The sequence below is a fragment of the Ascaphus truei genome, chromosome 1, assembly GCF_040206685.1.
Source record: "Ascaphus truei isolate aAscTru1 chromosome 1, aAscTru1.hap1, whole genome shotgun sequence".
Lineage (NCBI taxonomy): Eukaryota > Metazoa > Chordata > Amphibia > Anura > Ascaphidae > Ascaphus > Ascaphus truei.
In genome coordinates, this window is record NC_134483.1 from 496,175,492 (window position 1) to 496,299,160 (window position 123,669).

Genomic DNA, 123,669 nt, shown 5'->3' on the forward strand with positions numbered 1-123,669 from the left:
TGGGTGTGAGTGTGTGTATTTGTGTGTCTGTGAGTGTGGGTGTCTGTGAGTGTGGGTGTGATTGTGTGTTTGTGTCTGTGAGTGGGTGTGTCTGTGTGTGTCTGTGAGTGTCTGTGAGTGTGTGTGTGTATGTGTCTGTCTGTGTGTGTATCTGTGTGTGTATCTGTGTGTGAGTGTATGTGTCTGTGAGTGTTTGTGTGTGTGTCTGTGTGTGTCTGTATGTGTCTGTGAGTGTATGTGTCTGTGAGTGTATGTGTCTGTGAGTGTTTGTGTGAGTGAGTGTTTGTGTGAGTGAGTGTTTGTGTAAGTGAGTGTTTGTGTGAGTGAGTGTTTGTGTGAGTGAGAGTTTGTGTGTCTGTGAGTGTTTCTGTGAGTGTTTGTGTGTGTTTGAGTCTGTGAGTGTGTCTGTGAGTGTTTGTGTGTGTTTGAGTCTGTGAGTGTGTCTGAGTGTCTGTGAGTATATGTGTCTGTGAGTGTATGTGTCTGTGAGTGTATGTGTCTGTGAGTGTCTGTGTCTGTGAGTGTATGTGTGTCTGTGAGTGTTTGAGTGAGTGTGTGTGTCTGTGAGTGTTTGTGTGTCTGTGAGTGTGTGTCACCCTCTCCCGGTGTCACCCTCTCCCAGTGTCACCCTCTCCCTGTGTCACCCTCTCCCTGTGTCACCCTCTCCCTGTGTCACCCTCACCCTTTCGCCCTCACCCTTTCCCTGTCGCCCTCTCCCTGTGTCACCCTCTCCCTGTCGCCATCACCCTTTCCCTGTCGCCCTCTCCCTGTGTCACCCTCTCCCTGTCGGCCTTTCCCTGTCGCCCTTTCCCTGTCGCCCTTTCCCTGCCGCCCTCTCTCTGCCGCACTCTCTCTGCCGCACTCTCTCTGTCTTTGTCTCTCATTCTCTCTGTGTGTGTTCTCTCTATCTCTCTGTGTCTCTCTCGTTCTCTCTCGTTATGTGTCTCTCTTTCTCTGTGTGTCTCTCTTTCTCTGTGTGTCTCTCTTTCTCTGTGTGTCTCTTTCTGTGTGTCTCTCTTTCTCTGTGTGTCTCATATCTCTCTCTCTCTCTCTCTCTGTGTGTGTGTGTGTGTCCCTCTCTACCCCTCCCTCTCTACCCCTCCCTCTCTCCCCCTCCCTCTATCTCCCCCTCCCTCTATCTCCCCCTCCCTCTCCCTCCTCTCTCCCTCCTCTCTCTCTGTCTCTCTGTCTCTTTCTCTGTGTCTCTCTCTCTGTGTCTGTCTCTCTCTGTGTGTCTCTCTCTCTGTCTCTCTCTCTGTCTCTCTCTCTCTGTGTCTCTCTCTGTGTCTCTGTCTGTGTCTCTCTCTCTCACACTCTGGATCTCTTATTTACCCTATATATCTTAACAGCCCTATAATACACCGCAATAACCTATACTGCTTTCTTCCAGATCTGACTCAAGCTTCACACGGAAGACATCGCAACCCCCCTAACCCAGAAGACAGGTAAGAAACACATCCCCTCCAATGTATTACATTGCGGGAATGAGGTACCTGGACATTGAGGGACTGCGGATCAGGTAAGATCCCAGGCGGGATTGCTGCTTTAGATATTGTGAAGCAGGGGCATCCAGACACTGGTTAAGGGGTTCAGGAAACTACTCATTCACACCTGGCTTTTATTTCTAGATCCGACATTTACACACACACACACACACACACACACACACACACACACACACACACACACACACACACACACACACACACACACACACACACACACACACACACACACACACGTAACAAGGACTAATTGTAGTATAATGTAATACAATAAATTCATTTATGTCAAAAACGAATGTTGTTCTGGCTAGGAATTTATTAAATGTATTTTATTTATATATTTTATTTTAAAGCGGGGTTTGGGGGCTGGGTTAGGGGCGGGGTTGGGGGCGGGGTTGGGGGCGGGGTTGGGGGCGGGACTAGGTGGCGAGTAGATTTTTTGGTCGGGCTAGTAGATTTTTGGGTGATTTGTCGAACACTGACAATCAGCATACATTTATGAAGGATAGGTCGTGCCAAACAAACCTTATTAGGCCTGGGACATAGTGGGATGAGCATTGCTGAGCCGTGCTGAGCCGCGCTGAGCAGATGCACTTACCCCCTGCATCTGTCATCAGCGCGGCTTTAGCAGCCGCTTCCGCACGCGTGCGGATGCGTGCGGATGCGTGCGGAGGCTCCGAAAATTTGCAGAGACAGGCAAGTTTAAAATTTGCCGCTCGGGGAAGCGGAGGAGCGGTCACGTGACCGCTCACATCCAATGGGAGCGAGGGACTAGCCCCGCCTCCCCCTCCGCCTCCTGACACGCCTCCGCTCTGCCTCCGCCCCGCCTCCGCCCCGCCTCCGCCCCGCCTCCGCCCTGCCCCCAGAGCGCACTCACTGCCTCGCCTGCCAGGACAGAAAAAAGCACCATTTTGAGCAGGCGAGGCAGAGCAGGAGCGCTGATCAGCGCGGCCCGTGGCACCATGCCAGAGGCCTTAGTTTCTTTGAGGAGGTAAATAGGATTTTAGACCATGGTAATGCAGTTGATATGGTCTACTTAAATTTTGCAAACGCTTTTGATGCGGTGCCACACAAGAGGTTAGCCACAAAATAAAACAAATTGGGCTCGGTAAAACTATTTGCACCTGGACTTAAAACTCGTTGAAGGATAAACAACAGAGAGTTGTCATAAATGGAACCTTTCAGGGCAGGAAGGGGGCGATGTCATCAGGAACACCCAGAAAAAAAGACATAAAACATCATGGTGCAGTGGGTTAACTAAAAGAGTGATCTGCAGTATGATAACTTGGCTCTTATAGATGACCTACTTACAACAAGTAAGATAAAAAACAGCAAGTGGTTTAGAGGTGGTTCTTGGAGACTCCAGCTTGCAGTGACAGGTGGATATGGCCGCAGCACACAGCAGTAAATACTGATATCAGGCTGGATGGTATGTTCATGAAGTTTTCAACTCCCAGTCAGATACACGCAATCATGCAGGAATAGAGGGAGACCATAGTGTTGACCAGAAAACACCAAACTTTATAATTAAAAAAGTATAGGACATGTACTCACAATGTGATATACGATCAAATTCACATAAGATTTTACTTGAGGCAGTTGGTTCGGTACTCGGGAAGTAGAAACTCCAGTCCCTTCAGTATCTCTCCTCGAGGGTGCCCCCTCATCCGGTCGCGGATGGAAAGCATCTGTCGTCACGTCCGGGCCTTGCGGTGACGACTTCCGGTTGGAGCGGATAGGAGAAGGGATGATGGAATCGCCGTGCCGACACTGTGCCTTCGGGGATGGAACAGCTACCCAGACTGTGGTTCAGCTGTGCTGCTACTCTGCTACTCGGCTCAACGCGTTTCGCTGTATGCAACAGCTTCCTCAGGAGCAATAATTACGTCCCCAGTGGGTTCTTATTAAATAGTATACACAATTAAGTAAATAATTAAAAAAATAATTAAAAACACTCAAATAATTAAATAATTAATTACACACAGGTTCTCCCCATAAAGGGGTACATAATCTCTGTGGTCCAAAAGTACGGCGCTTAAAATATAAATATATTACATAGATTAAATTTATTAACTCCAAAAAATGTATTCAAAATATAATATTATAAAGGCATTCATTTCGCATAACTCAGTTAATGAGGGGGAGAGGGGCGAAATGGTTGGGGAGGGAAGAGAGAGAGAGAGAAAGCATTAATTAGGAGTCTCCAAGAACCACCTCTAAACCACTTGCTGTTTTTTATCTTACTTGTTGTAAGTAGGTCATCTATAAGAGCCAAGTTATCATACTGCAGATCACTCTTTTAGTTAACCCACTGCACCATGATGTTTTATGCCTTTTTTTCTGGGTGTTCCTGATGACATCGCTCCCTTCCTGCCCTGGATCCTAACTACTTGTAAGGGAATCAGTGCATATTCCCTGTGAAGGTTGAGAATATTTCAGCAACACCTTATAATTTATCTTTATTTTCTATTCACATAATTGTTGTTATAGCGCCGTTCCAAGTCACTGGGTTTCATATTGTTTCTCTGTACTTGATTTGGTGGCTGCTTTACACTTTTATCACTTATATATTTTTTTCATTATGGAAGTTGTTTCACCTAATATATTCGCTAAAAGACAAAATAGACATTTATTATTTAATTTTAGTGACATTAACACATCACATACACCGGTTACTGATGACTTTTTAGATGAGGAATTCAACAAGCTAGAAAGACTATTAATTAAAGACACGAGAAGATGGCCAGATCTTAAATTGTTAAACAGATATATTGATTGTCAGCGAATTCCAAGAGGTCTGAGATTTTCAAAGAACCCCTCATCCAATTTGGATGATGAGGAATTTGTTAAAAATTGGCATGAGACCATAGATAAATGTTCCTTTAGTTTGATGACCTCCCTGATCAATCAGCATAAAAAACACATCAAGAAAATTGATGAGGAGGTCACAATAATAGAGGAAAAATTGGCCCATATGGAGGATACTATTGAATTTAAAGTTAAAGATCGTGAATTAAAAAAGAAAATTGACAAACTTGAAAAAGATCTCTTTACTAGTAAATCAAATAAATTTCTTAGAGATGAGGGAGATTACCTTAGAGGGGAACAAAGAGACTGGAAGAAAAAGAAAAGTTATCAACCGCCTACTAGACCTGAGGAAAGATTAGCCAAAGGGCCCCAGAACACCTCAGAGCATTATGCTACAAAATCTTATCACACTCACCCATATGACAATAAACGTCATTTTATACCCAGAACACCATGGAGAGATAATAATGACTCCAAACCCCTACCACATTTCCCTAATAAAGATTCTACGTCCAAACCATATTCTAATCAAGAAAGAGACCAAAAAGAGAGGGATCATCGTAGAGAGAGGGAATACCCCAGTGAGAGAGTACCCCAAAGAGAGAGAGAGCAGGCAATGGAGAGGGAGAGACGTAGGGAGAGAGATATGGATAGAGAGAGAGAACAACGAAGGGAGAGAGAACAAAAGGAAAGAGAGCAACATAGGGAGAGAGATTTACAGAGAGAAAGAGATATCCAAAGAGATAAGGAATATAGAAGGAACCGGGATATAAAGGAAAAAGAAAATAAAGAGAGAGAAAGAAAAGATAGAGAATATCAAAAAGAGAAAGAATTGAAAAGAGAGAGAGAATTAAGAAAAGACAGAGAGGATAGAAAAAGGGAGAGAGACAGATATGAATCTGCAAGACATGCTAAAACTAGCAGATCCCGCTCCCCCATTGGAGCTACTGGGACAAGCGATTTTTTAGAGATGGAGGACCCCACACACATTTGGGAAACAAAAAACCTGTTTACTCCCCTCTTAGAGAAGGAGGAGGGGAGCAATTACCCAAAAGGGGAAAGAAACAGAGAGGAAAACGGGGGGGAAGAAAGAAAAAAGAGAGAATAACTAATCCTCAGAAAAATAGAAGCATCTTTAATTTAAGTACTGTAGATTTGACTACCTCACAATTAAATGTAATCTCCAAGGGGTTGTCGTTTGCACCCACTTGTGGGCCAAATAATTTTGAACTATTTGTAGACGCAAACAAATACATTAGAAAACTTACTGTGAAAAGGTTTTTCCTGAGCAAGAACGTTGAGTCTAGGATGTCTAATCTTAATCCAATTGTGGAGAAGGAAAGTGAAACATTTAAGCATACGACGCTAAGGAATAAATCTACTTTTAATCCCACCTATTACAAGGGCAATCATATTGAGGTCTTCTATAACTTGATTGTTAAAGACTTTGAGGAACTTTCGAAGAATAATAAATCAAAAATTAGGAATAACATGACCAAAGAAGAGACGTCTGCCTTAGAAGAAATAACAAACAACACTAACATAGTTATTAAACAGGCTGATAAGGGAGGGGGGGCGGTCATCTTGAACAGATTGGATTACCTAAAAGAAGCCCACCGCCTCCTAGGAGACAAAAAGACGTATGAAGTTCTTAAAAATAACCCAACTAAAACCTTTACAAATGATTTAAAAGTATTCCTAGATAGAGGTAGGGAATTAGGTATATTAACTGATAATGAATATAAATTCCTATTTAATGAACATCCCCAACTGCCAATATTTTATATATTGCCAAAAATTCACAAGTGTCTGAGACAACCCCCCGGGAGACCTATCATCTCCGGAATCAATTCACTAACATCAAACCTGTCAGCCTACATTGACACTTTTCTACAAGGTCACGTAAAATCTCTAAAATCATATTTGAAAGATACCACAGACGTGCTTGAATTGTTGGATAGTTTCATTTGGAGAGATGATTATATTATGGCTACAATTGATGTCGCGTCTTTGTATACCTCCATAGAAAAGAACTTAGGTTGCGAAGCTGTCGATTTCTTTCTTAGACAAGACCCCGATATGAAAGAGCAACAAGCTCAATTTATCACTGATGGGATATCTTTCATACTTGATAAGAACTATTTTTGGTTTGAAAATGAATTTTATATTCAAAGATGTGGCACCGCCATGGGTACGAGGTTTGCCCCCCAGTTACGCCAACCTCTTTATGGGACTCTGGGAGGAACATCACATTTGGCCCGGTGGCGTTCTGGGGGCGGACTTTGTCCTATGGCGGCGCTACATCGATGATATTATTTTAATTTGGCAAGGTAGCCAGGAGAATTTAGATTCATTTTTATCAAGTATGAACATCAATACGTATAATCTGCAGTTTACCTCAATAACCAGCAAAACCTCTCTAAACTATTTAGATCTAAATATATATATAGAGAATGGCGCTTTAAAAACAAGTTCCTACTTTAAGGACGTTGACAGCAATAATTATATCCTACGCACTAGCTGTCACCATCATTTATGGATGGATAACGTGCCTTATAATCAGTTTAGAAGGATGCGCAGAAACTGTACTGATGAAGCAGTATTCAATGACCAATGTGATATACTAAAGGAACGCTCCAAAGAAAAACATTATAAAACAGACATTCTAGATACAGCACTTGTAAAAGCCAAGAGTCTAAATAGAAAAGGACCTAATAGTGTCTGTGAAAAAAGATAATAACACAAATACAAACCTTGACACAGCATTTTTAACCTCTTTTAATAAAGAATCAAATAAAATTAGTAAAATAATAAACAAACACTGGCATGTTCTGCTCAATGACCCAGTTTTAAAGGACGAAATCCCAAAACATCCTAAGGTGATTTTCAAAAAAGCAAAAAATCTGAAAGGTATGATAGCCCCCAGTGCAATAAAAAAATTGGAAACAAAAAAGAATGGATGGCTCCAGAAACTGGAAGGGTTCTACGGCTGCGCTTCTTGCAAAGCCTGTGAATATAGACAACAAGATAAAAAGGGATTTAAGTGCAATAACAGAAATGAGGACTATAAAATAAAACAATATATGAATTGCAACTCTGATTATATAATCTACCTCCTTGAATGCCCATGTGGGCTACAATATGTGGGAAAGACAACAAGAGCTATTAAGACACGCATCTTAGAACATCTAAGTAATATTAGACGCGGTGTCCAGACACATAATGTTTCAAAGCACTTTACCAACTTCCACAACTCCAGTACACAAGGGTTAAAATTTACTGCTATTGAGCATGTTGCACAGCACTGGAGAGGGCGGGATAGAGACTTAGACTTAAGCAAAAGAGAGATGTATTGGGTACACAGACTCAATACTCTAATGCCTAATGGTCTTAATGTAGATTTTGAAATCACACCTTTCCTTTAGTAACTGTTATTCCATCTTTTTTGTTCTAACATATACCTGATTTATACTAACTTTTATATATTTATATATTTATACTTTTTAAGTATTATATGCTGTTCCAAGTCTGTTATTAATTGACTCATACTATCTCTACTAATTAATGCTTTCTCTCTCTCTCTTCCCTCCCCAACCATTTCGCCCCTCTCCCCCTCATTAACTGAGTTATGCGAAATGAATGCCTTTATAATATTATATTTTTAATACATTTTTTGGAGTTAATAAATTTAATCTATGTATTATATTTATATTTTAAGCGCCGTACTTTTGGACCACAGAGATTATGTACCCCTTTATGGGGAGAACCTGTGTGTAATTAATTATTTAATTATTTGAGTGTTTTTAATTATTTTTTTAATTATTTACTTAATTGTGCATACTATTTAATAAGAAACCACTGGGGACGTAATTATTGCTCCTGAGGAAGCTGTTGCATACAGCGAAACGTGTTGAGCCGAGTAGCAGAGTAGCAGCACAGCTGAACCACAGTCTGGGTAGCTGTTCCATCCCCGAAGGCACAGTGTCGGCACGGCGATTCCATCATCCCTTCTCCTATCCGCTCCAACCGGAAGTCGTCACCGCAAGGCCCGGACGTGACGACAGACGCTTTCCATCCGCGACCGGACGAGGGGGCACCCTCGAGGAGGGATACTGAAGGGACTGGAGTTTCTACTTCCCAAGTACCGAACCAACTGTCTCAAGTAAAATCTTATGTGAATTTGATCGTATATCACATTGTGAGTACATGTCCTATACTTTTTTAATTATAAAGTTTGGTGTTTTCTGGTCAACACTATGGTTTCCCTCTATTCCTGCATGATTGCGTGTATCTGACTGGGAGTTGAAAACTTCATGAACATACCATCCAGCCTGATATCAGTATTTACTGCTGTGTGCTGCGGCCATATCCACCTGTCACTGCAAGCTGGAGTCTCCAAGAACCACCTCTAAACCACTTTCTGTTTTTTATCTTACTTGTTGTAAGTAGGTCATCTATAAGAGCCAAGTTATCATACTGCAGATCACTCTTTTAGTTAACCCACTGCACCATGATGTTTTACAGTATGTCTTTTTTCTGGGTGTTCCTGATGACATCGCTCCCTTCCTGCCCTGGATCCTAACTACTTGTAAGGGAATCAGTGCATATTCCCTGTGAAGTTTGAGAATATTTCAGCAACACCTTATAATTTATCTTTATTTTCTATTCACATAATTGTTGCTATAGCGCCGTTCCAAGTCACTGGGTTTCAGAAATGGAACCTTTTCAGGTTGGGTTAAAGTTCTGAGTGAGTACCTCAAGGATCAGTAGCAAACAGCAAACATGTGAAATCTTATGTTTTTTATTTTTTTTAAATGTTTTAATAAATCAATTCTGTTGTATTAGATAATAGTGATTTTTTTTGCTTTTTTGTTTTTATTCAACTGTTAATGCCATTTTTAATTAGTTTTAAAGCATCTTTTGATTTCTCTAGCAGGTTTTAGCCCACCTCCCAAGCAGTGCAAGATATTTGCAACACTTTCCTGTTTGACATAATTTGTTGCAAAGGTTCCCAACTGTTAGAGCTGTAAACTGTAACAAAAGATAATGTTACCTTAGTGATATACTGTAAAGATACATTGTAGCTGCCGAGTTACACTGCCTGATGCAGCCATTGTGTTAGTCACACAATCAGGATTGTGACAGATTTACAACAGGAGCACCAAACGATTGCCAGTTTAGGTAAGAACGTAGAATTATACATCATACATTATACAATTTAGAAAGGAAAGGTATACAGGGATATGCCAAATAAGTAAAAATGGGAAGGATTTGATCCAGGGAGTAATCCGATTGCCAATTCTTGGAGCCAGGAAGGAATTAATATTTTCCCTTATGAGATATCACTGGATGATATTTCACTGGAGTTTTTTGTTTGCCTTCCTCTGGATCAATAAACTGTAAGTACGGATATAGGATAAAGCATCCGTCGTCTACATTTAGCAAAGGTTGAACCTGATGGACGTACAGTATGTCTTTATTCAACCTCCTCTACTATGTAGCTATGATAACACAGAAAATGAGACAGCGCCTAATTGTATGACATGATACAAGCTCCACACTGATCTAATAAGATACCAATAATATAAATACACCTGTGAAGGATGAGCCCATAGGAAATAATATAATAACAATAGCCTATAAATCAATGGGTATAAAAAGCTGAATACTAATAGTGATGTCTCAGCCAATAAACATATGCTAATCAATAAGAAATTACAAAACGTATAAAAAGTCAAATAAAAAATCTTAAGACCAGTCCCAATAACACTGTCCCCGAGAGTCTTTGCAGCCTGAACACAGGAATCACCAATTCATCTCTGCTTTCTCAGCTCTCTGCCTCACAGCTTAGTGATGTGGCAAATTAGACACACAAATGGCACCCTACTCTATAGTGAGTAGAGGTGCATGACTGAGGCAATTCTTCAAATTGTATTGGATTATTGCTTAATTGTGTGCTGAGGATTAATAGCCTATATATACTCTGTGATATGTAGTGATGGTTAACACCTGAGGAAGTCGCTCTGACGAAACGCGTAGGGGGCCATTTGTGTATCTAAATTGCCACATCACTAAGCGTCAGTTGTGAAGCAGAAAGCTGAGAAAGCAGAGGTTACTAGCAGCAAGAACCAGTATGTACCATCGCCAGCCAGGACATTCTGTGGAGGAATCTCTGTTGCCGGAGGAGCCGAATAGGAGGCAACACAGTGCAGACATCCGACATCAGGTTGCAGTCAGCGTGGAGTGCCGGATAGCACAGCAGCAACCACGTGGAGTCTCCTGCTAAGACGGAGCTTGCGATTGTCTCAAAAACTGCCTGTTTCCTACTGTCGCTTGTGAGTGAGAATTTGTATACCTGTCCAGTCCTAGTAAATTGTTTTACTTTACTTTAATAATAATTTATTTACAGAAGGAGAAGGAGCGGCTCAGTGAGTAAATACACTGACTAACACTGAGTTTGAAGCAGGGGAACCTGGTTCAATTCCTGGTGTCGGCTGGTTGTGACCTTGGGCAAGTCACTTTATCTCCCTGTGTCTCAGGCACCAAAACATAGATGGTAAGCCCCACAGGGCAGAGACTTGTGCCTGCAAAATGTCTCTGTAAGTGGTGCGTAAAACTAGCAGGGCGATACAAGAACATGCTATTATTATAATACACTAGGAGTGCGACCATTCTCTTTTTTTCTCTCTACTATGTGTACATTGTCATATGTTTAAAATATAAAGATAATAAAAAAAGAAAAGAAAAAAGTTGGAAAGTAATATTGCTTCTTTAATGATCTTGAGGTTGGCATAGAGAGCAAAGTCTCCATCTTTGCTGATGACACTAAATTATGTAAGTTAGTAGAATCAGAGCAGGATGCAATTTCTCTCCATAAGCTCTTGGATAGATTGAAAACTTGGGCTGGTAAATGGCAGATGAAGTTTAATGCAGATAAATGTAATTTTATGCATCTGAAAAACAAGAATAAACAGGCGATTTACAAATGTAATGTGGAAAAATTAGGCGAAGGATTTAGGAGTGCTTGTTAACAGCACGCTTGGCAATAGTGCACAATGTCATGCAGTAGCTGCAAAGATGAACAAGATCTTATCTTGCATTAAAAGGTGAAGGGCAGTAAGAATAATTATGCCCCTCTATAAAGCATTAGTAAGACTGCACCTTGCATTAAAGTACATGGAGTACAGTTTTGGGCACCACTCCATTAAAAAACACATTATGGAACTAGAGAATGTGCAGAGATTTATAATCTGTTTATGAGGAGAGGCTAGCTAATTTAGATTTGTTTACATTAGAAAAGAGGCATCTAGAAAGGGATATGATCACTATATACAAATATATTTGCAGACAATACAACAAGCTTTCAAGAGAACTATTCAGCCCAAGGGCAGTACAAACAACACAGGGTCATACATTAATTTTTTTTATTTATAAAATGTTTTACCAGGAAGTAATACATTGAGTTACCTCACGTTTTCAAGTATGTCCTCAGCACAGAGTTATGATGACAGATACATGGTTACAAATACATGGGTACCTTAGGTGAACAGGGTTATACATTAAATATAAAGATATTGCATGAATAGTTAAAGTTAAAATATGTCATAGGCGTATGTAACAGTTACAGACCACATTAAAATGTGAGATGGCTTTAGTCTTGAAAGAACTTAGACTGGTGGTGGTTTTGAGAGTCTCAGGTAGGTTGTTGTAGTTGTGAGGTTGGAGGAAAGTAGAATTCACCAGCAATAAAGGAAAGGGTTCTTTACAGTAAGGGCAGTTAAAATGTGAAATTCATTACCCATGGAGACTGTGATGGCAGATACAATAAATATCTCCAAAAAAAGTTTGTACATCTTTTTAGAAAGGTATACAGGGATTTACTGTGTAGTGGAGTCCCCCTACCCTGCCTCCGGTGTGCGGAACTGCTTCGCTGTTCAGCCGGTGGTCGGAGCTCCGTGCGATCGGGGAGATTGTGGGGGTGGCCATTTTGGGCATGCACAGTGTCGGCAGGAGCGGCGACCATCTATGAATGGCTCTGCATGCACCGACGTGGAATTACAAGTTCCAGAATCCACGGGCGGGGGGAGGGAGGAGATATAGAACATATGGGCTGTCCCAGCCAATGGGATGAGATGCAGCCCTTGTGTAGCAGGATATCCTCTGCGGGGATCAAGGTGACTTTGGCAGTCCGGACGGAGGAGCAAGGAGGAAGGTAGTGTCCAGGGAGTAGTTAGCTTCCTGGACTAGGCCAGATCTTCCCCTTAGTCCCAAGATAGCCCTACCCTGTGAGCGGAGTATTGTAGGGAAGGCCCCAGGTAGGGAAACTCCCATTAGAGATACAGCAGCACTACTGTGCTGGTGGACGGACGTCCGCGCGATGACCTACGGCCTGGACAGAGCTGTACATGGCTGCAGAGGTGGATCACTCTGGCTGGATATTGCACTACGGACCGCGGCCTGGACAGGGTGTGAGGGGAGTTGTTTGATCAATATACTGTAAGTACAAATATGGGATAAAGTATCTGTCGTCTGAATTTAGCATAGGTTGAACTTGATGGCATATCTTTTTTCAACCTAGTCTACTATGTAACTATCTAACTATCTAACTATGTAACATCGATAGCTGATCTCATACTGTAGGTCCAGAGGCCAATGTAGATGGGATTAATGGACAACAGGGACAATTACAAAAATAATGTCTGTCTATCTCATTATAATATTACTCTTAGCACATGCTACTGGGATGTAAGCCCAAAGCACCTTATCACATTAGTGCAAAATAAAGTTGACTCCGCATCAGTTTAATACCATAGTGCCCATTTTTGACCCTTTATGGGTACAAGAGCTAAATATTCCAATCTTGAGAACATTATTACATATTCTTACATTTCATGGAGTTAATTGAAATGAATCAATCAACAAATATACTATAAAACGTCATCTTCAGTGGTATGTTGTTATTTATGCTACTACCACAAGTAGTATTTCACTGCAGAATTATTACAGTGATAAAGCAAAATGTGTACTATGGCTCCTCCAAGTGGGTTTATGTGGTACTTAAGTTTATTCTTGCTATGTATTTATGGACTTACATACTGTACACCAGGCAAAATGTAAGTGAATTCTGAAAATGCTACTATGTATGTATGTCTTTATTTATATAGCACCATTAATGTACATAGCGCTTCACTGTAGTAATACACGTGATAATCATCTACATAACATATAATACAAATGACAGAGCATGGGAATAAGTGCTTCAGACATAAACATTTACATTTAGGAAGAGGTGTCCCTGCTCCAAAGAGCTTACAATCTAATTGGTTGGTAGGAAGAACGTTCAGAGACAGTAGGAGAGCATTCTGGTAAGTGCATCTGAAAGGGGTCAAGCTTTATGTATCAGGTGTATAGTATCAGCCATGGAGCTACTCATGCTTCGTTAAGCAGGTGTGTTTTAAGGTGGGTCTTAAAGGTTGATAGAGAGGGTGCTAGTTGGGTTTTGAGGGGAAGGGTATTCCAGAGGTTTGGGGCAGTCAGTGAGAAAGGTTTAAAGTGGGAGAGGGCTTTAGATACAAAGGGAGTAGAGAGAAGACATCTTTGATCGGAATGCAAGAGTCGGGATGGTGCAGAGTGAGAAATTATTGCTGAGATATAAGGAGGGGCAGAAGAGTGTAAAGCTTTAAAAGTGAGGAGGAGAATTGAGTGTGTGATACGGGATTTGATAGGAAGCCAGGAGAGTGATTTCAGCAGGGGCGACACTGAGACAGATTTAGGAAAGAGTAGAGTGATTCTGGCAGCAGCGTTTAGGATAGATTGTAGGGGAGACAGGTGAGAGACAGGAAGGCCGGACAGCAGGAGGTTACAGTAATCGAGACGGAGAGGATGAGGGCCTGTGTCAGAGTTTTAGCAGTTGAGCAACAGAGGAAAGGGCGTAGCTTTGTAATTTTGCGGTGGAAAAAGCGACAGGTTTAGAAACGTTTTGAATGTTAGAGGAGAATGTGAGAGAGGAGTCGAGTGTGACCCCTAGGCAGCATGCTTGGGCTACTGGGTGTATGACAGAACTTCCAACAGTAATGTGGAAGGAGGTAGTGGGGCCAGGTTTGGGATGAAATATGAGGAGCTCAGTTTTTGACATGTTGAGTTTAAGGCGGCGGAGGGCCATCAAGGATGATATCGCAGAGAGACATTCAGAACCTTTGGTCTGTACAGCAGGTGTAAGGTCAGGGGTTGAAAAGTAAATTTGTGTGTCGTCAGCATAGAAGTGATATTTGAACCCAAGAGATGTGATTAGGTCACCTAGAGAGAGTGTGTAAAGAGAAAAGAGGAGAGGTCCCAGGACAGAGCCCTGGGGTACCCCCACAGAGAGATCGATAGAGAAGGTGGAGGAGGTGTTAGCAGAAGAGACACTAAAAGTACGATGGGAGAGGTACGAGGAGATCCAGGATAGAGCTGTGTTACGAATACAAAGCATATGGAGAATGTGAAGGAGGAGTGGGTGGTCCACGGTATCAAATGCTGCAGAGAGGTTGAGTAATATGAGCAGAGTGTAATGACCTCTGTCTTTGGCAGCATGGAGGTCATTAGTTATTTTAGTGAGGGCTGCTTCAGTGGAGTGAGCAGTGTGGAACCCAGATTGCAGAGGATCTAGAAGAGAATAGGTGGTGAGAAAATGGAGTAGACGAGAGAATACAAGATGTTCAAGGAGTTGAGAGGCAAAAGGCTGGAGGGAGACAGGTTGATATTTAGAAAGACAGGTAGGGTCAAGCTTACTATTTTTGAGTAATGGCATGACTTTTGCATGTTTGAAGTAGGAGGTAAAGGTACCAGAGTAGAGGGAGTAGTTAAAAATGTGTGTGAGTGTAGGGATTATAGTAGGAGCAAGAGGTTTTAGGAGATGGGAGGGAATGGTGTCAAGAGGGCAAGTGGTAGAGAGAGAAGAAGAGATCAGCAGTGACACATCCTCTTCTGTGACAGCAGAAAAAGAGTCAAGGAAAGCAGGAAGAGAGTTAGGCTAAGGTCCCATTGCACGCGTCCGCACGGCTGGCTTGCTTGCCGGCGGCGCGTGCAACTCGCTGTACCGCGATCTGCGGTCTACAGGATACTTTTCTCGGAGCGGGGGGGCGTGGCCAAATGGGTCGGGGGGGGCGCGGCCATGACGTGAGGGGCCGGAGCGGGAGGTGGGCGGGAGTGGGAGGATTGACAGGGAGGGGGGGGCGTGGCTTGAGCGGAGGGACCCGCTACTCTTCCCCCCCCTCCCTCCACGGGCTGCCACGGGCTGCAGGTAAGTAAAAAAAACACACACACGCAGGCACTCATACATACATACATACACACACACACACAGACAGGCACTCACGCACTCATACACACACATACACACACACACACAGACAGAGACAGGCACGCACGCACTCATACACACACACACACAGACAGAGACAGGCACGCACACAGACAGGCACACACATACACACACACAGGCAGGCACGCACGCACGCACTCAGACACACACACACACACAGACAGAGACAGGCACGCTCACAGACAGGCACACACATACACACACACAGGCAGGCACTCACGCACTCAGACACACACACACACACAGACAGAGACAGGCACGCACACAGACAGGCACACACATACACACACACACAGGCAGGCACGCACGCACTCAGACACACACACAGAGAGGCACTCACGCTGCTTTCACTCCACACTCCTCCCCGCTCCCCGAAGCCTCTCCTCCTCCCGCAGCCTCCCCTCCCCATTGGCTCACAGCCACACCACGTGACGCGTCAACGCTAGGAAACACCATTCTGTGGTGTCTCCTAGCGGCTGACGCGCCACAGCGTGTAGTCAGCTGTGCAGCCAGTGGGGACCGGGACCGGCTCGCGAGGATTCCCCTGCTGGTGGGGAACTCGCTACATTGCCGCCCGCGCCAACGAGCGCAGCGGGTCCCAGGCCTTAGGAAGCGGTGTGGGAGGAGGAAACAGAGGGGATGTTCTGATTATGGATTCCACCTTTACCTTAAATTAGTCAGCAAAGTCCTGTGGTGAGATCGAGGAAGAAGAAGAGGCAGCTCTTTATTTTATGTCATTTTGGTAATCTCTTGAAACTTTTTTTTATTTGTTTTTAAAGTTGACAAAATAGTCAAAACTATTTAATGCTATAAGCCTGATATAGCAACAGAAAATAATATTTGTACCTCAGGTTCTATTTCTCGATTTTAATTGTATTAACAAATTTTTGGCACTATATGAATAGATTTTACTATTTTTGTATTTTAGATCTAAAATGTAATAAGTACTGTATTGCTTTGGACTCTAATTGACCTTTGCACGCTTTGAAGAGTAATTGCTTTTTCGAACAGATTTTGCTATAATAGATTTTTGCGTGCTAATTACATATTTTTCTTTATAAACAGATACCCCAAACTCTGCAAGTATATCTTGATATATCTTTGGTGGTGGCAGCATTTTGAGGTATGGGTATGTCTGTGACGGATTGAGGGGAGATATTACTCAATTTAGGGACCCTGCTAAATGTGTTGGCTAGATAGCTGTGTGTATTAACCCTTGTCACATATACAAGTCACATGCTCACAGGTATGCCATTCATGACAATCTCAATAATACTTCTCCATCAATTAGACTTGATCCGAAAGATGGGATAAACTTGTAAGTTGTGGGAAGGAAATAGTTATTTACAAATTATTTAATAGAAAGTACAGTATAATTTTATTCGCTTCCTCTATAAGGCTGCGGCCCTACTGGAGCTGACCGCGCTCATGCTTGCGAGCGGTGATGTCCCCAGCTCTCCAAGCATGAGCGCCGGGTGTTCTGTCTATTTTGCAAGCGTACACACAAAAATAATTAGGCCGACAAATTACATTTTATTTGAACCCTATCGCTGCCGTAGGGCCTGTAACACAATGCTTTGTTCATCCCTTTGGCAGCGCTAGGGTTAAGCACTAAACCACAGCTTTGCAAACACCTTCTTTGTTACATACTATCTAGCATCATGTGAAACGCTAAGAATATTTTTGGGGAATGCTCCTCTTGATATTCTTGGTACAGAGATTGCAGGCTGCGTGCTCAGGGTTTTCTATGCATTGTAGCAGTTGAGCTGGCCTGTTGTAAAGAAACAAAATACATAACCTGTCAATGGAGAAATATTACTTTCAGAAATGTGTTAAACCTATTTGTTACATATTAAAGTATTAAAAATACATTAATCGAAACTCATTTCACATGTTTGATTAACCAACAATTTAAGATGCACTGCAGTAAAAGTATAATAACATCTTGCAGAGCTGACTTTGAACTTTAAAGCAGCATTTCCTGAATGATTTAAATTTTATTTTCAATATAGGTATGAAGCACATGGTCTCTGAAGTTGAACCCCATTCATTTCAGCTCTGGGGACCTTCTGGTTCCCGAAATACTTATCCTGCAATTTTAAATGTCCCGCGTGATGCCAGCCAATAGATGACGTCTCGAATTCCTATTGAACCATGTGACAAGGGACCCTTAAACTTCCTTATTTTGGGGCTAGCCCGCATGCCTACAGAGGTAAGTAACTACAGGAAACAGAGGGGTCATCAAAGCTGAAATGAATGGGGTTCAGCTGCGGAGACCATTACAGGAAATCCACCTCTATTGGGTATAGCCCCCTTTCCCCATGACTAAGGGAACTACGTGTGCTGCCGTTACCTGTGGCTCACAGAAGGCCTAAGCCTCCGCCGTTGGGAGCCTGGGGTATGCTTTCATTCTTCTTGGTGCAGCGCCTCTACCTGGGAGGAATCCTAGCTCTGCAGGATAACCCCTCACAGGAACCAATACAATAATAGTAATACACCACACAGGTAAAGATTAACAGTTTACTCACACACACTAATAACAACACACTGTAATGAACCTTCCCTCAATGCAATGACCCCATACACTGTTCACACCCCATTGAGACCCCCAAAGTACTGAGGTGCCCTGGGCACTTAACCACCCTGTGTCCACAGAGTCAAGCCCACCCAAAGTGTGTGGAGTACCGCTACCCCCTGTGTATGGCCGTTGGTGCACGTTGGGTACTTTCCTGGTCTTAGGCCAGACCAGGGCGACTTGGATGATGGATCCTCAGAACCGCAACGTGATCCCACGACGTCGTCTACCGGATCCTCTCCTGTCCGTAGACGTCCGCCTCTTGAGGGAGCTCTAGCATGAGTGTGTCCCTTAATGTCTACACTGTGTTATACATTACCGGTGTACTAACAATATAAAGCTACTGGGGAAGCATCCCTATCTATGGGCCTCACTTACAGCATCCACAAACTACAGGGAGTCGGGGCCTAGCTGGGACCTAGGGGGAGATCTGGCCTAGTCCAGCGGAGCACTGCTCCCTGGACAATACCTCACTCCTCGCCTTCCTGCTCCTGACTGGCCCACAGTCTCTAGCACGCCAAATGTATCTTTCCCTTTCTCCCATGGATCCTGCAACCCTATTGGCTGTGCGCCCCCACATGGTAAGCAGCCCCGCGGGCTGCTGGGAACTGTAGTCCCTTGCAGAGCCGAGAAATGGCCGCTGCAACTCCTAACTATCTGCGCATGCGTGAGGATCGCACTGCGCATGCACACAACAAAGATGGCTGCCGCCATCGTCCGAGTCCGTTGCAGAGTTCCGACTGCTCCGGCGGCTCCACGCAGCAGTTCCCCCTCACTGGAGGTAAGGAGGGGGGCTCTGCTACATCTGTAATGTTTATTTTATTGTAACCCTGAGTTAATGTACCACTGTAGCGCTTTCCTTCCAACAATGAATATACTGTAGTGACAAACTTCTAATTTACTATTACAGACAACATTTACACATTGGGGATCATTTATCAAAGTCTTCAAGCTATGACACAAAGTATGACACACCTGCTCTATTATTGTAGTGATAATTATTAGCTAAATATTTATTGTTTCAAAAGAGTAGACACTCTGGCCTATTCACCCAGCAGTGATAAGTGGTTTAAAGGGTGATAAATGACTTTATAGGCACCTATGCACTAAGCGCCGATTACACAAAATCGCCGTCCTGTTTAAATTGCCAGTTTTTACAAGGTTGCTATCACGGTATGCAGAAAGCTCAGAATACCAGTGATAGCAACATTTACTAAACTGGCGAGTAGCTGGCGACATGCTGATCGGCTCTCTGAAGAGGGCTTACCCTCTTTTTTTCTCATCAGGGATGAGTCCCTACGCAAATCTCTCCATAGATCAACCATTTCTAATGTAAAAGGAAATACCAGTGTTTTGAAGCAGATTGTCTCCGGAGCAGAACTACGTTGATTTGACGTCCGGGGACCCCTTACTTCCCAAGATACAGGCCCCGTTATGGGGTGCCGGTATCTCCTATGCATTGTATTCCCACGGTCACGTGACGCGGGACATTTAAATGCATAGGAGATACCAGCACCCCATAACGGGGCCTGTATCTCGGGAGGCAGGGGGTCCCTGTACCTCAAATCAACGCAATTCTGCTCCGGAGTCCGCCCGTTGATCTACACTAGTTCGTGCACCGCTTCCCAGCTGCGAGGCAAGTCTGGTAATATCTCCCACCTGTCTCCTGCACCTTGCAGCCAATCTCTGCCTTTGCGGAGGCCGCACCTCCCCTCAGTCCCATTCATGCTTCACTGCTATATAATCTCAGCTGTCTCACTCATTCCTTGCTGAGCATAGTTCATGGTAAACTTGTGTTTCCACGTCCCTGCCCTGCCCTGTGCCTTGTGCTTTAACTTTGTTGCTGCTTATTTCTCCTGTGTACCGACCCGGCTTGACTTTAGGACCTCTCTCTGGATTACCGACCCCGACTTGCCTCAGACCATCTGCACTTCTCAATCCCTGACCACGGCAATTGGACTAACTACCTTCCTACTTTCTCCAACCCCTGACCACGGCACTCTGGACACTGACTACTCTCCTGGCACCTACCTACGACCGTGGCAAGTATCCAGACTAACCCACTCTCTCCAATCCAAACCAGGCAATCTTGACTATCCACCCTCCAGGTGCGCCTCCGCTGCTGTGGGTGTGCAGTTTAATACTTTTCCACCTCAGTACGGGGTCCCACCTTGTTCATGGTGTGCGCAAGCGTTACACCATAGCGGTTACTAACCGCTAAGGTGATTAAGGTTATAGAGCCATTATATTGTATTTTTTATGGTATTGTTGATGTCCACGGAGGACAAGGACGGTGATGAGGATGAGGACGGCCTTCATCATGGCAGGGGTAAGTGCAAGTTTTATTTACTTTATGCTGCTGATTTATGTTTTATTTCAAATGGGCAAATGCACTATTATCCATATCTGTATGTGAGTAATTTTGCCCAATACTGTACTGTATGTATTGGGGGGGGTGTATTTATTTGAATGTATTGCATTTTTTATGCACATGATTGATACCGTAGGCCAGAGGGGACCCCTGGACACCCACAGGGACAACTTGAGGTCCCCAGACCCACATGGGGCCCCCGGTCACCCGTGAGGACACCTGGAGGCCCCCGGGCCTCCACAGGAACCACCCGAGGACCCCCGGACACCCGCGGGGACCTCCCGAGGACCCCCAATGGCCTCAGATATCAATCCTGTGCAGAAAAACAAATGCTTTTATGTGGGAGTACAGGTGGTGGGAAGTACATATTGTAATGTTTATTGGGGGCAGAGGGGTGTGAGTGAAGGGCCAAGTACCCCCTTCATTCACCCCCACCTACCCCCAATAAACCTGCTATTATGCCTTAACCCCTTCATTGCCTTAGCGGCTATCCACTATGGTAATGAAACTGCTTTAATTAAATTTTTACTAAATAGTGTGCGGGAGCAGGGGTTCTCCAGAGATGAACCATTTTGATTTAAGTCTCAGGGACCTCCTGCTTCCCGAGTTACAGGCCCTAGTATGGGGGCATCGGGTGCCGGTATCACCGCCATTTTCAAATCATCCACGTCACGTGATCAGGGTATTTAAATAATGGAGGAGATACCAGTATCCCATACCAGGGCCTGTAACTCAGGAAGCAGGGAGTCCCTGAGGCTGAAATCAATACGGTTCAGCTCAATAGACCCCCTGCTCCTGCACACTATTAATAAAAATGACATTAAAGCTGCTTCATTACCATAGCAGATAGCCGCTACGGTAATTAATTCATTTTAAAATTTATTTGTGTCTTGATACTAGTGTGCGGGAGCAGAGTCTTCTGAGTTGAACTGCATCGATTTGAGCCTCGGGGCCCCTACTTCCCGAGATACAGGCCGCGTTATGGGGTGCCGGTATCCCAGTGCAGAATTTAAATCCCACGGTCACGTGAGACTGAAGATTTAAAAGCACAGGGGATACCGGCACCTATATCTCAGGAAGTAGGAGTCCCTGAGGCTAAAATTAACGCGGTTCAGTTTAGGAGACCCCCTGCTCCCACACACTATTATCAAAATCAATTTTTTTATTGCACGTTCGCCTGTAAGAGCCATGCATGGAGACGCAGCGTATAGCCTTTATAGCGCAATAGCACTGATACAAAAAACAGGTCGGACGATAGTCCATTTTTTTATCGGTCATAAAAAATGGCCACATCTTTGTGAATCCCGTTTTTGGCTTCATGTCTTACAGCGTGATAAAAAAAATGGAGATGGGCCCATGCTATAAGCGGTTAAAAAAAAATATCGCCGGGCCGTTTAATTTGCCAGTTTTTTGAGCGTTGCTATCACGATATTCAGAAAGCCTCGATTACCTATGATAGCAATATTCCCAAAACGGGTGAGTAGCCGGCGACGTGTTGATCGCCTCTCTGAAAAGGCCAAATCCGGCGATTTGTTTGAGCTGCAGAGAGAGCTGCACAGAGAGAGCCGCCTCTCCCTGCGCAAAACTCACCAGAGATCGATGTGTTTTTATATTAATTTTAATTCTACTGTAGATGAGAAAGGGGTCTCCAGCGATGAACTGCATTGATTTCAGGTCCAGGGACCCCCTGCTTTCCGAGATACAGGCCCCGTTTAGGGTGCCGGTATATTCTATGCATTTTATTCCCACGGTCATGTGACACGAGACATTTAAATGCATAGGAGATAACGGCACCCCGTAACAGGGCCTGTATCTTTGGAAGCAATGGGTCCCCGGACCTCAAATCAAAGTGGTTCTGCTCCGGAGACCCCTGCTCATCTACACTAGTATTACAATGTATATTAAAACAGCTGCTAGCGACAATAAACATTAAAAACACAACACTAATACCCACCTCCTCTACCCCCACATGATTGATACCAGAGGCCGTGGATGTCCGGGGGTCCTCAGGTTGTCCCCGCGGGTGTCTGGGAGCCCTTGGGTTGTCCTTGCGTGTGTCTGGGGGCCCTTGGGTGGTCCCCACTGGTGTCTGGGGGCCCTCGGGTGGTCCCCGTGGGTGTCCCGGGGTCCTCAGGTTGGCCCCACATGTGTCCTGGGGTCCTTAGGTTGTCTCCACGGGTGTCTGCGGGTCCTCAGGTGTTCTCTGTAGGTATTTGGGGATCCTGAGGTGGTCACCGCAGGTGTCCGGGGTTCCTCAGGTGGTCCCCATGTGTTCCCACTGGCCTGCAGTACCAATCCTGTGGCAAAACCAAAATGTGGAATACATTCAAATAAATACACCCCCTACACCCCCAACACATACAGTACAGTAATGAGCAAAATAACTATTATCCAGATATGGATAATAGATAATTTGCCCATTATAAAATTATACATTAGCTAGCATAAATAAAGTAAATAAAACTTTCTATTTACCCCTGCCATCATGAAGGGTGTCCTCATCAGCATACTCCAGGTCCATGTCCTCTGTTGCTAGAAAGAATACAATTAAAAATACAGTCTAATGGCTCCTAACCCCTTAATAATCTTAGCGGTTAATAATTAAGGGGTTAACCCACCTTCCCCTGCTACACACCCAGGAGGCCTAATCACCCAACCCGGGACCACTATACCCACCCTCTACCCATTGATTGGCATAGTGGTACATCATACCCATATAATATAAGCCACTATAGCAGTCAATGGTCACCCTAATAAAAAAGCATGAAGGCCAAAAATACACAATAATAAAAGATATACACAAGCACCTAAACACCCCAATTCAAGAAATAAAAGCACTAGCCAACCAATGAAATAAATAAAAGCACTAGCCAACCAATGAAATAAATAAAAGCACTAGCCAACCAATTAAATAAAAGCACTAACCAACAAAACAATTAATGAAATGAAACCAGTAGCCAACGATACAAATAATTCATTTAAAATGCTAACCAATCCTAAAATGTACTAAAAACAAGACATCCAAATTCAAAACAATTTGATCAAAACAATAAACAGAAACCGAAAAATAGTAAACAAGCATTTGCAAAAAAATGCGTTGGCTGTCACTGTACCCTGAAGGGGCACAGATTAATACATTATCAGTCAATGGGCAAGCAAATTCATAAAAATAAATAAATACAATGAAAAAACCTGAAAAAAAAAACAATTTCATAATTCAATATTTTACTTATCTTTAGAAGTCTTCACCCTCCGAATCCCGTTGTATATGCAAGCTCTCATACCACGACGTCATCACCCGCAATCCAAAGCCATCATCCTTGAAGACCAGTATCAGGTAAAAAAAAAATGTTCTTTCTTTTATCTTCTGTCACCGTCTTCTTTATTCATCTGTCATTATTTCTTCTTTTCTTTAATCTTCTTTCTTCATCTGTCAATCAAAAGCCCCATGGTGTTCAACGCGGGTGTCCGGGGGTTTCTCAGGTGGTCTATTTTCATCTGTCAATCCATAGCCCCATGGTAAATCCACAACAGGATGTTGTCTCGTCTGCTTCTTGAGGTAAAATGAGACGTACAGGCCTTATATATGGCTGTGATGTCACATTTTGGGGTCAGATGGCACAGCTCCAATCCGATTGGACCCTGTATCATGTACCTGCATCTTTTTTTAATTTAAGGATGTGATGTCATCTCCAAGGAAGGTACGTCACATCCTTAAAACCACATGGCTCTATCACATGGCATTATAGCCAATGAGATTGAAGACAAACCCATTGGTTGCTGTACCATGTTATAAGTCACATTAATTCAAAAGGATGTGACATCATCCCTTAAAGTGACGTCACATCCATTTGAACTAATGTGACCTATCACATGGTACAGCAACCAATGAACTGTGATATAGCCATGTGGTTTTAAGGATGTGACATACCTCCCTTGGAGATGACAAAAAATAAAGAGGCGGGCACAATCCGTCCAATCGGATTGAAGCTGTACCATCTGACCCTAAAATATGATGTCACAGGCCATTTATAAGCCCTGCAAGTCTAATTTTACTCAAGTAGCCGACGAGACAACATCCTGTTGTGGATTTACCATGGGGCCTTGGATTGACAGATGAAGAAAGAAGATTAAAGAGAAGAAGAAAATAATGACAGATGAAGAAAGAAGACGGTGATGGAAGATAAAAGAAAGAAGATTTTTTTTACCTGATGCTAGTTTTCAAGGTGGATGATGTTGGATTGCGGGTGATGACGTCGCAGTACGAGAGTTTGCAGATACAACGGGATTCGGAGGGTGAAGACTTCTAAAGTTAAGTAAAATATTGAATGTATGAAATAGTTTTTTTCCCCTGGTTTTTTTCATTGTATTTATTTATTTTTATGTATTTGCTTGCCCACTGACTGATAATGTATTAAACTATGCCCCTTTAGGGTACGGATAGATACAGTGACAGCCAATGCATTTTTTGTCAAATGTTTGTTTTCTATTAATTTGTTATTTTTTTGATTTCTGTTTATTGTTTGGATCAAATTGTTTTGAATATGGATGTCTTGTTTTTAGTACATTTTAGGATTGGATAGCAATTTAAATTAATTATTTGTTTTGTTGGCTAGTGCTTTTATTTATTTATTTAATTGGTTGGCAAGTGCTTTTATTTATTTCATTGGTTGGCTAGTGCTTTTATTTATTTCATTGGTTGGCTAGTGCTTTTATTTCTTGAATTGGGGTGTTTAGGTGCTTGTGTATATCTTTCCTGCAGCTTACTCAACAGAGACTATTCTTACTAAAGAAGCCAATGATTTACATGAAGCAAAATCCCAAGGTCAATTCCCCCACCTCCCCCCAATACCCTCTCTCAACATCCTCCTCCTGCCTATGTCCAATAACTTTCTATTCCTGGGGCAGATGCCCCACTCGCCTCCCAGAGTCCCGCCTCTGTACATGACCAAAACCTACTTGGACTTTTAATGAGAATTGCATAAAATGGTCTTTTATGGATAAATGCCTAGTGGTCTGGGCGAGTCGTCACCCAAATAATAGACAATGTTAATCTCCGACATGCACATACGACATGTGTAATTAATATGGCAGAAATTATTGTGTATTTTAATCAATCTGGCACAGGAGAGATTAATGTTGGTTACAAATGGTCTTAAAAATACAACAATTATTTGTATGGCCTGTTCAACCACTGACCAGGCTTAGTTTTAACATCTGATCTTGCCAGTGGGACAATTGAAATATGGCTTTCCTGACACTAAAATAAATGGTACCCTTTTAAATGTACCTTGAAAGTCATTCTTAAGGGGATCTGCAGATACTAGAGAGTGTAGCTAAGCAAGTATTCCAAAAAGAGTAAATGTACTGTATTAAATATGAAGATATATGGGCCAGACAGAAATGAGCAAGAACAACAAATAGATCTTTGTAACCGTTGTGATTACATGAATCAAATAATACCAAGATCCAGGGTTTTCCATGTACTGTATAATCTATGATATTTGTTTCTCCTGCTAAAAATAGACGTTAGGTGGTCATATTTAATATGCAGGCGTATGTATTAAGCGCATACACAACAGTGAAGATGGTGTGTAAGTGTTAGTGGTAAGTATTATAGAAACAAAATTATGGTCTATTATATATTCAGGCAAACTTTAAAGAGTCATAAAGAAGGTTTATTTTCTCTCAAGTCATAAAACTGTCAAACTGATTGATGTAAGGCAGGCCTGCACAACAAGCGGCCTGCGGGCCGCATGCGGCCCGCCGTCACTCACTGTGCGGCCTGCGGCGGCAGCGGCGGCTGCTTTCCTCCTCCTCCCGAGCCCCCTTTCCCTGCCACCGCGAGCCGAGCCCCCTCTCCCTGCCCCCGCGAGCCGAGCCCGCTCTCCCCTTCCTCCCCAGGGGAGCTGAGCCCGCTCTCCCCTTCCTCCCCTGGGGAGCCGAGCCCGCTCTCAAGTGCGGCACTTCCGGTGCCCAGCGAGCAAGCGAGCACGCGCGCGCAGTCCCGCCGTGATCGGAGGCGAGGAGGTGATGTGAGGTGCAGGGGGATATGTGCAGGGGGATATGTGCAAGGGGAGGGGGGGGATATGTGCAAGGGGGGATATGTGCAAGGGGAGGGGAGGGGATATGTGCAAGGGGAGGTGGGGATATGTGCAAGGGGAGGGGGGTGATGTGCAAGGGGAGGGGGGGTGAAGTGCAGGGGGGGGATCTGTGAAGGGGGGGATCTGTGAAGGGGGATCTGTGAAGGGGGGGATCTGTGAAGGGGGGATCTGTGAAGGGGGGGGTGATGTGAAGGGGGGGTGATGTGAAGGGGGGGTGATGTGAAGGGGAGGTGATGTGAGGTGGTGATGCGAGGTGGTGATGCGAGGTGGTGATGTGAGGTGGTGATGTGAGGTGCAGGGGAGGTGATGTGAAGGGGGGGTGATGTGAAGGGGGGGTTATGTGCAGGGGGGATGATGTGCAGGGGGGGGGGTGATGTGCAGGAGGGGTGATGTGCAGGAGGGGTTATGTGAGGTGCAGGGGGTTATGTGAGGTGCAGGGGTGTGAGGTGCAGGGGGGTGATTGGAGGTGCAGGGGGGTGATTGGAGGTGAAGGGGGTGATTGGAGGTGCAGAGGGGGTGATTGGAGGTGCAGAGGGGGTAATTGGAGGTGCGGGGGGGTCATTGGAGGTGCAGATGGGGGTCATTGGAGGTGCAGGGGGGTGATTGGAGGTGCAGGGGGGGTGATTGGAGGTGCAGGGGGGGAGAATGATGTGAGGTGCAGGGGGGGAGAATGATGTGAGGTGCACGGGGGAGAAGGATGTGAGGTGCAGGGGGGTGGGATGTGTGTGGTGTGCAGGGGGGTATTGTGTGTTTGATATGGAGGGGGAGTATTATGTGTGTGGGTGAGGGGGAGAGATGGGGGTATGAGAGATAGATGGGGAGTATCGCAAAGGTTGATAGTGAGGGGTTCTGGGGGAGATATGAGGATGATGATGAGGGGTGCTGGGGGAGATATATGAGGATGATGATGATGAGAGGTGCTGGAGGAGAGATGATGATGATGATTTTACCCGTGCGGCCCAAATTTTTTTTCCTTGGAGCAGTTCCCTTCTTGCTTAACGAGTTGTGCAGGCCTGATGTAAGGGATGAACTTATGTTGTTCTGAATTGAGGGAATTTAGAATATGGAGCCCTACTTTTTAATTATGAGTTCGATTTTCAACATAGGGAGTGTCCATGCTGGAACATGTGTAATCTTCATTTCCACTGAAGACCCTTTGGGAAAGATCTGATCAATGTTAGACTATAACGTAAGTTAGATTCTTTGTTTTTCCTTATTCTTTTAATTAAACTGTCTGCATTTATTATAACTGTATGTTCATGTAATAATCTTCTTTCTGTAACCTAAGCACTGTATTTTTGTATATCAAAGCTGAATTTTAATAAGTAATACAGTAATTCTGATTGAATTGTTGCACGATTTGTAGAGAGTAATCTACATTTTCAGACACATTTTGATACAACACATTTTTGTGTTAGGTGCATAGTTTCTCTTAATAAACAGAGACCAGCGGCTCTGTACAACTTTTAATATTAGCTTTGGTGGTGGCAGAGGGTATATTGGGATGGATTAAGGGGAGATATTACTAATTTGAGGGTCTGGAGATATTCTCTAATTTGAGAAAAATAAATCAGCTGTATAGCTGTGTGTATTAACCCTTGTCCCATATACAGATCACGTGCTCCCAGGTATGCCATACACTGGCGGCACACTTTATTAGAGTGCGGCCAGTTCCGCAAGCCGGGAGATTTCCCGGCTTGCTAGTGGCATCCCCTCGGCGTGCCGCGCGTCACTGATGCGCGGTCACGCGTCATCGGGTGCCTGCGCCCCCTGCACGCGCGTCCAGGGCTCCCCGAGGGAGACCTGGTGTCCCGCGATGTGGGGGACGGCGGCAGGGGGTTCCGGGGGACCCGGCGGACCCGGAGAGGAGAGGGGGAAGCCCCGATCGGCGGGCCTCTCCTCCGAGGCTTCGGCGCGCGCCCGGGACATCCCGGCGCGCGCCAGGTTACTGTCGCGGCCGAGACCGGGCAAATGCTCGAATAAACTCGGCCGCGACAGTACGTGACAGCATGTTAGTTTAAAAACCAGGACTGAACCAAACTGTCTGGAAAGTTTGGAGCAAGAACAATGATATGAATTGACACAAATTAAAAATGGCAATACGTACCTGTAATTGTTAACACAGGAAGATGTAAGGTTGTGTTCTTCAATGTAGTGTTTTAATTCCATGAGTGATTCACTATTACATGAATTTCTGGAAGACAAAAATGTTATTTGCCGTAATTTGTACTAATTTAGTAAATGGTACAATCATATTGAATGTAAAAATATCGAAATCACTGAATTTGTCATTAATGTTTCTTTTAAATGTCTATGTTAAGGCAGGAGATTAATTTGAAATGAAGACACTGATTTCTGCAGTGGGACCAAGAGGTTTAAGATTCTAGTTAATCTGTAGCTCAAGTAAAAAAGTAGGGGACTTCTCTGTTAGCATTAAAATGACTCTGGGAGGGAGATTTGTATCATTTACAATGTAGAACATCTGATTTAAATGCAATTGACTAAAATTAGACAAAGACTGAATCGTTGTAGCTGCTATTTTCATCATGAGGAATCTGGTTTGGGCCAGGTGGGCATGGTAGCATGACTAGATTTGCATTGTATTTCTCAGCCGTAATTCAGTTCTTTGGTTCTCCTGGATTTTGTGCACAGCTGATTGCAGCACGAAGGTGGCATTGCCGATGCGTTTATAGCAACACACAGCTTTCTTGCTTGTGATGTGATACCTAAATCTGATCTGAATCAGACAAGCAGCTTCCTTCATTTAGCTGTAGCATCTTTGCTCCAGATACTTCCTAACATTTGACTGGATCACAATTACAGATTGCTTCAAATGTTCATATTTCTTTCTTTCTTTGTCGTTGCAGTCTGCGTATTGACTGACTGGAGGAGGCATGCTGCTTTATTCTGGCAATAAAACAGACAAGCTTCCATTCCTCTGAAGACAGCCTGTATGACGAACGTTGCATAGTGTTTGCGCAGATAATTTTTTCTCGCCAACCTTCCTTGGTTAAGAGTGATGAAAAGTTCAGTCCGCGCTCTGGCTCTTTAAACCTGGAATGTTGATCCCTCTCTGTTCTTTTGCTGCTCTCGTGTTTTGAGGTGTCTCCCCCACCTCCAAATGTGGCTTCCACCGGAAGATTCCGACGGTGATACCAATGTCAGTAAAAGAGAAAAAAACACAAAAGCGCACCAAGATGAGAGATGTAATTTGTATTACCAAAAATAAAAATAGTAATAACTTACATATAAAATTTCTTTAATGATCCCCGATTCTGACGTTTATCACAGGAGTAGGGCATCACATAGGGAATAAATGGGCAGTCTCAGTCCTGGGAGATCAGTCCCGCGCGCTGGGGCTGTCTCCGTTATGTCTCCTATCCTCCACGTGTAGTAGCGTGGAGGATAGGAGACATAACGGAGACAGCCCCAGCGCGCGGGACTGATCTCCCAGGACTGAGACTGCCCATTTATTCCCTATGTGATGCCCTACTCCTGTGATAAACGTCAGAATCGGGGATCATTAAAGAAATTTTATATGTAAGTTATTACTATTTTTATTTTTGGTAATAAAAATTACATCTCTCATCTTGGTGCGCTTTTGTGTTTTTTTCTCTTCTTTTTTTTCTCTCTTCCTTGGTTAAGAGCTCTGAAGTATTTGTGACGTGTTAGAACACTTCTCTTATCTTTCAGAGTCTGCTCTGATCTGAGAGTTCTAATGGAAGGCACAAAGGTGTGCTCTTATCCTGCTGAAAGGCGCCCTCTGCTTCTTTCAGTGCCAACTGTACTTTCAACTTTTCTCGTTGGATTTAGTCCTTCACCTTTTATTCTTTGCAAAACTTCTCATTTCCTTCATTATCAGACAGATATGAAACCTCCTCTTTCAGGTTTCTGTTCTCTCTCTTTTTTACAGTCTCTATAACAGTCAGGACCATTTCGTAGTCATCCATCCATTTACACACCTCTGTACTGAGACTTCGGAACTCCTGGCGCAAGACTTCCATCTTTGTGTTGAGAGTTTGAAGCTCGATTTAAGAGACTTACAGATCAGTACTTTGACTGTGAATCTGTTTCTGAGAGACTTCCAGCTCTGTACCAAGATGTGAAATTCCTTTTCAGACTTCCTGGCAAGAGACAACCAGCTCTATGCTGCTGCTCCAAAATGTTGCTGACCTAGGCCCGGACCTATTGGGAAATCTGCAACTGTCTATACAGCATTGAGTTGCTTAATATTATTCCCCCTTCCTCTCTATCTCTGTGGGGTGATGTAAATGATTCACACAGGTTAGTACACTTTGGTGAATAGACTCCTTAGCCTTTAAAACAAATAATAATAATAATATTGTTCTAACTATTTACCTGTTATGATCATTGAGGTCATTCATAACCCAGATTCTTACTTCAGACACTGTGCGAGGATTCAGATTGGGTATTTCAATAGTTCGCAGGATGCTAGAAAATACATTGTATCTATAAATATCATTTTAAAATTAACTGCATGATCAAATGATTATTTGATCATAATACCATTCTTTTTCTACAATGTTTTTTTTTTTTCCATTATCCCTTCAGTGTTTGGCAGGACGGCCACAAATTGCTCTGCAGGTCTCTCCAGTACAGAGTAGTTTAAATCTAAGAAGAATGTATTGCTTTTTTCTGCATGTCAAGAAGAATTGAAGATGTTGCCATGAGAGGAATTAGGTAGACATGGGGTGCTCCACTCCAGTCCTCAACCCCTCCCCCCCAACAGGTCAGGTTTTAACGATATCCCAGCTTCAGCATAGCTGGCTCTATCAGTTGCTCAGACTGAGCAACTGATTCAACCACCTGTGTTGACGCTGTGATATCTTGAAATCCTGACCTGTTGGGGGAGGTGTGGGGGGGGGGGGGGCGATGGCCTGGAGTTGAGCACCCCTTAGGTAGACAATGCTTAATGCCCATATTGTAATAGTATTCTTCATTTTCTCTATTCCTAGTGTGTCAATTGAACTGTACTGTCTTCTATTGCATACATCTGCATAAGGATGGAACAGTACATCGCTGACATACTTAATGGAGTTTGCAATATCTTAAATGGTCAAAGAAGAAACACAAAAACGTACCTTTCATTTCTGGTCACTCCGCCATATGCTGATCCATTCAGCATTATATTAACCACACCGCATGATGCTCTGGCAAACTAGAAGAAAAACAATAATGGACAATGGCCTAGATCAGGGGTACCCAACTCCAGTCATCAAACCCTCTCAACAGGTCATGTTGTCAGGATATCCGAGCTGCATCACAGGCAGCTCAGGCAGCTCAGGCAGCTCAGGCAGAGGCTCAGTCAGTGACCGAGACTGATAAATAAATGAACGCATGGTTTTAAAACAAAATGATATCACATTATTTACTAACATAATGATGTTGATAATAAATAAATGCACAATAACAAAATATTTGCATAAAAATAAACATTACATACAAAAATAGTCAGGGATACATTTGACACTTGAGTTAAAATTGAGGAGTTAACAATTAAGATATTTCCCATCCTGGTGAACTACATAAACCCCCACTTCGAAGAGGTACACTGGTAGTGCTGTTGGGAGGGAGAGAAACACTGGGCACAAGGAGATGAAAGATACAGTAGTTGGTGTTTGGTGAGTGATACATTTGGTTGTCTTGCTCAAAATTATATTGTCCATATGTGTGCTGATCATTTATATTTGAGTACTTTTCTGTAGCTTATGCTTTGTTACTTACTTGTCTCTTAGTGTGTGATTGCTTAAGTGGCTCAGAGTTGGTCTGTTTTATTGCTACTCTTTGATTGGTGTAAGAGGTTGTGAAGATTGGATGTGAGGAAGGTGGGTGGTCACCCAGGTGTGTGTCAAGTCAAGTCACAAGGATCATAAGTCAAGCACAGGATCACAGCCGCCATTTTGTCTGTATCTACATTCTGAGTGAAAGGATTGAAAGGAGTATGTGAGATGTATGCAAGAATGTTGGTTTGTGCAGTCGCTCCTAGCAGAAATCAGCCCCCAAAAATTCTCAGGAATCGATGTTGTTCTGACCCTAAGTAAAGGTTTGCTTTCCTTGCATAACATATAGAATTTAGTTTGGATAAGGTTTTTTTTTAGTATTATTTTGTATAATTTCTGAATTTTTCCATTTTCTAAGCCAGCCCCTTCAGAAGGGGCATATTACTCATTAGCAAAGTATAAAAGGTATTGTCAACCATTATATTGTGAGAGTGCTTTTTTCAAAGCCGTCTCCCTGCGTATGCTTGTATACAATAAAAACACATTTGATTATTCTGAACCCGCATCGTAATATTTTTTACGTTCTTTCACAGTTGGCGTCTGAATAGGGACCCCAATACCTCAGAAGCAGGTGCCTGGCTGGATCAGACTCCTCGGTCACTTAAACCGTGCACAACGAATCAAGGTAAGTCTATCCTTTTTCACAAAAAGTCTATAGTTTAATAGTTTAAGGGACCTATAGAGAGGTCGGTCTTGAAGGGTATTCTATCCAAGTGACTGGGTCCTTTCAGTGTCAAGTGAGTTTTTATATTCATATCATTTTATTATTTTATTATATTCTACTGTCTCCATATACCTGTGAGATTATACTCAGTTGCTAACTGCAGCGGGACTAGGCAAGAGTCCTTAAGGTATAATATTCAGGGTAGTCCGGTGTCTGAATTGATGAGGATATATAATTAAGGGACGAGCTCTGGATGGACATATGTGTCTTGGTAGCAAGACGCCGCAAGAAGGTACCAGTGTGTTTTTACTCTGATTGCCACAGCTGTTCCTTGGTTATATATTGCCTTGTTTTGTCAATTTGTATTGCCTACACCTACAGTAAGTGCCTCATAATTGACGTTGTGAGGTAAGAGGAAGAATTATGGGGAACCTACATTCTCATTCACCGACCAAAGGGTCGCTGTTAGAAACTAAGTGCAGATTATATGTGACAGCATCAGGGAAATAAGTTTGAGTAATCCCTGTCTGTTTATGGTAGCATAAAATCTTTTTATGCTTGGTATTTCCCGGCTAATCGACGTTTCAGAGTCAGGTATAAATCTTATCCTTCATTTCCCCTCAGCAATAAGTGGCTATGAGTCAAAGTTCTGATACAGTAAATCTCGGTGCCGTAAAATTAATTGTTGTGCCCTTGACAAAAGATGTAAAAATGGACTTGAACAACCTCAATATTTTACATGAATGAATCCCCCGTGTGAGAGTTGAATCATGGGAACGCTGATTTATTATATGTATACAAAATTACTATCCAGAAAACTTGCAAGGTCTTACAAGAAAAAGAATCTAATTAATTGTTCGCGATTAAGTTTTATTTAACATGCAGAACACATTCCAGAGATGAAAGTTAACTAGAAGCTCCATAGCGTCAAATTAGGTTTAAAAGCAGGTTATTTATAATATGGGGAAAGAGAAGGACATTTTTATTAACTTAGTTTGCAGTATCAAACTGTTTTGTTTCCTTATTATTAGAATAGGTGAGAAAAATTTGTTTTCTTGTTATTTTTGTGAAGCTGGTTGGCTGTGTATGAGAGAATTGTGAAATTATGATTGTTTTGTCTCTGTGTTGTGTATTCTGTTTGTGTGTAACCAGTAAATGCATTCAATTTTATTTATTCTGATTAGGATATGCTTGGGAATATTTTTTAAAGATGCTGGTAAAAGGTCACAAGCAAACCTTTTGAATTATATGTCAAGAATTATCTGGCCCCTTTACAATGTCCCGTTGTTTTTATTTTTGGGATGCCATGGAAAATGTAGTCTGCATTGGGCTGAGGGAGAAGCTCCATTTTGACTCTGAGTTGCTCAATATGTAACACTGTATATTTGAATACTGAAAGGCCGTTATCTGTCCGCCCAATGACATTTGGCGGAACGCCCAGGCTGGCTATACGCCCAGAATGAGCAGCAGGCTCTGAAATTATTTTATTCATTAAATAGAATAATACTGAGTGTCTTTATCTGTATAGTGCTGGCAGTGTGCTCGGCGCTTCACAAAGAGTACAATACAGGGAATTAGTGTGGAGTCCTATACAAAATCATTTGTCTACTGTAAAGTTAACTAAATATGTAACATATTTCATATCTTTTGACCATTTTTCTCTACAAAGGTGTCCCACTTTGAATCCCTCTCAGCAAACCAGATGTTATTTTGTATTTTAATGGTTCCTGTCATAAAGATATTCGTTCCCAGCATAAGGTTTTAATGCAAATCTCCTACCCAAGGTTTCAGGGTTTTTCTTACATCTGCAGGTTCCCCATTGCCAATGCCACATATGTTAAAGACCTACTACAGGCTTTACTTTTACCACAAGCAATCAGTGTCTATTGTGTAAAATTAATGAAATTGCTTAAGTCTCTTCAGTTTAGTTACAAGTCTCCCAGTACAAGAAGCAGCATCATCTAAATGAAGGTGACCGGGACCAAATCTTTCTCACTACCAACACAGCTGTACAAGTAGCAGAACTTCCAACCTGGATAAATGTCACTCATGTGAAGCTGGTACCAGCACCGTCTGAATCTACAAGCTAGTGTTTTGACGGGCATAATAATCCCTGACCACTAACCATCGTGGGGGAAAGGTCCTGAGAGAAATCAGGCCATCAGTACAAACTTTTATGCCACAGCTATATTTTGTTTTATATTTAGCTACTTTAAGTGTTTAATTTGTTAACCATGTAAGTTCCTTGCGTCACGCAGACAACAAAACAGTGATCGGAATAGTAGGCATTGCAGTGTTTGTACTCATGACAGTTTTGTGGACACTGTATTTTGCAGACAATCACACACTTTCACGTAATGGCACCCGAGTTAATGGGGCACAAAGGAATACAACCAATATTACCCTCCCACACTAAAGGAGTCCTAAAAGATACAGGACCCACTGGCAGAATCAGGAACAGGAGAGACACTCCCAAGACACAAGAGTTAAAAAGTAGTCTATGGAAGGAACAATTTTGGGTTAGCCTATTCCCAAATGTAGGAGTTGGGTTACTATATGACAGACTCAATGTACTTACGGATGTACTAGATGATGTCCTCAATCATACAACCGCAGCCATTAACTCCCTAAACCAAGAACAGGTTCAGATCAGACTAATGGCCCTACAGAATAGAATGTATCTAGAGTATATATTAGCCTCAAAGAGGGGTGTATGCGCCCTAGTTAAAGAACAATGTTGTGTCTTTATCCAAGATTAGAGCAGTAAGGTTGAACATGATTTAGAAAAGATAGGCAAGATACAGGAAAGACTGAGGAAAGGAGGAGATGAGATTTGGGATCTGCTGGGACTTGTTGGTTGGATTGGTTCACTGGGAGCGAAACTTGTAAATGCTCTTGTATGTGTGTTAGTCCTACTCATTACTCTCTATGTATGTGTTATGTGTAGCAAAACTTTGATCCAGAAGTTCGTTGCACCTCTCATCGACGCTATGCCTCTTTTCGATGATGTAGGCAGTCCCCCAGAAGAAGATGTAGGCAGTCCCCCAGAAGAAGAGGCCAAAGAAGAAATCAACTTGGCTGATATAATGGCCGGAAGTGAATCAAGCTAAGTTATGCAAGATTGGACCACTCCCTGGTCCAGCAGGACTATGGAATTATCAACAGTTATCCTTAAATAGACTGTCTCTTTAAGAATAAAAAGGGGGAATGTGAAGATTGGATGTGAGGAAGGTGGAGGGTCACCCAGGTGTGTGTGTCAAGTCACAAGGATCATAAGTCAGGCACAGGATCACAGCAGCCATTTTGTCTATTTCTACATTCTGAGTGAAAGGAGGAGTATGTGAAATGTATGTAAGAATGTTGGTTTGTGCAGTCGCTCCCAGCAGAAATAAGCCCCCACTAAGCCCCCACAGAATATGAGACGGTTGAGATAGTTGCCACTTCCCTTATCTAGCAGCTGGCATACCCAAGGTTGTAATATGTTCTGTTTAAGCAGGAAACCACAACCCCCAGACGTAGGCAGAAATAGGTAGAGTAAAAGTTAGCTTGCATAACATATAGAATTTAGCTTGGAGAAGTTTTTTATTAGCATTATTTTGTATAATTTCTGTATTTTTCCATTTTCTATGCCAGCCCCTTCAGAAAGGGCGTATTACTCATTAGCAATGTATAAAAGGTACCGTCAATCATTATATTGTGAGAGAGCTTTTTCAAAGCTGTCTCCCAGCATATGCTTGTATACAATAAATACTAATTTGATTATTCTGAACCTGCATCGTAATATTTTTTACCCACAAGGTGGAAGAGGAGATATGTGGTGGAGTAGAGGAGTGTTAGGGGAGTGGAAGAAGAGGAGGAGCTGTTGAAGAGTTGAGAGAGGAGGTCCAGCATGCAATTTTTTTGGTTATGTAATCTCTCCTGAAGGTTTGAGCATGTACCCAGGCAAGATTCAAGCCGTGGTGGAATGGCCAATTCCTCAAAATGGGAAGGACCTTCAGAGATTTGTGGGCTTTGCTAATTTCTATAGATGTTTTATTAAAAATATCACTGGCTTTATTGCCCCAATCACCCGACTGACACAGAAATAATTCCCCTTCAAATAGTCTCCTGAAGCGGATGTGGCATTTGAACAGTTGAAGTCACTTTTCACATTGTATTGTATTGTATGTCTTTATTTATATAGCGCTATTAATGTACATAGCGCTTCACAGTAGTAATACATGTGGTAATCAAATAAATAACAGATAATATAAATAACAGATCATGGGAATAAGTGCTTCAGACATAAAAGTAACATTAAGGAAGAGGAGTCCCTGCTCCGAGGAGCTTACAGTCTAATTGGTAGCACACAGATTATATGAAAACTGCTCACCTTTGTTAAGTATAGTTCTAATAATAAAACGGTAGGTGCAAGGGAGGTAGATAACATATATATCACAGGGAGAACTCAGAAGAATGGGTTCAAAAGCACCCCTCTATTTGCACTCATCACCTAATACTTATGTATGTTCCTTAAAGCCAAAAGATAAGATCCCTTTGCCAGGAACTAAAAGCGACGAAAAAAACAAAAAAGTTTTAATACATTATTAATGATACACTAAAGGGTTAAAATAAGTAAATAAAATTCCGGTGACGTCATGCCGACGTACGTTTCGCGCATAAGGGGCTGACGCTTTCTCAAGGTGGGAGGTGATAGAAGGGGCAGCGCTGCCCTCTTATATACCCGCATGCCGTGCGGTTCTTAAAGGTACCAATGCCCTGCAATGTTGTAGTGGTATTTGAACCCTGATTATTTTCAGCTCTGCTGTGCAGTGAATGGGGATCTTTTTAGGAGAACTCTTTGTCTCCTTATGTGTTTATGTCTTTTATCCCTATCCCCTTTGCACCAGCTGAAACTATATTTTCTATTAATTTACTTATTATTATGGTGAGCGGTATTTCACTAGTTATATAAATATGACTGTTTTTGGGCATTGTTAGTGTCCTTTCTTGTCATACCAGCTCCCAACATCTGGGGGAATTAATATTAATACTGCAATTTGGATATTTTGTGTGTTTTTTCACTGTGTATGCATATATATTTTGTCCTAAAGCCATATATATTTGAGGATCTTCTAATTGTTTCTGTCCTGGATCTTTCCCCCACACCTCAGTAGATTAACTCGGTACTATAACAGGCTTCCTGTCTACCCAGCAGGATTTTAACTTATGGCAAACAGAAGCACAGACTCTGTTTTCCAGTAAGGAATTACCACCTTCAGATACACCTCATAAGAACATAAATAGATTCTTCAGTGATCTTGAAAGACTCTATTGTATAAGAGCAAAGGTCTGGTGGGAGACAGCTAGTCTTGAGAACTATTTAAAACTCAATCTGGTTCCAAGAGGTTTGCGGGTTAATCTAGCCCCCTCACATCAGATTAGTGATGAATCATTCCATACACAATGGGAACAAATATTACTGAAGTGTTCAGCTGATCTAATGAAACTCCTAGTGAAATTTGAGACAAACAGATTTGAGACCATCCAATCTGAAATCGTGAAACGATCACCCGAAATTGAAACTTGGAAAGAGATCTCGAATTTTGACAAATATGAGTCAAAACTAAAGTCACAAGTAGATAAGTTTATAGCAGAGTCGAAAGAAAGAAAACATCGTAAATATATACGTGACAAGGTTGATTTTGAGGAGAATCGTATTTTCAAATATAAAATTTTCAAACATAGGAATAAGAATCCACGTCGTCCGGTGGCCTTAAATTCCTCTACAGAGTGGGAAGGTTCAGCTAGTGATTTAGATCAAGAAGCAATTACTGAACCCAGACCATCATCCACCACTCCAATAGCTTCCACAAGTATGACAAGTTTTTTAGATTTGGAGGGTCCATCATATCTGAGCAACACCACAGGAGGAGGACTAGGAGGGGATCGGGAAGACTACTTAAGAGACAGGAACGTGTGGGGGTACAAAGATCCAGGTTACCAGAAATCCAACAAGAAGAAGAACAAACAAAAACAAAACCAACACAGGTCATAAATTTGTCCTCCAGGGTGTTAGATATGTATCATCTGCAGGTATTGGCGAAGGGATTGTCCTTCTGCCCAACCAGCAAGATGAATTTGTTTAAAACTGTGAAGGATGTCAATCTCTTCTCAAGAAAGCTTCTTCTCCATAAGTTTTTTACAAGGAGACAACAGAGAAGCATTCTAAATACACCACTTGAGGACTTGAATCCTACAGACTTAGAGAATTTAGCAGCCCTTGAGGATCTGCTGGCAGAGAGTGATAGACCCCCAGGTGAAGGCCCGTTCACTCAATTTAAGGCAAAGTCCACATTTACACCACCACACGAAATTAGCGCACAAGTTAAAGTGTTCACTGAACTAGTTACACGCAATTTAGAAAGACTTAACAACAGGACTAGCAAATACAACTTGAACATCAAGGAACACTTAGCCCTCATGGAATTGAGTAATGATGATACCCTGGTGATCAAACCATCAGACAAGGTTGGAAATGTGGTGGTTTTAGACAAACCAGCATACATGAAGGAATGTTTAAGATTATTGTCAGATAAAACATGCTACAGAGTACTTGACAGTGACCCCACTTTAATCTTCCAGAAGGAATTACTAACTATCCTTGAGACAGGGAAGATAAATAAAGTTATTTCCAATAAAGAGTTTGAGTTTCTTTATATCAAGCATCCAAAGGTAGCAACATTTTACCATTTACCCAAGGTACATAAAGGGAAAAATCCACCTCCCGGGAGACCAATAGTGTCTGGCATTGGGAATCTAACGTCCAATGCCAGCGTCTATATTGACAAGTTATTGCGCCCGTTTGTGAGCTCCTTACAGTCTTACCTTCGAGATACCAAGGATGCGCTGTTAAAATTTGAGGATGTCACTACCAGTCCCAGCACACTCTTGGTTGGTCTCGATGTTGAGGGGCTTTATACGAGCATCCCACATTCTGTTGGCATGAGAGCCATTGCCCATTTTTTGAGGTCCAGAGGGCAGGACTTATTGGCACATAACGAGTTCATTCTCCAGTTACTGGACCTTACCCTGAACCACGAACTATTTTGTATTCAATAACAGATATTACCATCAGATCCAGGGCACTGCGATGGGGACCACCTGTGCCCCCACCTACGCCAATCTCTATCTGGGCTGGCGGGAGGAAACGGTGGTTTTCAGTGATGCCCTGGAATCATATACTGTGTTTATTGACCTATGGGTAAGGTTCATTGATGATATTCTAATGTTATGGACGGGTACCTTGGATCTCTTGAATGAATTTGTTGATATATTGAATACAAACCAACATAATTTGAAACTCACTACTGTCTCCAGCCTATCAAGTATAGACTTTCTGGATATAACTGTCTCTAAGGACACTATGGGGAAACTAGAAACTACCATTTTTAGAAAAAGTACAGCGACAAATAGTCTTTTAAGAGCGGAGAGCCAGCATCCCAAACATGTAATAAAGGCGATCCCAACAGGCCAATATTTACGCCTAAGGCGTAACTGTTCAAACATATCAGAGTTCAAAGAACAAGCCAATATCATGACAGACAGATTCCTAGAATGAGGCCACTCAAAAGGGAATTTAAAACGAGCCTATAATAGGGCATTGGGCACAACAAGAACCCAACTCCTTGCTAATACAATCCCAGGAGATTCAAGTGGCAACTACAAACCTATTCGGTTTATCGGCACATTTAGTGACCAATGGGGTTCGATTTACCGCATTTTCAACAAACATTGGCACATCCTCTTAGAGGATGCTGACCTGAAAGAGGCATTATCAATTACACCGAAACTTACTAGTAGAAGAAGCCGAAATTTGAAGGACATTCTAGGAAGAAGTCACTTTCAGGTAAAATCACGCGGTACTTGGTTAGATCAGAAACCCAAAGGTTCATATGCGTGTGGACGGTACAAGGCATGTAGGTATGTACCCAAAACAACAGAGTTTATGGATGCCACAAAAACACCCACTTTCAAGATTAAAGACTACATAAATTGCACTACTGAGGGAGTTATTTATCTAATCGTCTGCTCCTGTGGCAAATTATATGTGGGTAAGACCTTTAGACAGTTTAAAACTAGGATTCTTGAACACCTGGGATCCATAAGAAACTCCAAAGATACACCATTGGCACGTCATGTTATCAACAAACACCTATGGGGCTAAATGAGGGCTACATATACACTTCATTTATATAGCATGTTATTGATACCACCTTTGTGGGTAATATGTTGTAGATACCATTCTGTGGGCACATGAGATATACATAACCTTTATTTTTCATTTTAGGGGGATCCCGGTATATAGCTTTAAATTAGATGTTCTTTTTGACCTAACGGGCGGACAGCTCAGGTTAGATCATTCCTACACTTACAGACACTGATATTTGCTATACCTTAATATCATCAACTAGATATGTGCCCACGACATTGTTTGTGATAATTATATACATCCACTTCAGTCTATATGAGTATATATGTTGACCCTCAACTGAATGCCACTGTTCAGCTATCCGTGTTAATGCCTATCTGTCTGTTGGGACTATATAACCAACTATTACTGTAACTAGATGGCGATCAGTACCATTGAGGACAAATATCATGGCACATACATTATGAACCTAGGACAAACCAGTGACCCGAATACACAATTTCACCACCCCCCGTTTTTCTTTATTTAATTATTTGTTTAGTTGGCTATTTGCCACTACAACATTGCAGGGCATTGGTACCTTTAAGAATTGCACGGCATGCGGGTATATAAGAGGGCAGTGCTGCTCCTTCTATCACCTCCCACCTTGAGAAAGCACCAGCCCCTTATGCGCGAAACGTACGTCGGCATGACGTCATCGCGTTGACGTCGTGTAGGAGGAGTCACGGGTGAGACTGTTCCTGATCGTTGTTGGTGGGGTGGGTTGAGCTGGGTTTGAATGGTGCAGGTCAATTGTGCTTATTGAATGCACAGCACTCCATTTTGCTGCGACATGCGAATGCTCATTGTGTGCTTATGGTGTACCTATTGTGTGATATACTGGTGTACCTATTGTGTGATATACTGCATACGGGAGCTGTATTGATCTATATACCACACCAGATGCACTGCACCACATGCTGTTTATATGCTGTTTATATTGCGATTGCCATCTATCACTAGAGGATTTACAGCACTCATCCATCGGTTCTACCTATACCAGCACCCCACCCTGAGACAAGAGGGTTCATTGTTATACGTTAATTAACCCCTATTTACCCATTTCTGTCTCACACTAAGGATAAGGATTTGGTTAGGGGATGTATATTATATTACTTTGGATTTAACCATAGACATCCCTGAACCCTTCACCACCCGTGATATGAGTTTTAATTGTTTTTATGGTAGTTTTGAGTATTTGTTACTGCGCTGATTTTTGTTGAACAATAAAGTATTTATTATTTTCTGCCTACGGGCATTTTAGTGGTAACTGCCCTCCCACAGTGCTGGGAGCGGTTACTTAATTGTACCCTTTATAGCCTATACTATATCTATAGTGGGTATTTGAACCCTGATTATTTTCAGCTCTGCTGTGCAGTGAATGGGGATCTTTTTAGGAGAACTCTTTGTCTCCTTGTGTGTTTATGTCTGTTATCCCTATTCCCTTTGCACCAGCTGAAACTATAGTTTCTATTAATTTACTTATTATTATGGTGAGCGGTATTTCACTAGTTATATAAATATCACGATAAGAGAGGTCAGCTTCCAGAGCAGAGTCAGACTGAGTGAGCCAGGTCTCAGTTATAGCAAATAGGAGCAGAGAGTGAGAGAGAAAAAAGTCATGTACAGAGAGGCACTTGTTAGAAAGGGAGCGAGTATTCCAAAGGGCACAGGAGAAAGGGAGAGAGGAGGGAGGGTGGCAGGGGATGGGTATGAGGTTGGAGGGGTTGACACCAGAAGGAGTAGAGGTTGCAATTGGCAGGCGAGGACGAGCGCATGTAGGAATAAGGCAGGGAACCGGATTGGGAGAGATATCCCCAGAAGCAAGGAGGAGAAGCATGGATAGAATAAGGATGTGTGAGGATGATTTGTAGGGGTGTTTTTTTAGTGCAGGGGATAGTGTGGTGTCAGAGGACGCAGGTAAGAAAGGAGTTCATGTGAACAGAGAAGTGGTGAAGGAAGGAGAGATGGAGATATATGAATAGAGTTAAAGACATACTGAGGCTGGTAAAAAGAAGTGCATAATTTGAGAAGTGAAGTCACAGCAAATATAAATGGTAAAGGCAGCATCACAGCAGTAATGATGCAGTCTGGTATAGATGATATCCTCCTTTCCAGCGTAGTTCAAATGTAGGAATCAGGGCCAGTTGGGGGTGTCCACTTCTTCACTTCTTTTGACCTTCCTTTTAAACTTGTGTTGTTCAGTAGTCCTGCCACTTATAATGGACCACTTGGAGATGGGCTGCAGGAAGACTAGCTGTTCTGACTGGGTTTATATGGGCCTAAAAAGTCACCTGACAGTTTGGTTCTGTCTGGTTAATTAGCACATCTGAGGCACATTCAAACAGATGGTTTTCTACACAAGGTGTTCCCTGCCTAGGTGTCAACGCTTAATTTGATTAGGGGTAGAAAGAAAACAGCATTCAAATATGGTTTTTACCTTGCATTGTGTCACTTGAATATACTATAATACACACAGCAAAGGCTTCAATGAGAGGATTTAGAGATGGTTTTTACCTAGCATTCTGTCCCTATCCTCATTCATCCAAAACCGAAACTACCATTTGTCATGGAAGTGGAAGCATCCGACTCCGCTGTTGGTGCCATTCTTTCTCAGAGAATTGGACCCAAGATGCTCCATCATCCTTGCGCTTTCTATTCATATCAAATGTCAACAGCGGAAAGTAATTATGACATCGGAGACAAGGAACTTTTGGTGATAAAAGCTGCATTCTCAGAGAGGCATTTACTTGAGCCAATCACCCAGTTACCATCTTTACAGATCACAGGAACGTAGAATTAATTTGATCCGCAAAGAGACTGTCTGCGCGACAAGCAAAGTGGGCGCTATTCTTCGCAAGATTTCAATTCCACATCTCTTACGGCCCTGGCTCCAAGAATGGGAAGGCTGACGCTTTGCCACTGTTATTACCTAATCCTTATTCAGATAAAGCGCAAGGAGGAACTATTCTACCAAAGAAGAATTTTTTGGGAGTTACATTTTCCACATATCTCCTCACCCAAATTAAGGGAGCCTACTCAAACAACACTTTTCTTAATAAACCTTCACCAGAAGCTGAACTATTTCTAAGTGATTGTCTGTGGAAAAAGAAGAGAGAGGTGCAAAATCCAAAAGAAAGAGACTGATGAAACTCCAAAAACGGGGCACTCAGGTAGGTATTTAAATGTACGAAAAATAATAATTTATTGTTCAACAAAAGATCAAAAAATGGACAAAAAGATAATAAAAACAATTAAATAACATATATCAACTACTCTAGATCATAAATATCTAAACCTATGCGGTTGTAGTGAGCAAAAGATGTGAAGTGTTAAATGATAATAAACACTGCAAGTACTGTACGAGTGAACAAGGTGTATCACCGAGATCCCAAACAAACTGGAGAGGTGGCAGTAACCTCTCCCGTATTGGGGGATAACTGTCCAGCTGAATGAAATGTTCGTCAGGTGGAATGATGGTAAGCAAACAATGTACTGTAAGGACCGTCTGTTTGTCCCTAAAGAGGTAAGATTAGAAGTGCTCCAATTAATGCATGACTCCCGACCTCCGGCCACCCAGGTGTTCTCAAGACACAGGAACTGTTGTCCCGCTCTTTTTGGTGGCCTAAAATATCACAAGATGTTAAAGACTGTCCTCTCCTGTGAGATCTGTGCTAGGACCATGACTACTCAAGCATCCCCTGTGGGTTTGCTACAGCCTCTTCCACGTCCTACTCATCCTTGGGGGTCCCTATCAATGGATTTTATTGTTGACCTACCCAAATCAAGTGGACATAAAACCATTCCTGTAGTAGTGGATCGACTTGCAAAGATGACTCACTTAATTGCTGCACAGAACCTCCCTTCTGCAGACCAGACAGCCAAGTTGATCATGAAAGAAGTATTCCGGCTTCACGGGGCTCCAGATTAAATCATATATGATAGAGGGGTGCAATTCACTTCAAGATTTTGGAGAACTTTCTGTTCCTCTCTAGGAATCCGGTTACATTTTTAGTCTAGCTATCATCCATAATCGAATGGCCAGACCGAAAGGACAAACCAGACTTTGGAACAATACTTACAGTGTTTTGTTTGCCACATCCAGGATGACTGGATTTACTTTCTACCCCTGGCTGAATTTTCGTACAACAACTCACATATTCATCCATTCTTCTCAAACTTTGGATTTCATCCTACCTTTATTCCTTGCTTTCCATCTTCAGGTCCAATTCCGGCAGTTACGGAGAAACTTGAGATTCTGCGAGATGTCCAGGAGGTCCTCAAAGAGACGCTTCGTGAGGCTCACGTACGGTACGAAAGAGCAGCAGACTAACACCACAGACCCTCCCCAGAATTTCACGTTGGGGATAAGGTCTTGCTTTCATTCAGAAATTTACGATTGAATGTTCCAACCATTAAATTAGGACAAAAATACATTGGGCTATTATGCATTTCTACATTGATAAATCCAGTGTCCTTTAGATTAGAACTCCCAGGGGCTATTAAAATACACCTGTTTTTTCACATCTCTCTGCTGAAACCATTCCGAGAGAATCCATTTCCTGGATGAAGTTTCCTCCCCCTGATCCTGTCTTTGTGGATAGCGAAGAGGAATTCATTGTGGGGAGAATTTTGGACTCCAGGTTACACAGAGGGAGACTATAGTACCTGGTCCACTGGGGGGGGGGGGGTGGGCGGCAATGGCCCAAAGGAGAGGTCCTGGGAACCCAAAGATTTCGTACATGCCCCACGACTAGTCAGAGCTTTCCACCGGAGATATCCAGACAAGTATAGGAAGGATCGTCTGGAGAACACTCTTGAGAGGGTGTTAGTAATGTCATGTTCTAGCCTGCAGTATCTATACTTGTCCACCGGGATTACTGTTGCTCTGCTAGCTCTCTCAAGGAACATTCCAGACCCTGAAAACTGACACCTGTGATCTACCTCTCAGCCTGCCTATATAAACATCCCCTTCCTGTCTGTCAGTGCCTGTTTATACAGGTTCTTCAGCTCCTGCTAGGTTCTTGTGTTTACTACTGCTGCTATGGCTATTATCCTGTTCCAGTCTCCTCGTTGCCGACCTCTGCTTGTGACCCCGACCACGGTCCCTGCTGTTCCTGCCACTGGGATCCATTCCAGCCGAAAATCAGCCCTTGTCACCTCAAAATATATTTTGTATTAAACTATCTACCTAGGCGCCAGCATGTCTGCATATAGTCCGGAGTCCAAAGGAGAGAGAGGATGTTCAGAGGTGAGAAAACAGTTTGGTGGGCGAGGAAGGGCAATTGTCCAGGTCTAGAGAACAAAGGGCAACTTGTGGAGACGCTTTTTGAGTCTGAAAGACCTGGCGGAGCCTGCCCAGTGGGTGTCAAAAGGAATTCAAAGGGTTATCCAATAGGAAGCCACAACCGATGATGTTGCACCTTTCTATTGGCTCGAGATTTCTCAACCATTTTGTTTCCACTGAATGAGTTTATTATACAGTATGTGTTTTTCTGAAGGTTTTGGAAGCATCGCATTGGGGAATCGTTTCCCTATACATTTTCCAGCTTAGGAGATATATTTTGGAAGCTATGGTAAACATATCTAAAATAAAAAACAAATGTTAAACCCATTGTTACGTTGCTGCACAGGTCAGTTCATTTTATTACAGCTGAAATTTAATGTGCTAAACTGCACTGATGGTGCACTTCATTAAATGAGTATCCTGGTTATGTAAAACACATCATGTTCATATATTAAAGTCTATAACGTAGTTTTGATACCATCACTGTCATTAGCTAAACTTGTACTTGCCTTTTCTTTACATTGATACATCCCCTTTTATATATAAATTGTTTCCTTTATATATCAGAAGTTTCAGTTGATCCCATAACCCAACCCTTATTTGGCGTAAAAAAAATAAATCACATCCTAGGTACTATTCCATTTTTATTTTGTGTTCCCATGATAGGTTACCAGGGGTTCTATGAGACCAAATCATGTGATAATTTAGGAATGTTATTCAATGTTATACTGTAATATTATAAAACATATACTATAAAGAAATCTGTTAGTTTATTTGGAAAACCTGTCCGCTACAACATTGATATTATATTTCCATGCATAAGTGAGATCTTCTATGGTAATAGGGATGATGATTACAAAGTTACTAGGAGTGTTGAACTGTAAGATCCCCATAAGAGTCCACCATAAGAGGGAGATTGAGACAAGGATGGGATAGGTTGATTTTGTTTTAATGAAGAATGGGGCTAGTTTGAAAAAGATAAGCAGGGTATCTAATAAAGATAAAGGCAAACACACCTGCATGAAACCAGAGAGAACAGCAGATAAAATGGGGGAACAAAATGATATGACAGCCCTGAAACATGGTGTAATGAAACTTATGGCTGGACAGTTAATTTAGTGGATTGTTCCCTTTTTAGGAGGAATTGGGCAAATAAAAGAGGTGGTGGAGCATGTTCATATGTTAAACTGGATTTGAAACCTATTATAAGGTAAGATGTTGATGAAGGGGTTGGGGAAACATGTAGAGACTGTGCGAACTTAAATTTACAGTGGAGATAAAACTACAAAATAATGTTGGTAGGGATCTGCTTTAAACCATAAAATATTTGCGAGACTGAGGAAGCCAAACTACTATTGCACATGGAAAAAAAAGCAAGACTAGGACACATTTTTATTATTGGTGATTTTCATTTTTCGGACATCAACTGGAGTAATAAGATCAGGAGTACTGATAAAGGAAACTGGCTGCTAAAGGACAATTACATTGCCCAAATAATGGTGGTATCAACTAGCAAAGGGACATTACTGCACCTAGCAATTTAAAACACTGTAGAAGTCATAATACATATTTAATTAAGAGAACATTTGGGAAACAGTGTGTCAATAGTGTACCAACAGTGTGTAAATGGGTTTCTTTAATAAGTTCTGATGTGGCTTGTTTTATAATGACAACTTAAGTTAGAATCATACCGGCTAAATAGTAATGAAGGTGTAATTATACACCAAAACGTCGATATTTCAACAAAGTGTGTTTTTATTTATGCTAAGACTGGAGTGCCGCATCATATCTCTTTGTGAAGATTCATTAGTTTGCAGCAGCTGCCTTTTGTGAGCAGCGAGCCATTTTTGTGTGGAACGCCAGGTTGCTAAAGTACTGCAAGTAGGTGTGCATTCTTAGGCCTGGGACATAGAGGTTGTATCCGGGCGGAGGCGCGCTGAGGCTCAGGGAAAGCGGTGCTTTCCCTGGCCTTACACAGCGCGCCGTCCGTGGGCGGGCCAGTGACGTCACAGAGTTGGTTCGCCCTCATTGGGCGAACCGCTCACGTGACCAGCCCTGCGCTCCGGCGAGCGCCAAATCTGAAGACTCGGTGAGAAATACGCTTCCGCAAGCGTGCGCAAGCGTGCGCGAGCCCCTGCTAAAGCCGCTCTCTGTGCGGCTGCAGGGGCTCAGTGCCGAGCAGCAGCGCGCCTCAGCACGGGTCAGCGCATAAGCGCTGACCATGCCCGAGGCCTTATTTTATCAATCTATAAACTGTGAAATCCCTTTCAAGATGAAGTTCTCCCCAAAAATGATCCCTCTCGAAAGTGGGCTTAGTGTGATACTTTAAAGCAAATAACCAATTGTATTTTAATTTTTTACCTTCGGCTATTCCTACATTCTCCACTAGCAGGAAGCACATAGCTAAAAACGGCCTTGGTGGAAAGTCTTAATCTCCTCAGAGGGACTTAGTGGCCATGTTACATGACACACCATTGGCACGTCATGTTATCAACAAACACCTATGGGGCTAAATGAGGGCTACATATACACTTCATTTATATAGCATGTTATTGATACCACCTTTGTGGGTAATATGTTGTAGATACCATTCTGTGGGCACATGAGATATACATAACCTTTATTTTTCATTTTAGGGGGATCCCGGTATATAGCTTTAAATTAGATGTTCTTTTTGACCTAACGGGCGGACAGCTCAGGTTAGATCATTCCTACACTTACAGACACTGATATTTGCTATACCTTAATATCATCAACTAGATATGTGCCCACGACATTGTTTGTGATAATTATATACATCCACTTCAGTCTATATGAGTATATATGTTGACCCTCAACTGAATGCCACTGTTCAGCTATCCGTGTTAATGCCTATCTGTCTGTTGGGACTATATAACCAACTATTACTGTAACTAGATGGCGATCAGTACCATTGAGGACAAATATCATGGCACATACATTATGAACCTAGGACAAACCAGTGACCCGAATACACAATTTCACCACCCCCCGTTTTTCTTTATTTAATTATTTGTTTAGTTGGCTATTTGCCACTACAACATTGCAGGGCATTGGTACCTTTAAGAATTGCACGGCATGCGGGTATATAAGAGGGCAGTGCTGCTCCTTCTATCACCTCCCACCTTGAGAAAGCGCCAGCCCCTTATGCGCGAAACGTACGTCGGCATGACGTCATCGCGTTGACGTCGTGTAGGAGGAGTCACGGGTGAGACTGTTCCTGATCGTTGTTGGTGGGGTGGGTTGAGCTGGGTTTGAATGGTGCAGGTCAATTGTGCTTATTGAATGCACAGCACTCCATTTTGCTGCGACATGCGAATGCTCATTGTGTGCTTATGGTGTACCTATTGTGTGATATACTGGTGTACCTATTGTGTGATATACTGCATACGGGAGCTGTATTGATCTATATACCACACCAGATGCACTGCACCACATGCTGTTTATATGCTGTTTATATTGCGATTGCCATCTATCACTAGAGGATTTACAGCACTCATCCATCGGTTCTACCTATACCAGCACCCCACCCTGAGACAAGAGGGTTCATTGTTATACGTTAATTAACCCCTATTTACCCATTTCTGTCTCACACTAAGGATAAGGATTTGGTTAGGGGATGTATATTATATTACTTTGGATTTAACCATAGACATCCCTGAACCCTTCACCACCCGTGATATGAGTTTTAATTGTTTTTATGGTAGTTTTGAGTATTTGTTACTGCGCTGATTTTTGTTGAACAATAAAGTATTTATTATTTTCTGCCTACGGGCATTTTAGTGGTAACTGCCCTCCCACAGTGCTGGGAGCGGTTACTTAATTGTACCCTTTATAGCCTATACTATATCTATAGTGGGTATTTGAACCCTGATTATTTTCAGCTCTGCTGTGCAGTGAATGGGGATCTTTTTAGGAGAACTCTTTGTCTCCTTGTGTGTTTATGTCTGTTATCCCTATTCCCTTTGCACCAGCTGAAACTATAGTTTCTATTAATTTACTTATTATTATGGTGAGCGGTATTTCACTAGTTATATAAATATCACGATAAGAGAGGTCAGCTTCCAGAGCAGAGTCAGACTGAGTGAGCCAGGTCTCAGTTATAGCAAATAGGAGCAGAGAGTGAGAGAGAAAAAAGTCATGTACAGAGAGGCACTTGTTAGAAAGGGAGCGAGTATTCCAAAGGGCACAGGAGAAAGGGAGAGAGGAGGGAGGGTGGCAGGGGATGGGTATGAGGTTGGAGGGGTTGACACCAGAAGGAGTAGAGGTTGCAATTGGCAGGCGAGGACGAGTGCATGTAGGAATAAGGCAGGGAACCGGATTGGGAGAGATATCCCCAGAAGCAAGGAGGAGAAGCATGGATAGAATAAGGATGTGTGAGGATGATTTGTAGGGGTGTTTTTTTAGTGCAGGGGATAGTGTGGTGTCAGAGGACGCAGGTAAGAAAGGAGTTCATGTGAACAGAGAAGTGGTGAAGGAAGGAGAGATGGAGATATATGAATAGAGTTAAAGACATACTGAGGCTGGTAAAAAGAAGTGCATAATTTGAGAAGTGAAGTCACAGCAAATATAAATGGTAAAGGCAGCATCACAGCAGTAATGATGCAGTCTGGTATAGATGATATCCTCCTTTCCAGCGTAGTTCAAATGTAGGAATCAGGGCCAGTTGGGGGTGTCCACTTCTTCACTTCTTTTGACCTTCCTTTTAAACTTGTGTTGTTCAGTAGTCCTGCCACTTATAATGGACCACTTGGAGATGGGCTGCAGGAAGACTAGCTGTTCTGACTGGGTTTATATGGGCCTAAAAAGTCACCTGACAGTTTGGTTCTGTCTGGTTAATTAGCACATCTGAGGCACATTCAAACAGATGGTTTTCTACACAAGGTGTTCCCTGCCTAGGTGTCAACGCTTAATTTGATTAGGGGTAGAAAGAAAACAGCATTCAAATATGGTTTTTACCTTGCATTGTGTCACTTGAATATACTATAATACACACAGCAAAGGCTTCAATGAGAGGATTTAGAGATGGTTTTTACCTAGCATTCTGTCCCTATCCTCATTCATCCAAAACCGAAACTACCATTTGTCATGGAAGTGGAAGCATCCGACTCCGCTGTTGGTGCCATTCTTTCTCAGAGAATTGGACCCAAGATGCTCCATCATCCTTGCGCTTTCTATTCATATCAAATGTCAACAGCGGAAAGTAATTATGACATCGGAGACAAGGAACTTTTGGTGATAAAAGCTGCATTCTCAGAGAGGCATTTACTTGAGCCAATCACCCAGTTACCATCTTTACAGATCACAGGAACGTAGAATTAATTTGATCCGCAAAGAGACTGTCTGCGCGACAAGCAAAGTGGGCGCTATTCTTCGCAAGATTTCAATTCCACATCTCTTACGGCCCTGGCTCCAAGAATGGGAAGGCTGACGCTTTGCCACTGTTATTACCTAATCCTTATTCAGATAAAGCGCAAGGAGGAACTATTCTACCAAAGAAGAATTTTTTGGGAGTTACATTTTCCACATATCTCCTCACCCAAATTAAGGGAGCCTACTCAAACAACACTTTTCTTAATAAACCTTCACCAGAAGCTGAACTATTTCTAAGTGATTGTCTGTGGAAAAAGAAGAGAGAGGTGCAAAATCCAAAAGAAAGAGACTGATGAAACTCCAAAAACGGGGCACTCAGGTAGGTATTTAAATGTACGAAAAATAATAATTTATTGTTCAACAAAAGATCAAAAAATGGACAAAAAGATAATAAAAACAATTAAATAACATATATCAACTACTCTAGATCATAAATATCTAAACCTATGCGGTTGTAGTGAGCAAAAGATGTGAAGTGTTAAATGATAATAAACACTGCAAGTACTGTACGAGTGAACAAGGTGTATCACCGAGATCCCAAACAAACTGGAGAGGTGGCAGTAACCTCTCCCGTATTGGGGGATAACTGTCCAGCTGAATGAAATGTTCGTCAGGTGGAATGATGGTAAGCAAACAATGTACTGTAAGGACCGTCTGTTTGTCCCTAAAGAGGTAAGATTAGAAGTGCTCCAATTAATGCATGACTCCCGACCTCCGGCCACCCAGGTGTTCTCAAGACACAGGAACTGTTGTCCCGCTCTTTTTGGTGGCCTAAAATATCACAAGATGTTAAAGACTGTCCTCTCCTGTGAGATCTGTGCTAGGACCATGACTACTCAAGCATCCCCTGTGGGTTTGCTACAGCCTCTTCCACGTCCTACTCATCCTTGGGGGTCCCTATCAATGGATTTTATTGTTGACCTACCCAAATCAAGTGGACATAAAACCATTCCTGTAGTAGTGGATCGACTTGCAAAGATGACTCACTTAATTGCTGCACAGAACCTCCCTTCTGCAGACCAGACAGCCAAGTTGATCATGAAAGAAGTATTCCGGCTTCACGGGGCTCCAGATTAAATCATATATGATAGAGGGGTGCAATTCACTTCAAGATTTTGGAGAACTTTCTGTTCCTCTCTAGGAATCCGGTTACATTTTTAGTCTAGCTATCATCCATAATCGAATGGCCAGACCGAAAGGACAAACCAGACTTTGGAACAATACTTACAGTGTTTTGTTTGCCACATCCAGGATGACTGGATTAACTTTCTACCCCTGGCTGAATTTTCGTACAACAACTCACATATTCATCCATTCTTCTCAAACTTTGGATTTCATCCTACCTTTATTCCTTGCTTTCCATCTTCAGGTCCAATTCCGGCAGTTACGGAGAAACTTGAGATTCTGCGAGATGTCCAGGAGGTCCTCAAAGAGACGCTTCGTGAGGCTCACGTACGGTACGAAAGAGCAGCAGACTAACACCACAGACCCTCCCCAGAATTTCACGTTGGGGATAAGGTCTTGCTTTCATTCAGAAATTTACGATTGAATGTTCCAACCATTAAATTAGGACAAAAATACATTGGGCTATTATGCATTTCTACATTGATAAATCCAGTGTCCTTTAGATTAGAACTCCCAGGGGCTATTAAAATACACCTGTTTTTTCACATCTCTCTGCTGAAACCATTCCGAGAGAATCCATTTCCTGGATGAAGTTTCCTCCCCCTGATCCTGTCTTTGTGGATAGCGAAGAGGAATTCATTGTGGGGAGAATTTTGGACTCCAGGTTACACAGAGGGAGACTATAGTACCTGGTCCACTGGGGGGGGGGGGGTGGGCGGCAATGGCCCAAAGGAGAGGTCCTGGGAACCCAAAGATTTCGTACATGCCCCACGACTAGTCAGAGCTTTCCACCGGAGATATCCAGACAAGTATAGGAAGGATCGTCTGGAGAACACTCTTGAGAGGGTGTTAGTAATGTCATGTTCTAGCCTGCAGTATCTATACTTGTCCACCGGGATTACTGTTGCTCTGCTAGCTCTCTCAAGGAACATTCCAGACCCTGAAAACTGACACCTGTGATCTACCTCTCAGCCTGCCTATATAAACATCCCCTTCCTGTCTGTCAGTGCCTGTTTATACAGGTTCTTCAGCTCCTGCTAGGTTCTTGTGTTTACTACTGCTGCTATGGCTATTATCCTGTTCCAGTCTCCTCGTTGCCGACCTCTGCTTGTGACCCCGACCACGGTCCCTGCTGTTCCTGCCACTGGGATCCATTCCAGCCGAAAATCAGCCCTTGTCACCTCAAAATATATTTTGTATTAAACTATCTACCTAGGCGCCAGCATGTCTGCATATAGTCCGGAGTCCAAAGGAGAGAGAGGATGTTCAGAGGTGAGAAAACAGTTTGGTGGGCGAGGAAGGGCAATTGTCCAGGTCTAGAGAACAAAGGGCAACTTGTGGAGACGCTTTTTGAGTCTGAAAGACCTGGCGGAGCCTGCCCAGTGGGTGTCAAAAGGAATTCAAAGGGTTATCCAATAGGAAGCCACAACCGATGATGTTGCACCTTTCTATTGGCTCGAGATTTCTCAACCATTTTGTTTCCACTGAATGAGTTTATTATACAGTATGTGTTTTTCTGAAGGTTTTGGAAGCATCGCATTGGGGAATCGTTTCCCTATACATTTTCCAGCTTAGGAGATATATTTTGGAAGCTATGGTAAACATATCTAAAATAAAAAACAAATGTTAAACCCATTGTTACGTTGCTGCACAGGTCAGTTCATTTTATTACAGCTGAAATTTAATGTGCTAAACTGCACTGATGGTGCACTTCATTAAATGAGTATCCTGGTTATGTAAAACACATCATGTTCATATATTAAAGTCTATAACGTAGTTTTGATACCATCACTGTCATTAGCTAAACTTGTACTTGCCTTTTCTTTACATTGATACATCCCCTTTTATATATAAATTGTTTCCTTTATATATCAGAAGTTTCAGTTGATCCCATAACCCAACCCTTATTTGGCGTAAAAAAAATAAATCACATCCTAGGTACTATTCCATTTTTATTTTGTGTTCCCATGATAGGTTACCAGGGGTTCTATGAGACCAAATCATGTGATAATTTAGGAATGTTATTCAATGTTATACTGTAATATTATAAAACATATACTATAAAGAAATCTGTTAGTTTATTTGGAAAACCTGTCCGCTACAACATTGATATTATATTTCCATGCATAAGTGAGATCTTCTATGGTAATAGGGATGATGATTACAAAGTTACTAGGAGTGTTGAACTGTAAGATCCCCATAAGAGTCCACCATAAGAGGGAGATTGAGACAAGGATGGGATAGGTTGATTTTGTTTTAATGAAGAATGGGGCTAGTTTGAAAAAGATAAGCAGGGTATCTAATAAAGATAAAGGCAAACACACCTGCATGAAACCAGAGAGAACAGCAGATAAAATGGGGGAACAAAATGATATGACAGCCCTGAAACATGGTGTAATGAAACTTATGGCTGGACAGTTAATTTAGTGGATTGTTCCCTTTTTAGGAGGAATTGGGCAAATAAAAGAGGTGGTGGAGCATGTTCATATGTTAAACTGGATTTGAAACCTATTATAAGGTAAGATGTTGATGAAGGGGTTGGGGAAACATGTAGAGACTGTGCGGACTTAAATTTACAGTGGAGATAAAACTACAAAATAATGTTGGTAGGGATCTGCTTTAAACCATAAAATATTTGCGAGACTGAGGAAGCCAAACTACTATTGCACATGGAAAAAAAAGCAAGACTAGGACACATTTTTATTATTGGTGATTTTCATTTTTCGGACATCAACTGGAGTAATAAGATCAGGAGTACTGATAAAGGAAACTGGCTGCTAAAGGACAATTACATTGCCCAAATAATGGTGGTATCAACTAGCAAAGGGACATTACTGCACCTAGCAATTTAAAACACTGTAGAAGTCATAATACATATTTAATTAAGAGAACATTTGGGAAACAGTGTGTCAATAGTGTACCAACAGTGTGTAAATGGGTTTCTTTAATAAGTTCTGATGTGGCTTGTTTTATAATGACAACTTAAGTTAGAATCATACCGGCTAAATAGTAATGAAGGTGTAATTATACACCAAAACGTCGATATTTCAACAAAGTGTGTTTTTATTTATGCTAAGACTGGAGTGCCGCATCATATCTCTTTGTGAAGATTCATTAGTTTGCAGCAGCTGCCTTTTGTGAGCAGCGAGCCATTTTTGTGTGGAACGCCAGGTTGCTAAAGTACTGCAAGTAGGTGTGCATTCTTAGGCCTGGGACATAGAGGTTGTATCCGGGCGGAGGCGCGCTGAGGCTCAGGGAAAGCGGTGCTTTCCCTGGCCTTACACAGCGCGCCGTCCGTGGGCGGGCCAGTGACGTCACAGAGTTGGTTCGCCCTCATTGGGCGAACCGCTCACGTGACCAGCCCTGCGCTCCGGCGAGCGCCAAATCTGAAGACTCGGTGAGAAATACGCTTCCGCAAGCGTGCGCAAGCGTGCGCGAGCCCCTGCTAAAGCCGCTCTCTGTGCGGCTGCAGGGGCTCAGTGCCGAGCAGCAGCGCGCCTCAGCACGGGTCAGCGCATAAGCGCTGACCATGCCCGAGGCCTTATTTTATCAATCTATAAACTGTGAAATCCCTTTCAAGATGAAGTTCTCCCCAAAAATGATCCCTCTCGAAAGTGGGCTTAGTGTGATACTTTAAAGCAAATAACCAATTGTATTTTAATTTTTTACCTTCGGCTATTCCTACATTCTCCACTAGCAGGAAGCACATAGCTAAAAACGGCCTTGGTGGAAAGTCTTAATCTCCTCAGAGGGACTTAGTGGCCATGTTACATGACACACCATTGGCACGTCATGTTATCAACAAACACCTATGGGGCTAAATGAGGGCTACATATACACTTCATTTATATAGCATGTTATTGATACCACCTTTGTGGGTAATATGTTGTAGATACCATTCTGTGGGCACATGAGATATACATAACCTTTATTTTTCATTTTAGGGGGATCCCGGTATATAGCTTTAAATTAGATGTTCTTTTTGACCTAACGGGCGGACAGCTCAGGTTAGATCATTCCTACACTTACAGACACTGATATTTGCTATACCTTAATATCATCAACTAGATATGTGCCCACGACATTGTTTGTGATAATTATATACATCCACTTCAGTCTATATGAGTATATATGTTGACCCTCAACTGAATGCCACTGTTCAGCTATCCGTGTTAATGCCTATCTGTCTGTTGGGACTATATAACCAACTATTACTGTAACTAGATGGCGATCAGTACCATTGAGGACAAATATCATGGCACATACATTATGAACCTAGGACAAACCAGTGACCCGAATACACAATTTCACCACCCCCCGTTTTTCTTTATTTAATTATTTGTTTAGTTGGCTATTTGCCACTACAACATTGCAGGGCATTGGTACCTTTAAGAATTGCACGGCATGCGGGTATATAAGAGGGCAGTGCTGCTCCTTCTATCACCTCCCACCTTGAGAAAGCGCCAGCCCCTTATGCGCGAAACGTACGTCGGCATGACGTCATCGCGTTGACGTCGTGTAGGAGGAGTCACGGGTGAGACTGTTCCTGATCGTTGTTGGTGGGGTGGGTTGAGCTGGGTTTGAATGGTGCAGGTCAATTGTGCTTATTGAATGCACAGCACTCCATTTTGCTGCGACATGCGAATGCTCATTGTGTGCTTATGGTGTACCTATTGTGTGATATACTGGTGTACCTATTGTGTGATATACTGCATACGGGAGCTGTATTGATCTATATACCACACCAGATGCACTGCACCACATGCTGTTTATATGCTGTTTATATTGCGATTGCCATCTATCACTAGAGGATTTACAGCACTCATCCATCGGTTCTACCTATACCAGCACCCCACCCTGAGACAAGAGGGTTCATTGTTATACGTTAATTAACCCCTATTTACCCATTTCTGTCTCACACTAAGGATAAGGATTTGGTTAGGGGATGTATATTATATTACTTTGGATTTAACCATAGACATCCCTGAACCCTTCACCACCCGTGATATGAGTTTTAATTGTTTTTATGGTAGTTTTGAGTATTTGTTACTGCGCTGATTTTTGTTGAACAATAAAGTATTTATTATTTTCTGCCTACGGGCATTTTAGTGGTAACTGCCCTCCCACAGTGCTGGGAGCGGTTACTTAATTGTACCCTTTATAGCCTATACTATATCTATAGTGGGTATTTGAACCCTGATTATTTTCAGCTCTGCTGTGCAGTGAATGGGGATCTTTTTAGGAGAACTCTTTGTCTCCTTGTGTGTTTATGTCTGTTATCCCTATTCCCTTTGCACCAGCTGAAACTATAGTTTCTATTAATTTACTTATTATTATGGTGAGCGGTATTTCACTAGTTATATAAATATCACGATAAGAGAGGTCAGCTTCCAGAGCAGAGTCAGACTGAGTGAGCCAGGTCTCAGTTATAGCAAATAGGAGCAGAGAGTGAGAGAGAAAAAAGTCATGTACAGAGAGGCACTTGTTAGAAAGGGAGCGAGTATTCCAAAGGGCACAGGAGAAAGGGAGAGAGGAGGGAGGGTGGCAGGGGATGGGTATGAGGTTGGAGGGGTTGACACCAGAAGGAGTAGAGGTTGCAATTGGCAGGCGAGGACGAGTGCATGTAGGAATAAGGCAGGGAACCGGATTGGGAGAGATATCCCCAGAAGCAAGGAGGAGAAGCATGGATAGAATAAGGATGTGTGAGGATGATTTGTAGGGGTGTTTTTTTAGTGCAGGGATAGTGTGGTGTCAGAGGACGCAGGTAAGAAAGGAGTTCATGTGAACAGAGAAGTGGTGAAGGAAGGAGAGATGGAGATATATGAATAGAGTTAAAGACATACTGAGGCTGGTAAAAAGAAGTGCATAATTTGAGAAGTGAAGTCACAGCAAATATAAATGGTAAAGGCAGCATCACAGCAGTAATGATGCAGTCTGGTATAGATGATATCCTCCTTTCCAGCGTAGTTCAAATGTAGGAATCAGGGCCAGTTGGGGGTGTCCACTTCTTCACTTCTTTTGACCTTCCTTTTAAACTTGTGTTGTTCAGTAGTCCTGCCACTTATAATGGACCACTTGGAGATGGGCTGCAGGAAGACTAGCTGTTCTGACTGGGTTTATATGGGCCTAAAAAGTCACCTGACAGTTTGGTTCTGTCTGGTTAATTAGCACATCTGAGGCACATTCAAACAGATGGTTTTCTACACAAGGTGTTCCCTGCCTAGGTGTCAACGCTTAATTTGATTAGGGTAGAAAGAAAACAGCATTCAAATATGGTTTTTACCTTGCATTGTGTCACTTGAATATACTATAATACACACAGCAAAGGCTTCAATGAGAGGATTTAGAGATGGTTTTTACCTAGCATTCTGTCCCTATCCTCATTCATCCAAAACCGAAACTACCATTTGTCATGGAAGTGGAAGCATCCGACTCCGCTGTTGGTGCCATTCTTTCTCAGAGAATTGGACCAAGATGCTCATCATCCTTGCGCTTTCTATTCATATCAAATGTCAACAGCGGAAAGTAATTATGACATCGGAGACAAGGAACTTTTGGTGATAAAAGCTGCATTCTCAGAGAGGCATTTACTTGAGCCAATCACCCAGTTACCATCTTTACAGATCACAGGAACGTAGAATTAATTTGATCCGCAAAGAGACTGTCTGCGCGACAAGCAAAGTGGGCGCTATTCTTCGCAAGATTTCAATTCCACATCTCTTACGGCCCTGGCTCCAAGAATGGGAAGGCTGACGCTTTGCCACTGTTATTACCTAATCCTTATTCAGATAAAGCGCAAGGAGGAACTATTCTACCAAAGAAGAATTTTTTGGGAGTTACATTTCCACATATCTCCTCACCCAAATTAAGGGAGCCTACTTCAAACAACACTTTTCTTAATAAACCTTCACCAGAAGCTGAACTATTTCTAAGTGATTGTCTGTGGAAAAAGAAGAGAGAGGTGCAAAATCCAAAAGAAAGAGACTGATGAAACTCCAAAAACGGGGCACTCAGGTAGGTATTTAAATGTACGAAAAATAATAATTTATTGTTCAACAAAAGATCAAAAAATGGACAAAAAGATAATAAAAACAATTAAATAACATATATCAACTACTCTAGATCATAAATATCTAAACCTATGCGGTTGTAGTGAGCAAAAGATGTGAAGTGTTAAATGATAATAAACACTGCAAGTACTGTACGAGTGAACAAGGTGTATCACCGAGATCCCAAACAAACTGGAGAGGTGGCAGTAACCTCTCCCGTATTGGGGGATAACTGTCCAGCTGAATGAAATGTTCGTCAGGTGGAATGATGGTAAGCAAACAATGTACTGTAAGGACCGTCTGTTTGTCCCTAAAGAGGTAAGATTAGAAGTGCTCCAATTAATGCATGACTCCCGACCTCCGGCCACCCAGGTGTTCTCAAGACACAGGAACTGTTGTCCCGCTCTTTTTGGTGGCCTAAAATATCACAAGATGTTAAAGACTGTCCTCTCCTGTGAGATCTGTGCTAGGACCATGACTACTCAAGCATCCCCTGTGGGTTTGCTACAGCCTCTTCCACGTCCTACTCATCCTTGGGGGTCCCTATCAATGGATTTTATTGTTGACCTACCCAAATCAAGTGGACATAAAACCATTCCTGTAGTAGTGGATCGACTTGCAAAGATGACTCACTTAATTGCTGCACAGAACCTCCCTTCTGCAGACCAGACAGCCAAGTTGATCATGAAAGAAGTATTCCGGCTTCACGGGGCTCCAGATTAAATCATATATGATAGAGGGGTGCAATTCACTTCAAGATTTTGGAGAACTTTCTGTTCCTCTCTAGGAATCCGGTTACATTTTTAGTCTAGCTATCATCCATAATCGAATGGCCAGACCGAAAGGACAAACCAGACTTTGGAACAATACTTACAGTGTTTTGTTTGCCACATCCAGGATGACTGGATTAACTTTCTACCCCTGGCTGAATTTTCGTACAACAACTCACATATTCATCCATTCTTCTCAAACTTTGGATTTCATCCTACCTTTATTCCTTGCTTTCCATCTTCAGGTCCAATTCCGGCAGTTACGGAGAAACTTGAGATTCTGCGAGATGTCCAGGAGGTCCTCAAAGAGACGCTTCGTGAGGCTCACGTACGGTACGAAAGAGCAGCAGACTAACACCACAGACCCTCCCCAGAATTTCACGTTGGGGATAAGGTCTTGCTTTCATTCAGAAATTTACGATTGAATGTTCCAACCATTAAATTAGGACAAAAATACATTGGGCTATTATGCATTTCTACATTGATAAATCCAGTGTCCTTTAGATTAGAACTCCCAGGGGCTATTAAAATACACCTGTTTTTTCACATCTCTCTGCTGAAACCATTCCGAGAGAATCCATTTCCTGGATGAAGTTTCCTCCCCCTGATCCTGTCTTTGTGGATAGCGAAGAGGAATTCATTGTGGGGAGAATTTTGGACTCCAGGTTACACAGAGGGAGACTATAGTACCTGGTCCACTGGGGGGGGGGGGGGTGGGCGGCAATGGCCCAAAGGAGAGGTCCTGGGAACCCAAAGATTTCGTACATGCCCCACGACTAGTCAGAGCTTTCCACCGGAGATATCCAGACAAGTATAGGAAGGATCGTCTGGAGAACACTCTTGAGAGGGTGGTAGTAATGTCATGTTCTAGCCTGCAGTATCTATACTTGTCCACCGGGATTACTGTTGCTCTGCTAGCTCTCTCAAGGAACATTCCAGACCCTGAAAACTGACACCTGTGATCTACCTCTCAGCCTGCCTATATAAACATCCCCTTCCTGTCTGTCAGTGCCTGTTTATACAGGTTCTTCAGCTCCTGCTAGGTTCTTGTGTTTACTACTGCTGCTATGGCTATTATCCTGTTCCAGTCTCCTCGTTGCCGACCTCTGCTTGTGACCCCGACCACGGTCCCTGCTGTTCCTGCCACTGGGATCCATTCCAGCCGAAAATCAGCCCTTGTCACCTCAAAATATATTTTGTATTAAACTATCTACCTAGGCGCCAGCATGTCTGCATATAGTCCGGAGTCCAAAGGAGAGAGAGGATGTTCAGAGGTGAGAAAACAGTTTGGTGGGCGAGGAAGGGCAATTGTCCAGGTCTAGAGAACAAAGGGCAACTTGTGGAGACGCTTTTTGAGTCTGAAAGACCTGGCGGAGCCTGCCCAGTGGGTGTCAAAAGGAATTCAAAGGGTTATCCAATAGGAAGCCACAACCGATGATGTTGCACCTTTCTATTGGCTCGAGATTTCTCAACCATTTTGTTTCCACTGAATGAGTTTATTATACAGTATGTGTTTTTCTGAAGGTTTTGGAAGCATCGCATTGGGGAATCGTTTCCCTATACATTTTCCAGCTTAGGAGATATATTTTGGAAGCTATGGTAAACATATCTAAAATAAAAAACAAATGTTAAACCCATTGTTACGTTGCTGCACAGGTCAGTTCATTTTATTACAGCTGAAATTTAATGTGCTAAACTGCACTGATGGTGCACTTCATTAAATGAGTATCCTGGTTATGTAAAACACATCATGTTCATATATTAAAGTCTATAACGTAGTTTTGATACCATCACTGTCATTAGCTAAACTTGTACTTGCCTTTTCTTTACATTGATACATCCCCTTTTATATATAAATTGTTTCCTTTATATATCAGAAGTTTCAGTTGATCCCATAACCCAACCCTTATTTGGCGTAAAAAAAATAAATCACATCCTAGGTACTATTCCATTTTTATTTTGTGTTCCCATGATAGGTTACCAGGGGTTCTATGAGACCAAATCATGTGATAATTTAGGAATGTTATTCAATGTTATACTGTAATATTATAAAACATATACTATAAAGAAATCTGTTAGTTTATTTGGAAAACCTGTCCGCTACAACATTGATATTATATTTCCATGCATAAGTGAGATCTTCTATGGTAATAGGGATGATGATTACAAAGTTACTAGGAGTGTTGAACTGTAAGATCCCCATAAGAGTCCACCATAAGAGGGAGATTGAGACAAGGATGGGATAGGTTGATTTTGTTTTAATGAAGAATGGGGCTAGTTTGAAAAAGATAAGCAGGGTATCTAATAAAGATAAAGGCAAACACACCTGCATGAAACCAGAGAGAACAGCAGATAAAATGGGGGAACAAAATGATATGACAGCCCTGAAACATGGTGTAATGAAACTTATGGCTGGACAGTTAATTTAGTGGATTGTTCCCTTTTTAGGAGGAATTGGGCAAATAAAAGAGGTGGTGGAGCATGTTCATATGTTAAACTGGATTTGAAACCTATTATAAGGTAAGATGTTGATGAAGGGGTTGGGGAAACATGTAGAGACTGTGCGGACTTAAATTTACAGTGGAGATAAAACTACAAAATAATGTTGGTAGGGATCTGCTTTAAACCATAAAATATTTGCGAGACTGAGGAAGCCAAACTACTATTGCACATGGAAAAAAAAGCAAGACTAGGACACATTTTTATTATTGGTGATTTTCATTTTTCGGACATCAACTGGAGTAATAAGATCAGGAGTACTGATAAAGGAAACTGGCTGCTAAAGGACAATTACATTGCCCAAATAATGGTGGTATCAACTAGCAAAGGGACATTACTGCACCTAGCAATTTAAAACACTGTAGAAGTCATAATACATATTTAATTAAGAGAACATTTGGGAAACAGTGTGTCAATAGTGTACCAACAGTGTGTAAATGGGTTTCTTTAATAAGTTCTGATGTGGCTTGTTTTATAATGACAACTTAAGTTAGAATCATACCGGCTAAATAGTAATGAAGGTGTAATTATACACCAAAACGTCGATATTTCAACAAAGTGTGTTTTTATTTATGCTAAGACTGGAGTGCCGCATCATATCTCTTTGTGAAGATTCATTAGTTTGCAGCAGCTGCCTTTTGTGAGCAGCGAGCCATTTTTGTGTGGAACGCCAGGTTGCTAAAGTACTGCAAGTAGGTGTGCATTCTTAGGCCTGGGACATAGAGGTTGTATCCGGGCGGAGGCGCGCTGAGGCTCAGGGAAAGCGGTGCTTTCCCTGGCCTTACACAGCGCGCCGTCCGTGGGCGGGCCAGTGACGTCACAGAGTTGGTTCGCCCTCATTGGGCGAACCGCTCACGTGACCAGCCCTGCGCTCCGGCGAGCGCCAAATCTGAAGACTCGGTGAGAAATACGCTTCCGCAAGCGTGCGCAAGCGTGCGCGAGCCCCTGCTAAAGCCGCTCTCTGTGCGGCTGCAGGGGCTCAGTGCCGAGCAGCAGCGCGCCTCAGCACGGGTCAGCGCATAAGCGCTGACCATGCCCGAGGCCTTATTTTATCAATCTATAAACTGTGAAATCCCTTTCAAGATGAAGTTCTCCCCAAAAATGATCCCTCTCGAAAGTGGGCTTAGTGTGATACTTTAAAGCAAATAACCAATTGTATTTTAATTTTTTACCTTCGGCTATTCCTACATTCTCCACTAGCAGGAAGCACATAGCTAAAAACGGCCTTGGTGGAAAGTCTTAATCTCCTCAGAGGGACTTAGTGGCCATGTTAATTTAGATTGTGGACTATTTTTGTGGAAGGGGCCCTGATTAATTTTCCACGCTGTGGGAGAGGGAAGGCTGGTATAAATGTGTAGATCAAGAAAAATATTAATAGCCGGCACTTAATATTTTTTCTGGTTGAATGCTGCTTGCTATGGCAGTCTGAGGACCAGTGGCAGCTGACTACCTGGATACACATGAGCGCTCCTTTCAAATACAACAATAAATTTGTAGATAAAATTTGTCTAATATTCATAAGACATTCTATATTCATGTTGTGTGATGGGAGAAGGCTACTGCTGTGAAAAATTGAGCCCCAGCTGCCCCTCCACCTCCCTTAACACTCCTTTAAGCTCCCTGGATGCCTCAGTGTCCCCCCTAGACCTGCTGGGACCCCATTGTGCCTTTCCAGCAGCATGTCCTTGTGCACCCCCTCCTCCCTAATATGCTTCTGCCACCGGTCTCCCTGCCTCCCTCTTGTTCTCTTGAAAGGAGGAGGTGCTCGAGGTTGTGACTATGCATATCAATCTCCCGAGTTGCCTGGGGTTGTCCGTTCCCTATGGCCTTGACTTTCCCCCTGGTTCTCCATACTCCCCTACAGTCCTCCTGCTCTGCTCCGGTGGTGGAGAGGAGGGGGGAGGTGATGGCCGATGGTGTCCCCAGCGCTGGCTGGGGAACAGACCACCTTGAATCCAGCATGTCCCCGGTTTTCTGCATTGCAACGAGTGTGCCCATTGTTTTGGCACAAAGTTTTGGTGGGCTGGAGCGGTCCTGCAACGCTGCACATCCCTGCAGGACACGCTGGCGCACCTTTTCCCTTGCAGTTATTGTATTATATTGTATGTCTTTATTTATATAGCACATTAATGTACATAGCGCTTCACAGTAGTAATACACGTGGTAATCAAATACATAACAGATAATATAAATAACAGATCATGGGAAATTGGGCTTCAGACCTAAAAGTAACATTAAGGAAGAGGAGTCCCTACTCCGAAAAGCTTACAGTCTAATTGGTAGGTAGGATTGAGTTCTGGTAAGTGCGTCTGCAGGGGTCCACGCTTTATGTATCATGTGTCCAGTATTATCCACAGTGTTATCCATATGCTTGTTTAAGCAAGTGTGTCTTAAGGTGGGTCTTAAAGGTGGATAGAGTGGGTGCTAGTCGGGTATTGAGGGGAAGGGCATTCCAGAGGTGCGGGGCAGTCAGTGAAAAAGGTTTAAGGCGGGATAGGGCTTTAGATACAAAGGGGGTAGAAAGAAGACATACTTGAGCAGAATGCAAGAGTCGGGATGGTGCATAGCGAGAAATTAGGGCTGAAATGTAAGGAGGGGCAGAAGAGTGTAAAGCTTTAAAAGTGAGGAGGAGAATGCAGTGTGAGTGCTATGGCTTCTTTGTTTGAAAAGGGGACAACTGATTACCAATGGGAAAACCCCACCCAGCACCCCAGAAAAAAAAGAAGAGTTCTTTAAGTTATAGTAAACAAATCTTTCAAAATCTCACAGGTCTCTTCTTCATGTATACTGTGACAGTACTCCCGAAGAGACCTGTAAAATTTTAAAAGCACTATACAGTACACTTTAATCTATGAAGAACTCTCACCGCTAATAAAAACTTCTCCATGACCCATATAGTTACTAGAACTTTAAACGACACTACAATATTTTAAAAATGGGGACATCTTAATGCAGATTTTATTTAGCCTGCATTTTAAATAATTGTGGGAACATGTAAAGCTAGATAACATATTTTCCAGTTGTCTAAGTCATTCAGTCCAAAAATCATGTTCTTACCAGTGGGATGTTCTAGTAGTGCGCTTTTCTTCAATACAATAATAATTAACAGGCCACACCTCATTGTGTCACACAATACAGGCTCATACAGTTAATATCACTTACTGCAGCAGATGCCATCTTCCAAAAAGAGGACACAGAGTTGTTATCACATTCATTCCAATCTGGACAAGATTGAAAATTCATCCCTGCAAAAAAGATATTGCACAACATGTATCAACCATCTGAAACTGTTGTTTTGTCATTAACTTAAGCAGAGAGTCATCAAAGCGAGATGCAGGGTTTTGTGCCTGATTCAAGTCAATGATAGTTACCACCATATTGGGCCCAATACCTTTTCTTGCCCTTTAATAACTTCTGGCCTGGAAAAGGCAATATCAGTTACGAAGGCTGACTTATCACCTTACTAACACTTATATAATTGATTGATAATTGGGATTTTGTAATTTATTACAGAAGGAGTTAGGGAAGAGGTTACCTGGACACAATGTTATAAAAGGACACATACAGTAAATGTTTTCATAACTAAATCAACACTTTTCTCGTTTTCTTTCAATTTACTAAAGGTGCATCTAACCCCCTTGGCAGCAAAATAATTAACTTATTGTATGATGTAGGTGTTAAGAAGATGTCAGATGTAATGTCCAACATTGCACACGTCATAAATTGACAATAAAGTATTGAATCTCACTGCAACGCGAATCCGCTTATAAAGCGGTGTGAGCGTGGCTCCCGTTGAAACAAAAATTTTGGGGGGCAAATTTTTTGAATATCACACACACACACACACACACACACACACACACACACACACACACACACACACACACACACACACACACACACACACACACACACACACACACACACACACACACACACACACACACACACACACACACACACACACACACACACCTGGAATAGTGACCTTAGTAATGGTGGCAATACAGCAAGCAATATGTTTAAATATGGATACTACATATTATGTGTATTTGTAGCAAAGAGAGCAGACTAGTGCTAATCTGGTAACAATTTGTTACATTACATTATTACAATGCCAAAGTTAATGCAACTATAAATCCTAATTTCCATTTGAGGTCCCCATTCAGCATGCTGTGAAGATGTCTTCCCAGGGCTGGAAAAGAGTTTTGCTCCTTTGCAATGAATCGGAATAAAAATCCTAGAACAGGGGGAAAAACTACCTTCATTTTAAAAATTTTTTTAAAAATTCCTCCCTTACTTGCATATTATACTATATTCTTTTTGTAGAAAAATATTGCTTTAAAGGAATATCCGCGGGCCGCATTAAAGATGGCCCCAATAATGACCTATGGATGTAAGCCAGTGGATTTTTGGAATGACTGCAGCTAGCTTTCCTCTTAACTCTTTCGTTGTCTTGACCCCCCCACCCCCACACACACACACTTACCATGTGGATCCGTTTCAGCACAATGCTGCTGCTGGGCATTCGGGTGAGCTGAGTGGAGGAGGAGGTGAGGAGGGAGGAGGAGGAGGTGAGGAGGTAGGAGGAGGGGGTGAGCAGAGGCCCGTATAATATCCGGGACATGCTGCAGTCCGGAGCTGCCCACTCAGCACCGGGTGACAGGAGGGAGGGTTTGGGCCAGGGGTGGGGGGTTAGGAGGTTTCACTTTGCCCCGCTCCTGCAGGTGTCGCGTGCACCGTGTTGTCATTGCGGGCTTGTCTCCTCATGAACCAAGGGGCTTCCCGGTCACGCACAGCGCTACATCAACCCCCCCACGATGGGGACCATTTCCCTCCCCCAGCGATCCCAGTTATAACGCGGCCGCATCAGGTGGAACCCGAGCACCGCGTTATAATGGTGTTCAGCTGTATCTGGTTAATTAAAATATGAACATAAACCTATACATACCTGAACTATGGGACTTCCCACACCACGAAAGGCCATCAGCCAGGTAGCCCAGCAGAGTGTTTTCCAGAGTTAGAAAATCTTGAGTTGCTTTTGTGTAACGGTGAACAAGATAATTGGTCTTACTCCACAGTAGTGACTGAAGAGGAAATATAATCATGCAAACAATACACGTATATGGAGATTGTTTAAATGTATGGATTTATTCAGACAACGTACAAAATATCTGACTTTGTTATACATGGTTTCAAAATGAAAAATTACAAATATACAACCTGATAACCTATGAACACACTTTGTTCCCATCATTACAACATGATCACAAAGATTCTATTTACTGTACTTACAATTACACTTTCAAATGTCACTGATATTTCTGTTTTTGAAGCTACACCAGCGGTTTAAATGCATTTTGGGGTAAAATATTTTATGTTAACTGTCATGATAAGGCCATGAAAATATTTAGTCTTTTAATAAATTTGCACAGATAACTTGAGTTACAAGTTACAGCTTAAAAATACATGTATTGTTTTAATTGAGGTCAATACCTGGTCTGGTTGTCTGTATTTGTCTAGGAGTGGGGTTATCTGAGAACAACCTGATTGGGGATGATGGAGTGATTAAAATATAGACCCACAACTCTTTCTGACAGTGGAAATAAGTAAAGGCCCTTTTCATGTATTAAAAGACATTCCTCAAGGGTCTGGAGAACCCAGAAGGTGGGGTCAGGAAGACAGTCCAAATGTCTGTTTAAGTTTGCTCTATATGAAATATCGTGGATAAGACATGATTCAGAAGAATTACAAATATATCTTTGTAATATTTGCCATCAGACTAATTAAATGGTGCTAAACAATCCACGATTGTGAGGAAGCAAAGGTCAGATATCCGTTTCTCTCACAAACATAGAATTAATCCTTTCAAAAATAGTCTCTTTACATTGATGCAAATTCATCCGAATGCAATGAGTTTTGTCAAAATATTCTAGGAATTACGGGGATAAAGTTAGGAGAACATTTCTATATTCAGAATTTGTTTCATTCAAAAGAAAAACTTTTACTCTCCCTAAGCAGAAAAGATGTCACTTGAAATTGAGAAGGTGAGTTTATCCAGTTTCCAATGAAAGGATTTTTAGAGATATGAAGGTAGAAATTCAACAGCGGAGTGTCTGATGTCAACAAGATGTGAATTCTCTCATTCCAATCTCCTCGACCTCTTGGAGTAAACTGATATTGTTATGTGGTAACGTATGTTAGATTTTCTGCTTGTTTATCCAATTATTTTTATGAAACTGTCTGCATATATTGTACTGTATGTTTCTTGTACTATTCTTTTCTGTAGCTAAGCATTGTACTACCTTTGTATATTAAATCTAAACTGTAATAAGTATTGTCTGGGGGCCCTAATTGAACTTTGCACACTTTGAAGAGAGTAATTGCATTTTCAGACACATTTTACTACAATAGATTTTTGTGTGTTAATTACAATTGTTTCTTAGTAAACATGGACCAAAGACTCTGCAATTAGATCTTGATAATATAATATCTTTGGTGGTGACCGCGTTTTAAGGTTATATTTGTGATGGATTGAGGGGAGATATCATTTGAGGGACTCTGCAGGGAAGAAAAGTGGGTCAGCTAGATAGCTGTGTGTATTAACCCTTGTCACATATACAAATCACAAGCTCACAGGTGTGCTGTTCATGTATCTGTCTATACTGTATATAGCACACCGATAGATGCTAGCTGAGATAGTATGTACAGTATGTCATCAGTAGCTCTATTTGGAGACTTGTAATAATCAGTCACAGAAAAGTAATCTATTGTGATGGGAAGTTGGAAGATCAGCAACGGTGATTTTACTGATAGCCACCTAGTTTAGAGATTTATATTCATATATGGTCTAGATTAGGGGTGCTCAACTCAAGTTCACAAGCCCACTCCACAGGTCAGGTTTTCAGGATATCCCTGCTTCAGTACAGGTGGCTAAATCAGTCCCTGCTTCAACACAGGTGGCTCAATCAGTCCCTGCTTCAGTCTTCGACTGAGCCTCTGATAGAGCTGCCTGTGCTAAAGCTGGGATATCCTGAAAACCTGGCCTGTTGGGGGGTCTTGAGCATCACTGTTTTTGATAAACATAATTTATTTGGTGACTTAACTCTAGTGCAGGGGTGTGCAAAGTTTTGACCCTGCGCCCCCCCCTGCCTTCTCCCAGCTCACGCCCCCCACTCCTCCTGCAAGGCTCCGCCATCAAATGACGTAGTGGGGTCATGTGAAGTCACGTGACCCCACGGCGTCATTTGACGCCGGTTACCGAAGATCAGGTAGGAGAAGCTGCAGAGTCCTCGCACGGTCCCCCGGCACTTAATTTAAGTGCCTTGGGGGAGAGTGCGGGACATCTGTAGTCACTGTGCCCCGCCTGTAAATCACCTGCCCCCCCTGGGGGCACATCCCACACTTTGCGCACCCCTACTCTAGTGATACCAGTAACTAACCATTATTCTGTGCAATTGAGGAAGTTCTAACAAAAGGAAGCAGTAGCTACCATTCTCTCCTTAAGCACAGTTGGAGAGATCACCTTATGGTGCCAATTCAAGGATATGTGTCCGGCAGCCATACTACAAATATATTACTCAGTGAAAGCGTAACAAAAAACACCAAGACACTCTAAAAAGCAAATATTTAAGTAGTGCTTACAAATGTGGTATCGGGAAATACTTATAAAATAAATAATAAAGGTGAAACGTGAATAAAAATAGGATCGCTACTCAAAACCCCAAATAAACCTTACTCGTAGTTCAAGTTTATTTCTTCGTGATGTGGGCAGCGCAGATCAAAACCGGAATGTAAAAGATATAACATAGCGCAATATGTCTAAATGTAGGTAAAAGGTCAACTCTGAAATTAGTCGTGTGATGCCAAAACTTACATGGCCCCCATAGTTAAAAGTATGTATCAATAGATTGGGCTCAGGAATCTCTACACGGGTATCTCTGTCTCCTTCCAAATCCCTCTTTGCTGTGATAAAGTGGGGCTGGTATATTGGAGAAAATATGATCTAGATAATATTGAAAAGGCTATGAATAGAACTAGTGTCCTAAATAGAGAAGCTTTAATAATATTAATAATAATAATAATAATAAAATGAGAGATGATATAGGTTAAAGTGTGCACACATTAATAAGGGGTATCTTTGTGTCCTTTCCCGTTATTTTCGTTTACATTTTTTTAATTTAAATTCTCAAAATACGTGGAATATTTATAAGGAATTCCAACTGGAGAACTGATGACTTAATGTAGCACTCTTAAGTAAATGGGATATATCAATAGTCATTCTTCTAAGATATTCCCAGGTGTCTGGCAGCTCTCAGCTTTGTCTCACTCAAAGGAGATTTGCTACTTTTTTTTTATTGTCGAGTAGATCAACCTCTGCAGAGATATCAGATTCTGATAGTAAAGTTAAACCATGTGTCAATATATGAAGCTAAACACACAAGAGTCAAGATAAATGCAACTTGGGATGCCCCAACTCTATGGAACAAGAACAACAAACAGGAATAGTAGTGGGTGCTGCAAGCAGAAAAAACCTAGTCAGGGTAACTGCATGTAGAACAAAAGGGAAGCTGAGCACACCAAAAGAGATGCAATAATGATAAAAAGTTCATATAATTGACTGATTACACCTTCTTCAGGTGTTTGTACACCGAAATGTCGGATGGTGTGTGACTGTAATCAGTCAATTATATGAACTTTTTATATATTATTGCATTTCTTTTGGTTTGCTCAGCTTCCCTTTTGTTCTCAATACATGAAGCACCACTGTACTTTGCTCAGAATTATTACCCACTCTAGCGAAGGGAAAGAGGGATCTCCCTCCAGCTTAAATATTAGAGCAAGAAAAATCACCCACTCTCCCTCTGCTCTCATGTATAACTCTCATGTACTTTACAATACAGAGAACATTACCTTTCATCCTGGTTCTCAGTTCACTTTGATCTACAATACTTCCCTATCAACATTTGCTCCCATAGTTTGAACTGTGACTGTTTGTGGTCATCACCCAAACACAAGTATTTTTGTCACCTTATGACAAGGTATCGTCTGTCCCGCCAGTTCCGTTAAGTGCCTATAATTCTCCTCTGTAATGTTGCATGGCTTTTTCTGATATACTGCTTTAGCGAATTCTTCCCAGATTCCATAGCAATCCTTCTCCCTATAGAAGAACACAATGTTTGCACCAACATTTAGAGGTTTCATTCACTTGCCACAAATGTTTTTATGTAGCGTCACCCTTATTAAAAATACAGCCGCACATTTCTTCAAGAACTTGTAATTTCTCTAAACATGGCAAGAATATAATGCTAAAAACATACAAAAGGAGGCAGAGAGTCCTCCTCAAAGATCCTCATTAGGTGCACACAGAGCTAGGAGTAAATAACAAGGTTTGAATACCAGATATATAAGTAGTTCAGTTAGCCATAAGGTACAGGTAAGCAATCGCTCCCAGCACTGTGGGAGAACAATTGCCACTAAAAGCCATGTGGCAAAAATAATAAATCATTAAATAATATTCAAAATGACACACAACATAAAGCTATAGTTAGTTTAGAGCATGCGCTTTATGTTGTGTGTCATTTTGAATATTATTTAATGATTTATTATTTTTGCCACATGGCTTTTAGTGGCAATTGTTCTCCCACAGTGCTGGGAGCGATTGCTTACCTGTACCTTATGGCTAACTGAACTACTTATATATCTGGTATTCAAACCTTGTTATTTACTCCTAGCTCTGTGTGCACCTAATGAGGATCTTTGAGGAGGACTTTCTGCCTCCTTTTGTATGTTTTTGTCTGTTCACGCTATCCTCTTTGCACCGGCAGGAAAAATATATATATAAAGATATAATGTATATATGTATATTATGGTGAGCGGTAGATCACAAGTTGTGTATACAAGAATATAATGCTGACAGCACATAAGATATTATTCAGAGCCCATCCAGAGAATGTGTTTATGCATACTGTATATATGACATTGGGATGGTCAGATGGAATCAAGAGAGAAACCAAGGTAAACCAGCCTGTTTTAATAATAATAATAATAATAATAATAACACATCTTTTTTTATATAGTGCTGACATCGTATGCAGTGCATAGAATTTTGCAGGCACAATGAGTCACTGCCCTGTAGAGGTTGCAATCTAATTTTGGTGTTTGGGGCACAGGGAGATAAAGTGACTTACCCAAGGTCACAAGGAGCTGACACTGGGATTTGAACCGTGCTCACCTGCTTCAAATATAGTGTTAAGGTTTTTGTAGTCAGTGCCTTTACTCACTGAGACACTCCTTCAACATAATAAAATAACATAATCTCTATATTTATTATTTCATAAGCATGAATGCATCTTTTCTTCCCATTTCAATAGAACTCTTAGAATTTTTACAAAATATATGGGTATACTAAATTCAGTCTATCAGTCTCAAAAAGTCAATGTGTGGTATGTACATAAATACTGTAAGTGTAACTCTTGGTGATATTATTTATTTCAAAGTGTCGCAGACTTCTTTTATTTACTGTATTTATTCATTTGTGTCTAGAATTTAGCTATAAAAAGGCTGGCAGAGCATTGCAAGACAATGTTTATGGCCTTCCTTCAACCGAAGGGGTTAATCATTAACGAAATTAAATTATTAAATAAATAATAAGCAACCCCTAATTTAGAGACCGATATAAATGGATACCATTTAAAGTGAGCGTCGCTGAATTTTAGCATTAACAGGCTCATAGACTTCAGTGGAGTCTCACTGAGCCAAAACACCCCCCCCCCCCCCCATCCCCACCCAAGTACTTTTCTATTAAAATGCAATTTTGTGTCATAAAATTGAATGTTTCGATCTTTGGGGGTTGACATCTCTGCGTAACACATACACAAAAAAATTGTTTTTTAAAAAGTTTAAATTCCTATTTCACTTTGTACTTTTGTGACGGATTGTGGTGCAGTGTAAATGCTGCCTTTTCACAATGTAACAATTTATGCAGCGCTTTGTAACATATGTATTAATGTACAGGGCAAAATTATACAAGTGCATCGAGCACAAAATCACATACAGTGATAGGAAAAGCAATCCCTGCCCCAGAGAGTTTACAATCTAATGTGTTGGATATACTGTATCCACCATAGTATTACTTAACTTTGTTACATGCTTTCAACTGGTACTTTTTATTGTTGCATCAATATGCATTGACGTGGGTTACTCATTAGACAAGTCAAGAGCCCCATATCTATCTGTTTGGATTAAAGTTTATATTTATTTCTTTATAGTTTAGCTAATCTAGAATAGGTATAAATGGTTACATATAGTGGAAGAAATGTTATTTAAAATGATTCCAGATTGGGCATGGATTCAAATAATATTTCTGTTTCCCTTTCTCTGCCCCAAAAGGGATTTGTGTATGCTAGCTGACTTCAGGGTTATCTGCAATGAATTCCCAATGTATAAAGTGCAGTATATAGTCAGGGAATGTACACTCTTCGCGAACATAAAACATACAGTATAAGCATCATGATGAAATGAAAGTGCAGTATAGAAAAGTACTTGTACTGTATTGTACTTGAATTAAAAAAGACTGATGCTCAAGTGGGAAAGGGGTTACAGTAGTTAGGGGTGTAGTTATTTAGGGGGGCACTTACCAGCAGGTAAAATCGAGGATGTGAATCACCCCCCCACCCCCCATAATCTTCCCTAATAAGTTAAAGTGTAAGGTTTGTTTGATCACAGCGGTATGGGAGGAGGTCCAAGGGAGATTCTCACCATGAGGCTGGAGGCTCAAGATATGGTGAGAAGTCTTTAAAAATAGTGAATTTTCTCCTACAAAGTGCCTTGGCTCCTATAAAGTACCTACTCACCGTGTGGTAGAATAAAATGGGCAAATCCAGAACTGTGGCTATGTTCTTCCTTTGAATGGAAACCAGAGGATAACCTGGAGGACTGGTACCTCAGTAGAAGAGCGAATAGGACACCATAGCACAGATCAATTTCTAAAAAAAGTTATCTATAAAAGTAGTAAGAATCATACTCGCAAGGTGTACATTCTTTAAAAGCATTAAAAAGTAAGCTAACTATACACTGGGTACTGAGGGCATGTTACCATCTCACCGACGCCGCGTCCTGTATGGCTCCAATGGCACATCTGCCTTCCTGGTTTCTGGAGCCTTGCCAGCATCCCCAGAGATCACCGGGACGTCACTTTAGTTTTTTGTTTTCCACAGGGTAGCAAGTCTAGATTTTCTGCAGAGTCCGGAGGTCTACACACTCAACGCAGCTTCGTCAGGAGTTTCTACCTCCCCCTTCACATGATGCAGTATATGTAGTATGTGCGTTTAAGACTTTGATTGGTAAATTGCTTTCCCATTGATTCTATCTGCGCAAATGATTTTATACACAAACATGAATAGAAAATGGGCAGAGAAAGGCAATGTGACAGGTCTGACATTGGAAAGCGCATTATAAAAGAAGTGTAAAACAAAATGAGTCATGCAAAGGGTATAGAATGTACATTCAGGTATACCGCAGTTTAAATGGACTTATTGAAAGAAATCTCTGAGGTTACATAGCTACATACTGTAGTTACATAGTAGATGAGGTTGAAAAAAGACTCACGTCCATCAAGTTCAACCTATGCTAAATTTAGACAACAGATACTTTATCCTATATCTATACTTACTTATTGATCCAAAGGAAGGCAAACAAAAAAACCCAGAGTCATATCATCCAATGATATCTCATAAGGGAAAAAATAAATTCCTTCCTGACTCCAATAATTGGCAAACTGATTAATTCCTGGATCAACATTCTTCCCATGTATACTTATTTGGTATATCCCTGTATACCTTTCCTATCTATAAAGATGTCCAACCTTTTTTGAACAAATCTATTGTATCTGCCATCACAGTCTCCATGGGTAATGAATTCTACATTTTAACTGCCCTTACTGTAAAGAACCCTTTCCTTTCCTCCAACCTTAAGGGATGGCCCAAGTCCTTTGTACTGCCCGTGGGATGAATAGTTCTTTTGAAAGCTCCTTGTATTGTCCCCAAATATATTTGTATATAGTTATCATATCCCCTCTTAGACGCCTCTTTTCTAATGTAAATAAATCTAATTTAGCTAGCCTCTCCTCATAAATTAGATTGTCCATCCCCTTTATTAATTTGGTGGCTCTTCTCTGCACTCACTCTAGTTCCATAATGTCTTTTCTTAGGATTGGTGCCCAAAATTGTACTCCATATTCAAGGTGTGGTCTTACTAATGCTTTGTAAAGGGGCATAATTATGTTTACTTCCCTTCCATCCATTGCCCGTTTGATGCAAGATAATATCTTGTTTGCCTTTGCAGCTACTGCATGACTTTGGGCACTATTGCTAAGCCTGCTGTCTACAAGCACTCCTAAATCCATCTCCATCAAGGATTCCCCCAATTTATCCCCATTTAATTTGTAAGTCGTCTTTTTATTCTTGCATTCCAAATGCATAACCTTACATTTATCTGTATTAAACCTCATCTGCCATTTGCCTGCCCACGTTTCCAGTCTCTCCAAGTCCTTCTGACGAGAAATTACATACTGCTCTGATTCTATTACCTTACACAATTTAGTATCATCAGCAAAGATGGAGACTTTGCTCTCGATGCCAACCTCAAGGTCATTAATAAACAAGTTGTTGAATAATCTCACATGAAATATATTGTAATGGGAATGGACAAGGAGATGTACTGTATGTCAAGGTGGTGATCAAAGGTGACTCTCTTAGAAGGATGCATAAGTCCTTAAGATAATTACACTAAGATATTGCTAACAAATATATATATATATATAATATATATAATATATATATATGTAAATGCTTATTTTACATAGTAAGTGATTACAAAATTGTATCATATGGTCAAAAAAAAGCCCCATTGGACAATATGAGGAAGACATGAAGAAAAAGAGAACAATATACATGTCTGGGGGAGTTTTCTAAATTTCTTGATATGAATGAGTCTGTACACCAAAATGACATATTCGCTTAGCTATAGATATGGAGATCACAGTTGAAAATGTCACAAAGAGAGCAATGCATCTTATTATTGGTAGAAAAAATGTATATACTTAATGTCTTTTCTTTTGTTGTTGACTATTTCAAAAAGGCCAATTACAGTATAACTTTGACCAATTGAATCAATGTGAAAGCAATTTACCAATTAAAGTCTTCATTGAACATACTACACATACTACATTATGTGAGGGGGGAGGTACAAACTCCTGACGAAGCTACCAACAGTGAAATGCGTTGAGTGTGTAGACTTCTGGATACTACAGTAAATCTAGATTCACTACCCTGTGGAAAACGAAACCGGAAGTGAAGTTGTGGAACAAATGGAAGTGACGTCCTGGTGACTGCGAGTGATGCAAGCATGGCATGAGAAGGCGGATGTGCCGACGGAGCCATATAGGATGCGGAGTCTGCGAGATGAATTCTTACTACTTTTAGAGATAAAGTTTTTTAGAAATCGATCTGCGCTATGGTGTCCTATTCGCTCTTCTACTGAGGTACCAGTCCTCCAGGTTATCCTCTGGTTTCCATTCTAAGGAAGAACATAGACACCGTTTTGGATTTGCCCATTTTATTCTACCACACTGCGAGTAGGCACTTTATAGGAGCCAAGGCACTTGTTTAATTCACTATTTTCAAAGGCATCTGCACTATGATGTTTTCTTTTTCTCATTGTTGTTCTCCCTGGCTCCCCCTGGAATTTGAAGACCCATATCTTACTAGGACTACCGTAGTTGGCCCCTTCTGGAGGGTTTGAGCAGGAAGTCCCCATTTTATCATTTTTGATTCACATATACACTTGTATTCACGTGTATATAGGTTTATGTGCACATTGTCTTGACGTAAGCGCTACTATCGAGTTTAATATATCACAACTTTTTTTCACTTATTATGTGGTGGAATAGAATTACCACTAGATTAAGTGTATTTTGTGGTAGCAACTGTATTTTCACTTTGTTGTCATAAATGATCACTGGTGCTGTAGTAGGGACATGTCTGGCCAGCAGCAGCAGGTGCTTGTGGATGTCAGGCCGGGGGAGCTGCTGGTGTAAACCATGGTATGGTGGATCAGGAGTTCAATGGATAAGAGCCTAATGGTGGAATATGGGGATATCCTGTATGGAATATTAAATAAAGCTGTGGCCATTTTTTTTATACCTTATTTATGGCATTTGTGTGGTTATTGACGAAAGGGCATATGGAGGGTTACTGGGTCAATGGACCCTGAGGAGGAAACAGCATGGACAGAAGAGAGCTTTGTGGATTAGCGTGTGAATAAAATGTGTGTTCACAGCGCAAACTGAATGAAGTGAATAATAAAGTGATTGCACGGTAATAGATAATACCAGCCCTGCTGAGTGATGTTGTGCACTCCTCCGTTGAACAGGGTCTCACAGGGGAAACCGCCATGTAGGAAGAAACACATACAGAAATGTTGGTGCAATAACGTTTTATCTCCAAGCAAGAAATAACACAAAGTGGATACTGTAAACTCACACTCTCCCCCAAGGTAGCATGCAGGGAGTGACTTGGGGCGCACTCCAACCCTAACTCCGCTCTCGGCAGTACCTTAGACATGGTACCTCACAGATCCCAGCATAACCCCAGAGCAAGCCTACTGATTTGGCAAAACTAGTTGGGCTTTTTGGACCTTGGAGGCCACTATACCAACCCCTCTACAATCCAGCGCTGACGTCAGAGGTCTCCGGAGTGCCTGGTGGTGAGAGAAGCAGACGGGAGAGACTCTGTGTGGATGACCAGGCAGGACGAAAGTACAAGCTGCTGACGAGAGCGGAGTTAGGGTTCGATTGTGCCCCAAGTCACTCCCTGCACGCTACCTTGGGGGAGAGTGTGAGTTTACTGTATCCCTTTTGTGTTTTTTGTTGATTGGAGATAAAACGTTATTGCACCAGCATTTCTGTATGTGTTTCTTCCTACATGTATCTTTGATGGCGGTTTAACCTTTGAGACCCTGGTTCAATGGAAGACTGCACAACATCACTCAGCAGGCTGGTATTATCTATTACCGTGCAATCACTTTATTATTCACTTTATTATTCACTTTATTCAGTTTGCTCCATGAACACACATTTTATTCACTTCTTGGTTATTGCAGTTGGGAAAATGCAAGTGTTTTTTGGCAGCACCTGATATATAATGCACATTAAGTATTGGAACATTGCACTTAAAACAGCTGTATATTTGTCACTTGTCACTATTTTAAGTTTGCGTCTTATTTTCTTCATCCTTGTGGATTAGTGTGTGTCTATCTCGGTCTGCCCTCTTTTGTGTGGTGTGTGTGTGTGGTGGAATACTTTCTTCTTGAGAGAACAAGAGAAATGTTTTTTTCCCTATCCTGCTGCCAAAAGTGGTGGGGTAGGAGATGAACTTGTGTCAAGTTTAGCACCCCCAATCAGTATACTGTAGAAAGTTGTTTCCTTTGCCTGGCTATCCTTGTAAGAGAAACAACAGATAAGGAAGGAGAAAGTGGGACTTGTGTTCAGCACATGATATCACATGATATATGGAATCCAAAGTGGAGGATACCTGTTTTATTTACGAACTCTTGGAGATCACCATAGTAAATCCTCAGAAGTGCGTTACATTCTTTGCGTAACGTTATCGCCATTTTATGTGTCGATATCCGCACTGTGTATCCCCAAGGGGGACTTGTGTTATAATCCTCACACCTCCGCTCATGTTAGCACATGGGAATAACGCTACAATATTTCCAAAATCAAAACTGATTATCATAGAGTTTTTTCTGGGAATAGCCCAAAAGCAATGTAATGAGTATTTACAAAAAAGGTGCACGTGTCATACAAAGATATATATATATAAGATATATATATATATGTCACATTTCCCAATATTCTAACAAGATTTGCATTAGCATTTGGTAACGCACATGATTAATGCATCTTGATCGCATGCATTAATAATGTGCATTAAAGTTTGACCAATGCGTATGTGCAGTGCATTGGTGAACGCGTCTCTGAGAAATGACAATTACCGTTATTAGCGCTGCTACTTTTACGAATGCACGTTATTTTTTGCAACTCTTTAGCTTTGAGGATACCCATTAAAATAAAGAAAAATAATGTCCGTTCCCAATTTTGGTAATGAGCGTTATTAGCGTAAAAATGATGACATTCTGTGGATCTACCCCTTCTTATTTTGATTTTCTAAACACCCTGCACCCGGTATAAGTAGCACATAAAGTTGTACATTGTTAGCAGTCGAATATATTCGCAGAACACTGCAATGCACTGCGTGTTCATAAAAGTGTTGTGCACAATGAAATACTACGTACAAATAAAAACCAACTTACCCAATGGCAGGATTTATTGTCAAGTAGTTGTAGCATCTTCCAATAATAATCTCCTTGAGATATTTAGAGGTGCCTTTGCCTTTCCAGCTTTTTGTTTCCAGCTGATTTTGAGTTCTAGTATATATAACAATGCATGCTGCCACAATGATAACCAGTGAAATAAATAATCCCACTATCAGCAGCAGTATCTTTTTCCAAGACCAAGAAGACGTACATTTAGAGGGCATAATGGCTTACAGTAAACGACTGAACAGTTCGGCAACTTTCTGAGCAGCCTAATTGCTTATGTTTCACAATGTCCCACCTACTCAAATTCTAAGAAGTCAAGCAGCTAAATCGCAAAAGCTTCAGCTGAATTTATTTTCTGCCTGCGTTCTGAGCTCTCACCACTCACTCTTGTTGTTTCCGTTCACAGTCTTAGAGACAGATGTGCGTTCTGTTCTTTAAAGGGGCAGTTCAACTTCGCAGGGCAGACAAATCAGTGTCGCACAACTTCTTAATGGAATTGGCTTCCTTAAAAAAGATTTACAGTAAGTCACCCTTAAAGTAACAGTCTTATTTATTTATTTTTAACTCGTTGCATCTTGTGAAAAATGGAAATGAATTGGCCAGGGGCGCTGGTTTAAAGCATATAATTTACTTCTGCTTATTGGTTTTACTAGGGATGGCATCATCATTACTTTGCAGAAAGCTGTTAGATAAAGACTGTAAAAGCCATCCATGAGCATTTTGTCTGGCAAATTGTCATGATAATAACATGAGGTATTACAACAAGGGCTTAATTGGGGGGCTATCCCTGATGGTCCACTAAAAGTGAAATATGTATGTTAGAAAGCTGTGAACAAATCACCAGATCCAGGGCGGTCAGCCCCAAAGGAAACTAATATTCTTGAGATATCCCCTGTGCATCACTGAGAGAGGTGACAAGCAGGTCACAACTTAGTTGGAAGACTATATTATATATGAGAAATTAAGGACCTGACCGGAATTCATAAGAGTAACCAATGGATATCTGTCACCGTTGCAATTAGACTAATCAAATCATACCACACACTGCATGGGTAAGAGGTGCAAAAGACAGATAACTGTTTTTCCTGCAAAATAGACATTAGGCTGTCAGATTTGCAAGCATGCTTTATATAGAGCACAGACGCAATCGTGAAAGATGGCGTCTGTCTAAGTGTTAAAGAAATGAAGTTATGAGGCCTTTTATATATTTATACAGACTTTAAATATCAAGAAAGGTTTTTTTTCTTCTAAGTTGTGAAACGGTCAAACCAGTAGCTGATTTACGACAGGGATGGGCTTATGGTGTTCTTAATGAAGGGAAGTTAGAATAAAAAGACCTACTTTTTAATTATGTTAGAATTCCACAAGAGGTATGTTTTGGGATCAGACATGTGAATTTTCATCTTCTACTCCAGTGCCCTCTCTGGGAAAGAACTATTATGTACTGTATGGTAACATACTCTATAGGGATCTCTGTTTGTTTTCTCATTTTATTTTAAGAAACTGTTCTGAATTTATTGTAACTATATTTTCTTGTAATGAACTTTTTCTCTTATCTAAAGCAAGGGTGTGCAAACTGGGGGTTCACAAAATTTTCTGGGGGGTGCACGGCGCTTACAGAGGTCCTGTGCACTTCCTCACAACATTTAAATAAAATGTTGGGGGATCGCGTGAGGCCTCTGTATGTCTCTTACCGTCTCTCCGGCAGCTTCTGGCGATGCATTGCATGCCATGGAAACGCAATGTCAAATGACGCTGCCGATACCGGATGAAAGGTAAGGGGGGAGGCACAAACAAATGTTTTTGCGTACCCTTGATCTAAAGCACTATATACAGTATATATATATATATATTACACACATCTATTGTAGAAAAATGTGTCTAAAAATGTCCTCTTCCCTGACCAAGCTTTCATTTACCATAAGAAGGGATATCATTCCCTGAGATAGGGAGAACTGGGGCTCAGTAGGGCATAGAACAACACAAATGAGTGAAAGAAAGATGAATAAACAATCATTCCTTTTCTTTCTTTGAAACAAATGTAGGGAATAACTTGTATGTGCCCTTTGCAGAGTGTCCATCAATCAGAAATCCATATGGGTTGTTGAATTGAGGATAACGCCTACCTGGCTCAAACATCAATGAGAGTACAAAGCAGCCAGGCCTAATTGATTAGCGTAAGTAGTTTTCTCTAATACTGTGATAATACACAAAGCTCAGCCCATAATAATGAGTAAATACTCACAAAACATGTTGGGTTGCCATCCATTGATTGCTGTGGCAACTAGGGAGTTTTCTTCACTTGCAGGTGTGCAGGTCCGCAAAGATAATGTAACAAAGGGAAGCAAAAAGCTGCTGCGCCGCATCACCAAATTATTGAGAGGAGAGAGGGTAAAAAAGGTGGAGAATGGCTGGTCACACCGACATGTTTCGCGCTGTGCGCTTTCTCAAAGTGTGAATACTGTATTACAAGTTTAAAAATAAAGTTGTGTGAAAAAGAAAGTACACCCACTTTGAATTCTATGGTTTTACATATCAGGACATAATAGCAATCATCTGTTCCTTAGCAGATCTAAAAATTAGGTAAATACAACCTAAGATGAACAACAACACATGACATATTACACCGTGTCATGATTTAACAAAAATAAAGCCAAAATGGAGAAGCCATGTGTGAAAAACCAAGTACACCTTATGATTCAATAGCTTGTAGAACCACCTTTAGCAGCAATAACTTGAAGTAATCGTTTTCTGTATGACTTTATCAGTCTCTCACATTGTTGTGGAGGAATTTTGGCCCACTCTGCTTTACAAGGTTGCTTCAGTTCATTGAGGTTTGTGGGCATTTGTTTATGCTCAGCTCTCTTAAGGTCCAGCAAAAGCATTTCAACTTTGACTGAGCCATTGCAACACCTTGATTCTTTTCTTTTTCAGCCATTCTGTTGTAGATTTGCTGGTGTGCTTGGGATCATTGTCCTGTTGCATAACCCAATTTCGGCCAAGCTTTAGCTGTCGGACAGACGGCATTGTGTTAACACACACCCCGAATGCTCCAGACCAGCAAACTGCTAAAACTTTGGCTTTTATAGAGGTGGTCACACTTGCTGATGATCAATTAATCAAGGGCATTTGATTAGCAGCACCTGTCTGCTACTTAGCATCTTATTTCCTATGGAAGCAGTAAGGGTCTACTTAGTTTTTCACACAAAGCTTCTCCATTTTGGCTTTATTTGTTAAATAAATCATGACACGGTGTAATATGTCATGTGCTGTTATTCATCTGAGGTTGTATTTACCTAATTTTAAGACCTGCTAAGGAACAGATGATTGTTATTATGTCCTGATATGTAAAACCATGGAATTCAAAGAGGGTGTACTTTATTTTTCACACAACTGTATATTTTAAAATACGTTTCAGTTTTGTTTTTGTTTTTTTAAATGTGTCATTCTGCTATATTTAACCTATTAAACATGTCACTGTCGTTAGTTTAGTTTAGTTCTAGGTTGTACTTCCCCTTTTAATTAACTTTAATTTTCCATCAGCATTTATAAAAGCTCGAAGCATCTGCTTCAGGGTCCCATTGAACCTTTCACATAAACCGTTTGTCTGGGGGTGGTAAGGGATCGTGCGCTGGTGCTTCACCCCGCATGAATCCCAGAGACACTGTAGCAACTCACTCATGATATGCGACCCTTGATCAGTCAGAATCTCACTAGGGAAACCTACTCTAGTGAATATGACTATTAATGCTTTGGCTACTGTCCTAGCATTGATGTCGGCTAGCGCTACAGCTTCAGGGTACCAGGAGGCAAAATCCACTACCATGAGTATATAGCACTGGGGATCAAGAGAGGTCCCACTATGTCCATAGCTACTCTCTGGAAGGTTCCCTATTACCGGTAGTGGGTTCAGGGGTGCCTTCACACAATCACCCGCCTTACCTACTCGCTGACAGGCATCACAGGACTGGTAAAACTCTGCCACTGCCCCTGATGCCTCCTGCCAGTAGTAACGATGCAACAGCCGGGCTCTCGTCCAAGTGACCCCCTGATGCCCTGCTAGTGGTATTGAGTGGACTACCTGTAATAACTGCTGCCTATACTCCTTCGGTAGCAGTAACTGTCTTCTACCATTCCAAACCCTATCTGGAAAGGTAGAACCCTGCTCTCTAAATAAGAGCCCACGGTGCCATATGAACCGATCTGACCCACTGTCCGAGGCAGACTCGGACACCCGGAGTCTCATGCCCTCCAAGCTTGGATCAGACCTCACTGCTTCCCTAAACTGTGTCCCTAATTCTGGCCACCCACCCTTAGTCTCTAAGTCAGGTGCAATTGATCAGGTCAAGGGGAAGTCAGCACACTGTCGCGACTCATTCTGGCTTACCTGCCTGGTCTCCTCGGAGACCCCTGGAACTGTTGGTTCCAAATGCAGGGGGAAGGTGAAATCCTCATGGGCAAGTGCCCTGCTCTGGCTCTTGGTAATCGCTACAACCGGAGCAAACTCCACTGTAAATACACATGTAAGATATCCAGGTCGTTACCGAGTTGCACCTAAGTATCCAACCTGGGCAAAATCCCCACCTCCCTCATGCCACGTCCGGCACCCCAATCAAGAAAGACCCTGCAACCTGGATGGACTGCGGTCCTCTGTCTGGCATGGTCACCTGCATCCTGGTGCCCAGGAGCAGATACTCTGATCTCACCGTATCAGGTTGGACCAGGGAAACACTGGCACCGGAGTCAAGCAAAACGGCTGCTTGGTGATCTCCGACGGTCACTTGGCGCAAATGCTTTTGCCGGACATCATTGGACTGCAACCCGAATGGTGCAATCTGATGTCCCCCCCGTCTCCACAACTGTGTCACTGGTTGCAGGTGTAGATTATTTCGTCAGCATGCCTCGCTGGGCTGGCTGGACGGCTGCAGTCTGCTCGTCTGTGTATGTCCCTTGCATACTGGCGACTGGTTTTGCAGCTAAAGAGTGTTACCCCTGATGGGGACTCCCGGACTTTGACCGGTCTGGCAATTTGACTTTATGTGTACAGTCTTGTTACATTGGTAGCACCGCCTTTCGTGTTTGAACTCTGCAGACTTGGGTGCATTTTCTTCTGCAGCTGTTCTATTTTTTCACTAGGGAGTGCTTTTGGTCGCCCGTGCCGGAGTGGCTCCTTTGATGCAGACCCCTTCTTGCAGGACAGTGCCTGGCTGGTGATGAACTCATCAGCCATATTAGCAGTATCCAGGCAAGTCTTTGGTTTGTGGTCAAAGACCCAGTCTCTCAAATCCAGTGGGCACTGTTTCAAAAATTGTTCCTTGAACATCAAGTCCAGCAGACTGTGATACTTAGGGGCATCACATCCCTCCACCCACTAAGTCCCATTCAATATCATGTCTGAGGCAAACCGCATGTAGGATTCCCAATGACGCTTCTCCTCCGTACTAAACATGCCCCAGTACGCCTCTGGTGTGAGGGCATACTGGGTTAACCAAAGGGCTTTCACGTGCCGGTAGTCATTGCTGTCAGTAGCCGGCATAGCCTGTAGGGTCTCCAGGGCAGCTCCGGAGAATAGCAGCAACAACCGCAAAACCCAGTCCCGTTCTGGCACCCAGAACCGATGACACAGAGTCTCAAAGATTTTCAGGTACCCATCGATTTTATTCATGCCATCAATTAATTTGCTGAAGCTGTGGTGATCAACTCAGGGAGCGGACAGCTCCCTATTATCAGGATGGGTACACGGGGACAGCACCCAAGAAGTCTAGTTTACTTATCACTTAGGGAAGAAAAAAGAAAAAACAGTGCCCAACTCTCATAGTGTAGTAAATTCAATTATATTGAAAATAAAATGAAGGTGGTAAGTATCGCACTTACATCAATACTAATTAAAATATGCAATACATATATATAGGCACATGTTACCAACTATGCTCAGCAGGTCCCCTCCTCCAACGGACATCAAAGTGTTACACCGGCAAGTGGCAGATGGGATCGATGTCCCTATGTTCCCTCCTAGAAGTCCGCACTGGTGAATGTAACCACGGATGAAGGAGCAGCTCCTGCACGACACTCGTTCGTGTACCGGAACAGATCCCGGTTTCATTCGCACGAGGTCGCCCAATGACGTCACTAGACCCGCGTCATAAGTTTGCGATCATCAGAATTGCTTCTCGGGCGATACAAGCTGGCAGGGATAAAACTTGGCACAGCTAAAGTCCATAAGAAAAATGTACCATGTACAAATCCTACGTGTTTCATATTAGATCAATACTTCTTCAGGGTAATTAAATTTAATACAAGCAAGTATTTAAATACCCTACTGGGGTCCGCGATTGGCTAAAATGGGGGGGAGGGGGGCAGGGGGGCTGGTGGTTAAGCCAATCACAGTGCTCCTCACAGGTGTACCAAATAATCACAATTACACATGAAGTTATACAACAATGTTAATATACAATTTAATGACAACAATAATATAACAAACTCAATATATAAACAATCATTATATAATGAACATAATGAGCCCATACACTGAAATGAGAAAAACAACATTAGTGATGGTACATGTAACAGGGTACAATAAAACATAAACTGAAACTTATGGAATAGTGAGAAATCATAAAGAAATCATGAAGGTAAAAAAGATCCATAAATAAGCTTTGCATCTTTTAAAGTGTGTAGTGCATATATAATTGATTAAATCTAAAGACAGATAGATCAGAAAAAACTAACTCTTAGAATGGATAACTGTCAAGCTAAAAAAATAAATATAATAAAACTAATAACATTAAAACCAAATTAACACCAAGCACTTTTAAAACTACTTGTCCATTGACACCATTAAGCTGGTGACCACAACCTTCTGTTTTTAAAAAAAAATGTTTTAGCTGTAAAGCATGTACATACGGGAATACAGAGAAAACAGATTTTAAATCTACCACCACCGGGGAATGTTTTAAAACAAAGAGTTTTATTTACTGTAGGACCACATTCGTGGTCTTGCTGCTCCAGTGCCCATGCGGGTTACAATATGTGGGATGCACCAGCAGACCACTAAGAGTGCGGGTACTGGAGCCTGTGGGCAATATTAGAAAGGGATTATTGACACAAGTGTCTCCAAGCATTTTTTTTTAAAACATGGCAGCGACCTGAAAGGTTTAACCCATAGAGGGATTGAACATGTACCCATCAATTGGCGCGGAGGTGATCATCTCCAAAGTTTAGCCTGTAAGGAAATTTACTGGATATACAAGATGAAAACTTTATCACCACTGGGTTTGAATATTGATATTGACCTCGGAGCATTCATCTAAATATAACACACTGAACATCAATGTCCCCTATTTACCTACATTATTAATATTATTTTGTTCTCTTTTAGATTCAACTATCGACGTTTATTAAAGTTTTTAGTGGTTTTAACCTATTTTAAGCATGTTTTATCCTTTTTTACTTGTCACCATCCTTTTTATTATCGTTTGATCTGTTTTTATTTATTTATTATGGTCCATCCAGTGCTCTGCACAACCGCCTATCATGGTCTGTCCGACATGTTCACATTTGTTTACTTTGTCCCCGATGTAATTATTTTGATCTATCACTACTTTTGTCTCCATGTACCAGCTGTTCGCAGCAGTTTTTATCAGCTTTACTAAACACTAATGTGTCTCTAAGGTATTATTATTATTGTTTAACTAACAAATATTATTTATACAAGGGAATAGGAGCACCGCTTTTAAAGATGAATGTCTATTCAAGAAACTTACTAGTCCATATATATCTGTCTGTTCTTGCGCAATTATTTTTTTGTCAATATATATATTTTTACAATCCCAGTAACCTGTGCCTTGTGAGTCACCACGCTGCGCATGATAACGTTATTTTCAATTAACCTTGGGATTCTTAAGTCCCTGAATTATTAATTAATTCCTGTACCCACCAACATCTGAATAACAGGGTGAACTTTGTTGTTTCTAATATGAACCATGAAGCACAGGTGTGAACTATGGACATTTGGTTTGTTATTTTTAGCATAACTGGGCATTTAACCAGTTAATCATTGCTACAGTAAAATACACACAGAGGAGATCTTTTAATGCATGCCGAACAGTTTTATTTTTGAAATCCATCAAACACCAAGGATTTAGTACAAGCTGTAGCCATCAAGTTAGTTTAACTTTTGTGTTAGTGTTTAGAAATATGTACACCTGCATAATAAGGTATTAAGTATGTTACCAGCATTAAGCAACAGAGTCTAATCACAAGCACCGAGATACAATTAATATGAAATCATTGACGCATATAAGTAACCTCAAGCCACACCTCCACAAGAACCTGATGAAGCTGTTTAGCGAAACGCGTAGTTCTGTGGAGGTATTTTGGATGCCGTCTGCCACCGTAGCCGACTGAAGCAGCTGTTTGCGGTCCCATCCGGAAGCAGGAACTAACCAAAAACAGAACGCTTAGGAAAGTTGCTGCGAACCTACACGTGCATTTTCTTTGTAAGTGCACATTTTCTATGTTATTTGTTAATAAATACTATGTTTTATAATCCTGGTATCTGTTGCTACATGTCACCATAACGCATGATGAGAGAGAGACAACAGATGACCACATAACCAACTGCCAACCATTGTGTGCTGTGCAAGGATTGAAATCCTCTGAGTGTTATCCACTCACATATGGCCATGTGAGTGTATTTATATCTAGTATTCTTATATTTTGTTCATACCTCATACTGGCACCAACCCTGGTATTTTCTCTACTTTTGAGAGAACAAAGGGTTCCAGAACCAGAGAAGTTGTTTGAGGATTTACAGAGAAGATTCAAGCATGCTATGTGCAGTCACTCACACATGGCCTTGTGAGTGTTAACATCATTATCATACTTACCATCCACCCTTCATTAGCACGTCCTTATCCTCTCCTCCCCCTTCCCTGTCTATCAAGCATCAACTGATACAAGCGTGATCACCATTTATTAATTTCTGATTCTCCCATTCTTTTTTTTTTGCGCTTACCATATTTTGTTCACCCTTAGAGTCTCAGCATTAAAAAAAAGTTTCTGTAAAACCTGATTAATCATCTTTTAAAAGGTATCTAAATATGCACTGTACCCAGTACTTGTCTCCTAAGATTAAACATCAGCAACCTGCTTATTGTCTAAAGGTTCACTGAATAATATTGTTGCTCTTCTTTCTACTAGCGATCATCCAATTGCTTTACCTATTTTCCTGGGTCCCGCAAATCATAAAGTCTAAATACATTACAGACTTATGATGTTAGCCATTGCCTATGCCCAGGACATACTTGAAAATGAGAGATCGCTCTAAAGTTATAGCTTCACAAAGGGTTATAATCTATAGCATGCCTCATCTCTCATTCATGTGCATGGGAGTAAAGGCCTTCTAAAGTGTAGCAACAAGTTTATGGATCATTGTTCACCTACAAGCACAGGAATACTACAGTACACTATTATTATTTATTTTTTCCTTTTTTTTCTCCCCACATCATCTGCAACTACTTGAGAGTAGGAGTAATTCAATGGTAAAGCCGTGTCCATGCTGCTTGCGCACGCACGCGCGCGCACGCGCGTAAGAGAGAGCTGTGCGATGAATCACATTAGGGTAATGTGATCTTGTATAGTGCACGTGAGCATTGGCCGGAGAGCTACATGTGAAGACAAACTTTTTTGTCTTTGCCGAGCCAAGGCCGAGTCACGTGAGCGGTTCCCCCAATGAGGGTGAAACAGCTCCGTGATGTCATGGCCACATCCCCGAAATTCCCCCAACACGCCTACCTGTCGCATCTACCTACAGGACAAGAATCACCCCCACTACATGCGAGTGTGATGTCACTTTGCTCAGTTGCGCATGCGCACGCAGCATGGATGCGACCGAAGGCTCTGTGACGTCATGGACACGCCACCCACCACGCCCCCTTATGCACGCAACTAGATGGACAGGAAAAGCACGGCCAAGTAGAGTGCATTATGTCATGGCGCTCGAACGCCAGCGCGCTCACTCCATGTCTGGCCGCAGCCTTAGAGAAGTAACTCCTCTCCCTCCTCTCAATACACTGTAGCAGTATGTTCTTACAGTATATATATATATATATATATATATATATATACACATACATACACACACACACACACAGTAGCTGAATAAGTACTCATCTAGTGACTTTTGCAATGGACAGAATGAATATACTTTGAAAGATCTTTGCACTTGTTGGACTATTAGTTAATGTTTCACTGAAACTTTAATAAAATCCTTTTTATTCATTGAAGAGGGCGAGGTGTGCTGCGGTGCCCTTCTTAATACTTACATATTACGGACTCTGATGCAACTTGTAGTTGTAGCACATTATACACCTAAGATTTAAATTTAGACGGTAAAAGACTATAGAATTTGTACTGGATGTGCGCAGTACATTTACTTTTGGATTAGCTGTTGTTCCACTGTTTAGCAATTCCGGGTTAAAAGTAAAAATCAACATGTAAAATGTTGTCGTTCATCAGCAAGTTCCTTCTTTTAGTGTGTTGCATTACTAGATAAGCTACCAATTTGAATCAGATGTTTGCATATTGAAGCATAACACAAAGACTATTTCTTTACTGTGGGCTGAGAATGTTACACATTTGCACATCCACAATATTCCTTTCTCAGGCTTATTCCTTCACTCAAATGCATTCTATTGATTTTAGTATTGTGAGTGTACATGGTAAACAGCTGTTATTCTCAAAAGTACTGCACATGCTAGGAATATAAAACATTGTTTTCTACTCGCCTCCCAGAGAACGGAATAAATTGCCCAATACTACTGTTACCCAAGAGAATTGTTACTGTGGAGCAGGAATCATAAACAGTATTTTGAAGTAGGTACTGGATCTGCAATTGGGTAAACATTCCAGTAAAATGCAAGAAGTGAGGGAAATTGACAAACGAAAGGTTTATTTACTTCACACCCTGGTAATAAACATTCTCTTGTTGATTATCAGGGACTTCAAAATAACTTGTGTTTCCTGAATTAACACTTAGGGCCTTATGCAGAGAGCATAGAATTTTAAAATTGGCGAATTTCATAAAAAGTAGCTTTTTTGGAGAGTTTTATTCTCCATATGCAGAAAAGTGCGAATTCTGCTATGTTTAACATGGATGCGTGTGGCGAGTTTAAATTGGCGAGATGCGCGCTTCAGAAACGTGTAAAAACAAATTCGCGCCTTTTTTCCCCCTTTACTATAGGCGGCGAGCGCCATCTTGCCATCTTTCCTGGCGCGGCAAAAATGCGAGAATCGCGCTGTTTTTTGGCGCGAACAGCCGCTTTATGCCGTTCGCACCTCTCTGCATTCGGAGAGTTTTAAAAATGGCGAGATGGAGGTTCTCGCCAGCCGCGAGGCGAGTTTTAGCAATTGAAAAAACAAAATGGCGCGATTTTCGGAACTCGCCATTTTCTGCCGGTTTCTGCGCGAAATTGTACAAAAAATGGCGAATTTCGAAATAACGATGCTCTCTGCATAAGGCCCATAGACCCCAGGGGGAAGCAGCTGGTATTTTCTCAATCAGTATTTGCTGTCCAAACATTTATTGCCACCATTTATGATAGATCTGGTATTTCTAGGTTTTCCCATCAACTTCAAAGCAACACCCATAATTTAGTTTGACCATATTTCCTCAACCAATCAGAACCTCCTGCATGTTCAGCTATGGGTTTAGAAACACATTTAAACCAGACAGAGTATTAGTTAGGTAGGAGAGAAGAAGAGAGGAGAAGGAGAGAAGAGTTTGGAGGGAGAGCTCAGAGAAGCTAACTATGATCATAATTCTTGTGTACTTGTAAATCTGTATATATCTGTGTTTTATATCAATGTATGTTTAGATAGGATGAACTGTATTGTATTGTTTTGTTAGGCCTGTAATAAGTACAAACCTTATAAGGAAGTATAATTAGTACAACCGTGTAAGTGTTATATTTTGTTGCTGTTTTAATATATTTCTGTTTATAATAATAATAATTGCATGTTCTTGTATAGCGCTGCTAGTTTTACGTGGCGCTTTACAGAGACATTTTGCAGGCACAGGTCCCTGCCCCGTGGACTTACAATCTATTTTTTGGTGCCTGAGGCACAGGGAGATAAAATGACTTGTCTAAGGTCACAAGGAGCCGACATCGGGAATTGAACCAGGTTGCAACTGCTTCAAATTCAGTGCTAGCCAGTGTCTTTATTCACCCATTGGGTGTGCATGTATGAATGTGATTCTTATTGGAACTTATATCTACCCATTCATTTCCTTAAATAATAGTTTTGCCATATTATTATATTAATTCTTATAAGCCAGCAATACTTTTATAGATGAAAACGTTGTAAATCCAGCTGTATTTCTATTCTCTGGATAAGGTTAGACATATAGTCTCCCTAGTTAATTCTTATAAGCCAGTAATACATTTATTTCTATTTCTGGATAAGGCTAAACATTATCGGTAACACTACAATAGTGAGTTTATTGAAGCATTGCAACATGGAGTCAAGGTAATTCCTAAAAATAAAAAAAATCTGAGTGTATGTCTATATGTTATTATTACAAAAGTAACAAAGTAAATTATTAAATGTTGCATTAAAACACTTATTTGTGGAAGACTGTACACATTAGCATGCTCCTCCCTATAGAAGTTTGCTGCTGGCCTTACATATAGAAAAACAAAAAGAATGACTCCTGCGCTCCTACCAATTAGGCTAAAATAAAATAGTGTTCTCATGAATAAGGGTTATTTAGCTAAACCCTTTGGCCAAAGCATTATAAGCCTGCAGCCCCATCAAGGCATAACCATATTGCAGGTACCTATAGCCAGGACGTCTCCTACGGAGGTAAGAGGGGCACCTTGCTACATAGTCATAGATAAAGATATACTGTATCATCCCGGGAAGACATTTACATAATGTATTAACCTGTTACTGTCCAAAAAAGTTAATTATCAATAAGGTAACACAGGAAAATCACATGCAATAATATGTATGACTAAAACAAGTGCAATTATAGATAACCCAATAGATCTCTTTCAAGACCCATTCATTTAAAGAATTCACAGCAAGCTTCCATAATGTATTAACATGTAAAGGTCAAGCAAGCTGGTTATCTAGGGTATATATAATAAGGTAACATAGAGCAAACACATACAGATGCAGCGGCCATTATTCGAACACTTCACGCGTTGTATACCTCGGAATACCCATGTCATGGCGCGTGATTTCTTCCAACTGTACCGCCTCAAGACGCGAGGGCAGAAAATTGGATTTTAGTTTTCTGTTTTTTAAACACCTGAAATTGACACAGTAGCACAATACTGTACACATTATAATTCATTTATTTCTTTGCATTTCATTGCACACACAGAAACAGAATCCATGAAATTCAAACAAAACAACCTCGATAAACCCGTGTGCCTGGGGTGATTGGCCGTGTTAATGCCGCATTGAATACAGCAGAGCACACGAAAGCGGCTCTGTGATTTGTTCGAATAACCTCCACAGCATCTGTATACCAATGCTGCGTTTATAGTGTGTGCGACGGTGTGTGTGGCGCGAACAACATACAACACCTCTATCAGGCCAGCCATTGTGCTCACGACTGCGTGCGCGAGGAAGAGCAAACTCGCAGCAGAATTTTCAAGAGGCAAATGATTTTGTTTTTTCGCATCACATGAGCGGTTCAGCCAATGAGCGCGATCCAGCCTGGTGATGTCACGGCATCGCCTCCCAATCAAAGTTCACGGATCGCTCGGGCGACAGGTGCGCGCGACTCCTTGCGCTCTGTTACATGTCCGCGCGCCTGCACTATAATCGCTGCCTAATATGTATGACTCGAACAAGTGTAGTTATAGATTACCCAATATATCTCTCAGGCCAATTGAGAAATTTACAGCAACTGCACAAGACCTGTATGTACTGTAGGTCTGGACTATAATCCCTTAAGGGAAATAATAATATAATATTTATATATATTGTGACAGAAACAATGGAGTTGTAATAAATGCAATATATATGGCTCCCAGGCTACTGAACAGCTTCTATCCTATTTAGGCTGGAACGTGCAGCCACAGAATTGATGTTTCTATGCCACAGTTTCCCAGGTGGTGGATCTTAGGGATGAGGGATCCAGACCAGAGATTGACTTCTGCCTGATTTCTTTCACCTGCCCTGTTAAGTGGGAAGCAGGTATTTAAAGATGGTTTCTGGCTTCCTCTGTTTCTCTTCATGAGCCTGGAGGCTGGGCTGCTGTCAGCAAACAGAAAGGGGAGAACCTTTCCCCCTGAACTGGTAAAGTATCCATATCCTATGTTTATCTTTGAATCCGTTACCTTATTTTGTTGGAAGCGGGCAAGCCGCCTAGCCCTAGTCAGGGAAAACCTTCTGTTTATTTATCGCTCAGTTGAGCAGAGTTTTATTTTGTATTTTCACTGTGTTGCAGTCCCAGTGCCTGGGACTGAATAAAACAGGCAGAAGCCTGCTAAAGAAACATTGTGGTACGTCTCATCTATATACTTGCCCTAAAAGATTGTGTTCTAGCGGAACCGGACAGACGGCGGAGCCCCTGAGGAATCCGTTTGTCACAATATATACATACATATACACACACACATATATTTTCTAAGCATATAAGCCAATCCTTTCTACCAGGAATAATCATGAATTATACTGATATTGGTAAGGCCCATCTTACACTTGTTATTGCTATCATTATACATTTTCAACATACAGCCATAGACGTATCACTCTGCTCACAATTTTACACACTAAGATACAGGAATATCAGATACATTCTTACCATTGATAATAGCACTCCCAGTTGTCACATATTACATCACTTGTTGTCTCTTCCCTGATGGTTAACACCCAGATTTCAGGGAAGATTTCAAGCATCAACGATAAAGTTTTTGAACGGTAATGTCAAGAAGTCACCTCTATCAATCCCGATTGATCTTAGTTTCAAAAGGCTAATGACTCCATCCAGCATAAAAGTATAGGGGAATATATCTCAAGGTACACAGACCGTCCTAAGGGGCAGAAGCAATATCCATATTGGCAGGGAACTCATAAATCTTCAACCCAGAACACATCAATCGTAGAAGAGGGAAAACGAACTGGAACACCAATATCACATACAGTGACCCAGGGTGAGGAGTTGTCTGCATCACTCTTGTCATCAGCCTGTAAGGGCAGCTAGAGTTTACTTGTTAGGTCATGCTCCTTATTGAGTCCATGGAGGGGCAGTGTATCTAACTCATGGATCCAATATGCTTCCCTCATTTTAAAGAGAGGTTGTCTATTAGTGTCCCTCCGTTGTTTGGGTATACTTTCAATTAACTGGAAGCATAACTGGCTAATGCTGTGCCCCGCCTGTATGCAATGTGCAGACAGCGGTTGATTCATGACCTTGCATCTGATGGTGGATTTATGTTGACAAATCCGCTCTTTGGCTTTGCGGATAGTCTCACGAACATATGTGAAGCCACACAGACATTTGATCAAATACACTACATAGTCAGAATTACACATAGTCTAGCCCACGATATAGTATGAATGGCCCGTGTGTGGGTTGTAAAGGTCTGACCTGGCTGTACATTGCCACACTGAGCACAGGAAGCGAGCTCCAACAGTTTTAGTGGACCCCAAGTAAGCCCTAACTAAAGCATCTCTCACAGTCGGTACCATCCTACCTATCAAAGGTGTGGCAATAAATTCATGATGTAATAGTGTCTGATTCAATCAATCGGATTGAAGCCGGGTGTCCCCGGAACTGTCCTGCATTAATATCAGCTCCGGAGACCCCTGGCTTCCATCGTATGCAAAAAAAATACATTTACAACAGCTTTATTACCTTAGCAGCTAACTGCCAAGGCAATGAAGGGGTTAAACACCTGTGCGAGTATATATGTCAGATGGGAGAAATAACCAAGATAGATTCTTCAGGAAGTTGGATTCCCACCTTAATACAATTATAAAAGATAAAAAAATCACGAATAACTCACATATGTATAAGAATGAACTGTTTGTTAAACCATGTTTCTTGTAGAAGAAATAAAAGTGCTTTGTTCACACTTTGAGAATTGTATGTGTTGCTGGATCGTTTCCCAGAGTGGTCAGTTTCTTAGGAGGGAAGAATAACACTGCGTTGCTACTAAAAGCTTCTGGTTGCCTAGCTTTATTGGCAGGATCTTATTCAGATGTTTGCTAGGACATGGGATGGTTTTTAAAGTGATATTTTTTGGCTGGGGAGAACATTTGTACGTAACATAAAATGAAACATGTGCACTGCAATTTGATAATGATCTCTATATACTTACTGCATAAAAAATAATTTAAAACAATGCATTTCGAATTGTCACGCTGTGCAGCCCGCAGACCAGACCAGTCCCCTGTACTGAGGTGGGATGTAGAGTATACGCACCGACAGCAGAGGGGGCGTGTCTGGGATGTAGCGTGGCCAGGCCTTAATGTAGATAAAGAATGGTCAAGTACTTGCCAAGTCCGAGGATATAGAAAGTTCTGTAGTCAAAATCCGTAGCAGAGTCCGAGGGTCTTAGAGGTTAGAGTAGTCTGTAGGAAAGCTGAGTTCAGGAGCCAGAGGGGGTATTCAAACAAGCCGGGTCAATAGCTGTAGGGAATAAACACAAAGAGAGCACGACACAGGTTCCAGGCAACACAGGTAGCAAGGAGCTATGCAGAGCCAGGAAGTGAAGGCAAAGCAGGATATTTATAGCCGCAGTGACCAATCCGGATGAGGGGCATGGCGGGGGCGTGTCGAGGAGCTGCTCGTGAGTGGTTGAGAGACCAGGAAGTAGTAGAGCACAGCTGAGAGTGCTGGAGACATGGTAAAGAGTCCCAGGCCGAGCGTGGGGCGGAGACAGGCATAATGGGCGTGCTATAAATCCTTGAAGGAAGCGCGCGCTCTGTAACACCAGCACCAGAATCCAAGTTGGCTGCCGCGGCAGAGTTCAAGGTATGCGCTGGGCGGCGGCATGGGTAGCAACAGGGGGCAGGGGCAGCAGCCGCTGCAGTATTGGTAGTGGGTAAGGAGGGGGTCACGCCGCAAGGGACGTGGCCCCCGATTCCTTACACAAATAGGCTTAAAATTACTTTATATCTTAAAAATGTCTTTCTTCTAAATATAAATCTTCTAAACTGAGCTGTTATACATTAAGAACGCTTCTTTTTTTCATTTGATCTTTTTATATGGTTGTCACGGTACGGGGTTGACCACATTACTTGGGAATGAAAACACCAGCCAGAGCACAGAGGTTAATAAAAAAAAGTTTATTTGGCCAGTGCCAATAAGGAACAACATAAGCAAAAAACAAAGGAATAACTCACCTAAACAGCGAATACAGGGGATTCCTAGCTTGGTAGGTGCAGGGCGCTGACAAAGCTAGCTTACCCTTGATGCTGCCTCGACAGTAAATTCAAGGTATCCCTGTAACAAAGGATGAACGCCCCAGGCCTCACAGTTCTTAATACCATTGGTCTCTAGACACCGAGACCAACCAAGAACAGCTATGGAGCCCGGATTGGCATCGGCTTGTATAGTTTCCTGGCCTCCCTTTGGAATCATGGAGAACTGGGTGCTAGCCAATTAGCAGTGTCCCTTTGACCGCTAAGCCAGGGGGGGTGCCAGGTATGAACCAATACGGGGAGGGGGGGAGCCAGTGTCAAAGGATGGACCAAAAGGCAGGGGTCTGGGTGCATGAGAAATTGGAAGTGACCAATGGCAACCATGCCAAAGGGTCAAGAACCCAAATGCCAAACCCTGAAAGTCAGTTCCAGACCTCCAGCAGGGTTGGAAGCCTTGCTGCCCAGAAGAGAACAATGCTCCAGGTTTGGAGAATGTAGTCACCCAGCAGGCAGGCGTGTTCTTCCCCAACTCCCTTTGTCCCTTAGTATTGCAGCTGGCCTACACAAAGGCTAAAGGCTTACTGGCTGAGGCATACAATGAGCCAACAGATACATTCAATAAGCAGTGAAATTCACCTTAGCAACATAGGTTACACATTACCAGGGTTTGAGGCCATTTTCCAACCCTGGGATGACACATGAACCCATTTAGTGAGTCACTATCTTGACTGGCAGAAGCAGCAAGTGGGCTTAGCCTTTATTTTGGAATGTCCAAACAGTAGCATTTTTGTATGGGTGCTAAAGTGTATGTAGCCCCCTTTCCCTATGCCTAAGGGAACATTGTGGGAAACTACTTGTGCTGCTGTACCTGTCTGCTCACAGGAGGCCTAAGCCTCTGCCTCTGGGAGCCTGTGGTGAGCTCTTTCTCCTTGTGTTCAGCGCCTCCACCTATGAGGGATCCCAGCAGTGGTGGGATAACCCCTCACAGGAACCAATACACAGTAAAGAATAATACACCACACAATGTATATAACTAAGGTTTATTGTATACACATACGAACACATAGAATAACGGCAATAACTGTACCCACAGTATACACCCAATGACCCAACACGTGGTGGTTCCCCCAAAGTACTGAGGGTGCTACCAATACTCCTGGTGTTCTGTCCCAGCAATTCCCACCCAAGTATGAGGTAGCGCTACCCTCTGTGGATGTAGGTACACGTTGGGTACCTGCCTGGGATACTCCAGTACCCAGGTGCTGCTTGGCATAGTGAGTTGGAGTGGGACTCACACAGTGGGGCCTCCAACACAAATCCCATCTCTACTAAGTGGTCCGGATCCTCCTTGCCGTGTGAACTCCAGCCGGAGGGTCTCATAAAATGTCTCTGGAGCCTTTAACCTGGTAAGGGGAAGAGTCCCTATCTGGGGCCTTCCCTACAATACTACAGCTCAGCCCCATTATAGCGCGATCTGCTACAACGCGAATTTGCTTATAACGTGGCCTGAGCGTGGCTCCTGATTTGAAAGCCTCCATTTTGTAGCACGAGGACTTACATCTAGATCTCTCTTCTCAGCTGTCAGGTCTCTCCTCACTTCATAGCGCTGTGTCCACGTGCATCTAGATCTCTCTCCCCTCCTCTCTCCTCCGCAGCTGTCAGCTCTCTCTCCCCTCCTCTCTCTCCCCCGCAGCTGTCAGCTCTCTCTCCCCTCCTCTCTCTCCCCCGCAGCTGTCGGCTCTCTCTCCCCTCCTCTCTCTCCTCCGCAGCTGTCGGCTCTCTCTCCCCTCCTCTCTCTCCTCCGCAGCTGTCGGCTCTCTCTCCCCTCCTCTCTCTCCTCCGCAGCTGTCGGCTCTCTCTCCCCTCCTCTCTCTCCTCCGCAGCTGTCGGTCCTCTCTCCCCTCCTCTCTCTCCCCCGCAGCTGTCGGCTCTCTCTCCCCTCCTCTCTCTCCTCCGCAGCTGTCGGCTCTCTCTCCCCTCCTCTCTCTCCCCCGCAGCTGTCGGTTCTCTCTCCCCTCCTCTCTCTCCTCCGCAGCTGTCGGCTCTCTCTCCCCTCCTCTCTCTCCTCCGCAGCTGTCGGCTCTCTCTCCCCTCCTCTCTCTCCTCCGCAGCTGTCGGCTCTAGTGTGCGGTCATTTTTTTTTTTTTTTTAAACATGTCAAGTAGAGAACAGGTGAAGGCCGCGCACAAGGAGACAGGATCCCGGTTAGTACAAAATATACAGTATATTTTATTCTACATATCCTTGGAAATTGGCTCTGTTGTTCAAATCTACTTTGCCGTTGACGGTTCTTTAACACTGCACACAATGCTGGCAGGGATTTTGCAGGTGGAAACAAAAGAGAAAAAGAGTGCCACAATGGAGCATTACCCTTGGATATAATTCACTGATTGAACATATTTTAAAGTACCTTGTGCAAGGCCAATATTATATTCTCAGGATTACTTTAATAATAGATATATTCCAGAAATACCAATTGTGTTTTTTTAATTTTTTTTTTTAGATATGTTTTTTACATGGAATATATCAATTATTAAAGGAATCCTGAGATTATAATATTGGCCTTTCATGAGGTACTTTCAAATATGTTCAATACATACACTGTATTACCATTACACTGTTCCTGCTCATTCTTTATTTATACCCACTAACAGGTCAGGTTCAGTTACTTAACCACCGTGCCTCTAAACCCTGCAATGAGGGCGCAGGGGCGCCGTACCGGCTGGCACTGAAAGTGGTGCCCCAAGTCGGGCTCTCATGTTCCCTGCTCTCTCCTTCCATACCAATCCTTCCTTCTCCTGCCTGTTCCCTCACTCCAGTCTGCAGCAACTCACGGGCTGGTGCAGGCCTACTACGCTCCCCCAGATAAAAGAGTGTGTGTGTTGTGATTTTGTGTGTTTTGTGATTGAGTGTGTGTATTGTGATTGAGTGTGTGTTTGGTGAATGGAATTGTGTGTGTGGTGAGTGTGTGTGTTGTGAGTGTGTGTTGTGATTGAGTGTGTATGTGTGTTGGTATTGAGTGTGGGTGTCAGTGTCTTTGATTTAGTGTGTGGGGAGGAATTGTGTGTGTGTTTGTGGGGGGGGGTTGAATTTGTGTGTGTGTGGGAGGAATTGAGTGAGGAGCGGTGCTGTGTATGGGAGTGAGGCTGAGTCCCCAGTCTTCACTGTGGCACGCGCGCCCGGCGGGTGGGGCGGTGCGTGCACAGCGCGACACCGCGATCTGCGGTCTGGGGGGAGAGGGAAGGTTTGCGACGGGAGGGGGCAAGGCTGTGGGTTTGCAGGGGCGTGGCCATGACGTCCCGCGGCTGGTTCACCCTTATTGGCTGAACCGCCACACCCCCGTCACAGATGTTGAGGTCAAATTCTCCTGCCTCCCTGAAAACCTGTCGCGCACCGCTGGGGAAAGGTGCGTGACAAGGTAGGGACTGGGACCGGCCGGACTGGGGGGGGGGAGCGGGGCTTGATAGCACAGCGCACGCCGAGCCGTGCGCTGTGGCGGTGACTGGGACCGCAGCCTGAGGAGGGGGAGCAAGAATGGGAGGAAGTGTAAGAAAGAGAATGAGATCTGGGGAGAGGGGGGACAGTAAGGGGGGGGTGAATGTTTTTATGGTGTTTTTTTAACAAACGATTACAAATTTGATTTTCAGTATTAATGGAATGGAATAACAGGACATTTATGTGAATTCAGTATTTATTATTTATTTATAAAATATTTTACCAGGAAGTACTGTAATACATTGAGAGTTACCTCTCGTTTTCAGCTATGTCGTGGGCATAGAATTATGATAACAAATAGATGGTTACAAATACATGGGTACATTAGGTGAACAGGGTTATTATATATTATATATAAAGACATTGCATTAGTATGTATGTATATATTTATGCACATCTTTATTTATAGAGCGCCATTAATGTACATAGCGCTTCACAGCAGTAATACACGTGACACAATAATATAAATAACAAACAATAAAAATAACACATAATGGGAATAAGCACTTTGGACATAAAAGTAACATTAGGAAATGGAGTCCATGCCCGAAGAGCTGACACTCTGATTAGTACGCTCTCTTGGGGTTTTCAGTACTCACTTTGCTGTACATTTGTCTCTTAGCTTTGTGTGTGCTATGGAATGTGGCTCTTAGCAGAAAAAAAGAGCTTAATTTCCAGTCTTTTTTATTGTTTTAAACCAGAACTGTAAATTGATTGGCCTGTGGTGTTTATCCAGTCTTTTAGCTGAGTATTCCAACAGCTCCTAGTTACTGTATATATGTGGGACATCTACTGGATAGACGTAGTATTGCAGTAAGTTAGTTTATTTTATTTATTTATAAAATGTTTTACCAGGAAGTAATACATTGAGAGTTACCTCTCGTTTTCAAGTATGTTCTGATCATAGAGTTATGATAACAAATAATACATGGTTACAAATACAGTTACATAAGTGAACAGCGTATACATTATATCCAAGACTTAGCATGCACAGTAAAGTACTAATTTAAACGACATGAAGCAAAATGTATATTTTGTAACTAGTACAAACTTCTAATAGATGTGTAGCGCACTTTCCCCCACCCTAGGGGAGATATTGCGGCTACCTTGTGTGTGGAGCGTTATCTGTGTGTAAGGGGGCACCCCCGGTTCCCCTGATTTTCCTTTGCCCCCTGCCTTACCCCTGTGGCAGTGGGGGAAGGGGACGGCGACTTCTCCTGGCGGGCACCGCCCTCTTGGTTTTGGCGCGAGCTTCGCCCATGCGCAGTAAAGATAGCGCACGCGGTCCCCATAGAAAAGAGCTTTGCCAAGGACTACAATTCCCAGCAGCCTCAGGGGACTGCACTTTCACCTTTGTCACAGGCAGCATTGAAGCCAATAGAGCTGGCAGATTCTCATGCTGCAGAGTTGCAACAATGTTGTGTGCAGACAGGGTTTTTAGCAGTTGGAGCAGGCTAATCAGTCAGAGACCGGAGCAGCCCAGGGAAGGAGGTAGGGTACAGGAGTCGGGGACTCCCTGTACTAGGCCAGCACCCCCAGGGCCCGATATAGCTCAGTTCCCCAGTAAGGTGAGTGTTGCCAGGGGCAGCCCTCAGGTTAGGGACCCTGCCACTTACATTAGTGGGAGCTGGGAAAGGAAGGTTACCGAGAGTTGGAGTCAGGGAGCTGTAGGGAAGGAAGGGTGCGGGGAGCGAGTGCAGCTCCTGCCCCATATAGGTACCTACACCCCAGGTAGGCCCCAACTCCCCACTAGTTTAGTGGGTAAGTGCTGAGGGAGGCCCAAGATAGGGACGCTGCCCTTAGCATAGAGTGCTGCCTTGTCAGAGTCACGGCTGTTAGTGCTGTGAGGTCTGACAGGCAGGCACCTTGTTGCGCAGCACGTTGGCTGCAGCCTCCAGTGAGCTACAGCTTGCTGCTGTAGGCGCTGGGTCTAGTTAGAAAGTAGTGAGGCTGAAGGGACTTGGGTAGTTAGGGGAGGGGGACAGGTCATTACCCCCTACCGGCCATAGGAGTTCCCCAAGCCACTGCAGGTTGCTGTACTACAGGGACAGGCCCTAGGTTAGGGTTCCTGTCACGTTAGTGTCACTTAGATTAGTTAGGGACTCAGCGGATGCTGCTGTTCCTGTGAAGCGGTTTGGACCCACGTTGGGGTCCACAGAGACTATTCCAGAGTGGGACCGCCCTGGCGGTCCGCGTGCAAGGAGTTCGGTATAGGAACAGACGGAACCTTCACACGACTGATCCTTTGTGAAGTCCGTTGGAGATCCGAGCACGGGAGTGCTCGGCAGGTACTATCTAATACACAAGTGCACCACGGGCCCTTAGTATAAATAGTGACTGCGCAGTCACCCATTGCCTCTCTCTGCAAGAGTGCGGGACATTGGGTGGGGTTCTTTGGACATTGGGTGGGATCACCTGGTGTTGGGGAAGCGTCCGGCGAGACGTCGCGGTTAGTGTCACCTCGTGAGAGGGACACATGTCATTAGGAGTGTGATGAGTTGTTATGCATGTTAGTAAAGTCATTAGTTAATATACATGCTGTCTATGTGATTATTGATTGTCCTGCGAGGAACCACTCCCCCTCTGGTGGGAGCCGTCGCAGGTGGAGGCGCTGCATCGTTGTAAGTGAGTACCCTAGTATAATTGCCCCAGGTTCCCCGTGGCGGAAGCTCAGCCCTCCTGCGAGCCAACAGGTAATGCACCACACCTGAGTAACCTTGTATGTTCCTGCACCCACACAGTGTAATCTGCGATTGGGGGGGGGAAAACCCGTTACATGTGGCTCACAAGAGGCCTGAACCTCCGTCGCTGGGAACCTGGGGAGTACCTGATCCAACTGGTGTCAGCGCCTCCACCTGCAAGGGATCCCAACTTTGTGGGATGAGCCCCTTACAGGAACAATAATAATAATACCGACACTTGAGCATATACTAACAACCTTTAGTGAACACACTATAACTACCCTGTACCACACTGTGTAATAGACCCAAACCTGATGTCACTAATGAGTGTCCCCAAAGTACATTGGGTGCCAGGCACAATACCCTGATGTCCCTTTCTCAATGTCAAGGCCCACTCAAATGTAGAAGATAGCGCTATCCCGTGAAGTGTTGGTGCAATTAGTTTGGTACCTGCCCGGGAGCTGCAGCACCCCGGTGATGCAGATTAACGAAGAGGATCCATCTGATCCAATGTTGTCATCCGCGATGGCATCCGCCTCCGCGTATCATGAATTCTCTTGCAATGAAGGGGGTCTAGTCCCAGTCCAAACAGGCCGCAATCACCATGCAGCATCTTCACTGTGTCCCTGACACAAGACAGTAAATTGGAGAAGCGTCCCTGACTAAGGGGCGTTCCATGAAGTAACCACAAGCTACTGTGAGTCGGGGCCTAGCTGGGGCCTAAGGGAGGATGTACTAGGCCTAGTCTCAGAGGCACTGGCTCTGAGACACTACCTACTTGTCCAGCTCCCTCTTCTGACTCGCGTGATCCCCTGAGTGCGCCAAATGTATCTTTCTTGTTGCAGGGGATTGCTGCAGCCCGATTGTCTGCTGTGGGCCATGTGTCCCTACTCCCAGAGGCTCATGGGAGTTGTAGTTCCCCTGCGGAGCCTTGGGTGTAATGGCCGTGCTGTATGGTTGTACTGCGCATGCGCGAGGAGTCCCAAGAGGTCTGCCGCTACTCTAAATACCTTCTGCGCATGCACAAGCTGTTACTGCATTTCTAAAATGGTGGCACCCTTACCGATGTCCCGCCAAGGCGCTCCGGCGACCAGGTCACCCCTCCATCTCACTGCAACCCCCGGCACTGGCCGGGTGCACTCTCACACCTCCCCAGCCCAAGCCAAGGTAAGAAGGAGCCACACGGGGACTCAAAAGGGGACCTGGCTACAGACATATTGGTCCTGAAGAAATGTAGATTTGTTGTATGTTGTGATATCTTTTTGGGACAAATGCTAGGGCTATTCATAGATAAAATTATAGTGTAAAGAGTTTATGAACCCTCACAGGCATTGAACCTACTTTATGTGTACTGTGGCCGCACAGTTAGAAGGGAGGTGATATGTAGCAATAAATATAGTATATATTGAAGTGGCATTCACTTTTATGAACTGTGGTGACATGACTTATGTGTTCCCTAGGTAAAGGGTTAAGGTATTCAAACTGGAAACATTGGTTCTCGGTTCTGCCAAAGATGTTGACCTCCAAGTTCCAAAACCAGTGAGATCTGGAGATTCCAGACAAAACTTCATGTTAGCAGAGATGGAAAGTACTGTACTGTTTTTTTTTAATAGTGAAGCTCCATTGAAGTCTTTGAGACTACCTATGCTAAACAAATCTGAGAGAGTTGACTATACTACGTAATTTACTTGCAAAGCAGCTGCCATCTGCAAGTGACTGTGGTAACAACCACAAAACAGAACATATTCCCCTCTGGAGTCTAACTACTGAAAAACAATTCAGTGACTGCTGCTGGGAATCAGGTACTCTGACTGGCAAAACTCAAAGACGTTTGCTGCATTTTTCCAATATGAGGTTTATCTGTTGTCTTAGGCCGAGTCCCCTGTGCCGCTGACCGCACGCATACTTGGAGTGCGGTAACGTCACCAACTCTCCAAGCATGAGCACCGAGTGTCCTAGCTATTTCGCAAGTGCGTGCGGGGGGGGGGGGGGGGGCGTTGCAGGTAAGCTGAGCGCGGTTCAAAGTCAGATCTTTTTGTTTACGCAAGCGCCAAGCGTGGGTGAGCATCTGTGCCCACGCAAGAGCGCGTGCGCTCTGCGTGAGCAGGGAAATAAAAATGTAAAAAGTCATAAGCAACCTCGCCAAGCACCGCGCACTCAGCGCTCTCAGCAGCACAGGGGCATCAGCTTACGTTAACAGTCAGCACTGTAAAATTGAAATTTGTAGCGGAGGCAAGTTAATAAGAAATGTTGGTAGGAATCTGCTATAAATATTTCTGACACTTAGAAAGCCAAAGTACTTTTGCAAATGGGAAAGGCAATCAAACTGGGCCATGTTTAAAATGATCTGGACATTAACTGGAATAATAATATAACTACATTTACAGGACACAGGTTTTTGGGTGCACTAAAAGAGTTGTGTGACCAAAATTATTAACAAACCAACTACAAACGGGGCAATACTGGACCCAGTAATAATAAACAACTAGCTGCACCTAGCATAACATACACCAATCTAGTAGACCTTAAAGGTTATTAATGAAACATTACTCTCTGTTTTTTACCCCTCCAAGCAATGGCTTGCTGTCTCTTGTCCGCTCTTCCCCCTTACTCTCTCCTACATCATGCCTTGCTCCTCTTTGCATTCTCTCCTCCCCTCTCTTTATACTCCCTGCCTTGCTGTCGGCTCCTCTCTTTGCACACTATACTCCCTCCTCTCCTACTCACCTGTCTCCTCCTCTCCTTGCTGTCTCTCTGCTTCCTCCTACTCACGTTGCTGTCTCCCCTTTTTGCACTCCCTCTTGCTCCATGTGTTCACTGCTCTCCATTCCCTCCTCTTCATCATCCCTCTGTTTCCTCTCCTTGCTGTCTCTCTCTCTCTGCCTCCTCCCCTCCTTACTTTCTCTCCTCCTCTCCTGCTGTCTCTCTCTCTGGTGGCATTGAGATCATACAGTATCTCTGACCATTGGCTATAAAATAGACTTGTAAAATAGACACACCTTAATAAAGCACAACAGGTATTTTTGGGTGCAAGGGTCAGGAAATAAATATAGAGAGAAATACTTCACCCATACAGAGGAAGAAGACTCAGCACTCTAGAATATAAGTTCAAACGTAAAAATATGTATTGAATTCCAACATTTTGGTTCCATCAGCTTTCATCAGGGCGGTGTTTGACCATTGGTTGACTCTTCTAGCTTTTACCAGTCTGCTGGGAAGTCTGGCCTTTTTACATATGTTGCACCATAATTGGAGATATCCGAGTGATAGGATTTTGAAATTGCTCATATACCTGTAGTTTAGCATTTTCTTCCTTAGTGGGCTTTGCTTTTCCCAAGTCTATTTCACGTATGTCTCAGAATGATAGTGATTTTTAAGTCTAGTTATTATAGCAGCTACAGTAGCTCACACTTACTTTACTATAATGTTACTTTGGAAAAATCACCATTTACAGAAGGAGCTTCAATACAAATTAAGTTAGACACACCGACACCAGCAGCAAGGGAGGTGAAATACAAATTGATTACTTGGAAAATTAACCCCAGAAATGGGTTGGTTGCATCCAAATATGCTAATTTTATGACATGCACCACGTTTCAACTGCAGTGCTTACAAACATGGCTCACACTTTGTGTTCTCTGTGATTTTTAGGGAAGAATACCAAGGGACGCTACAGTCACCATATTAGGAGGTCCTTGTACTGTCTGGGTGTTGGATTAATGAATTCAATAGACACAGAAATTCTCAGAAAGATTAAGTAAAATAGTAAGACACTCTACCGAGGGATTCACGACACAAGAGGATGTAGATGGTTGGACTGCATGGTTTCAGCAAAGTATTGTGAACTCTTCTATAGACACTCAGGCTATAATGAGAGTAAATGTAATTGCCTTTGGCAATAGCAATTTCTAATTGAGAAAGAATGTTTCATGGGCTTTGCTATGCACCCAGGTACACACAGAATTATCCCCATTTCTTAGGGAGATCCTGCTGTTAATTTGATTCCAGGTATTGCCAAGAGTACCTGTATTAGAAACTACTACTAAGGTCTCTCCCTTCGTTATGGATCATGTTGCATCATGAGAAATCAATATGGGTAAATGTACCTTTGACTCTTGTGAGATACATGCGTTGACTCCTTGGGAGGGTATAACAAACATGTTTTTTCCAGGTAGTCTACATTGGAACCCTAATTGGAGAACACTCTATCTCCCAGGTGTAGCATAATCCCATGTGTTTTACAACCTGGCAGCCGCTGTCACTAGATTTGTGCAACACCCAGGGACATGCGGTATTATGTATACCCTACTAAATAGTTAATCTAAAGGATTGTTGGATGTATTCTTATGAATGAAATCTTACTATTTCTCCCTATGAAATGGAGAGTCAAATATTCTATTTAGGCCATGGCAGAATCTGTTTCCATCTATAAAGGGAACAGCATGTGACGTACACGAATTCAGTAAGGCCATACAGTACATGGTATCTTTGTATCCAGCAACATGGTGTGCACATCACTTTCTTTAGTGTATCCTTGGATTCAATGAATTTCACGAAGCCGCTGATTCACAATGTATCTTTTGAACCAATGGACCATGGTCTCGGTTCCTTCTGGATCTAGATTCCTCCATGCTTCAGTTAAGGATGACAGAACAACTGAAACAATGGTTAACTAATTTTAATGGTACATTAAGGCTGGAATGGCTATTGCAAAATCGAACCAATGTCACCAAAAGCAAAGTTATGCATGACGGAGACAATAATTGATATGATCTCTGCATTACATAAAGATGCAAAGTTATCCTGGTACAAGAGCCTTTTTGGATATAGCCCAACAGCCACTAATGTGTTACATTTTATGATACATCCAATCATAGCTTTATTAGTAGGTACAAAAGTAGTGTTTGCTATTCAATTTGTATTTTAAACTGAAGTCACTTATCGGGAACACTAGAAGTCTCATCGCTGAAAATGAATATCTGTTTTGTGCTTTGTTCTAGCCGCTGTTTCTTCCTACTAACCGTGGACCACCCTCTTCTCCTTCACATTCTCCATACTCTTGGTATTCGGAACAAAGCTTTATCCTGGATCTCCTCTTACCTCTCCCATCGTACCTTCAGTGTCTCTTTTGCTAACACCTCCTCCTCCTCTATTGATCTCTCTGTGGGGGTACCCCAGGGCTCTGTCCTGGGACCCCTTCTCTTTTCTCTCTACACACTCTCTCTAGGTGACCTAATCACATCTTTTGGGTTTAAATATCACCTCTATGCTGACGACACACAAATTTACCTTTCAACCCCTGACCTTACACCTGCTATACAGACCAAAGTTTCTGAATGCCTCTCTGGAATATCATCCTGGATGGCCATCCGCCGACTGAAACTTAACATGGCAAAAACAGAGCTCCTTATACTACCTCCCAAACCTGGCCCTACTACATCCTTCCACATTGCTATTGGAAATACGATCATTCACCCAGTAGCCCAAGCACGCTGCCTAGGGGTCACACTTGATTCCTCTCTCTCATTCTCCTCTCATATTCAAAACGTTTCTAAAACTTGTCGCTTTTTCCTCCGCAATATCACAAAGATACGCCCTTTCCTCTGTTACTCAACTGCTAAAACTCTGACTCAGGCCCTCATTCTCTCACGTCTCGATTACTGCAACCTCCTGCTGTCCGGCCTTCCTACCTCTCACCTGTCTCCCCTACAATCTATCCTAAACACTGCTGCCAGAATCACTCTACTCTTTCCTAAATCTGTCTCAGCGTCTCCCCTGCTGAAATCCCTCTCCTGGCTTCCGATTAAATCGCATATCTCACACTCAATTCTACTGCTCACTTTTAAAGCTTTACATTCTTCTGCCCCTCATTACATCTCAGCCCTAATTTCTCGCTATGCACCATCACGACTCTTGCGTTCTTCTCAAGGAAGTCTTCTTACTACCCCCTTTGTATCTAAAGCTCTCTCCCGCCTTAAACCTTTCTCACTTTCTGCCCCACACCTCTGGAATGCCCTTCCCCTCAATACCCGACTAGCCCCCTCGCTATCCACCTTTAAGACCCACCTTAAGACACATCTGCTTAAAGAAGCATATGAGTAGCACTGGATAATCATGGACACATGACACAAAGCTTGGCCCCCTGCAGATGCACTTACTAGTATTCCCTCCTACTGTCTCTGTACGTTCTCCCTACCTACCAATTAGATTGTAAGCTCCTCGGAGCAGGGACTCCTTCCTTAATGTTACTTTTACAGTATGTCTGAAGCACTTATTCCCATGATCTGTTATTTATATTTGTTATTTATATGACATGTATTACTACTGTGAAGCGCTATGTACATTTTATGGCGCTATACAAATAAAGACATACATACATACATACACATACTAACAAGCTATGAAAATGTTAATTTGTAGTTAGGAAAAAGCTATATCATGCCTGTTGCAGGGTACATGCAACTACACACGCGGGGTCTTTTGACAAGGCTTATTTATTTAGCCTTAAAAAACATACAGCACACAAAACAAAATAGCTTCTCTTCAGCAGACAAAACAAAATATCTTCTTTTTAGCATGGCAAACAAAGCAGTTTCTCTTCAGCATGGCAAACAAAGCAGTTTCTCTTCAGCATGCAGGACACAACAGTTCATAAACCAGGTACTTTGCAAACAGACCTTATAGCAGTAATCTAAACTAAACATATGTCTGCCAGGCATATAGCTGGTGGCTTTTATTTACCCTGTCACATTCCTCCCCTAATAGTGTGTTGCTGGGGCTACGCACGGCTGAAGCCCGACCATCCACCCCGTCTCTAGAAAAGAAGTCAGCATTTGCGTTCTCTTTTCCCGGCCTGTGCTGAATCTCAAATGAGAAGGGTTGGAGGGCCATATACCACCTAGTCAATCTAGCATTGGAATCCTTAATACTATTTAACCAATTCAGTGGAGCATGGTCCGTCACCAGAGTAAAATGGACTCCTGCCAGGTAATGCCTCAAAGCCTCGATTGCCCACTTTACTGCGAGGCACTCCTTCTCAATCACTGAGTTGTTTTTTTCCCTCGGGAACAATTTCCTACTCAGAAAAAGGATCGGATGTTCCACTCCCTCAAACTGTTGTGACAACACTTCCCCTAGTCCTATCTCCGATGCATCGGTTTGCACTACAAAAGGCCTGTTGAAGTGTGGGCTTCTAAGGATGGACCCTCTGATAGACACCTTTTTATGTCCTCAAAGGCTCTCTGACACTCCCTTGATCATACCACTTGTGTAGGGGCACACTTTTTTGTGAGGTCCGTTAAAGGGGCTGCCACTTCCGAGTAGTTGGGGATGAACCGCCGGTAGTACCCTGCTAAACCCAGCAGAGAGCGTACCTGCGTTTTTGTTTGGGGGGTTGGAACTTCTTTCAGGGCAACTACCTTGTCGGCTAGTGGCCTTACTTTTCCACCTCCCACTGCATACCCTAAGTATTTGGTTTCCGCCTTACCCAAGGCACATTTCTTAGGGTTGGCTGTGAGCCCTGCCTCTCTTAGAGATTTGAGGACCGCTTTCAGCCTATTTAGATGGGCCCGCCAGTGTTTACTATAAATGACAATGTCATCTAGGTAGGCTGCGGCATACGCCGTATGGGGTCTCAGCACCTTATCCATGAGTCTCTGAAATTTGGCTGGGGCTCCATGCAGTCTAAATGGCATTGTCACAAACTGGTATAAACCCATGGGAGTGGCAAAGGCTGTTTTGCACTTGGACTTTTCCTCTAAGAGTATTTGCCAATATCCTTTTGTTAAGTCCAGCGTAGATATATATTCCGCGTTACCAAGGGCGTCAATTAACTCGTCCACCCTTGGCATCGGATATGCGTCAAACTTGGACACCGCATTGACCTTTCGGAGGTCCACAGAAAATCTTACCTTCCCATCGGGTTTAGGGACCATAACTAGTGGACTACACCACTCACTGCATGATTCCTCAATCACTCCTAAGTGTAACATTTCTTGTACCTCCTTCTCTACCAGCACCCTACTACTTTCAGGCAACCTATAAGGATGGGAATGTACTTTTACCCCAGGTGCTGTCTCGATTGCATGTGAAATTAAGTTAGTTTGCCCTGGTAAATCAGAAAAAACATCATGGAATTGTGTAATTATTGCTAACAAGTCCCCTTTTTGTTCAGAGGACAACTGTTTACCCATTGGGATTTTATCATCACCCACGATGTTCTCCCGTGGGGGCTGAGGACCCATGTCCGTTTCCTCCTCCACCGGGTGGATGAATAGAGACCGCTGCATCTTCCACGGTTTCAGCAAGTTCACATGGTAAATTTGTTTACCCTTCCTAGATCCTGGTTGAGCGATCTCGTAATCCACATCACCCGTGCGGCGGAGTACTTCGAATGGGCCATGTCTGCCAGGCATATAGCTGGTGGCTTTTATTTACCCTGTCACAATGCCTGTTTGAGGAATAGAACCTCAGAGCAGAAGAGAAACATCTATCAAAAGTCTGCTCTCCATCAATAACCTGTACCATCTTCCCTATACGAACTGAAGTTTGGGATTGTAAACTGCCTCCAAAAATATATATTGGAACTGTAAGAAACCTGTGTCGAACACTGTATTTTCACACTACAAGGATCTCATGGTATTTTCAGTGCTTAAAAACCAGCATTCAATCCGAGGAAACACATTTATTTATTTTCAGTAGGCATTTAAAAAATAATCCACAGAGAAGGTGGGCGCTCCATTAAGGAGAGCATTATGACCCTTCTCACTCTTCTTGGGCACGGCACCTGCTTACCCTGAACCTTTTATATTGTGTAATTGTTGTATTATCCTTTATGTTATTTCACTTTAGTCTTTTAGCGCTATTCACACCACTCTTTTTTTTTTGTGATGTGTAGCCCTGTGTAACTTTGGGGTTACATGCTTCTCTCCTTCTGTGCAGTAATCCCTGTTAAGAGAGCAGGTTTGCCAGAAGTTATCATGAGGATTGGCCTCAACCCCCTGTGAGGTGTAATATGTAGCAAAGGAAGTGACAGCATGCTCTGTGTCCACTAACAGTGACACAGGGGTGGGCCTTCTGGAAGCTATATATTACGCATCACTTCCTAAAGTCAGTCAAGTTCTGTTACATGCTGAGTTCAAGATCAAGTCTGTCAAGTGGTTGCAGATTGGACACTCTGACCCAACACTGTGCCAGGGCTCTGGCACAGTTTAAGGCCCTCCCTTAGGGGAGAGGTGGCAGAGATATCCCTGTCTCTATTACAGAGTCAGGAGGGACCTTCCTTGAGGTGGGCAACTATGCTGATGTGCGGCTAAGTACCGGCCGCTATGGTGGGCAGTCTGCCTATGAAGATGCTAATAAAGATGCCCTTGATTCAAACAACTTTCTTGCCTGAGACTGGAGTTAATCAGGAAGAAGCTGCACCCAGGGGTTCTCTTCCAGAGACTCCTCCCTGCTGTCGTGGGGATCTGGAAGGGATGGAGGCGCTGTACCAACTGTGAGTACATTCTCAGCACTACCTCACGAGCCAGTCCTGGTGAATTCCCCAATACCATCAAGCGGGAGACTCAGGAGTCCAGTGAGCCAGCAGGTGCACCACACAACATGACCTGTAACTGGGGGCAGTTTTCTCACATAGGGGTCAGGATCAGGTGGGCCCGGGAAACACCGTTACACATGTATGCACAGTATAATCCTTATTTTATTTTTGTTCATTTTACCACTCGAAAATTAACAGTAGCCCCGTTGCAACGCACAGACCATAACAGGAATTAAGGTGTTAAGTACAGTGTGAGTGAGGACTGTTAGCTTGGTTGGAGGTTTGATAAGTCATAGAAGTGGAAGGATCTCTATTGATGTAAGAGATTAATTATTTCATTACTTTCTTGGTAAAGTGGGAGACTATACTGCTTTTGTGGCAAGTGGCAATGGCAATAATTTGTTTTTTTAACTGTTTAGATGCCTAAATGTACTTGTAGGAGCAGATCTGATGAGCAACATTTCTAAATGCCGTGCCTTGTGTTATTGTAGCTGTAGACAGCATACTGTAGTTAACAAAATGATTTTCTTTTTAAATAACGCATCTAGAGAACTTCCGCAGAAACAAATGAAAGCTGAAAATGAAGACTAACTTTTTTTAAATGTGAGTTTCAAAATCACTTGGAATGAGCTAGGAATTGAAATACGTATATACCATATGTATATCTTTATTTATATAGTACCCACAGCTGTACTCAGCGCTTTACAAAAGAGACAATACAGTACAGGGAATTATAACACAATAAGTACAACAAACAAGATCAGACAATAGGAAAGGAAATCCCTGCCCTAGAGAGTTTACAATGTAAGTGACAGGCTGGGAGACTTAGAGAGACCGCAGGTGATGGTATATGTGCAGTAGATGGCAGTGTTTGGCTTCAATGGTTGGTTGGAGTGACTGTGGATGTGGGACAGTAGCCACGAGTCTAGGCTCTTGATACACCATTTAAAAGGTGAGTAAAGTTGAAAGGGGAGAAAAACAGATAGTTATGAGTAGAGTGCAGGAGACAAGCAGAGGCATACTCTAACGAGAGATCAAAGATGTTATGTAGGGAGGAGCAGATGAGTGGAGAGCTTTGAAGGTAAGAAGAACTTTGTAGGTGATCCGAAACATAATGGGAAGCCAGGAGAGCGATTTAAGGAGGAGCTGAGCAGGGACTGTTTTGGGAGAAAGGGAAATTATTCTTGCAGCAGCCTTTTGGATAGATTGCAAAGTAGAAAGTTGTGAGGAAGGGAGGCCTGCTTGCAATATTTTACACTAATCCAGACGGGAAAGGTTAAGGACATGCATTAGAGTTTTAGCAGTAGATTGACAGAGGAAAGGGCGGATATTGGCAATATTAAAGAGGAAGGAGCAACAAATTTTAGCTATACTGTGAATGTGAATGGAGAAGGAAAGGGAAGCGTCAAATATCACTCGTTGACAACATGATTTGGTGACAGGGTAGATGGTACTACTTTTTACTATGATGGAAAATGGGGATATTAGGCCAGGTCTAGAGGTACATATGAAGAGCTTAGTTTAAGGCATATTAAGTTTGATGAGATGGGGTGCCATCCATGAGGTTATAGCCAGTAGGCAATCCGAGACTTGGGACTGGATTGCAGGTGTGAGGGTAGGGGAGGATAGATATATCTGTTTATCATCTGGATAGAGATCATACCTAAGGCCAAAAGAGTGCTAGTGTGTAGAGAGAGAAAATGAAAGGTCCCAGAACGGAGCCCTGAGGTACACCAACAGACAGATCAACATAAGACAAAGACATGTTAGCAACCGAGACCGAAAATGTGTGATGGGAGATGTATTGTTAGAACCAGGAAAGAGCTTTGTTGCAGATACCAAGTGAGTTTAGATTATGATGGAGAAGAGGGTGATTGACAGTGTTGAAGGCAGCAGAGAGATCTAGCAGGATTAGTACGGAAAGTTACCATGGGATTTTGCTTCATGCAAATCATTGGCTACTTTGGTGATCACAGTCTCTTTGGAGTGAGCTGTTGAAAGTCAGATTGTACAGGGTCAAGGAGGGCATGGGAATTAAGAAAATTGATCATACAGGAAAACGCGAGACGTTCTAGTAATTTGAAAGCAAAAGACAGGAGGGATACATGGCAGTAATTTGTAAGGCAGATACTGTATGGTCTTCGGTATTTTTTGAAAATAGGTGTTAACACTACATGCTTAAAGTAGGGAAAGTGCCAGAGCACAGGGAACATTTTAAAATATGGGTTAGAGTGGGGACTAAGACAGGAGTAGGAGTTCTGATATGGTGTTAGGGGATATAATCCAGAGGGCATGTGGTAGAGGGAGAAGAGAAAATCTGCTCAAAAACTTCCAACTCTGTGTAGCCTAGTGCCCCTGGATATAGTCTTTCCACTGGCCTCAACACTATAAGTCCTGATAGGAACAGGCAGTGTTGGGGTTAAACTCCTGCAGAGGGCCTAGACTGCAGTTGCAGCCTTGATGTGTACAATGTTGCCATATCCAGGGGCAGGTCTACAAGCAGATTGGAGTGTCATACCTGGGGAGGGTACTGACTGGGTCCATGCAGATGGTGTAATGCCTGTCAGTACCTGGACCTGCCCTGTTATGGGGCAGGGTTACAAGCCCCTCCCCTGGGCATAAAAGCTGTCACTCAACAAAATTGTATGTGGTGGTTGGTGTGTGTCTTCTCTCCCTCAGGAGAGTGGGAGTTATTCCCTTTGCCCCGTCAGGGGGTGAAGGAGCTGAGGAGGGACTCTTGGGGCCTGAAGCTCCTGGGGTCTGCTCCAGGGAAGTGGAGAAGGAATAAAGACCAGTTGTACCATCATGAGTCTCCGTGTCTGTCTGTGAGGGAGTATGTGCCTGTGGAGACCAATCCTGCCTCTGCCAGGATCCTCATGGGATGGAGTCGCTGCACTCTAAGGAGGAAAAGCCTGTCCTGTTGCTGCTCCCATACACAAGCAGCGGAGCCCTCAGACCTCCTATAAGACCGCAGGTGAGCTAACAGCACCAGAGTACACCCATGTAGCTGCAACATCTCATGTGGGGGGAGGGGGGAAGGGGGCTAAACAGGGGCTACATCTGTAATAGCTGAAAAGTAGTCAAGTGGAAGAAGGAGATTTTGGTAGAAGCAGAGAGGAGGGGAAAGGGCAGAAGGAATCTCATTGTGGATAGCATCCACATTGCCTTTAATGTGGTTGGCAAAGGCTTGATGAGAAGTAAAGGAATGATGGGAAGTAGAAGGTCGGAGGAGGAAAAATACAGAGAAAAGACGGTGTGGATTGAATTTGTGAGTGGCGGGGGAGTCCGTGAAGTGTGCCAAGTACTCTCCCCTGCTCAGTGCACCGTGGAGGACCCTCCAACTCAAATCCCCGGCGGGGCGGGGAACCAAATCCGAATAGAGTTCCCTCCACCGGGGCCTCTCGCCCTCGTTCGCAGGAAATAACCGCCTCCAGATGGTATCGGGGCGGACAACAAGGGCGAGGTAGTGCACTATATGGAGCACGAGAGAGTACAAGCCTTTCCTCGGCATGCCGCAGAAACATGCCGGGGACATGTCCCCCAACCTGCTGAGGTTGGGGGAGAGAGGAGCCCGAGGGGGTTGCCGTGGCTTTGGTTCCACGCAAAGATCCGGAGAGCTGAAGTTGATAAGTTGACAAAGCTCTCCGGTCTGCAATACCCCCTCAATGAAGGTGCGTGAGTCGGGGTGGATAGCATCTTTAATCTCCCGGATCAAACGATGAGGGACGCGGGCAGTACGCAGACTCATACGGGGCGCAAGCACCTCTGCCCTTACCCAGTCTCGCCGTTCATAGTCCAGGAGATCCCCGACTCTGGTCACCTGCGCCAGGATTAGCCGGCGGCAAATAGAGGGTGAATCCAACATCCGAGCCCTCACTGCCGGATTATACAGCAGGGCTCGGCGAGGAAATCAACCCCCACCGCCTGTTCCTTCCTGGTCGCGGAGACCAGTTTCCAGGCCTTTAATAAGTCCCGGTAGTATGCCGGCAGCTCCGAGAGGTCTCTACCTAACCCCTCGGGCTTGATGATAAACAGTTGCTGGTCATACCTCATATTGCGCAGCTGGCGAAAGAAACTGGTCGCCAGCTGGCACCACTGCGGAGACGGATCTGCGAATAGGTATCTCTGCAGGTATTGGAGGCGGAAAGTGTGAAACTGGGAGCGGACACACACCACTCCCTGTCCACCCTCCTCCCGCAGAAACCCAATGCTTCCCCATCCAGAGAAAATCCATCAACCTCCTCTGGATCTTGTTGATAAATTTGGGGGTCGGACCCATGGCTATCAGCCAGTGCCATAGCTGACTGGCCACCAGCTGGTTGATCACCAGGGTTCTTCCCCTGAGGGAAAGCATTCTCGACAGATACACCCAAGACCCCAGATGAGCAATGACTCGTTCCTCAAGATCACTGAAGTTTTCCGGGGCCGGGTTCTCGCAGGTAGACTCCAAGATATTTGAGAGTATCGCTCCCCCACGAGACATTACGAAACGTGGGGGGCAAAGAGTCCACCTGTAAGGGACCCACCAAAATGCCGGAGCACTTGGACCAGTTGATCCGAGCAGAAGAGGCCGCGGTGTAGACCTCTTGGCACGCCTGCACCCGCTCCAGATCAACTAGGTCCTGGGCCACGAGGAGCACGTCATCGGCATAGGCTGACAGGACTACCCGCATGTCGGGCTCCTGCAGCACCAGCCCAGTGAGCCTCCTCCTCAGTAGGCAGAGGAAGGGCTCAATGGCCAGCGTGTATAGTTGCCCAGACAGGGGGCACCCCTGACGTGCTCCCCGACCAAACACAAAAGGTGCCGTCAGGGCCCAATTAATTTTTATCAGACACTCTGCAGAGGCATACAGCATCCGGAGAAAGCCCACAAATTGTGGGCTAAAGCCAAACGCCTGCAGGGTCTGCATGAGGTAACGGTGATCCACCCTGTCAAACACCTTCTCTTGATCTAGGGACAGGAAGGCGAGTGACAGACCAGTCCTCTGCGCGTGGTGCAGCAGGTCCCGGACCAGAAAGATGTTATCGTGAATGCTCCGGTCCGGGATAGTATAGGACTGGTCGGGTGAATCACCTCTGCCAGCACTGACTTGAGCCTCAGCGAGAGCGCTTTGGCTACGATCTTATAGTCCGTGCTTAGCAGTGAGACCGGTCGCCAGTTAGAGATCTGGCGGAGATCCCCCTTCTTCGGCAGCAAAGACAGTATTGCCCGCTGACACGAAAGGGGCATCTCACCGGTCTCCAGGGCTTCGGCCAGGACCTCTGTGAAATCAGGTCCCAGCATCTCCCAGAAAAACCGGAAGAACTCCACAGTCAGCCCGTCTAGCCCCGGCGTTTTTCCGCGGGACATGAAACTGAGGACTTCAGAGAGCTCGGCCAGAGTCAATGGTAACTCGAGCCGCTCCCTTCCACCCTCGCCGACCGTGGGAAGCCCCTCCCATAAGACCCTGCATGCATCTGGCTGGATGGACTCCTGAGAGAAAAGATCTACGTAGAATCTCCGGGTTCTGTCCCGGATGCTCTCCGGGTCAGTCAGAGGGGTACCGTCCTCAGCTAGCAAGCAGTTGATGTGTTTACGGTTTCCCCTCTTTTTCTCCAGCGCGTAGAAGAGGCGCGACTCGCGACCCATCTCCCGAAGGAAGTGGATGCGGGATCGCACATACGCCCCCCGAGCTCTCCGATCTTCCAAGTCCCGGAGAGTGCACTTCCTCTCCACATACGCACTCTGCAGGTATTGGTCTCCCGCCACAGACAGCCGCTTCTCGAGATCGAGCACCTCTTCTCTAAGGGCCTCGATCTCAGCATTGCGCTGCCTGCTGGCACCTTTGATGTACTCCTGACAAACGAGGCACAGATGAACCTTGCCCACGTCCCACCACTGCTCTAACGTGGCAAAGTCTGACCTGCAACCTCTCCAGGCCATCCAGAAGTCTCGGACCGACGTCGCAAACCCCTTGTCCTCCAACAACGTATTGTTGAAGTGCCAATAGGCGGCCGAGGGCGCTGCTGGTAGTAGCGCCACCGTCACGGACGCACAATTGTGATCCGAAAACGGCGCCAGCCTAATGGTACTGGACTGGGCTCGTGACAGGCTGTGGCTGGATATATATCTAGCATGTCGATCCAGGACCAGGACATCTGTTCACCCCTAAACACCCTAACATGGGTGAACTCAGTGGATGCCTCGGGATGTTGTTCTCGCCAGACGTCTACCAAGGAGTACCGGGTGATGACCTCCCGCAGGGCCGACGCAGAGCATGGGTGTGGCTCCAGACCATTCCGGTCTTTCAGAGCCTCAAGGGCGCAGTTAAAATCACCCCCAAGCACCACGTATTCATCCACGTCGACTGTCTCCAGGTAATCAGACATTCTGACGAAGAACTGCCTTCTCAGGGGTCCGGTGGCAGGAGCATACACATTCAAGAAATTAAACGTGTAGTCCTCGTGCCGGACCCTGGAGTGCAACAGGCGACCTGAAACAATAGTTTTGGCAAGCAGTAGCTCTGGTTGAAAGGACTCAGAGAACAGGGTTACCACCCCACTAGATGACGAAGTGAGGTGGCTGAAGAAGACTTGCCTCGCCACTCCAGATGCCAGCTGGCTTCAGCCTCTGGAGTGGTATGGGTTTCCTGCAGGAAACTAACAGAATACTTTCCCTTCTGTAAAAAGGAGAGTACCTGGAACCTGCGAAACCCGTCCTTACAGCCATTCACGTTAAATGTACCGATGCTCAAAGCCATTGGTAATCAGGAGTTTTTCTTGTGCTTTCCACAGGCGCTCAGGGTGCTACACCCCGAGAAGCCTTTATGTGGTCTCGCACCAATTTATGAAATTTCAGGACACGAAGATGGATAGGCCCAGAGATTTTGGCCTTGTGGTTAGCCCTGATGTATACTAAGAGAGAGTGGAGAATGACCGAGGCATCCTTCCACCTTCCAAGGGCCAACTGCACCTTCATGGTTCCGTGTTTGCAGAGGGTATCCTCCAGGAAACCATCTAGCTCCTGGGCAGGGATAACGGGGGTCAAAGAGTCCACCGCCTCCGTGGTGCCAGAGGACTCCTCACTGAGCCCCAACTCCCCGAGCTCCTCTTGACTGAAAAACTCAAGACCCCCTTCCCTTCCCGGCGGGGGCCTTTCTCAACCTTGGAGTGGGTCACCTTTTCGGTGTTTCCACGAGGGGGTCCACTATATCCTCCACATCCAACCCCGGGGTAGGATGTTCAGGTGTAGCAGATGGCGGTATGGCGGAGGTAGCGGTCTCCCTAGTTTCCTTGGGGGCCAACGAGGCACACAGTGCCCTCCTGGTCTCCTCTACCGCCATGCGAACAAACGGGATGCCACGGGTGTTCGTATTAATCGCGGGAGGGCACTTTTCAGCAAGTACCCCATAGGGAGGGTCCAGCCCAGCAGTCGCCTCCAACAAAGTGCCCGATCAAAACTCCTCACCAAGAGAGTTCACATCTAGCATCTCCCAGATGCAAAGTGAAGTGCTCGCTAAAACACCCTCACCCACACCCACCTCCCCCGCTCCATCCTCCAAACCCCCAACCACGGGGGTCAGCCCTAGCCCATCTCCTCCCTCCGGTGACACAAACCGGGGCTTTTTAGCCCCAGGTGTGCCACCAAAAGGCGGTACAGCCGGAGGGGGATTCTGGTCGACCCCCAAGTCTCCGAAGACAGCTACTTTCGGTGTGACAGGTTCACCGAAGCACAAGTCCCCGGGGAATGTTCTCCAACTGGGAGGAGTGTTGGAAGGCTCCCCAATGTCCATTTCTAGCCTCATGTTGTTGAGCACTTTGATCTTCCACCCCAGGGACGCCGGGTACCTCCTCTTCCCCTTGCATTCCCTCCAGATCTTTGGGGGGGGGCTGCATATTTATGGGGTCCGCCTCACACTGGCTAATCCTAACCTGTGGGCTGGACAGGGCCACCCTGTGCGGAATTGATGTTGCATTCCGCTTCGGAGACTTCTGAGGGTGAACGTAATACGGTTCACCATCATCGCCCTCCTCAATCACCCTCTTGTTCTTAGTTTTTGATTTCCTCTTCCTGGGGATTGATTCCCCAAAAAAGGGTACTGCTATCTCCTCAGCAGGAGCCTCCCACCGCTTCCCCGCACCCTGTACGGTGCTTCCATTGGGGGTAGGGTGCTACTTGGGGGAGACAGCGACAACAGAGGGTGACTTCTTCAGGGTGACTCTTTTCTTCTCCCTCTTTTTTCTGGGGAGAAGTGCAGACGTCACCGCCCGAGATGGGGCAGCGACATCTCCTGCGGTCCCAGGGGGGACCAGGGCCCCTGAGGGCTCTGCCGTGGTGGGTGCAGCGGCACAGGGTGTCTCCTCCCGGGGGGGGGACAGCGACAACAGAGGGTGGCCACTCCAGGGCGACCGCCTCTCCCTCTCTCCGCTCCCCGGGGAGAGGTGCAGACGTCACTGCTCGAGACGGGGCAGCGACATCTCCTGCGGTCCCAGGGGGGACCTGGGCCCCTGAGGGCTCCACCGCAATGGGCGCAGTTGCACAGGGTGTCCTCTCCCGGGGGGAGACAGTGACAGCAGAGGGTGGCCGCTCCAAGGCGACCCCCTCCCTCTGCTCCCTGAGGAGAGGTGCAGATGTCACTGCTCGAGACGGGGCAGCGACATCTCCTGCAGTCCCAGGGGTCTTAGGGGTCTTAGAGGTCTTAGGGGTCTTGGGGGGGACCTGGGCTCTCGAGGGTCCCGCTGTGGTGGGCGCAGATGTCACTGTTCGAGATGGGACAGCGACATCTCCTGCGGTCCCAGGGGGGACCTGGGCCCTCGAGGGCCCTGCTGTGGCGGGCACAGCGGCACCGGGTGTCCTGGCAGAGGGAGGGGCGGGTGCAGGAGCTGGGATGGGTCCTCTGTTCCCTTTGGGGCAACTCTTACGAGTATGCCCCAGCTCCTTGCACAGATAGCACCTAACCCCCTCTGTGCCATAGTGAACTGTATATTGAATGCCCTCGTAGGGCACCCCAAAGGACCCCTCCAGAGATTCTGTGCTCCCTGACAGCAGCAGTTATACCTGCCGCCTAAACGAGAGCACATGCCTCAGTGCCCTATCCCTGCAGCCCAAAGGTAATTTTGTAATAGGAGACTTAATGTCTCCCAGGGCTTGCAGGGGTGGGCGTATGAGGCTGTCCGGGAGGAAGGGGGGCACATTGGAGAGAATGACCTTGGTGCCTAACCCCTCCATGGGTTCTATGGGGATGTAGGTCCCTCCTACCACAATGCCTTTCTGCACTATGGTGTGGGTGGCAGCCAGCGTACGGAGGAAGAAAACCCCCCTCCCATACATCTTGCTAGCTGCCACCACAGCAGAGGGACCCACCACATCAGCCACAGCCCTCACATAGATCTCCATGCTCAGGCCAGGTGACATTGGGCACCTAACCCCAAGATTCCTGCTCACACAGGGCGTGGCCCCAGCATTGTTGTTGCTGAGGTCAACGCCTGCAGCCGCCACCTGTGCCCATGATTGAGCTGGGACTGCAGGGGTTACACTGACAACAAGAGCCGGGGGAGGTGTGGCCAGGGCACTGGATGTACCAGGCCTAGGGCTGTGGTTATTGTTATTGCTCCTAGGGGCCCCAGTTTTTGTGGTCCGGTATCCGAGTGTGACTCTCGTTGCC

General features: G+C 43.4%; 1 protein-coding gene across 1 annotated transcript; it reads right to left on the reverse strand.

Moving 5' to 3' along the window:
* Positions 1–11,786: 11,786 nt before the first annotated feature.
* LOC142465166 (ADP-ribosyl cyclase/cyclic ADP-ribose hydrolase 1-like) lies at positions 11,787–81,383 on the reverse strand. Its single transcript, XM_075569125.1, has 8 exons — positions 80,918–81,383; positions 72,572–72,701; positions 68,493–68,628; positions 66,704–66,786; positions 31,828–31,904; positions 31,085–31,177; positions 28,833–28,919; positions 11,787–17,446 (listed from the first exon to the last, which is right to left on the reverse strand). Exons 1-8 carry the CDS (start codon positions 81,142–81,144, stop codon positions 17,347–17,349), a joined length of 933 nt encoding a protein of 310 aa, XP_075425240.1. The 5' UTR covers positions 81,145–81,383; the 3' UTR covers positions 11,787–17,346.
* Positions 81,384–123,669: the final 42,286 nt, after the last annotated feature.

What these genes read in the sequence shown, in the direction of transcription:
- LOC142465166 (XM_075569125.1), bottom strand. Translation starts at nt 81,144, where the DNA reads ATGCCCTCTAAATGTACGTCTTCTTGGTCTTGGAAAAAGATACTGCTG. An exon ending in GGAGTGACCAGAAATGAAAG is followed by an intron (nt 31,178 to 31,827) that starts GTACGTTTTTGT and finishes TGTATTTTCTAG; the next exon opens with CATCCTGCGAACTATTGAAA. An exon ending in TCCTGTGTTAACAATTACAG is followed by an intron (nt 17,447 to 28,832) that starts GTACGTATTGCC and finishes TCTTTACAACAG; the next exon opens with GCCAGCTCAACTGCTACAAT.